Source organism: Protopterus annectens, chromosome 3.part1 (assembly GCF_019279795.1).
Source record: "Protopterus annectens isolate FY-2018-M chromosome 3.part1, PAN1.0, whole genome shotgun sequence".
NCBI classification, from domain to species: Eukaryota; Metazoa; Chordata; order Ceratodontiformes; family Protopteridae; genus Protopterus; species Protopterus annectens.
Window position 1 is genome coordinate 318,382,828 of NC_056732.1, and position 144,179 is coordinate 318,527,006.

Here is a 144,179-nt window from a genome sequence, read left to right on the forward strand (position 1 = left end):
TTGTGTTTTCAAAAGTCCTTTTCCCATGAGAATGTTGCAGCCTTGCAAGCAGCTGGTCAGTCACGATGACCTCCTGAGGATGTAGCCAATTCAAGGTTCTCTGATTAGTTCAAATACAATAGATGTATGTCTTCCTTAATGCCTCCCTTTGTCTTTCTTGTTCCCAGCTGCGCACTATCAGAGATAGTGCACAAAACTACTCTCCTGGTGGAGGGAGGAGAGAGTACACACATGCTAACAGATTTATTATTTTCTAACTTTGCAAAATAATCTTTACTTGAAAGACATGAGCCAGACTGCATCTGCAAGCTGCCAAGGTCAAATTTCTGATTACACTGCAGCTTGTGCTTCAAGCAATAATATGCAGGTTTATTTCTACTATTATTCTAGTAAGACAGAATTAAATGCATTACATAACCTTTATTCTTTATTATGGATTTAAGTACAGTTATTCCTAACTAAAGCACACATTTCTCTATATATTTGATCACACAACTTATATATGTTTGAATGTTTAAATACACATCTTCCTAAGCAGCACACATTGTAAATATATTTTTCTAGGCAGCATGTATGTAAATATATTTTCTAAGCAGCATGTATAGATTTTTCTAACAATGTGTTAGGTCTGTGTGCATGCCCAGGGCTATATGTTGCTGTATGCACATCTATGGGCTGAGTATGTGTGCATGCCCATGACAATATGATAATCTGTGTATATGTAGTGACTGTGTCTGTGTGCATGTCTTAGACTACATGATAGTTTGTGCATATATAGGGACTGTGTCTGTGTGCATGTCCAGAACTACATGACAATCTGTGTATGTAGGGACTGTGTCTGTATGCATGTCCAAGACTACATGATAGTCTGTTTATAGGTAGGGACTCTGTCTTTGTGCATGTCCAGGACTACATGATAATCTGTGTAGATGTAGGGAATGTGTTCTGTGTGCATAACCAGGACTACATGATGTTACCTGTACATGTATGTGTTGGGCTTGTGTGCATGCCAAGGATTACATGATGTTTTATGTACATCTATGGGCTGAGTCTGTGTGCATGCCATGGCTACATGATAGTCTGTGTATATGTAGGAGATGTGTTTGTTTGTATATCCCAGACTATATAATGTTATATGTACATGTACGCATTGGGTCAATGTGCTTTCCGAGAACTACATTATGTCATATGTACTTGCATGGGTTGAGTCTGTGTGGATGCCCTGGACTATATATTGTTTTGGGTTGAGTGCATGTGTGTGTGTGTGTGTGTGTGTGTGTGTGTGTGTGTGTGTGTGTGTGTGTGTGTGTGTGTGTATGTCCAGGACTACATGATGTTATATGTATATCTATGAGAGACATCTATGTGCATGCCCAGGACTGCATGATGGTCTGTGTATATATAGGAACTGTGACTGTGTGCATGTCCAGGACTGCATGATGTTATATGTAAACAAATGGGCTGGGTCTATGTGCATGCACAACACTCCATGCTAGTCTGCTTGCATTTAGGGTTGGGTTTATGTGCATGCGCAGGGTTGCATAATACATACAAGTGCTGATCTGTGTCCACTGACTGAGTACTTGTGGACACAGTGCTGTTACACAGAAGTGGGCTTCACCATGGCATGCCATCCTTGAAGGCACTGCTTTGTAATTCACATTTGCTCTATATATGTTGTACATGTATAAGGTTTCTTCATTGTTTGAATTATGGCATGAGTTACTACATCTATATCAATGATATATACCTGTGGGAGGTAATGTTCTTTGGCCAACTTGGAATATAAATTAACATTCATGTAGTGTGAAGAAAAAAAATGAGGGTGAAGACACAGGGATTTCCTTTGCTGTCTTTTATAAACTATAACTAAAACCTAACTGATACATTAATGTATTTTTCCCAGAGATGAAAGGAACTAACAATAAGTTTTGTACACACCTGTCTGTCTACTTCTCTTCCTGCTAAATGCCTAACTAGGACAAAGTGTAATGTTAACGTTAAGCATCTTCCAATAAATAAATGCTGGGTTCAGGAGTGGGTCCGCTTTGGAAGTATGTTCATATTATACTGAAAGAAGGATTCCGAGGTAGAAGACTTCAGAAAGTCAGCTAAGCTGCAGGCACAAAGCCAACATTCGGTAGAAGAAAAGAGAAGTTCACTTTCAGATGACAGTGGTGAGGCTTGGATAAGATAGCTGATTAGTTCGAGTAGCAACTGCAGTCTGTAAACTAGAATGTTTTGTCTTTGATATCAAGTTTTATATAAGCTGACCTGCGTCCTGAAGAAATTGAAGGCAGAGCTGAATGAAATAAAAGAAAACTGCTGTCATTTGCAGAGCTGTGATATAGAAAAAGTTATGCACTAAGGATACAGTTTTTCAAAAGCAAATAGAAAAGGGTTGTAAATGTCAATGGAATGCAGGTCATGGCAGTTGTGATAACTCAAAAAGGGTTTAGTGTTAGTACACATTTATTTTATGCCTGTAAGGGGTCAGCTGCTATTCTTACACTGTAAAACCCACAAGGTGTCAGATGTCAGCTTCTATTTATTTTGCAGTGGTCTTAAAGCACTCTTTTTAAAGATTTTCTCAGACAGATGTATTCTGCTGATGCAGCATATTTTGCAGTTAAAAAGTTGTTTTACTCAGCATCTTCTCTATGTATAGCAAGTATATTTCATATCATATTTTGCTTTCATAGTTTAGATTCACATTTGAATAGGAACACATTTAATTTATTATTCTTTGTGTTACTTTAAATTGCAAGTTCATAAAATTGTAGGTCTGATTGTCAGCCTTGCAACACAATGGCATGCAGGAATTTTGGCACTGCTATAATACAATCATGATATATACACAAAATATTGACAAAATTGAAGTTGCACTAGGGAAGGGTATATGATCTTTCCCCACTGTTGTGCAACCTCGGAATTGCTATATATATTTACCAGGAGTATGGGGGCTGCAAAAACACTGGTTTGGGATATGGTTAGGTTTTGCATATATTTTATGTTTAGATATTTAAATTGCTGATATTTTGAACATTAGATATTTTTGTCAGTATCTAGGCTGATGATATTTAGCTGTTTCAATCAGTTGGCATCATACCTCTCAACTGTACTGAATTATTCAGTATTTACCAGTTTTGATGGCAAAATAATGGGGTACCACGAATTTCTGAGTGGCCTCTTCAATTCCTGATTTTTTTTCAATTTTTTAAAAATGTTTATTTAAATTATAGCTAACATCATCACACATCCCACAACAACATCAACGTGCAGGGGCAATGAGCGTGATGATATCAGACTCGGTCCAAGTAGACTCGGACTTCAGACATTACTGTTTTGGTTTTTGGATGGTGCTTGGTGGAATTTGGAAATAATAAATAGCAGCACTGCAGTACAGCAGTGAGCAGAGCTAGCAAGCCTGCCCAGACAGTGTACAAATAATTTAAGTATTAAGTTCTGCACTGCAGTGAGCAGATAGAGACATCCCAGACCTAGCCAGATCCCACCTTGACCTCACACAGGAATCAGGTGGATTAGAAAATTTACTTCCAGTGGCTTGACCTACTCCAGATAAGTAAAAGTAAAAAAGAATTAAATCTGAAACTGCAGCAAAATGAATCTGGCTTTTCGGCAATCTGCTGCACACTTCTTTTATCTTTTTGTTCAAAGTTAAAACTTATAACTTAGCACCACTGGTGATTTGCAGCTTTTGTTCATGTGAGATGTGATGTGCGTTGACAAAGCTCTTCCTCTTTAGACATATGTACTAGGTGCAAGTTGCAGGACAAGTATTGTAGTATTTGAAGACAGCCTTATAATCGAAAGGATATAATCAACGTTTAATGCTGTACAGAGTTTTAACTAGTTGTCTCTCAGTTCTGGTGAAGTGTTGTACCACTTGATCAGGAAGAGCTATGTGCCATATCTGACCGCAATGTGTGCAAAAAAGTAAGTAAATATAAAGTGTGCAAAGTTACCACAAAAGCTGCTACAAGTTGTGGTATATAGTGTGTGTGTGTGTGTGTGTGTGTGTGTGTGTGTGTGTATCACACACACACACACACACACACACACACACACACACACACACACACACACACACACACACACACACACACACACACACACACACACACACACACACACACACACACACACACACACACACATGATTGCCATTCTTTTTGTTGAGTCTTCCACTTAACAAATGTTATTTCTGGTGTCCATTTTGGCCAAATGCAGGATATGATGAAAACAGGAAGAGTCATGTGTTCAACATCAAATGTCGGGAAGTGGAGGTATGTAATATTGATAAAACTTTAATTTATAATGAAAGTTCTTCCATCAGTGTATGTGCAAGTGTTCACAGGTTAGGGCTAAAGTAAGTGATACAGGAGGGGATACCTTTAGTGTAGTGCCTGTTTCTTTGTATGAGTATTGTGTGTCTGTTTTGATAGTGGTACTATCAGGCAAAAGCGCTTTAGTGACCTAATGTGCAAGGCTGGGTTAGGGACAGGGGTAGTGTTAAGCCTAAGATTATCACACCTGAGTAAAGTTGTGTAGACGGAAGAAGTATGTCTTCAAGTTAGGATTGTTTTCTTTTCTTTTTTTTATCTTCCAATTACAAAATGAAACTATTTATTCTTTTTGTGACCAGTTTGTTTTGGGGATTTGTATTTGCAACTATGTGGATGGTCAGCATGCTCATGTTTGACCATTATTACTATACTCATTATTGCTTCTATACACATATGTATCTGTATTTAGTTATCTATATCTGCTTATCTATCTATCTATATATATATATATATATATATATATATATATATATATATACATATATATATATATCTTTATATATTTATTTATTTATATATGTGTGTGTGTTTGTGTGCTTATATGAGTGTATGTTGACATATCTGTATGCATAAGCACTGAAACCCAAGAATTCTCTATCGATGCCAGAATGCTAAAAATATGCATACCAAAAAACAATCAATGAATCAAAACTATAATCAATCACATGATGAAAACAAATAGATTCCTTTTGTGATCAGTTAACCAAAGCCCTGCCACTAACTTTCAGGCACACTTTTTTACTGAATCGTGGTAGTATTATGGAAAGAGATTTTCATAGGGTAAGGTGAAGCACTGGAAACAGTGGCAGAGTTATGGATATGTGCTCTGTGCTGTTCAACTAGCAGACCCCCTCCCCTAAAGTGGAGGAGCCAAAAATAAAGTTGAAGATTGAAAGAGCTCTTCTTCACTCTGAATCATTAGCAGGTTTCTTGCTACAAATGTAAAAAAGAAGATTGTTACAGATGAATCATCATAAACCGAGGAATTCAGCATGTCAGCCATGATTGGTAATGCTGTAGCAGCATTTATTTATAAAGCAGCAATATCTTTGCACTTCCACACCATCAGCCCTTTTAGATCATGCCCTCTAATACACCAGCATACATGCACAACACCAAAGCTATCTCTTCCCTGGAGCTTACTCTAATCCTAACCAGCAGACACTCACACATACACTAACTTCCACCATTAATGTTAAAATTTTCAGTATATTAAAACCCAACTGCATACTTACATTAACCAGAAGCACTTGTCTCACAATTGACGAAGATTGCTTTGAATTTATTTTCAGACTACTGGCTAGAGTAAACTGTGCATATCTATCTATCTATTTATATATATATATATATATATATATATATATATATATATATATATATATATATATATATATATATATATATATATATATATATATATATATATACATATATACATATATATACATATATATATATATATATCTGGGTCTACCTGAGTACACCGACAGATCAAAACGCTGATGACAAGAACACCGTCACACCAGAAGACCAACAACGGAAATAACCGACAGTTCGAAATCCAGACGCTGAAAACACCGACATGCGAAATGAGCATGACTGTGTAAGTATGCGAAAGTGATGGACTTTAGGGTTAGGGTACGGGTAAGGTAAGTGTGCGTTAGTGACGGTCTGTAGGGTTAGGTTGCAGGTAAGGTAAGTGTGTGATAGTGAAGGACTTTAGGGTTATTGTGCGGATAAGGTAAGTGTGGGTTAGTGACGAACTGCAGGGTTAGGGTGCGGGTAAGGTAAGTGTGCGATAGTGATGGACTTTAGGGTTAGGGTGCGGGTAAGGTAAGTGTGTGATAGTGATGGACTTTAGGGTTAGGATGCGGGTAAGGTAAGTGTGCGATAGTGACGGACCTTAGGGTTAGGGTTTGGGTTAAGGTTAGTGCATAGATAGTTGTGTATGTAAGGTTTAGTGTAGGTTTGTAAGGTTTTTGGTGTGGTTGTGTTGTGTGTGTGTTGTAATGTGGACTGTCGGTATTTTGTGGTTTCGGTGTTTTGGTGTCTGCATTTTGGCTGTCGGGTTTGTGGTGTGTCGGTGTAGTGTAGGGGATCCATATATCTATATCTATATGGGTTCACTTTATAATCTCGAAATAGTGAAATATCGAATTTCAGTATATCGAAACTATGAAGTCAAATCTACACAACACTAAAACTCCAAAACTGCAAAATTAAAAACCCCGAAGTTCAACACATCACATACCACACTACACATACACCAAACCACCCACACTACAAATAAAATAGAACACACACAAACATAATACGAACTAAGAAACCTACACTACAAATAAAATGGGGGCAAGCCCCCTGCACCCCCCCACACCCTCCTACTTATATATTCTAACTCTGAGATCGCACCAAACAGAAAAAGACAGCAAACTCGCAACCAGACATTCTACACTTCCTCGCACGCACACATCACATATATACAAGCACCACCACATTCAGCATTTACACACTCATACTTTTACCTGCCTACCCTAATCCACATGTACAACTTCCAAACACACTCACATACACTCACACACCTACCCAAAACCCTTATAAATTAGTCACTTACCTTACATTGCACCTAAGTCCACATACTAAACCAGAAACCATCCACACGACACATTCCAAGTCACGTACTGTTGAAGCATAACCACGAATTAGAAATATTCGGATTCACGATTATGCACTTTTGCAGTTACGAACATTCGACTTTCTGATCTCGAAATACTGAAATTCAATATTTCAGTATTTCGAGATTATAAAGTAAACCTATATATATATATATATATATATATATATATATATATATATATATATATATATACACATATATGGTCTACTGAAGTTAATTTAAACTTCAGTAGATCAACACTAAAAAGACTGACCACATAATCACTGTGAAAGAGGCAGTCTTGCACAGCTTTTGACCATCTGTATTTTCAACAGATGTTCAATAAGTGTGTGAGATTGCCCATTCCTAGGATTGGCACTTGTGCATCTTGTTTAATAACAATACTCCCATGTGTGTATATGTGTATATTTTTTTCAGACTTCTCAACTATACCAGCTTTGGAGATACATACCTATTTGCAGTCCAGAACATAAGAAACCAGAAAACATGACCAGCAAATAATTGGCACCAGTAATTAAAGAAAAAGAACCTATGTGTTACATCAACTTTTATTAGAAATAACAAAAAAAAAAAAAGGGACTTGGTACAGCAGGTTTTTGCAATATGATCTATTAAAGGCTACATATTGTACATGGTATTCTTGATAATGTGCTTATGTTTGTGTCATTTTCATTTGTGAACTCATAGACTTTTAAATGGATTCATATCAGATGTTGCATTATAGACCAGACAGAGGTTACCCCATTAATAGCTTATAAGAAATAGGTTCATAGGTTCATAGGTTCATAGGTTTATACTAGGCTATCTGCCCTAAGGCATTTATAAGCCTAGCCCAAATTTTTGTGGCTTACGCCACCCCTTATATGAAAAAATACTGTGCCCATTAGTTTGTTGTGCCTCTGTCCAGCAGTGACACAGAGATGATTCCCGGGGTAAACCTACGATCTCCCATCCACAGGTCTAGATTTCTCTTGAACAGAGTCAGCGAGGTGCTCTGCCTCACATGGACCGGGATTTTATTCCACAGCATAGGGAGTCTCTGAGTGATAAATCTATCCCTCCAGCACGTCCTATTTATATCCGTGCTAAGGTTTAAGTCGCTTGCTCTAGTGGGTTTGGTGGATTTGGATTTTTTGAGGTGGAGCATGTCCATTAATTCCGGGTTGGACATGGCCTTGTATGTCAGGTACATGTCACCTCTGAGCAGACGGTATGCGACTGAGTAGAGCTGGAGTTTCTTCAATCTGGCAGCATATGACAGATTTTGGAGTCCCTTTATCCTTTTGGTGAGGAACTTTGGGGTCTCTCCAATTGCTGCAGATGTCGGGTGAGATACATCCCGAATGGGGCATTGTACTCGATCATTGGTCTGATAAGTGAAGAGTACAGGGGAACAATGACCTCACTAGATCTGGATGTGAATCCCTTCATGATCAGGTGGGCAATGTAGAAGGTCTTTCTAACCACTTTAGCAATGTGAGTGTCAAAAGAAAGGCCACTGTCAACCTGGGTCCCCAGGTCCCTGATAACCTCTTCTGTGCTTAGTGGATTGCCACCTATATGGTAGCTTGGGGTTACCTTGTTTTTCCCGAAGGGTATGACTATACATTTTTGGCGTTTAACTTCAGGCCATGGCTCTGGCACCAGCTATCTGTTTCCGTGAGTCCCTTCTGAAGGATATCCGTGTCCGATGCACTTTCCACTATGGCCCAGTTTGCAGTCGTCTGCAAACTTTGTCAGCCAAAGTCCTCCCATGCTGGCCTGTACTTCTGAGAAGTAGATGCCAAACAATAGGGGGCCAAGGACCGAGCCCTGTGGGACACCACTTGTGACCGGCTTGGAGTCTGACACAGCGCCAGCAACTCTAACCCTGTGGGTTCTGTCCTTAAGCCAGTTTGCAACCCATCTTGTGACATATGGGTTTACATTTAAGCTGGTAAGTTTTTCTACAATACCCGAGTGGGGTATTGTGTCAAAAGCCTTTGCAAGGTTAAGGTAGGCTGTATGGACTGCCTTTCCCTCATCAATGGCCTTGGTGACTGTTTCGAAGAAGTCGACCAAGTTCAAAAGGCATGATCTTCCCTTGACAAAGCCAAACTGGGTCGGGTCCAATGTCTGCAAGTCCCCTATATCTTTGTTTATGAGCTCCATTATGATCCTCTCCATAGCTTTGCAGACTAGACTTGTTAAGCTTATGGGGCGGTAATTACCAGGGTCCGTGAGGCGCCTTTGTGGAGTGGGACCACAGTTGCCGTACGCCACTCCTTGGGCACGTATCCTGTGGTAAGGCTGAGATTAAACAGCTGCCTTATGTGCGGGGTTAATTCCTCATTTAGCTCGTGTAGCACACAGCCGGGGACACCATCCGGTCCCATTGATGCTGTGTTTTTAGCTTTAGAGAGAGCAGCTTTCACCTGCGCATTTGAGATGTCCGGGAGGCTACACTCGGCTGGGATAGTTATCTCTCCTTTAGGGGGGAAGAGGGGGGTGAAGTTTGCACTGAACCTGTCTGCCAGTATGTTGGCAATGTCTGTGGGTTCAGTGATTTTTGTATCATTTTGGACTAATTCTGAGCATATCTGGGAGTTTCCACCCAGGTTCCTAACATAGCTGAAAAAGGCCTTATGATTGTCCTTTGAATCCATGGCAATTTTTCTCTCAAAATTGGCCTTAGTTGATTTTATGAGTGCTCGTAATTTTTACTCATAATGATCAGGGTGACTTCCCTTTTATGGATTTTGTTCTATCATGTAATAGCTTTCTCCTCTTATTGTAAAGTTTGTTAATGGCTGGGGTCCACCAGACTGGACGCTTGCCCTTTGTGGAAAGAGTCTTGGTTTTATTTGGGATTGCCTGATCCATGCAGTCCTGGAGGTGTTCATAGAAGGCATTTGTAAGGGCTTCCGCAGCTTGGGTTGTGGTTTCCTCTGGCTCAGGGGCCTTGAAGGATACCACACCAGTCTTGAGTAGTGTGAAGTTTGCTTTAGAGAAGTTCTTCACTATGGTCTTTTTTGTTTGGGGTGGGGGCAGGATGTGGATTTCCAGTGAGATTAGTTTATGATCAGATCTCACCAATGAGGGATATACTTCCGGTGTGGAGCATTTTGTCCCCATGTTTGTGACAATGAGATCTAGTATATTTTCTCCTCTCGTGGGAACAGTGACTAGCTGTTCCATGGCATTTGAATTTATGAACTCCAGGAACCGTTGGGCTAGAAAGTTAGGGCCTGAGTAATGTTCCCAGTCTATATTCGGGTAGTTGAAGTCACCCAATATGATGGTGTTTGGAGATACTAATGTTCCCAGTCTATATTCGGGTAGTTGAAGTCACCCAATATGATGGTGTTTGGAGATACATTTATACCCTCCAGTGTCTTCAGGAAGGCTGTGTGGGGTTCCTGAGTTTGAGAGGGTGGCCTGTAGCATGCTACAATTTGTAGAGCAGTTTTGCCTATGGTTAGTTGCACCTGGATGGTTTCAAGCTTGTGCGTTGCCACCAACCTGGAGGTGTGGGTATCCTTTATGAATATGGATACACCCCCTCCTTTTGTGGTGTGGTCCGGGTTTTGGGGCCGGAACGCATGATATGAGGTAAAACCTAATAGTGCCGGGGTGCTCTCAGGAGCCTTGAACCAGGTTTCAGTTACAGCACAGACATCGATGTTCTCCATACTGAGAAGGGCCTCGAGTGCGTGCATTTTGAGATTTAGACTTCTGGCATTGAGCAGCATTACCCTCAGTTTCTTCCCATTTTTGTTTTCTAGGGTGGTAGGTTTAGAATTTGAGCCTTGCCTAAAAAGGCACTATGGGGGTGGCAAGAGCCTTAGCCAATATCCGAATCCCAGGGTGACAGGTGCAAGCCGTCCCTTGAAGCAGCGTGGCTTGTCAAGCATGTCATCCCAGGCAGACAGACACTGGATCCCCTTTGAATGACACCAGACATTAAGCCAATTGTTAAAGCTGATCATCTTGTCTCTATATTGTGGCATCATTCTTGGTGAAGGAAGGATACTGCTCAGGGTTAGGGTCATACCTGCCTGGGCTACATAATCAGAGAGCTCCTCTATGTCTCTTTTCATGTAGTCCAGGGAGGTACATCTCAGGTCGTTCACACCAGCATGGACAATGACTGTGTCATATTTGTACTTGCCGTGGAGTGACCCGAGTGCTTGTCCTTAGGATAGGAAATAATGACATTTTCTGAAACATTTCTGAATAGTTCAGTTTTCCAACCCTGTAATTTTACTAGTAAGGAGTTACTGCTTTCTTTTTCAAGTTCCCTCATGTGTCAATACGTTTGAATTCACAGTGCATTTTGTACTGAGTGGTCGTTTTTAGAAATGCATTAATAGGGCTATAAATTTATTTTAGTGCCAGCCATCCAACAAAGACTACATGCAGTATGTAATCTGACCATAGTTTCTTGTCACCAAGCCTTACAATGCATTGTTGTTAAGCATTAGTCTATAGTTTTGTACTAGTTATTCTTCCACTTCAAAGAATTTGGCTTGTACTCTTGACCTGATAACAAATTATTAGACCCAGATGGCAGCATTGAAGCAATAGATGATATGGTCCCTCCAGGCAAAGGAATAACATGGATAAATGAGAAAGCATGAATGAAGAAGGAAAGAGATAAGTAATACAGTTATGGAAAGATTGTATTACTTTGAGAACATTTTATAAAAACTGGTTTAAATGGAGGATAATATTTAAGGAAAAATATAAAAAAAAAGTTCTTTGCAATGGCAATATGATGTGAGAAAAGTAGAGAAAGAAAAATATAAAAGAACAGATAGCGATGCTTGGAAGATTGAGATCATAATGATAGAAAGTATTTTGACAAAGAAAAAGAATTATATGAAAGAAATCAAGAAAAAAATACAAGAATCTTTATATAAGCAAAGATATATTTTACAAGGAAAAAGAGCATCAAGTTACTTGAGCAGATTAGTAAAGGAAGATGGTAGTGTAATTAGTTAAATACAAATGTAAAAGGAGAAATAGCAAGAACTCAGGAAAAGATAATTTATAGTATAATACAATATGTACAGGAAATGTTTAAAGAATAAAAGAAGGAAGTAAAAAAACATGTAAAGTAAAAAAAAGTTAACAGAAAAAGAGAATAAAAAATTGGAAAAGGAGATTTCTTTAAATGAGCTAGATAAAGTATCAGGACAGGTAAATGTAGATTTGTCCACAGGCCCAGATTGAATAGTGTATAAAATGTATAAAAAATGAATGGCTTGGCAAAAATATTTTTTTAAAGATTTTGAATGAATGGTTAAATAAAGCTTTTATATACAAAAAATTATTTACAGGTAGTGCCCAGGTTAAGGATGAGGTCTGTTTTTCAGTCTGTCTTTAAGTCATATTTGTATGTAAGTTGAAACAAGTACATATGGTTCTTATTAAATGCCACTTGGTCAAATGTTTGCCTCAATCTAGCATTTATTTTACTTTTTTTTGCATATAAAACACTTTAGAAACACTTCCAAATAAAAAAATCTTATACATAATACTGTATACTGTAGTTGTAACAATAATAACAACACTGTTAGTACAGTGTAATAACAGTACAGTAACTATGTTCATACACTACAGTACAGTAGAATGTCCCATAAAAATATGTTAAACTTACCTGTTTTTAAGCTTCACTTCACATTTCTGTACTATAGGCATCACCCACAAATGTTTTCCACTCTTTCTGGAACTTTCAGACCTCTGCCAGACATCCTACTGTCACCTAGACCCTAATGAGTTGCAATGTCATTTGCCCATTCTACTGTACAGTACAGTAACTGTTCAATACTGTACTGTACTGTACAAGATAGTGGTCTTGATCAATCAGATCACCCAACAGCAATCTCTTAACTGATCGGATCTCTTCTTCCCCATGAAGGTAGAAGTAACTGCTATAATAAGACGTGTGGGCAGCTTCACAAATGCGAAAAATGGGGAAAAGGAAGGTAAATAATTCTTCATTTTCAAGGTAAGATTAGGGCAACTTTAAGGATTTTTATTTATTGTCACATTATTTCCGACATTGTGGCAGCCCATTCTTATCTATGGGTTGTCACCCGGGGACTACCTATAGTAGAATATTTAAATTCATATGGATGAAGGAAGATAAAAGACATTTAAAAACTGGAGACCAGTAGTATTGAATAATAATAATACTTATAAGATCTTTATGAAAATAATACAAAAGAGAGATTTGAAACTAAAATGTAAAATATTATGGAAGATAGCATATACAGTATACAGGGGAAGGTGTGTCAAGAATTACTAATGATAGAAAAATTGTGGATGATATTATGAACAGAAAATAAGTAAAACTCATGATAGGCGACCCTACTAATGCAAATGAAGCAATTGGACATGAAATTTAATGCATAATAATGAAAGAATATAAGTGAGAATGTTAGGAAATTATACATGTCAGCATATAGTAATAATAAAGTAAAAATCCTTGTAAATGGCTGGTTAAGCTAAGAGATACATATGAAGAGCAGTGTAAGACAGGGATGTCCAATGTTCTGTAAACTCTTTGCATTAGTTATGAATGTGATAGTATGAGAAATAAATTGCAAAGTGAACTAGGTGGAGTATATAACACCTGAAGGGTTAAGAATTCCAGTTCTGTTAACACATACAAATGCCTCCATAATAATGTCAAAAAGAAAATTTGGATAAAAGAAGTAATCATTTGCACAAATAATTATCTAGAGATGATAAGGATGGCTTTAAATAAAGAGAAAAGTAAAAATGATATAGTAAAGATTGGGATTTCTATTTTACAATGAAATAAATTTCTGTGTTAGATATAAAATTTGGGAATAAAGATGTAACTAGAATTGTATGGGGAAAAAACGATAGAAGAAATAAAACAAACGTCTTTTCTATAGAACATATAAATTATCATTCGGAAAAAAAGGCTTATTTGATAAATTCAGTACTGACAGGAAAAATGGCATATTTAGCAAGTGTATTTATGTTGCAAACAGTATTTGAAAAGAAATGATTGCAGATATTTATTTTGAATTTATATGAGCTATAGATTAAACCCAGTAAAATAGGAGTGTTGTATGCAAATAAATAAGAAAGACATTTAGGGTTAATTAACCCCATGGTATACACTGTTTTTTTTTAATTTGTACAGAGGTTAATGTGGATAAATGAAAAAAAAAGATGATAAATTCATGGTAAAACTGCATAAGTATATAAATAATACATAAGAGTGTATAAATGAAGAAATAAAATGCTACCAAGAAAATATATTTTTATGGAAAATAAAAACTAATGATATAGAAAAGGATAGAAAAGTATGGTATACGAATGTAGTAGGTTCATAGGTTCATAGGTTGGTACTAGGCTATCAGCCCTAGGGCCTTTACAAGCCTAGCCATAACAATTCCCTGGTTATTTCTTCCCACAGTATTTACTTCCCTGGACCCCTGTCTAGCAGGCGACTGACGTGATTCCCTGGGTGAATTTCCTATCTCCCATCCAATCATCAAGGTTCCTTTTGAAGAAGGCCAAAGAGGTGCTCTGCTTGACATGTATGGGCAGTCTATTCCAGAGTCTGGGGAGTCTCTGGGTCAGGAACCTATCCCTCCAGCATGTTTTGTTCATTGTGATGACAAGGTTTAGATCCCTGGAGCATGTGGCTCTGAGGGATTGGGATTTCTTTAAGTGTAGCATGTCCAAAAGCTCTGGGTTTGACATGGCCTTGTATGTTAAGCAGTGATCGCCTCTGAGTAGATGATGTGCGATAGAGTATAGGTGAAGTTTTTTTAGATGGTCAGAATAGGGCAGCTGCTTTAGGCCTGTTTTAGTGAGGTATTTCTGTGGCCTTTCCAGTTGTTGCAAATAATTTAAGAGGTACATACCAAATGGGGCATTGTATTCTATAATGGGTCTAATGAGGGATGAGTACAGTGGGACAATGACCTCCTTTTTTCTTGATGAAAAGCCCTTAGTTATGAGGTGTGCCACATATAAGGATTTCCTGACTCTTGTGGCGATGTGGTTATCGAAGCTGAGACCACTGTCCACCTGTGTCCCTAAGTCTCTTATCACACTTTCAGTGTTTAGTGTACTGCCACCTGTGTGGTAATTCATGGGTACATTTTTTTTTTCCCAAAGGGGATAACTATACATTTCTTGGCATTGAGCTTGAGCCCATGGATCTGGCACCAAGCATCTGTTTCTGTAAGGCCCTTTTGTAGAATTGCCACATTATTTGGGGATTCAATAATGGTTCCCAGTTTGCAGTCATCTGTGGACTTTGTTAGCCAGAGTCCCTTAGTGTTGGCCTGTACTTCAGAGAAGTAGATGCCAAACAAGAGCAGTCCCAGGACTGAATCCTGAGGTACTCCACTTGTCACTTGTCTGGAGCTGGATTTGGAGTCGGCTACTTTTACAGTGTGAGTTCTGTCAGTAAGCCAGTTGACAACCCAACGAGTGATGTAGGGATTAATGCCCAGCTTAGTAAGTTTATCTATGATTCCAGAGTGGGGGATGGTGTCAAAGGCATTGGCAAGGTCCAGATTGTGTGGACTATCTTACCCCTGTCCACGGCTCTGGAGACTGATTCGAAGAACTCAATCAGGTTCAGGAGACAAGATCGGCCCTTCACGAACCCAAACTGCATGGGGTCCAGTGTTTGAAGGTTGCCAATGTCTTTGTTTAAAAGTTCCATGATAATACGTTCCATGGCCTTGAAGATCAGGCTCATCAGACTGATGAGGCAGTAGCTCCCGGGATCCCAGGTGAATCCCCTTTATGGAGTAGGATAACCATAGCTGTGCACCACTCAGTGGGCACAAAGTCTGAAGTGAGGCTATGATTAAACATGACACTTACGTGAGGTGCCAGTTCATTTTGCAGTTCATGTAGTACACAGCCTGGGATGTCATCTGGTCCCATGGATGCTGTATTCTTAGCTTTGGAGATAAAACATTACTATGTAAAACCATGGGAAAAATCTAACAGATAAAAAAAATAAATCTATAAAATAAGAAGCAAATGGTGTAATCAGAAGATAGAATGTCAGGATTTTTTTGTGGAGACCGGTGATATATAAACTGCTAGTAAAAGGAAATATGCCATATAAAAATAAAAGTGATAAAATATGTTTACATTATCAAGAAGAATAAACTATGAAATGTGTTTTTGAAATGTAAAAGAGGAAAACTATGTAAAGAAGATTTTTGAAGATAGAAAAGAAGTTAATAAAATAAAGGTAGATATGATTAAAATAGATATTATAAGAAAAGAAGTAAAGAATGTTAAAATAATATTTTAAAACATTATTTTATGTTATATGAGTTATATTGAATGAAGGAATAAATTAAATTATGCTTAAGGTAAATTGATTTTAGTAACAATATTTAGTAAAATCAAATGGTGGTTATGGAAAAAGGAGATATCTAACAGGCATGAAACTTTAGCATGACTGTAAATGAAATTATGAATATTAGCAAATATGTAACTATTTATAAAAAATATTTATTTTATATAAATAAAGGACTTATATTTTTTCTATAAGAGCCATGGAATGTTTAACATCCACCTGAGCTACCACCAGCTCAGGCTAATGGGAACTTGGTTTAACTTCTCAGCTGAAGAACTGCAACACCCCTAATGCTGTGTCAGCTATTTTTAAAAATAATGCAGTCACATGGTGTGGGAATCGAACACAAAGCCTTCTGATCTTCCAGCACCAAAGGTGAACATGCTACCTGATGAGCCTCTATTACTGTTATTGTTGGCTACTGCTATTACTGCTTTCAAATAAAATAAAAGCAGTTTCAGACTGGCATTTGGCAGAGATGAGTATGTAATTACATGGTACAAGAAATAGGTGATAGAGACAGTTTTAATTTTAAAGATTCCAGCTTATTTTTCTAGTCTTAAGGAAGACTTTATCTGAGATGAACCATTACAATAGAGAAGTAAGAAAGACTTATAGCTGATGGTCTTCAACTGAAAAAAAATGTTCCTATGTACAGAATTAGCATTAATGCATTTGTATCCCCATTAAGATCATGTCAATCTCTGCAGGTTCTGCTCACAATCTTTTAGGCAGGATATCAAAGTGTTTTTTACAGTTCACCTAGGTTTACAGTCTCTAATACCTATGTTTATTGTTGTTACTTTGTTGAAAATAAGTACTGTGTGAGTTCTAACAAATATAATTACTGAATGACATTACCGAGAGAAGTAGATTGTATATTTTTTACAAGGAACACAATGTACTTGTATATGTTACAATTCATGACTCAGCATGAGTCTACACTTTCAGTATGGTGATACTGGACCTAGTAGGACACTGACTGTGTGTAGGTGTGCCCCTGTGGGTACATTTAATGGGACAAGCACAAAGACCTTCCATGTTGAGTTAGACACTGTTAGTATTTATGCAGTCTGACATGTCTATGCTGCCAGTAAGGTTTATAAAGGCATAGAAGCAATTGTTGCCAGCACAGACAGCTATCAGCATGTACTCGGTAACCATAGTGATGTAGGCTGCTATACACCAGAGGACAGATGAGGAGGAATGCATGAATGCCAGTGGCATATGTGACATCACCTCTCTGGGTCAATAATCAAGGATCCTAAATCCTCACCACTGACACTCAAGAGGGATGTTCACTTGGAACAAAAATAGATAGCTACAGTATTTCCAGAAACAACAGTCTGCATCAAGAATGATTTTCCTTAAGAGCACACAGAGGACACACTCAGTGCAAGTCTGGATCTCTGTCTCTGTCTCTCTCTCTCTCTCTCTCCCTCTCTCCAGGGCAACAGTGAGACTCCCCACTGGCACAGCTATAGAGTTGAGTCCTTAGCCGAGTGTCCAAGCCAAGTCCTCCACCACCCTCTCTGTGAAGTCAACACTTCATGTCCCTGCTCCAAGCAGCTGACACACACACATACACACACACACACACACACACACACACACACACACACACACACACACACACACACACACACACACACACACACACACACACAGACACACCTGGGAAATACTGGTACATATTTACTAGATATGCCCCCTTCTGCCCAGACTCTAAGGTAGTTACTTCCTTCAGAAACTCCAAAGCCAGCTACTCTAAGGCTTTTACAAGGGTACCCAGTTATACTGAGTGAAATTAATATTAGTACAAATTGTAGTGTTTTGACCAGTGCAGCAAGTCTTCCATGAGTAGCCATGGAGTCACCAAATACATATGAATACTTTCAAAGTTTAAAATATTCTATAAAGGACCAGCCACAATGAAAAGTTTAAATATAGTTAATAATAAATAATAAAAGAACATGAGAATACTTAAGCTATTTACAATAAACACCAGCATTTCAATCACAGGAAATATTAAAATAACACAGAAGAATATATTCACACAGATACAGAAAAAACAGTACATAACAAATTTTACTATATTTTCCTGACTATCTAAGGAATTACTATTCCCTGGTTACTTACTAGAGCAAAGCAAGATGTAGTAGGTGAGGGGTCCTTCTTTGGTAGGTTCCAAAACCATAGTGCTCTAAGACTTCTTTCTCATCTGGTTTTAAAACATCATTTTGGCCATAGATTACAGAATGACATCATGTACATCTGAGCATCTGACTTCTGGTTCCCATATTACCCCCATTGCTAGAAATTGAACCAAACTTTAGCACTATGTGTTACCATACACACAGAAAGAGCTTTGCTGAGCTGTGTTATAGCATCTGGAAGCTATAAAACCATAAAACTCGTCCACTCTTCTTACTGGGGCTAATAGCCATTCTCTGACACAGATTTATTCTCTGGCTACAACCAGAACTGTAAGATACAATCTTTATGGCCTAAATAAAATAATTTAATTTCTTCCTATTTTTCAAAGTTAGCTGTACTGAGATTAACCTCTTTACTTCTAGTATCCTCTGTTAAAATATATACATTTAATTCAGTTACAATACTGTCAGGACCCACTGCTGGTACATTTTTAACACAAGCAGCTTTACAAATACATTTTTCAACACAAGCATCTGTACAAATCAGTTTGTTATGCAAACGATATATAATTCTTTACAAAAGTCCAGCTTCTCCCATGTAGCATCCTGTGTGCATGCCTCTTTGATGGACACCTTTCTTGAAAATATCTATAACACTTTTCTAATGTAACATATTTTTATTATTCTTTGATCTTTTATTTGGTTGGTTTATCTTTCTCTTCTTTGTCTGTACAGCATTATGTTATGAGTCATATTTCTAGCATATTATTACTAGTTACATTTTCTTTAATGCTCATTGTGATCTTCCATTTTGTTCCTGTTTCATGATCAGTTTTCTACATAGTCCACTTTTCAGTGAAAATACTGTAACTCACGTTTGTTTTACTTCTCATATCTTCCTCACAGTTGCTTCTCTGAGTGAGCCCTTGTTTAACACTTGCCATTTCACTTTTATCTCCTCCTAGCTCATTTCTTTCTCCTTTGTCTTTATTCATTATAATTTCTTAATAATTATATGTCTGTGTCTTCTGTTTAGTTCTTCTAGACCCTCCTCATCCTAGCTACCTTATAGTTTCATAGGTTCATAGGTTGGTACTAGGCTATCGGCCCTAGGGCCTATACAAGCCTAGCCATAACAATTCCATGCTATTTCTTCCCACAATATTTACTTCCCTGGACCCCTGCCTAGCAGGGCGATTGGCATGATCCCCAGGGTGAATTTCCTATCTCCCATCCAATCGTCAAGGTTCCTTTTGAAGAGGTCCAAAGAGATTTTTTTTATGGCAGGGGACCACCGGATTGGCTTCCTTTTTTTGGAGGAGAGCATCTTGGTTCTATTTGGAATGGCACAATTCATGCACGAGTGGATGTGCTCATACAGTGCCTTAGTGTAGGATTCAGCAGTTGAACTTTCAGTTCCTGTCTGCATGGGTGTCATGAAGTTTGTCACATCTGACTTGAGTAGCATGAAGTTGGCTTTGGAGAAGTTTTTTACAGAGGTTTCCTTACTGGGGGGTTGGGGAGGGATGTGGATATTAAGGTTGATTAGCTTATGGTCAGACCTGACCAATGAGGAGGTGACCATAGGTGTGGAGCATCTATTTCCCATGTTGGTAATGACCAGGTCTAGGATATTGGAGACCCTGGTGGGACTATGGATTAGTTGATCCAGGGCATTGGAATTTATGAATTCCAAGAACCGTTGGGCAAAGGTGTTGGTGCACAAGTAGGTTTCCCAGCTAATGGCAGAGTAGTTGAAATCACCCAGTATTAGGGTGTTTGGTTGTATCTTAATACTTTCCAGCATGTTTAGAAAGGTGTAGTGGGAATCTTGGGGCATGGTGGGGGATCTGTAGCAAGCTACAATTTGGATTGCAGTCTTACCTAGTGTTATTTGCGCCTGGAAAATTTCAGACCCATTGTGTTGGGCAACTAGCCTGGTGGTGTGAATGTCCTTGGTGAATATAGACACTCCTCCACCTTTAGTGTTTCAGTCCTGGTTTGGTGGCTGAAAAGTGTGGTAAGAGTTGTAACCTGGTATTGCAGGGGTGCTCTCTGGAGCCTTGAACCAGGTCTCAGTTACTGCACAGATATCGATGTTCTCCATTTTTAGGAGTGCCTCGAGAGAGTGCATTTTGAGGTTTAGACTTCTAGCATTGAGTAGCATTACCTTCAGACTTTGCATGCTTGTTTCTGTTATGGTGATGGTTTTGTCCTTTGAACTTTGCCTAAAAAAGGCATTATAGGAGTGGAAAGAGTCTTAGCCAGTAACTGAATCCCAGTCTCAACAGGTGCAGACTATCTCTGACAAAGCATTATGGTCTATCAATCATGCCATCCCAGGCAGACAGATACTGGATCCCCTTTGAATGACACCATAAGCTTAGTCAATTTTTGAAGTCAATCATTCTGTCCTTACACTGTGGTATCATTCTGGGCAAAGGCAGGATGCTACTCAGGGCTAGGGTCATACCTGCCTAGGCCACATGATCTGAGAACTCTTCCATGTCTCTTTTCATGTAGTCCTGGGAGGTACATCTCAAGTAATTTACTCCAACATGGACAATGACAGAGTCATATTTGTATTTATTGTGGAGTGACTTGAGTGCATGCGTTATGTGGCAGTTCCTGGCAGCTGACTGTAATTTTCTCCTTGTTCAGCCTGGTGAGTGGGACATCAGTGTGCCTGACTATAGAGTCACCTATGACTAAAGTGTTGGGTATGTTGTCTTGCCTTATGGGCTGTTGTTGGGTGGCACACTGGTGTTGTGAGCTATGTGACACTTTGGTTGTGATTGGTGTTTGTTTGCGTTTCACCTTCGGAGGTTCTTGTTGCTTGGGCAGGTTACTGCTAAGGGCCTCCGCATATGAGGGTTTAGTGTTGCTATATGAGGGTGTTGGTAGTGTGGGTTTAGAAGGGCTATGAGTTGCTTGAGGTGCAGTGCAGGTGTTAACCTTCTCCTCTTGAATGTCTAGCACAATCTTGGGTGGAGAGAGCTTTACTTCCAGTTTGGCTATATAAGTGCATCTCTCGCAGGTTGTAGAGTTGGGTGGTAGGAGGAGAGGGTTGTCTGTGTACATGAGGCAATTGCTGCATTGCCCCAGTATGCCCAGATTCACCAGATGGATAGGAGAAATCACCGGAAGCTGACCCTTGGACATGCCTGGTTTGGTGCTGTTTTTTTTTTTTTTTTTTGTAAAGTACAGGAGCTGTTTTCCCTTACCTTAGCAAGGTACTTTGCAATTATAGGTTGTTTAGTGTCTATGTTTAATTTCTCCTTATTAACAAGGACAGTTGAGTGATTGTATCAGTTTAAGGCTTCCTACTGCTTTCTAGCAGGTTTTAGAGGAAGTGCTTGTCACAGGGAAGGATTAAAGGTAAGATGAAAAAAATGGTTTATCCTAAACACTGCAGTGTGCACTAGAGGAGTTATATGTGAAAGTAGGTAACTTAAGTTTTACCTGTCTAAAAAGTTAAGTTTTAGTGGAGAATCACTATTTTTAATACAGCAAGATAGATTGAAAGGGGTTGGTCACTTTTGTATTCTGGTACTATGGAATACAGTAGGATGGCCAATAAATTTAAATAGTTGAAAGGAAGTGATTTCACAAAATGATAATTTTGTGCTTACTCACACAAGCCAGTAAAAGCAGAGAGGAAATGAGATATAAGGTCAAATTAACATAAGGGGCAGGCAGCTAGAAAGACAATGATGGGAGTGAACCATATTCCTAAGTCAAAGTAGGATTAAAGTTTGTCAAATTAGTATTCTTTCAATCTTTGATGCTAGCTAAAAGTGCACTTTGCAGCACCTACTATGTGCCCAGAACCTGCTATTTCTGCAATTCATGCAGTTACATGTTATCAGTAGCAAATCTAAATATGAGTGTAAATGACTTTTTGCAAGACTCATTGCTCCTTCTATTGGGACTGTCTGGGTATCCTTCCATATTGCCCTTGTTTCTACCTAAACATCCTGGCATTTTAAGACTTTGTATCTCTCTGTATAGAAGACATTGTAATTACTGGGTGTAGGTATCTCAAAGATCTATTCTACTTTTGTCTTTTTTTCATGGACTACTATATCTGGTTTTCTCGCATCCATTTTTTGAACTGTTGGTAATGGGTGATCCTATGCAATATGAATTTCATCATTTTCTATAATGCTTTGTGGTTTATATTTCCAGTGCTTCTCAGTTACTTCAGTATTGCAATGTTTGCACAATATCCAATGCAACAGTCTTGCCAAGTTGTTGTGCCTTTCAGTAAATAGGCCAACTGCCAGTGGTATATCACACCCAGCAACAAGATGTGTTGTTTCCAACTCTGTTTTACAGACCCTGCATTTCTCTGTTTCTCTGACATGTTCAGTGGAGATTGTAAACCAATATGTACGTAGTCGACTATCCTGAGCAGCAATAATATCCTTTGCCTGTCCTTAACCATTCCGGCATCAGATCCTGATCTACATGAGGTTGCTCCAGGAGTTTTCTGTACCTGCAACTATAGCTATGCCTTTTCTACATTTCTGGGCTTCTCATCTGATCCTTCTCCTTATATTCTTTGTTTTGTTTTCTAGCTCATTCAGTTGCTGCTTGATTTTTGTCTACTTCTAGTTTGATTTCCATTCCTGCTTGATACTGATATGCTTCTGCTAAACTAAGTACAGAAGTCATCTTAGACTTGTTCTCCTCATGTTTTAAAACTTTCATTACATTTGGATTTTGTGCATGTAATCATTTTTGAGGAGGCCCATACCTCTTTCAGAAAGGAGAATATATATAATCTTGATATGCACTGATTTTTATATATCATTTGATAAGGATGAAGCATTTTTCTTGTTTTCCTGTCCAACTACTCCAATGCCTTTTGAGGCCAGTCAGGCACGCAAAAACTGTAAGTTAGAGCAGGAAGAGCAAATTAATTTAATGCTTGGTCTTTCTTTCTGGATGTTAAGACTGTTTTCAGTATAAATTTTAACATTCCTTACAAAGTTCTGTTTGCATTGTTCATGTTTTATTGTCAATCCTTCATCAAGTCCCAAATATTTATACACTCCCTCCTTTTCAGTTTCCTTTAAATACCATTCCTGTCCCAGACTGATGTTTTCTTTGTCCTGCAGCTTTCCTACTTTAAAGGTTGCTTTACACATTTATCAAGGACAAATGATATTCTTAACATCATCTGAGAAAATTTTGACCACTTGCAGTTGTGCTTTCAGTTCCTCATCTGATAAACTATACAGTTTTAAATCATCTACAAAAAGAAGATGAGAAGTCTTTATACTTTGTTGTTTTCTGGGAGCCAAATTGTGATGGTTTTGGCTCCTATTTAAATTTAACTGCTTTGATTTTTGAAATGTTTGTAGTATTGAAGAAGGGTATAGTCCCGAAAGCTTTGCTGTTATTATTAAAGAATTTTCTCAACGTCAGTGTTTTCTTTGACATATTCATTTTCATTTTACAGCAGGAATTCTATTTTGTTTACCTGAGCCAAATTGTGACCATGACCTAATCTGTTAAGTAGATAGCTTAATGGATTAAGGGCAAGACAAAAGAGTACCAGTTGCAAAGAGTCACCCTGTAAGATCCCCCTTTGAATTTTTATCACTGGATAATCATTTGTCTTTTATGGCTTAGCTGCAGAGTGACTTTGCACTGTTTCATTGTCACTGTAATGTAATCAATAAATGTAGGGTGTATCTTATATATCTGTAAGCACTCCTTATCCATGAATGTGGTATGCTGTAAAATGCTTTTTTGTAGTCCATTCATACCATACTTAGATTTTTTCCACTTTTTACAATTCTCCATTATGATTTTATTCATGAGCAAATGATCCTTTGTTCTATATGACTTTCTTTTATTACCCTTTTGTTCTATTGCCATGATAATGTTTTCTTCTAAATTATTATAATCTCTATCAGCATTAATTCCAGTACATATTTTATGCATTTTTGGAAGGCAAGTTATTGGTCTTTAGTTTTTAGGATAAGCTTATAAGTTCACTCTTATGAAGGAGTATAATTTTCCTGTTGTTAACCAGATTGGTGCATGTTTGGGATGTGCATATAAATAGTTCTTATTTAGGGCTAAATCTTAATGTAAAAATGTTAATACAAGCTAGGTCCTGAATCTAAGCCTGGGTTTTTCAATTTAGGAGCTTTTCTTAATTTTGTTTCAGTTTCTCTAGCTGTTATTTCATCCCATTGCATATTCTGTACATTTGAACTTCTTACTGTTTATTTTACTTCTGTCCATTCTGCATCTTTATTATGCTCTACAGGGTATTCATAGATTTCTCCAAATGTATCTATTTCTTCCTTTTTTGTGGTAGTTCTATTCATTTTGACTTATTTTCCAGTTCTCTATAAAACTTTTTTTAGTCATCAATGAATTGCTTATTTTGTACTTTTTTCTTTATATTTATCTGCATATTTTCTAAGTTTTTCTGCCTGTGCTGATATCTTTAGTTTGCTATTTAAAATAGTGTGCAATAGATCATGGTCTCTTCTGATACTTTGCGTTGCTTTAATTACAAATATCTTTGTTGATCTGTTCCCTCTTGTGCACTCTTCTAACAGTGAAATGTGTTGTCTTAATTGCTTTATAATTTTCACAAAAAAAATGGGAACCCAAACAAAAAGCACAAAAACTTAAACCAGTGCCTGTGAAGCTGGGAGGAGAAAATAAGTAACTTTTTAATGACAAATAAAAATAATTAAGCAATTTCATCTGTATACATGCAGACTTCTTCAGAATCAAAAACTAAAACAATTGCACAAGTTTAAATAACCCTCCTTAAATGTCACATGATTAAAGCCATCAAATAAACTCAAATACTATAAATGACTTAACAACACATTTAAAAACCTTGGATACAACCTTAATTTTAAATATATCCAAATTAAAATCATATTATACTTCATAGCTAATCAAGCAATCAGTATTATACAATATAAGGTTTTAATTTTAAGATATTCCCAATAGAAACATAATCGTTAACGCTGGGTGCGTGGGTAGCATTTGATGTGCGTTACCATTGTAACTCCCGTGCTTCAATTAAATCTTCCCATTTCCTGCCCCTAAGATTTTTAAGTATATGATTCAATCCAAAAAATAAAAAGTAATGGAGCAGTATTCTGAATTACATGCTTATCTAAAGAATTCTTGACATTTTGTTTCCTGATGTCCAAATCATGTTCATAAACTTGTTGTTTTAACTTTCTTTGAGTTTTACTCACATAGAATCCATTACATTTGTGGTACATAGCTAAATATAATGTCTTGGAAGTTACAGTTTCAATAAAGAGTAGCTTTAAGTTTCATCTTATTAACAACTACAGATGTACCTACCAGAATATGTTTGTATTGACTACAAAAGCTCCATTTAACTATACTAAATGTTTTGTGGCTAATGTTTACTTCTGTAGCACTGTCGTGTTCCAAAATATTTTTCAGTGATTTACCCTTGTGGTAAATCACAACAGGTTTTTCACTCAGTTTGCTCACTATACTTTCAAAGACAGAAAAAAATACCAGTTTTTATGTGGTATCTCACTAACCATCCTAGAATCTGAGGAGTAATCTACAATAGAATCTGCAGAATGAGTTGTCCCCTTTTTGGAGAACAAGCAAAAAGTTCATTTACATTGTTATGGGAAGATTTAAGCAACGGTGCAATAATACCCTCACTCCTTTTCTGGGTAATACTACTCTAAACATCTAAAACCATATATGTAGTATCTCACCAATCATCTTAGAATCTAGGGAATAATCTACAATAAAAGCTGCAAAATGAGATGTCCCCTTTTTTGATGAATAAGGAAAAAGTTCCTTCATGTTGTTGTGGGGAGATGGTGACTTTGAAAGTGACTGCTTTGTGGTCGGATCTTACCAAGGATGATGGCACTATAGGGATTCTGCAGTGGTTATTCATGTTGGTTAATATCAAGTCCAAGGTATTTTTATCTCTTGTGGGGGTGTCAACCAGCTGGTCCAAGTCATTTGCACTGATGAAATCAAGGAATCTCTGGGCATTTGTGTTTTGGCATGAGACATTCTTCCAGTCTATGGTTGGATAGTTAAAGTCACCCAGGAGAGGGTAAATAGTTGAATCTTGATAGATTTGAAGAGGTCCAGATAGGTGGAGCAGGCATCTTGAGTCAAAGTTGGGAGCCTGTAGCTAGCTATGATTTGAATAGGGATCTTGTCAATTGTTAACTGTACCTGGAGTGTCTCATGTGCATCATACTGTTTGACCAGCCTGGAGGTGTGTATGTTTTTTATATATATTGAAACTCCACCTCATTTTTGCTTTTCTGCCCATTGTTTGGGGTCTGAATGTATAATAGGATGAATAACCTGGTGTGGTTGGGGTGCTCTCCGCAGCTTTGAACCAGGTTTTTGTGACTGGACAAATATCAGCATCTTCCAGGGTTAAGAATGCTTGCAATGAGTGGAGTTTCATGTTTAGACTGTTAGACTTAATGTTTAGCAGCAAAAACTTTAATTTGCGCTTTGATGAAATTTTCATGTTGGTAGTTTTGACCTCATGACATTGCCTAAAAAAGGCACTATGGGGGAGGTAAGAGCCTTTGCAGGAGCCTGAAGCCCAAGAGAGACATATGCAGGCCATCTTTGGCAAAGCATCATGGTTTGTCAGTCATGTTACCCAGGCTGTCAGGTACTGGATCCCTTGGAATGACACCAGAAACAAAGCCAGTTGTTAAAGTCAATCATTTTCTGTTTGTATTGAGGCATCATTCTGGGTGACAGCAGAATGCTTCTTAAGGCTAGGAACATACCTGCCTGGGACACATATTCAGTGAGCTCAATCATGTCTCTCTTCATATAGTCCAATAAGGTATGTCTCAAGTCATTCACACCAACATGGACTATGACAGAGTCATAACAGTACCTGTTAAGATTCTTGAGTGCATGGGTGATATGACAGATTCTGGCACCTGACAAACAACTAACTGTGACTTTCTCCTTATCCAGCTTGGTGAGGGGCACATCTGTGTGTCTCACAATAGAGTCTCCTATGACTAATGTGTTGGGTTTAGGTTTAGGCCTTAGTAGCTGTTTGTTAACGCTTGGAGTTTAGACGTGTCCATTAAATTCAAAATGACTCATGATAAGGCTGCTAATATGTAAAAGCAATGGAGCGCAGGAGAGTGATGGAAGAAGTTGTGGCTTGATTAAAGTGCTGCAAATGACAGCATTGAAAATAGTGATGGTCATAAATGCTAAATGTATTTTACAATTCAGAAAAGAATCAAAGTTCATCATTTTAGTCAGCAAATGAGATAAAACCAAATACAGTTACTCTGTTAAGAGTCTAGGGGAAAATAATATATGGGAGCTGGAGACCTTTTTAATATTTCCAAGGAAATTATGTAAGAGAAGTACAAGTTAGTCACTCTTACAGGATAGAATATGGTCCTGACACGCACTATATATAAAAAATATTCTCATGCTTGAAGTATACTACACTTTTCAGTTTCACCTTACAACCACAGGCAGGAGCATTTTAAAGAGTCCTGTTAAAAAGCCTGTCATTTTTTAAGGGATAAGTGTTGCCAATTCTAATAGGATTGAGTGGGCTTGAAGAGGTGGTCAGACAGGGTCAGCATTCAGTTGCCACCAGTTTATTATAGCCCATGTACAACAGGCTTGAACCTGAGATCGCCCGCCTCTCTTATGTACACATTATAACAGGGAACAAGCCTTGTCAGGGTTTTAGTGGAAACAAAAAATCTCCAACATTTCCTTATCCCATTTCCTGATCTTATTAAGAGGACAGTACACAGAAAGTGCCTGAAGAAGAACAACAATTATTTTAGGTCATAAAACCATTTTGATTAAGGCTATTCAGAGCTGGGCAGAGAATTATGCTGTGAGTAGAACATCTACAACAGGAGTTTGTTCAATTGTAGTTTGGCTTATCGAAAGTTCAGTTCCACATTAATTATTGGAGTTGCTAATATCTCTGTGGTATCAAGCAAAGCTGGAAGATTGTATTACCCTTTCACCACTCAAGCTATTTCACTGGCACTGCTTTTGTAAACTCTCTGAAATTAGATGCAGAGCATTTCCAAACTTTGTGCTAAGGACTTGGCAGGACATCAAGTGCAAGGGCCTTTTTGGGGGTCATCCCATGCCCCTTATTGCTTGGCCAAATAAATACATGACTGAGATGATTCTTCGTCTTTCTATTCCAAATATATTGGACCGCAATTTTTTGAAATTTACTTAAAAAGTTGAGGTTCAGTTATGCCTAACAATGTAAAGACCTGTGTGGCAGAAAGTCAGTTTAGGTGCTTGAATCCTACACAAAATAGAAAGACTAAATGACGCAAAGTCTTATTTGATCTCGTAAGGGCTTGTAATTAATTTAGATCATCTACAGAGGAGAGGAGTTAAACTTTTGTCAAGATGTTTTATCTAGGTTTTAAAAGTCAAAGGTAACCAATTAGAAAGTGTCTGTAAGTACCTGGCATAAGAGTTGGCTGGGGAAAGTTCTGTTTTTGGCCATATTGGCTTTAAGCCTCATAGTAGGTACATGTGATGTAAACACTGCAACAGAATATGAAAATCATAAATTCATCTATGATAGATAAGAAGCATTTAACTACAAATTTATGAAATTTCCCCTTTCCATTCAGAGATGACCTTCTAGAGCATAGGTCTAAAGTACAGAGAGATGGGGGCAATGGACAACTCTAGGTGGTCCCTTTCTGTAATAGAAACATCTGGTCATATTTTTTGATAATGAGCAAAAAAGGAAACTGATATATGAATTGAAAAGCAAACATAACAGAAAGGCTTACAGCATTTTGTATAGTCACACTGAATAGAGCAGAATGCTTTTTCAAAATAACTTAAAAAGCAATGGCATATTTCTGGTCAGGTGTGGCTAATTCTACCATACTTATGAGGAATTATAAGTATCCAGAACTGTATTGTCCTTTAACAAAGCTGGCTTGGTAAGTTCTGATCTGATAGGTTAAAAAGGATGCAGCAAACAAGCTAGGATCTATGCCCTGAGTTCTGCCTCAGCAGTGATTAGGGCAGTAGAGTGATAGCTATCAGCAACCACAGGGTCTTTTATAAGCTTGGGCAAGACTATGATGAAGGAAAACTTTAAGGGGGGATGGAGGGCATCATTTGTTTAGATTTTTGGGAAGGTGTGTGTCATTGCTGGAATGATGGGAGTTTTGAGCAACTTGCACATATCCATATTAATACTGTCAGGCCAGAGGCTTTTTTAGAGGGTGTTGCTTTAAGTCCACTTTTAACTTCAGCTTCTGAAATAAGGACCATGAGGGTATTTGATTATGACAAATTGCATTTCTCTGGATGTTTGAGTAATAGAATTACACTGGCTAAAGGCTAGGTTTAAAGCTAAGGGATGAGTAAGCATCTTGAAATCCTACTATATTCTAGTGATGGGTTTATCATGACTCTTCTGATGCAGAAGATAAGCCAGAAATTATCAAAGTCTGTTCATCACCGCCAGAATTTTAGGAAGACCCTCGCAAAGTCTCACATCAAGTAGGATGCTAATGCTTTACAGACTCATTTCAAGTGATCAATACGTTTTGTATGTATGATTTTAAATCTTGTAGCTAGACAGTTACTATATTGTTTTTTCAATGTGTTTCTCAGATCGTTTACCTGAATGTCAGGGTTAACGTGCAGTATAGGCTTGCTTACTGAACACACAAGTATTATGAGTGGGTCACCAAATACAACTGAGTTATTATGTGTCCAAGACATGGAAGTCAAGAAATTCAGAGTGACAGTGAAGCTCAAAAGGTGGATCTTGGCATACATGTCAAAAACATTTAATAAAAGGTTATGACTGGAGACCCAATTGTAATTCTTTACAGAGCATGGAGCTTTATCTGCTCAATGTACTACTAGTGACATGAAGAAAAAAATGCCAAGTGTTTTGTCAGCTTTCAAAGCAATAGAAAACTTAGGGAACATTATCAAAAAGATATCAAAAGAGGTTCTGTTATGTTAGAAAAAGTAAGAAATGCATACTGTCACAAATAGCAGGCAGAAACAAATCTATTTTAGTTTGCCTTTGTCATTTGCTGGTCATTACTGTCAGATTTAATGGCTTACCATGGTAACCTATGATATCAACTGAAGTAGAGGGGTGTTTAACATTTGTTAAGATCAGGTCTCATACTATAGAAAAGCTTAATCAACTGATCTTTTTCCAGATATCAAAGCATAATCACCACACTCCCTGCAGTACATTACTATATGCTCAAAGTTAATACTTTAGCACCAGATGAATAATGGAATACAATTTATGTGGGAACATGAAGAAACATTCAAAAGTATTTTTTTGGTAACATTGGTTATCTAGGTCATGTAGTATCAGTGGATCTTGTCTACATGATTTCAATGCATCTATATTACAATGTCGAACATTTAGATTGTCGACCTCCTAAACATCTACACCTAATTATCGAATGCTGAAAATCGTCAATGGCCAATTACGCAATTTTTTTCCCAGTGAAGAAATTCGCTTGGCCAAAAAAATAAAACAAACTTTAAAACCCTAACCAAGTGGGGGGCATTGCCCCCCACACACCCCTAACTAAATATACCAACTGCGAGATCACTCTACATTGGGGAAAAGGGCAAATCCCCAATGACGGCCAAGCAAATTTTTTTACCCTGGGAAAAATTTGCATAATTGGCCATTCGTGGTTTTCAGTGTTCGAAATTTAGGTGTCAACGTTTAGACTTCGACAATCTAAATGTTGGACGATGTTATAGAAACCCAATTTTGATGGCTTGTTAGAGGTATTGTGCTGTAACAGAGCAGATCTGAGTGTTGTCGTTGAGATTCTTGACATAGCTATAGAATGCTTTGCGGTTGTCTTTAGAATCAGTGGCAATTTTGTTTTCGTAACTAGCTTTGTAGGATTTTATGAGGGATCTCAGCTTCTTACTCAGGCTGACCAGGGAGTTCCTCCAATCGTGGGATTTTACTCTTTTTTGCAACAGTTTCTTTCTTCTGTTTTAGAGTTTGTTTATGGCAAGGGACCACCAGATTGGCTTCCTTTTTTTGGAGGATAGCATCTTGGTTCTGTTAGGGATAGCATGATCCATGCACTTGTATAAGTGCTTATAAAGTGCATTTGTGTAGGATTCAGCAGTCGTACCATTATTGTCCTGTATTTGAATACATTATTAAATTGTTTATTGATTGGGGTTATGATGAGAATTTACTGAGAGGACAGGCAAAATATGTGTGGGACAAGAGAGATACTTGGTATCCTCCCATTTTAAAGAAAGCAGTGACAGCAAATTTTAATGGGAAGGATATGATGGATCAAGTGCAGAGGCATTTATGTTTTGATATGCAAATGACCTTGGATCGGGGTATTATCCGTGGTGTCATTGAGAAAAATTGGAAAATTTATTGAGGGGAATCAAGAATTATTGAAAGTGGTGTGGACAACACCTAGGTTTGTGTACAGGAATGATAATAACTTAAAAATTTTGTTAGAAAAAGGTAGGGACACAGTGACCTTAAAAGTGTTTACTACCAATACAAGTATGTGTGTTATGGGTGTACCCTGTATAGGTACATCTTAGAAGGTCCATATATTGAACTTCCTCATATTGCCCATACCATCAGAGTGTCAGGAACTTTCTGTTGCAAAAGTTGGAGGGTGGTTTATTTAGTGGTGCGTGGCAAATGCCTAGAATTTTATGTTGTGAATACTTGTGGTGTTTCAGACAGTGGCTTAGTGTTTTTGTTTTTTTATTAGTTTTGTTGTGACAGGGTGGCCATGGTGGTGCAGTGGTTAGCATTGTCACCTCACAGCAAGAGGTTTTCTGGTTCGATCCTTGGCTGGGGTGCCTTCTGTGAGGAGTCTGCATGTCCTCCCTGTGGCTGCGTGGGTTTCCTCTGGGTTCTCTGGTTTCCTCCCACATCCCAAAGATATGCTGTAGGTGGATTGGACACTCTAAATTGGCCCTAGGTGTCAGTGTGTGCATGTGTGTGCCTTCTGTGGAATGTCGGGTGCCGGGCTGGCAACTGACACCATAAAACACCACTGCCAATCATGAGCAGACAGGTGATCCACTGTGGCGACCCCTAACCGGGAAAAGCCAGAAGAAGAAGAAGTTAGAGGTAAGCACAGAATGGTAAAAAAAATCCTTTGTGGTCAATGACTGGGGAAAAGACAATGTTTACCTTTTGAAATGGGGAAGCAGGGTAGCAGATGTCAGACAGCATATAAGAAACAATGGTTAGAAAGACAAGGTCTATGAAAGAAATACGGCCACTATAACCCAGATCCTCATGTTTCCAGATGCCAGATACCAGACCCCGCAAGAATTTAATAGTCACATTAGTGTTTGACTTTTTTTTCTGTAGAAGTTGAATGGTCAACAGCATATCCTACAACTACATTAAAATCCCCTACAACTGTATCACAAGACTGAGCTGCTTCCAGTATGAAATCTATTCAAGGAGTAGAAAAAGGAGGAAAATATGACAAACGATTCTTTGTTGGGCAATATACTGTCACTGACATGCATGAATACAAAGGTGTTAAAAACATGATAGAAATCCGTCAACATTTCTTTTTGTGGGTGATCTAGAATGACGCATCATCTGTCCTAATTTAAAATTAGATAAAATGGCCACCCGCCCCTTACAAATCAGGGCTAGGCTGTGGAGGAAAAGTCTGGAGCAGTACCTGATCATCTGGTATTTTTACATGTAATTTTTATTTCTTGAAATATTCCTATGTCAAGCTACTATGCAAGGCATTTAATATCAATGCATTGTGATAAACCATATGTAACAAACAATCTCCTCAGATGATAGATTGTAGCTTGTGGCTTAATTCCATTCAAGGAAAATACTTCCAGACAGCTTGAATATACATACAGACATCTACCTCATTCACGAACACATTGTTTGTGAGTAAGCTTGAAAAATCAACATTCCATCTTTGCCAACATATGCATAAAACTTCACATGGATATATGATGGCTCTCCTATCTTGCTGTACCTGACATGGAACCCATTCTAGGCATACTCATCATCTGACTTTGGCTATCATGCAAACACTCTTGCTAAGGTCATCATATCTGTATTACAAGGGTTTGCAATATTCAATTCTTCCAGCTCTGATTATCCTTTTAGAGAAATTATAACTTATTCCCCAGAAGTTGCAGGCTTTTTGCATCGATTCAGCTCTGTGCTCTTATCTAGTTTATTAGACCAACCTTCTATTATGATATTTAGTATTGTCAATAATCCCACTTCATATTCTAGATATCATGTTAACAGTCATTAAAACCTTTAGGAAAACTGAATTCTATAACCGAAACTTCATACATAGTTATACTTTCAGTTACTTTATCAGTATTTTCTGATGATGGAATCATTGAAATTCCATACGCATTGCCATATCCCCTAGTTATTCTTTTTCAGTCCAAATTTTCATCTTTGCATGTGTGTTTCTGCCATGGTAGGTTCATTAATATATATTGTTTGGTTGGTTGTAGCATTCCTAGTTGTCAGAAGATAAAGGAGATTGAGTGAGGCAGTCTTTCATGTTCGAAAAAGCAAGCAAAGATCACCATGTTGAGCTTGTATGAGATGGAGTATATATATATATATATATATATATATATATATATATATATATAGAGAGAGAGAGAGAGAGTTTTTAACCTATAAGGGCAACTTAAGGAAACAATTTCAATGGTTTTCATAGTTAAAAATCTTTGTAATCTTTGCGGCCTTTAAAGATGGCATTTTTTAGAGGTGCATGCAAAGGGGGTATTGCATTTGATGTAAGGCTAATGAGGTATGTATTAAGAACTATGACTTCTTTTGTTCTAGAGGAAAGGCCTTTGGAAATAAACTGTTCCAGATAGAATTATTTTCTAACTATGACTAAAACATGGTTGTCATGAGACAGTTCATTATCAACAAAGGTACCCAGATCTTTAATAAATGTGGCAGATTTAAGGGGACTGGTGTCCTTAATGCAGTATGAGTTTGGGAAGTATCGGTTCCTAAATAAATTCACTCTATATTTTTTTGTCAATAAGCTTCAGCCTGTGGACAACAACGGTCATTGTCATGATCAAGCTCTTAATGCTGTGGAACTTACAGTAGTACCCAATTTGTAGTCATCAACAAACTAGAGTAGCTGTAGGCCTTCTCCCTCTGCACTGAAGTCTGAAGAATAGATGCTGAAGGGGAGAAGGCTTATGATTAAACCCTAAGAAACACAATTTGTAAAATTATTTTGTGTGTGTGTGTGTGTGTGTGTGTGTGTGTGTGTGTGTGTCTGTGCACATGTTCATAATATGTGTGTGTGTGTGTGTGCCTCTGTGTGTGTAAGAGTACTTCCAACACTCACTGTTTGAGTACTTTCAGTAAGCCTTTTGACTATTGAGTGTATAATGTAAGTGTTAATGTTAAGAGAAGTGAACTTGTGAAGAATATCTGCATGAGAGAATGCATCAAAGGTCTTAGCTAGGTTCAAATAGGCAGTGTGGAAAGTGAGATATTTGTCCAAGGCTTAAGTAGTCATTCCAAAGAAATCAAGTACATTGAGTAGACAAGATCTGCTTTAACAAAACCACATTGGTTTGTCTCAGTGGACTAAAGGTTACTTATCTCTTGATTTCATAACTTGAGCTGTGATGAATTTCTCAGCTTAGCAGATGATACTAATAAAGTATGTAGACTGTAGTTACTTGAATCTGTGGTAGGACCATCCTTATTTAGCAGTATCACTATTGCAGTTCTCTAAACATCTGCTAAATAACCAGTGTAGAGGTTAAGGTTAAATAGGTTCAGTGCCAGCTGGGGGAGGTTTTTTTTTTTGTTTTTGGTGATTAATGCAAGGCACTTTATCAGGACCAACCATGGAAGTGATATTCTTAGTTTTAGACAGTATTGATAGGACATGATCAAGTGTGATTTGTAGATTAGAGCCAATGGGGGTGGAAGGGTAAGTAGACAGGGTGAAACTGGAGCTCAGTTTGTCAGCAACAATGATAATGATGGGTGTGGGTCAAAGTAAATAGTACTGTTGAGTACAGCATCAAATATTATTACATATAAGTTTCTTAGTATAGTTAAAGCCGGTCCTATGACTGTCTTTGGCATGAGTGTCAATCTTGAGTTTAATGCTGGTCTTGCATATTTTAATGTTTGCTTGAGATTATTGCTAAGTAACTTAAGAGCCTTGTTTCTGGCATTGAGGAAAATTTAGTGTGTGTGTGTGTGTGTGTGTGTGTGTGTGTGTGTGTGTGTGTGTGTGTGTGTGTGTGTGTATATATATATATATATATATATATATATATATATATATATATATATATATATATACATATAAAATATATATATGTATATAGGAAGTAGTTTTTTTCCTCCTTTTATACAGTGTATGTTTGTAGGAATTCTATATCTTTATTGTTATTAAATTTCCCAGTATATTTGCGGCAGGTAGAGATGATGCTTCTGTTCAGTTTTTTAGCTGATATTACAAATCAAACTTATATGCAGCAGCTTAAGCAGCAGGTTCATCAGGAGGAGGGTCACTTATAAAATTCTTTGTGTTGTCTGTAAGTAGTAAAGGTTTGGATTTGGAGTAGCCTCCATATATTCTAGGGTTCATGGGAGAGTGGTAAGCATGTGAGAAGGTAACATACTTTACCGAGGAGTAGGAGGCACATGGGTGGGTGTAGAAATAACAATACTTTAAAGGGTTAGGTTGGGAAATGTGTCTCTTGTTGGGAGGGGAACAATTTGGTCTAAAGAGTTGATGCAACTTTTACGCAAAGTTATGATTATCTATTATTGTTTGTGTAGGTTTGCCAGTGCATGGATAGCTAGATGAAGCCACATAGTCAGTAAACCACATTCACAAGTTCCCTTCGCCTCATCCAGTTATCTAGGTTTACCTTGAATGTGGGAAGGAGGGCTACCTTGACATGTAGTGGAAATTTGTTACAGAGGTGGGGAATACATTGAGATATGAACAAATCACACCAGTTTTTCTTATTTATTTGTTGAGGATGGTATATTTCCATTTGTTCTGTGAAGGAATATCTGCAAGTGCTTTGAAAATGGGCAATTCAGCCACCTTCCTTCTGTTTTCACTGTTAACTATCACCATTTTATAAGCTAGTAAATATTTAGTAGCCATTTGTTAAAACCCCCTCCATGTAATTGCAAGTCTGTCCATCCATTTGAATGTGATGAACAATTTTATTAATAGGCAAATAGTAATTCAAATACAGGTCTGATGAAATACCCAGGGGAGGGATATGGAGTAGAGTAAATTCCCACGATAAAGTATTTTTTTTTTCATAAAGAAATATTTTAGCTCTAACAGTATGCCAAACATTAAAATGACAGCCTCGTATATATTAACATTGCCCTCCCATATGTGACATATACATGTTTGTTGTGAATGAGTTAGCACAAAAACAAATCTCTTAATGGCTATGCAAGCTTAAAGGTGGACCCTACCAAAATACAACTATTATCTCTGAAACATTATGAAACTAGTAGAAGTGAGTAGTAGAAATTCTCAACAATGTTCTACTCTGTACTTTAGCCACTGCTCCAGATTATGACTTTGATGTATTTCATGTACTGAAGTCAATGTGAAACAAGGATTGCTAATATACTTCCTTTCCACAAGTATATGCTTTGATGGCAAACATATAGCACCAGAATCATTTTTAAGCCTTACACTAAAATCCCTTATTTTCTGGTCAGGATCAAAACCATTACCTCATATAGGATTATGTGAGGCTAAGAGGGACTCGTTTACGTGTTTTCTTGTGCATTTGTTCTTTCTTGAGCAAAATTTAAAGGTTAAAATAGTAGTGTACTGTCCTTCATTTCTGTTTGACATTTAGTTGAAGTACCTTTCAACTTGGAGAAGTAAATATAGCATAACAGTATTTGCTTTTCAGGTCTTTTCAGGCTTGTTGGCTGTTGGTGAAGCACCCTCCAAGAGGAAAAAACGCTGAGAGAAGAAGGGAGCCACTTTTGAGATTTTAAGTATTTTTTCTCTGTTTATTTGCTAAGTTTTTCTGCATAGCTGCCTAGCTTGAGCATTTTCTGGCTTGTTAAACTTGATTTCTGTATTAGTAGCTGTATTTAGAGCACAACCGAAAGCTGTTTGCTGAATTTCCTGTTTGCACTTAATTTTAAATCATTTTTCTTAAAACTTGCATATTTTCTGTCCTTGACCTAGCACTCTTGTGTGGGGTCATTTACTGCACTGTTATAACTTGATATTACTTGTGAACCTCTGCTATCTCTGTAAAAAACAAAAACAAAAAAAATCTTGCTTTTTTCCCACTTTTCTGAGAGTTAAAAAAGTTCAGTTACAGGCTTGCTGTTCCTGAACTGTTTGAAAGTTTCTGAGAGGCCATTTTTGCTTTGGCTGGAGGAGGGTCTCTCTGTTGATCAGTGGCAGTGACTAACATTGAGCAGCTTCCCTGCCCCCGTAGAGGTGGTTACTGACTTGAAACTGTAGTTTTATTGGCCACTAGGGGTCATTTCCATAACTCCTTCATCTTCCTCTCTTAAAACCTAGTTGCCTCGTGGATTGGGCATCTTTTCAGGCTTGTTGGCTGTTGGTGAAGCACCCTCCAAGAGGAAAAAATGCTGAGAGAAGAAGGGAGCCACTTTTGAGATTTTAAGTATTTTTTCTCTGTTTATTTGCTAAGTTTTTCTGCATAGCTGCCTAGCTTGAGCATTTTCTGGCTTGTTAAACTTGATTTCTGTATTAGTAGCTGTATTTAGAGCACAACCAAAACCTGTTTGCTGAATTTCCTGTTTGCCCTTAATTTTAAATCGTTTTTTTTTAAAACTTGCATATTTTCTGTCCTTGACCTAGCACTCTTGTGTGGGGTCATTTACTGCACTGTTATAACTTGATATTACTTGTGAACCTCTGCTATCTCTGTAAAAACAAAACAAAAAAAATCTTGCTTTTTTCCCACTTTTCTGAGAGTTAAAAAAGTTCAGTTACAGGCTTGCTGTTCCTGAACTGTTTGAAAGTTTCTGTGAGGCCATTTTTGCTTGGGCTGGAGGAGGGTCTCTCTGTTGATCAGTGGCAGTGACTAACATTGAGCAGCTTCCCTGCCCCCTGTAGAGGTGGTTACTGACTTGAAACTGTAGTTTTATTGGCCACTAGGGGTCATTTCCATAACTCATTCATCTTCCTCTCTTAAAACCTAGTTGCCTCGTGGTTTGGGCATCTTTTCAGGCTTGTTGGCTGTTGGTGAAGCACCTTCCAAGAGGAAAAAACGCTGAGAGAAGAAGGGAGCCACTTTTGAGATTTTAAGTATTTTTTCTCTGTTTATTTGCTAAGTTTTTCTGCATAGCTGCCTATCTTGAGCAGTTTATGGCTTGTTAAACTTGATTTCTGTATTAGTAGCTGTATTTAGAGCACAACCAAAAGCTGTTTGCTGAATTTCCTGTTTGCACTTAATTTTAAATCGTTTTTTTCTTAAAACTTGCATATTTTCTGTCTTTGACCTAGCACTCTTGTGTGGGGTCATTTACTGCACTGTTATAACTTGATATTACTTGTGAACCTCTGCTATCTCTGTAAAAACAAAAAAAAAAAATCTTGCTTTTTCCCACTTTTCTGAGAGTTAAAAAGTTCAGTTACAGGCTTGCTGTTCCTGAACTGTTTGAAAGTTTCTGTGAGGCCATTTTGCTTGGGCTGGAGGAGGGTCTCTCTGTTGATCAGTGGCAGTGACTAACATTGAGCAGCTTCCCTGCCCCCCGTAGAGGTGGTTGCTGACTTGAAACTGTAGTTTTATTTTCCCTTTTGGGTCTATTCCTGCTTCTTTCCAGCCCCTGCTATCAAGCACGCTTTAACGTGCTTTAGCGATTTAGCGGAGTTGCCACTAGAGCAGCATCGGGCAGCGCCCGGTTAAACAAGGTTAAACTCTTTCTGGCTCCAGAAAGTCTGTTCTTCAATTTTTCCCTTAGAACTGCTCTGTTAGGAACCTAAACAGTTTACACCTACACTAAAAGTGCAGCACTTGTTCCAAATAGCTTTTTCTTCTCAAAAGCTCAGCACTTGTCTTATAAGCATATCCCTTGTCTTATAAGCATTCTCTTTGCAGGTCAAGCACTCCTATATTATACAAATCTCTCACTAGCAAAACCCCCAGAAGTGCCCACTTCCCTGCTAAGCCCACTACTTTTCTGTCTCATACCAACTCATAATTCTTTCTAGCATGTCAAAGGGTCAGATGCTGGCGTCCTCTCGTGCCCAGTTGGTGAATCTGGGAATTCTGAGACAATGTTACAATTGCCTCATGTACACGGACAACCCTCTCCTCCTCCCACGTAACACTAACACTTGTGAGAGATGCAGCTATTTAGCCAGACTGGAGGCTGAGCTCTCTCAACTCAGGACTGGCAAGACCAGGCAAGAGGAGAAGGCAACTACACACACCACAATACCAGTCTCACATAACTCAACCACACCACTGAATCAAACACATAAACACACTAAGACATACTGGAGGCTCTGAGTAAAATTTACCTAAACAGCAGAGGCCTCCAAAGCAGACACCCAAGCAACTGCAAACTCAATACACCACACAAACAACACATAAACAACAAAATCAGTGTGCAAAGCAGTCACTGCCCTTAAGGCCAAATACAACACCAAACATACTTGTCATAGGTGACTCCATAGTCAGACACACTGACGTCCCGCTCACCAGACTGAGTAAGGAGAAGGTCACAGTAAGCTGCCTGTTGGGCGCTAGAATCCGCCACATAACACAAGCACTCAGGTCTCTCAACAGCAGATACAAGAACGACTCAGTCATTGTCCACGCTGGTGTCAACGACCTGAGACGTACCTCCTTGGACTACATGAAAAGAGACATTGAGGAGTTCTCTGATTATGTAGCCCAGGCAGGTATGACCCTGACCTTGAGCAGTATCCTACCTTCACCTAGAATGATGCCACAATACAGTGATAAGATGATCAGCTTTAATAATTGGCTTAAATTCTGGTGTCATTCAAAGGGGATCCAATGTCTGTCTGCCTGGGATGACATGCTGGACAAGCCACGCTGCTTCGCAAGGGATGGCTTGCACCTGTCACTCCTAGGCTTCCGGATATTGGCAAAGGCTCTTGCCACCCCCATAGTGCCTTTTTTAGGCAAGGCTCAAATTCTAAACCTACCACCCTAGAACACAAAAAGTAAAAACTAAAGGTAATGCTGCTCAATGCCAGAAGTCTCAATCTCAAGATGCACGCACTCGAGGCCCTTCTCAGTATGGAGAACATCGATGTCTGTGCTGTGACAGAAACCTGGTTCAAGGCTCCTGAGAGCACCCCAGCACTAGCAGGTTTCACCTCATATCATGTGTTCCGGCCCCAAAATCCGGACAACACCAAGAAAGAAGGGGGGGTGTCCATATTCATAAAGGACACCCACACCTCAAGGTTGGTGGCAACGCACGATGCATCGGAGACCATCCAGGTGCAATTAACCATAGGCAAGACTGCTCTGCAATTTGTAGCATGTTACAGGCCACCCTGTCAAACTCAGGAACCTCACATGGCCTTCCTGAAAACAATGGAGGGGATAAATGTATCTCCAAACACCATCATACTAGGTGACTTCAACTACCCTAATATAGACTGGGAACACTACTCAAGCCCAAACACTCTAGCCCAAAGGTTCCTGGAGTTCATAAACTCAAATGCCATGGAACAACTAGTCACCATCCCCACAAGAGGAGAAAACATACTTGATCTCATCATCACGAACATGGGATCACAATGTTCAACACCGGAAGTATACCCCTCACTGGTGAGATCAGATCATAAACTAATCTCGCTGGAGGTCCTCATCCTGCCCCCACCTAAAATAAAAAAGACCACAGTGAAAAACTTCTCAAAAGCCGACTTCACACTTCTAAAAACTAGTGTGGTCTCCTTTAAGGCCCCTGAGCCAGTGGTAAACATTACTCAAACCGCTGAATCACTTACAAATGCCTTCTACCAGCACCTACAGGACTGCATGGATCAGGCAATCCCAAACAAAACTACGACTCTTTGTACCAAAGGCAAGCGTCCAGTCTGGTGGACCCCAGCCATAAACAAGCTCTACAACAAAAGGAGGAAGCTACTACAAGATAGAGCAAAATCCTTGAAAGGTAAGACACCTTTGATCATTATAAGTAAAAAACTAAGAGCTCTCATAAAATCATCCAAGGCAAATTTTGAGAGAAAAATCACCAAGGACTCAAAAGACAATCATAAGGCCTTCTTTAGCTATGTTAGAAACCTAGGAGGAAACTCCCAGATATGCTCAGAATTAGTTCAAAATGATGTGAAGATTACTGAACCTACACACATTGCCAACATACTGGCTGACAGGTTCAGTGCAAACTTCTCCCCCCCCCCAAAAGGAGAGATATCTATACCAGAGGATTGTTGCCCCCCAAACATCTCCAACGCCCAGGTGAGAACTGCTCTCTCCAAAGCAAAAAACACAGCATCCATGGGACCGGATGGTGTCCCCGGCTGTGTGCTCCACGAACTCAATGAGGAATTAAACCCGCAGTTAGGACAGCTGTTTAATCTTAGCCTCACCTCAGGATACGTACCCAAGGAGTGGCGCACGGCGACTGTGGTCCCACTTCACAAGGGTGGTGCCTCCACCGACCCTGGAAATTACCGTCCCATTAGCTTGACAATGCCTTATCTGCAAAGCCATGGAGAGGATCATAATGGAACTCATAAATAAAGACATAGGGAACTTGCAGACTTTGGATCCAACCCAGTTTGGCTTTGTCAAAGGCAGATCATGCCTTTTAAACTTGGTTGACTTTTTCGAGACAGTCACCAAGGCCATTGATGAGGGAAAGGCAGTCCATACAGCCTACCTTGACCTGGCAAAGGCCTTCGACACAATACCCCACTCAGGTATCATCGAAAAACTCATCAGCTTGAATGTAAACCCATACATCACAAGATGGGTTGCAAACTGGCTTAGTGACAGAACCCACAGGGTCAGAGTTGCTGGAGCCATGTCACACTCAAAGCATGTCACAAGTGGTGTCCCACAGGGCTCAGTCCTGGGTCCACTCTTGTTCGGCATCTACTTTTCTGAAGTACAAGCAAACACAGGAGGGTTATGGCTGACAAAGTTTGCAGATGACTGCAAACTGGGCGCCATAGTCGAAAACACATCTGACACAGATATCCTTCAGAAGGGCCTCACAGAAACGGATAACTGGTGCCAGAGCCATGGCCTAAAGTTAAATGCCAAGAAATGCATAGTCATACCCTTCGGGAAAAACAAGGTTACCCCTAGCTACCATATAGGTGGCAATCCACTGAGCACAGAAGAAGTCATCAGGGATCTGGGGACCCAGGTTGACAGTAGCCTTTCGTTTGACACTCATGTTGCTAAAGTGGTTAGGAAAACCTTCTACATTGCCCACCTGATCATGAAGGGATTCATATCTGGATCAAGGGAGGTCATCGTCCCCCTGTACTCATCACTCATTAGACCTATGATTGAGTACAATGCCCCATTCGGAATGTATCTGACCCAACACCTGCAGCAGCTGGAAAGGCCCCAAAAGTTCCTCACCAAAAGGATAAAGGGTCTCAAAAATATGTCTTATGCTGCCCGACTGAAAGAACTCCAGCTGTATTCAGTCTCATACCGCTTGCTCAGAGGTGACCTGTGCCTGACATATAAGGCCATGTCAAACCCTGATTTGATGAATATGCTTCACCTGAAAAAATCTAGATCCCTCAGAACCACAAGGGCGGGAGACTTAAACCTTGACACGGTTATTAATAGAACGTGCTGGAGGGACAGATTCATCACCCAGAGACTCCCTATGCTGTGGAACAAAATCCCAGTACATGTGAGGCAGAGCACCTCGCTGGCCTTGTTCAAGAGGAATCTTGACCAATGGATGGGGGATCGCAGATATACCCCAGGGATTACTTCAGTGTCACTGCTTGACAGAGGCACAGCAAAATAATAGGCATAGTTTTATTCAAACTAAAGGGGTGGCGAAAGCCAAATAACTATGGGCTAGGCTTATAAATGCCCTTGGGCAGATAGCCTAGTATGAACCTATGAACCTATGAACCTATGAACCTTAAATAGATTGTTTAATACCTGCTACACATCACACACATTTTTTTAATTATAGCTTTATATTGTTACTACCACTTCCATTTAAGTATATTCAATTCTTTATGACTTTTCTATGGTGCTTGTACAACAATAAATGCTTATTTTCCAGTTGAGTAATCCTGTTTTTCAAAAAGGCCACTCTTCTACATAATTGCTGGCATTTGTTTATGGACATGTTTCCCTTTGTAAGCCACATTTTATAACAGGAAACAAAAAAAAATATTCTGTTGAGGGCTTTAATTATGTCTGGATACAAAACTGCTAAAAACTGGGAAAATAAAGATGTATACAGATTCTGAAACTAACTTAAAAGTGTGTAATTCATCAGCTCATAATAAATGAATGAGGCAATAAGTTTCAGAATACATTTTTCTTGATGTTTACATACTGCTAAAGTATCTGTTGCTTCTTCTCATTTTAGACCTCAGTTGTATAGATGGTTTATTAGAGATGAATGTTGAAATTCTTGAATAAAAATATCCAGGCTGAACTATAACAAGACGCAATGGCTGTTTATCCCCATGCAGGAGATCCACTTTTTGTTATTATCTGCATTTTGCCTATGACTGCTTCTCCTCATGCAAGAAATCATCATTTATTATTCTTTACTTGATATTAATAATTTAGTTTTAGTTTTAGGGTATAACCACATTTTCAATAAAGCTACTTATTTTGAAGTTACTTTCAATTTTTAATAAAGATGTAGTACATTAAGGCTTATCTCTGCATTCAATGTCGGTTCATTGTAGGAAGAAAAGACTTTGTATTTTGTAAAAAGTGCATTTTTAAACTAGTTCTTTTTTTTATTTTTTGTAAGATGATTTACGAAGCCCTTTATAGCATGCAGGATTAGTTTAAGAGCTATTTTCAGCAATATGGCTGATGTGCGATCCAGGAACCTACTCCCGGGACTTGCACGTGAGCTCTTAGGCTAATCCTGCATGGACCGAGCTCCTGTATGCAAATTACCCTCATTTGCAGGTGAAAATCATGCAAATGAGGGTAATATGTGATCCAGCAGACTGGCAGCTGTCCGTGCAGGATGAGTGCAGTGTGCAGAAATGTACTGGGTTAGTAACCGAGTACAGTTCTGCAATCTACAAAACGGAGCTATGACAGCTCCAAATAAAGGCTGCATATCATTGAGGAAGCATGCCAATGTCCAAGTAGAAGACCATTGGCATTGCAAACTGTAAAAAAAATAAATAAATAACTTTTAATTTTCTTTTCGCTGATCTCGCCTGGTTAAACATAGGGCAGCAACGTGCAAACGGGATCACGGGGAAATAATAAACCTAAAATAAACATTCTAACTAAAATCAGTATTCTGCCATGCAAGTCAATAGCAGTCAGAAGACAACCTGGCCAGTGAGCAATGGTTGCTAAGGGGGAAGGCTCAGTGTGGGACATGTAACTATGCATTAGCAGGCAATCCTATGCAAATGAGGGAAGGGTTAGTGAATCCCAGATTTTCTCAGGGTGTGAGACAGGTCCCAAGAGTGTAAGAGTATAAATAGCTGGGTGCAATACTGTGATATAGGTGACATCATGGAGGGGGGGTGTCAGGCATACTGTAAGTGGATTGGAGACCTGTGGCTTGGGATTGCTCCTAGCTTAGCACAGCTAAGCTTGGGGTGTGTCTAAACCTGGCTAGCACTCTCTACAAAGTGTAAGCGGGTGTGCGTGCCGTGCACTGGGTTGTACAGGAAGGAAAAGGAAGTTAAACCAGGAAAAAGCAGTTCTGTGCACATTTGAGCACTCTGTTTGCACGGCGTGCCCCTGGGCTTAAACAGTGAGGCAATGGGAAGGGAAAACAGCAGTAGGAAGGTAATCAAGGAGAACTAGCTTAGCTGACAAGTGAAATGTATCAGAATCAGCCAATTAGACAGGCAGCAGACCAGCCCAGTCCAGCACACCACTATAAACTATGCAAACACCTTTCCCCCTTATTTTTCCCAAAAACTCTGCACCACCAGTGTATACAGATAGGGACATTTTACAAAACGAAAGCAAGAGAAAAAATGTTAGGGGCTGCTTTTGCTATCATAAACCAGCATGTGCAAGAGGCTGTGGGTCATGAGGATGTGAATGCTGCTGAGCAACCCACAGTGAGGAGACGGAGAAGAGTGTGCAGATCCAGTGTAACCTACCAAGGGCTACATGAGCTGGAGATAGTGGAGCACTAAAGGATGGACAGGACCTCCTACAGCATATTGTTGAGGTGTGCCGGCCATGACTGACACACAGAACAAACAGAGGGAAACCCATACTTGTGGATACCAAGGTATGTGTAGGCCTAATACTAGCTACAGGTACCTTCCAAAGGCCAACTGGGGATATGATGGGGATCTCACAGGCATTAGCATCCAGGGTAATCCACCAGTTCCTGGATGCCATGTCAGCATGTGTTGGTGAGCATGCATATTTCTCCATCACCAGTGAGGTGTTGGCCAGCAATATGCGTCTCTTCCACCAAATAGCAGAATATCCTGAGGTAGTGGGTGCAATAGACTGCATGCACATATGCATTAAAGCACCACCAGGTGAGTGAGGTAGGGTCTACATCAACCGCAAGGGCTTCCCCTCCATCAACTGCCAGGTCATATGCGATGCCCAGGGCATAATAATGAATGTGTGTGCTGACTGTTCTGGAAGCTACCACGATTCCCATATCTGGCATCTAATGCAGCTGTACCAGACATTTGCCAGTGGGGACATCCCACATGGTCACCTAGTGGGTGATGCTGGATACGGACTGGAGCCATGGCTGATAACACCCATCAGAAATGCACACACACCCGAACAAGAACTCCATAATGAGGCACACGCACAAACACGAATCATAACAGAGCATATGTTTAGGATGCTCAAGTCATGGTTCCGGTGCCTGGACACATCCAGTGGAGTCTTGCAGTACTCACCAACTACATGTACCCAAATTGTCCTTGTATGTGCCATGCTACACAATATGATCCTGCATAAAACATCTGTAGCAGGAACAGCATTGGGCAGGGCCACACAGCCCCCTACCAGTGCCAAGGCCTGTACAGGCGCAGAGTGACTCGGAAGAGGAACAACCTGAGCCTGCCCCAGTAGGCAGAAGGAGGCATGCCAAGTATGCCCTGGCCTTGGCAAAGAGGCAACGCATAGCACATGCACTGACATAGTAGGGACCCAGGGAAAGACACCTCTCTCCGACATGGACATACAGTAAAAGGGATGCCAAACATGACACTACCTGTGCTCAACCATGTATAGGGAGTGTACTATGTGCAACCAACATAGGCAGCCCTGTAGCACCACCCTCAATACTGGGACAACCACAAAGTAAGTGACTCACATATGCCAGTTGGGGGGGGGGGCACATACCCAAAAACAGTAACAGCCAGCAGGATAGGTGTAGACAAACACAAACAAATTCTGTACTATGGCGTCTGAATGAGCCCCATGGGTAACCCCTACCCCAGCCCTACACAGAGAGATTTCAGCAGGACAACCAGTTGGATGTAAGTTGGGAAGGCTAGGAAGTCAGAAACTAATATGTAGGTAGTGAAAGCTACGATCTGTAGTACACTGGTATGCCTCTAGCCAGCACGATAGGTAAGACTGCAGACTGAAATGGTGTACCTGACATACCAGTACAGTCCTAGCAACTGTGTAAAAGTGTAAGGTGTGCCCTACCAGCCTATGTACACTTATAGCAACAGTCAGGTGTGCCCCCCCACCCCTGTGTAGAAATGTAGAAACAGTCAGGTGTCCCCCCTCTTCTATGCAGAAATGTAGCAACAGTCAATGCCAAATGACCAATGTATACCCTGCAGACACAGCATGCTACCTGTCGGTGTACAACACAAAGATCAGCACCACAGTACAAACCACCTGGACTTGATCCACACATGTAATATAGATGGCCATACTGGGCATGCTCACACACTTGGAGGAATGAAGGCAATGTCAGTCAACAACATACTGAAAGCCCATACTGGGTTTGCTCACACACTTAAACACAAGAAGGCCATGTCAGCAAACAACAGTGGACCAGACATATCCGACAGTTGCAGTTCTTAGTGCAGACACATGTCAGTATGCACCACTCCTGCCTTGCACACACAGTGGATAGGAATACAGACATATATGTAAGGACAACACACTATAATAAGCCAAAGGTAGACAGACATAGATGTGTTGAAATGGGTGACTATGACAAGGAGCCATCTGGGCCTGTCCCACCCAGTACACAGCCAAAGGACCCCAAACACATGAGGTGCAGGCGTCACTCACTGCAGATACTAGCCACCAGTATCTGTCAGCATGATGGCATGTGGCACGTGCCAGCTGTGCAACATGACTGTACAAGGAAGTTGTCACCTAGTAGCTGTATACACATACCTGTGGCATATGACCCCATGTGTGCCTGCATGTGGCATGTCAACCCCTACATGATTGGGTTATGGCCCATACACACCGCCCTCCCCATAGCAGTATCATGACAAGCTTGCAGAGGTCATCCAATGTGAAATACACCTTTGGGGGAGCTGTAGCTCAGTAATCCCCATGGCACATCCCATAACTGTGTACTGCTGTACTGATAAACTAGTTAGGTAGTAGTCCTAACCCAAGACTTGGCAACTGTGTGAGTGTGTGTATGTATGCATGTCTCGGTCTCTGTCTGTGTAGAGAGAAATGCTTATTAGGCTACTCAGACTCAGTACAGTTCATATACACAACATTGGCAAGGCTGCTGATGTCATCACCTACAAATACAGCTCTGGAAAAATCTTAGCCTAGTAATCTCCGTAGCATGTCTTGTAACTGTGTACTGCTGTTGTGTGATAAAGTAGTTAGGTAGGTGTTCTAACCCCATACCTAGACCTGGCAACTGTGTTCTTGTGTGTGTGTGTCTGACTGCGTAGAGCGCAATGCTTTTTAGGCCACTCACACCCCATACAATACACATAATCATTTTTAGCAAGGCTACTGATGTCAGTCACCTAGAAATACACCTCTGGGGAAATCTTAGCCCAATAATCTTTGTAGTGCGTCTTGTAACTGTGTACTGTTGTAGTGTGATAAAGTAGTTAGGTAGGTGTTCTAACCCCAGTCCTGACAATTGTGTGTGTGAATCTTTGTGTCTCTGTCTGTTCATGACTGAGTGACAGACAATGCTTTTTAGGTCACACACACACACACACACACCTTAGAATTCATATACTCAACTTTGGCAAGGCTGCTGATATCACTCACCTAGAAATACACCTCTGAGAAAGTCATAGCCCAGTAATGTCTGTAGTGCGGCCTGTAACCTGTGTAGTGCTGTATTGTGATTTAGAACTGTGGTAGGGTTCCATCACCATCCATGGCAGTTCTGGATGTTTTGCGTGTGTTACAATGTCTGTATATGGAGCAATGCATCATAGACTACTCATGTGCAGTACAATTCAAATGGCCTACATTGCCAATCCTGCTAATGTCATTCATTGCGAAATACTACTTTGGGGAGAAAGTTCCCTACAATCCCTGTGGTGTGACCTATAACTGCTCCATGTTGTAGTGCAATATAGGCCTTGGCAGGGATTCTATACCCACACATGACAGTTGTGGATGTTTTGTGTGTGTCTCACTGTTTGTGTAGGGAGCAATCAATGCATTTTAGGCTAGTCACTCGCAGTACAGGTGAAATGCCCTACTTTGGTAATCCTGCTGATGTCAGTCATAGTAAAATACATCTTTGGGGGAAGAAGAGCTCCAGTAATGTCCATGGCGTATACTATAACTACGTAGTGCTGTAGTGTAATAACCTAGTTAGGTAGGGGTTCAACTCCCAAACATGACAGGTGTGTGTGTGTGCAATTCATATCCTGTGTAGAGGTGAGTGTGGGACACCTGTGGCCAATGTGGAGGGGGTTTTGCTCATTAATTTTATGGTGGCCCTACTATATATCACATTGTCAACCATACAGAGATAACAGACGTAAAATAGCTGGGAGGCTGGGGTGCAAAGCCATACCCGTACATGTGACATCAAGGCCAGCCAGTCCAAATTAGCAACCCCACTATTAACCAGAGCAGACACTCAATCCATGTGTCATACGCACACACATGCCTAGGCAACAGCCAATACATGGTTGGTACACTGCATATTGGCCACTGATAGTAACTATGCAGTGATATCAATGGGTTACAGAGGGTATGTCTCCCTGGCCATCTGTCCAATATGCATGTACATGCAGACAGTGCACCTCCACCATATTCCCCAATTGACACCTGCACCACATGTGGTGCCTCCAAATGTGACTCACAATGGACATACCATGCCTGACAACATGCCCTGTATGGACAGATGACACTGACATCAGGGAATGCTGTTCGCATACTATCAATGTAGGTGAAGGGTAAACCTGCAGCCCATTACTAGTTCCTGCCACAGGTGGGCAAGACTGGCACAACTGATGATAAGCTGTGTTCACAACATGGGCCCAACACCCCAGGTACAGTTCCACATGTCACTGTACATGCATGTGGGTGGTGTGCATATCCCAGACACCATCCATGTCATGGAATAATGAACACATACATGGCATGTGGTGTACAGCATTGGCCACACATAATAATCACCCAGCTGACTGGATGGGGGATGCAATACCCACCTGTGTGGGCAAATGCAGTTACTACAGCCCTGAGCCACAATGCAGACCATTGTCATGTGGCCTGATGTCATGGTATACCCATTGCCTACCCTTGTACAGCCTGCTGGCACAGTTGACCACCACACACCCGTGTAGATGTGCACCCATGCATGTCAGAACTGGCACCCTGTGCATACGTGTGTGTGTGTTGTATGGTGCGTATGTCCACATCCACTCTCACTGCAACCCCCCAGGGCATACTGAAGCATGTTGTCTGGTGTCTGACATCTCCTCATACTCCTTGCCCTAGCTGATTGCATGTGGACAGCTGTGGTAACAATCCCATACCCAGTTGCATGGAAACACACTCCAATACCTAGGACCATCATGGTGGTGTTGGGTCTTTGTAGTCACTGTGAGCAGGAACTAGATTTACTGTTTGGCAAACAGCATCCCAGATGGATTGGAGATTTACCTCTAATAACATACACTGTAGAAAGAGGGCAACCAACAGGAGGGGGATGTGCCTGATCTGACTACAGACTGTAAGTGCTATTATACTGCATTTGGAGTAATGTTGGTTTAACAGTGTTTGTCGGTATATGCCTGCCGTACATGTCGCAATACCTCCCATGTCAGTTCCATATATATGAGGAATCCCCATCTGCAGGGACATCTGCAGATTGGGCAGTGTTGTGCCTATGGTTTCATGTGTTAGCCACAGTGCATCAATCTGCTGAATGCAGAAGGTAGTGTGAGGATTGCAGTCTGTAGATGGTGAAGGCCATGACAGTTACTGACTTCACATCCCTCATAGGACATATGTTACAACAAACCCTGTTACAATGGAAATTATATGGGGTTATCACAGTAACATGTCTATACTGGCCCTATGTATGTGCTGTCAGCCACACCTCTGTCAACCTTTGTACATGTGGCGTGCATGAAGTGGTGCATAAATACTGTCATCATATCTGAAAACAAACCAGTGATATATCAGATTGCTACACATGTCATGTACAGTAGTGGTTATATTTCATGACATAAGCTGGACATTCTGAGGATGATTGTACAGTACTGAGGTCTGTGTAGTGATGGTGAATGTCAGCAGTGTGTGTATTGTTAATATGTACCTCAGCCTGTGTACAGACTGTGGTAGATGTCATTGTTCTAGCGCTCCTTCTCTCAGGTGTTACATGTTGCCCCACTGTACGGTACTGTTTTGCCATACATGTATGTAGGGCCATACGCACACATGTCCCATACCACAGACAGCCATCATGACAAACTGTGTAGCATCCCAGTATATGTAGGGTTATTCTGTGAGTGGCACATATGAGGATGGTGTAGAACAGATAGTCCATATACTGCAATATTATGCTAGCTTACCATGTGTAGCTGTGGCTGTGTTCACATTGGTTGTGGTTATGCACTGTCACACAGGTGTATCTTACCCTGTGCTGTGACATTGATGTCGAGCTTGCTACATATGCAGGTACATGTGCATTACTCTATAGGAGATGTAGGCCAGTGCTGAGCCAGTCTGCCTGTAGCCTGCACAGTGCATTGTTACATGTCTAGCAGCATACTGTACTTAACCAGTGGGATACAAACAGAAAACCAAGAACAAGTGAAAAGCACCAATAAAGCAAAACAGATCTACAACCTGGAAGCTGGCTGTGGAAGCCCAGAATAAAAAATGATGAAATGCTGATATTCCTTCTTCCGCAAGGCAGAAAATGAAAGGCTGCAACTTACATAAAACTTTCTTGCTTTAATAACAAACAACAATCTCCTCAAGCGCTTTCGCCCAGCCTGGTGCTGAGCTTTTTCAAGATACAATAAAATCAAGCTGGTTGTTCTTTATATACATAGTCAAAACTTGACCAATAATTCAATTAGTAAAAGAGAAGGTCTAATTAACCCTTCAAATTACTTGCTGGTACAAAACCTGCTTGCAGGCAAACCATTACTAAGCACAACTCACTGCAATGTCCAACAAAGTATATGCATAAACTTAATAATCAGTTGTTGGTGTACGTACAGATTGCCATAAAAATATACAGTGTTAAAAATATGCAATATTAAAACTGTGCAATGTTAAAACAATATTCAAAAGCCAATACTATACACATGCTAGTATGTTAAAAATATTAAAATGTGCTGTTTATTCAGCAAAATTTTATTTCTATATGTGAAACCCTGAAAACACTGGAAAACCGAAAATTCATAATTTAGCCTTTCTTAACCTCAGGACGCTGCTAATACTGCAAGCGTCATTGAGCCCTGGTCGCCTTCCTGCATCTAGTCTTAGCTGCCATAATAACTCTTTATATTCTAAAAGAGACCCCAGTCCCCCCCCCTTTCATCCAACCTTAGCTGTTCTAAAATAATGAATTTAATTTCCATGTTGGGACAAAAAAGGGAATGTCTGTAAAAAGCATTAGTTTCCTTTTTCTTAATTATATCATACTGATGCTCATAAATACATCTTCTGAGGGTCCTTTCAGTCTTTCCTATGTAGAAACGTTTACATCTAGTACATAAACCTAAATAAACAATAAATTTGGCATTGCAATTATAATGGCCCCTTGGTTGATATAGGAATTTTCTTGATGGTAAATATAACCTATGTCCATTGAATATAGCCGGGTATTGCTTGCACATTTCACATTTGTATGTGCCTTCTTTTTTGTTATCACTACTTGCCATTGGTTTGTTCTGATTCATCTCTAGCATTTCTTTTAAATTGGTACCCCTACGTCTAATGAATCTATAAGCAAAGAAATGACTCCCATAATATCAGTAGGAATGAGATGAATTTAATCAAGGATCTCAAAAGTAATAACTGTAGGGCTATGAAAACAGATAAGGGGGGGTTTGGTTCTGATGTATAATTCAGACTATATTCAGTACATTGAACGGATGTTGCAGGACCCGGAGCAGTATGAACAGGTGTCCAGGAATGAGTTACATATGGCATACTCAAGAATTTCTTTCATTTTATATGACCATCTTTTGCAAGGGGGTTTTAATGAAAAATTGTATAATTTTTTAATTGTTGCCAAGCCAAGAATTCCTGTAATATTTGGCATCCCGAAAACACACAAAGGTCTTGACCCCCTACATTTCAGACCTATAGTATCTGGGCAAGGAGGTATAACAGAACCGATTGGGAAATTTATAGACCACACTTTGAAGCAATTTGCTGCTTCTTTGAAGTACATCTGCAGGGATTCTTGGGATTTTCTTAGGGGTCTGCAATCCCTAGCATACCATCCGGATCTATTGCTGGTAACTATAGACATTTTTCAACTGTTCCCCAGTATACCTCACTCTACAGGACTGAAATGGTTTAGTGATGTTTTAGTTAAAGAGGCGAAACTTACTTCCAACACCACAAACTTGTTGGTGGAGTTAATGGAACTAATCCTGGAAAATAATTTTATTTGTTTCAACAGTCATTTCTACAGGCAAAAATCAGGTGTTGCAATAGGGGCAGCCTGTGCCACAGTTTATGCAAACATAGTGTTGCATAAATGGGAAAACACATATATTTTTGGCACAGAGTGGGCACAGTACATCAAGCATTATGTCAGATTTCTTGACGACATTTGTCTTGTATGGAGTGGTACTAGTGCAAATATGGAGGAATTTTTTCATTACATCAACAGCACTACTTCTTTTCTAACCTTTACACACTCATTGAGTTTCAACAGCTTGAATTACTTGGATGTGCACTTGGTTAAAGATAAAGTTAACAATAGGTTCATATCAAGTGTGTTTAGGAAGCCCACCTATTCAAATGCTTTTTTGCATTTTAAAAGTAACCACCCTGAATATCAAAAAAGAGGCATAGTCAAGGGGCAATTTATCCGTGCCTCCAGAATGTGCAACACAAAGCAGGTGTGTATGGAGGAAATTAGGTTCCTAAAAGAAAGATTCTTTGAAAGAGGGTATCCAAGCCTTCTTGTTGAAGAGCTAGCGACAGAAATTATTAGGTGCAGGGAAACAAAATATCCACCTCTCCTAGACACTACGGGCACATCAATATGCCAAGTGGGCAGTAGCCTGCAGAATAAGGAACAAAAAGGATACATCCATACTTTTAGTATTGATTATGAGGTTGTGCAAAACAGTGTAAAGAAATACTGGCCGATCCTAAGACTGGACGATAGGTTGGGGAATATGATTCCAGAGTTTCCTAGATTCATTAGACGTAGGGGTACCAATTTAAAAGAAATGCTAGAGATGAATCAGAACAAACCAATGGCAAGTAGTGATAACAAAAAAGAAGGCACATATAAATGTGAAATGTGCAAGCAATGCCCGGCTATATTCAATGGACATAGGTTATATTTACCATCAAGAAAATTCCTATATCAACCAAGGGGCCATTATTATTGCAATGCCAAATTTATTGTTTATTTAGGTTTATGTACTAGATGTAAACGTTTCTACATAGGAAAGACTGAAAGGACCCTCAGAAGATGTATTTATGAGCATCAGTATGATATAATTAAGAAAAAGGAAACTAATGCTTTTTATAGACATTCCCTTTTTTGTCCCAACATGGAAATTAAATTCATTATTTTAGAACAGCTAAGGTTGGATGAAAGGGGGAGGGACTGGGGGTCTCTTTTAGAATATAAAGAGTTATTATGGCAGCTAAGACTAGATGCAGGAAGGCGACCAGGGCTCAATGACGCTTGCAGCATTAGCAGCGTCCTGAGGTTAAGAAAGGCTAAATTATGAATTTTTGGTTTTCCAGTGTTTTCAGGGTTTCACATATAGAAATAAAATTTTGCTGAATAAACAGCACATTTTAATATTTTTAACATACTAGCATGTGTATAGTATTGGCTTTTGAATATTGTTTTAACATTGCACAGTTTTAATATTGCATATTTTTAACACTGTATATTTTTATGGCAATCTGTACGTACACCAACAACTGATTATTAAGTTTATGCATATACTTTGTTGGACATTGCAGTGAGTTGTGCTTAGTAATGGTTTGCCTGCAAGCAGGTTTTGTACCAGCAAGTAATTTGAAGGGTTAATTAGACCTTCTCTTTTACTAATTGAATTATTGGTCAAGTTTTAACTATGTATATAAAGAACAACCAGCTTGATTTTATTGTATCTTGAAAAAGCTCAGCACCAGGTTGAGCGAAAGCGCTTGAGGAGATTGTTGTTTGTTATTAAAGCAAGAAAGTTTTATGTAAGTTGCAGCCTTTCATTTTCTGCCTTGCGGAAGAAGGAATATCAGCATTTCATCATTTTTTATTCTGGGCTTCCAGATCCAGCTTCCAGGTTGTGGATCTGTTTTGCTTTTTAACCAGTGGGATGTTATGTGCAAATACTCACCAGATGTACTGCTGCTGGGCCACCCTTAAACATTATGTATGTCAGAGCAGTAGGATGCTGTATAGATGTATGTTAATATCTAGTGGGTGGTATGTGTCCATGGCACCCCTGTACCAGTGGTCATTATGTGTCAGACCAGACAGGAGTGTGTTAATACAACACCTATGGTGCCAAATGTATACCAGTCGTTATGTGTTATATCTATCTAGATGGCTGTCTACATCCATATTGTCAGGCCTGGTACGCATGTAGTACACTAAGGGATCATGTGTATACCTCTGGACTGTACAGGGTGTGTCCAAAGTTCCACATATAGTGGCCAATATCTCTGCTGTACTCCACAGGGGAATTACATGCTAGCAGTGGTACCTTACAATGATTTCCTTAGGATGTCTGTCAGTTGCCAATGGCACACATGTTATAAGCAGATATCAGCATCCACACACACACCATGTCTATGAAGACAATCCCAATGACAGTAGCAACAGTCTAGTAATATACCTGCTATACATAGCTGTCATCCCCTTGCACTACTACTGTGGGACTGTAGGAGCTGGCGTACGGCTACACTCCATCTCCAGGACATATGGTGGAAATATATGTACATATACTTATCCAGATAGCCATATATATATATATATATATATATATATATATATATATATATATATATATATATATATATATATATATATATATATATATATATATATATATATATATATATATATAATTACACATGTGTACTACATTGAATTACCACTGTCATGACAAACACCCACTATAACTCCCTACAGCATGTGGCCATGGTCCCTTTACATTTCCTGTGTGATGGACATCCGTCCTGTGTGTGGGCATCAGTGATACAGGCAGCAGGTAGCAATACCTCTTACAGGAGAACCTGCACACACAGAGCAGACACATATTTGTAGGAGGTTCAGGAACTACAGACAGACTGTGGGTAGAGTTGTGTAATGCTTTGATAGTACTGGTGTTACAAGGTGTGTGTGTGTGTGTGTGTGTGTGTGTGTGTGTGTGTGTGTGTGTGTGTGTGTGTGTGTGTGTGCACATACTAGTGTACCTTGGAATGCAGTCTGTCTGCATAGCTCACTACTGTGTGCCTAACCACTTGCTGAGCAGAGGTATGCCTATCATGTGTTGTCCATCCAGCACACAGGTCCTGTGTCAGATATGACACTGGCAGTGTGTGTGATGCATGCTATCAGTACATGGCTATATCCATGGCTATATCTAACCTCAATTCCCTGACTAAGGGTATGTTTCAGACTATCCTGTAACACCAGCATCTTGCTTAGAGTATGGCAACAGTGTTCCACATATATGCCTGTGTTCCAGCCTCTGCCCCTCATCTACATACCAAGCTGTGCACATTTGTCATTGTGTTGGGGGCTGTTTTGTAGTGGGCTGTGAGTATATCACACTGCCATTGCTGCCATTAGTCCACTGCTGTTGTATCCCCTACACATACAGTGGGGTTGGGGCCATATATGTGTGGATGTCACCTACACAACACATGTGTGCCCTTATGCACTGTGCCAGTGTATGCAACAGTGGTATATGGTCTTGTATTATTGAGTCCAGGTGGGGAGCACCATAAAGTACCTAGGCTGTTACAAATGTGGGGGTATCAAGGGTGGGTTGCCACAAGGTATGTGAAAGTACAGTACCGTATACTCCACCTATATTGACATTACTTACATGACTTGGGGTACTGCAAGCCTACTGCCTCCTGCCATGCAGACTGTTCTGTGCGTTATGCCTTGTTATGTTCCGGGTACAACCCATTTGATCACAAAATTTCTTTACCTCCTACGGAGTTTGTACAGAGTGTAGATACAGACTGCTAAACTGCACACCTGCAGTACATACTGTTGATTGTGTGGTACCCTGTGGCCCAGTCTGTCAGCACTATTGTACATTCTGAAGGGCTTGTCTTGGACTGCAACAGTTGTGAACCTTTCCAAACTAATGTATAAGTGTAATTGTTTCACAACACATGTGTAGGTGACATCTACACATATATGGCCCCAGCCCCACTGTATGTGTAGGGGATACAACAGCAGTGGACTAATGACAGCAATGGCAGTGTGATATACTCACAGCTAACTAAAGAATGACCCCCAACTACATGACATATGTGCACAGCTTGGTATGTAGATGAGGGGCAGAGGCTGGAACACAGGCATATATGTGGAACACTGTTGCCATACTCTAAGCAAGATGCTGGTGTTACAGGATAGTCTGCAACATACCCTTAGTCAGGGAATTGAGGTTAGATATAGACATGGATATAGCCATGTACTGATAGCACGCATCACACACACTGCCAGTGTCATATCTGACACAGGACCTGTGTGCTGGATGGACAACACATGATAGGCATACCTCTGCCCAGCAAGTGGTTAGGCACACAGTAGTGAGCTATGCAGACAGACTGCATTCCAAGGTACACTAGTATGTACACACACACACACACACACACACACACACACACACACACACACACACACACACACACACACACACACACACACACACACACACACACACACACACACACACACACACACACACACACACACACACCTTGTAACACCAGTACTATCAAAGCATTACACAACTCTACCCACAGTCTGTCTGTAGTTCCTGAACCTCCTACAAATATGTGTCTGCTCTGTGTGTGCAGGTTCTCCTGTAAGAGGTATTGCTACCTGCTGCCTGTATCACTGATGGCCACACACAGGACGGATGTCCATCACACAGGAAATGTAAAGGGACCATGGCCACATGCTGTAGGGAGTTATAGTGGGTGGTTGCCATGACAGTGGTAATTCAATGTAGTACACATGTGTAATTATATATATATATATATATATATATGGCTATCTGGATAAGTATATGTACATATATTTCGCAGGCTGACCAAGTTGCAGTACTCCATTTATATGGTTGTTAGTATTTGAACAGCTATATGATATGGCATATAGGAATGTTATGGTGCACAATTAAAGGAGTCCCATTTCTGCAAACCTGTGTATGGTGTCTTTCCTATGACCTTTCTATGGGTATGTGTTGCAGGCAATGATTGACATTAGTATGAGTAACCCATACAGTGTCCAGTTGTTCAAGTGTTAACTGTAGGACTAGTGGCTGTTCCATATTGTGTGCGCCTCCTACATATGTATCTTACTGTACACGTATCTGCATGTGTATGTATAGTCACATGTATATATATATATATATATATATATATATATATATATATATATATGTATCTCTATTCGTCCCCTCAAGCCAATCAGAAAAACAGTTTACTATACTTATTCATGCATCTCCAAAGGACAGTTTCCGGTGTACTCTCCAGTCCAACTGGTGAATCTGGGTATTTTGAGGCAATGTTACAACTGCCTCATGTACACAGACAACCCTCTTGTCCTACCACCAAACACTAATATATGTGAGAGATGCAATTATACAGCCAAACTGGAGGCAAAGCTCTCTCAACCCAAGACTGGAACTGACAGTCAAGAGGAGAAGGGTAATACTTGCAACACACAACCAGTCTCACGTAGACCTAATAAACCAACACTGGCAAATAACACACATGAATACATGAAAACATACTCAGAGGCTCTAAATAAAAATCTGCAAAAGCAACAGAGACCTCCAAAGCAGACATCCAAGCAACCTCCACACCCCATCACCAACCAAGAAACACATACTTCACATAATCAATGTGACACGCAATTGCAGCCCTTAACGCAAAATAACATACCCAACACACTAGTAATATGCAACTCTATAGTCAGGCACACTTATGTCCCACTAACTAGGCTGGACAAGGAGAAGGTTACAGTTAGCTGCCTGTCAGGTGCCAGGATCCACCACATAAAACAAGCACTCAGGTCACTCCAGAACAAGTACAAATACAACTTTGTCATTGTCCATGTTGGTGTGAATGACCTGAGACGTACCTCCCTGGATTACATGAAAAGAGACATGGAAGAGCTCTCTGATCATGTAGCCCAGGCCGGTATGACCCTGACCCTGAGTAGCATCCTGCACTCACCAAGAATGATGCCACAGTATAAAGAAAAAATGATCAATTTCAAAAATTAGATAAGTTTCTGGTGTCATAAACTCATTCCCTTCAGTTTAGCCCTTTGGAGTGTGTACCTTTAACTCCCAGTGGGTGTGGCTTCAGCCTTTAAAAATGAAGTTATTACCTTAGAGTTCTAACAAACAGTCATTGACAGAGGCCATATAGCAGTACAGTTGTGTTTGCCATCATGTATGCTTCAAGATAAAATATTCTGATACCTTGTATGTAGCATGGTTTTGGAATTATTAATGCAAATAGGAACAGGCAATATTTGACACCTAGAGGCGCAGTAGGCAGTAACTGCAGAAACGCCTGGAGACGTCACTCAGCTGTAATGAGTGGGGATCCAGTATTTGTCCGCTTGGGATGACATGCTCGATAAGCCACGTTGCTTCACAAATGATGGCTTGCACCTGTCACCCTTATGCTTTCGAATACTGGCCAAGGCTCTTGCCGCCCCCATAGTGCCTTTTTTATGCAAGGCTCAAAAGAAAGACAAACTCACCACCATAAATAGCACAAGTAACCAAAAACTGAGGGTAATGCTACTCAATGCCAGAACTTTAAACCTCAAAATGCATGCACTCGAGGCACTCCTCAGTATGGAGAACATCGGCATCTGTGCAGTAACAGAAACCTGATTTAAGGCTCCTGAGAGCACCCTGGCACTACTAGGCTATAACTCATACCATACCTTTCGGCCACAGAACCAGGACCAAAACACAAAAGGCAGGGTTGTATCCATATTCATCAAGGATACCCACACCTCCAGGTTAGTGGTGCAGCACAATGCATCAGAGATCATCCATGTGCAACTTACAATGGGCAAAACTGCAATCCAAATTGTAGCTTGCTACAGATCACCCACCATGGCCCAGGACCCCCATTCCGCATTTCTGGAGACACTGGGAAATATGAAGGTCCTACCAAACACCTTAATACTGGATGATTTCAATTACCCAAACATAAACTGGGAGAACTACTCAAGTACTAATTCCCTTGCCCAGCGCTTTCTAGAATCTATAAACTCGAACACCCTGGATCAACTGGTCAACACCCCCACCATAGGGAACAACATATTGGACCTGGTCATCACCAACATGGGCGACCAGTGTTCCACACCAGAGGTCAACCCCTCACTGGTTAGATCAGACCATAGACTAATCACTCTGGATATCCACATTTGCCCCCACCCCCAATCAAGGAAACCACCATGAAAAAGTTTTCAAAAGCAAACTTCACATTACTTAAGACCGAGGTGGAAAGGTTCACAGCCTCCATGCTAAAGGACAATGCTGTCCAAGCTGCTGAAACCTTTACAAAGGCACTCTATGAGTATCTGCAGGAATGCATGGATCATGCTATCCCAAGTAAAACCAAGACTCACTCCTCCAAGAAAATGAAGCCACTCTAGTGGACCCCTGCCATAAACAAGCTATACAACAGAAGGAGGAAACTAGTACAGAAAAGAGTAAAATCCCAAGAAGGAAAGACATCCCTGATCAGTATCAGCAAGAAACTACGATCCCTCATTAAATCATCCAAGGCTAGTTTTGAAAGAAAAATTGCCAATGACTCCAAAGATAACCACAAAGCGTTCTTTAGCTATGTCAAGAACCTAAGTGGAAACTCTCAGATCTGCTCTGAGTTAGTGCAGAATGGCACAAAATACACTGAACCGACTGAAATTGCAAACATTCTGGCAGACAGGTTTAGTGCAAACTTCACCCCCCTCTCACCCCCTAAAGGGCCTATAACCATACCAGAAGAATGTAGGGCCCCATCAGTCACCGACACACAGGTAAAAACAGCCCTATCCAAAGCCAAAAACACAGCTTCAATGGGACCGGACGGGGTCCCAGGCTGTGTCTTAAAAGAGCTCCAAAATGAACTAACCCCTCACCTAAACATATTGTTCAAACTCAGCCTCTCTACAGGCTACATACCTACAGAGTGGTGCACAGCAACAGTTATCCCACTCCACAAAGGTGGAGCCACAACGGACCCCAGAAACTATCACCCTAAAAGACTGACTAGCCTGGTCTGAAAGGCTATGGAACACATCATCATGGAACTCATTAACAGAGACATTGGGAACCTCCAAACCTTGGACCCTGCCCAGTTTGGTTTTGTTAAGGGCAGATCATGCCTCTTAAACCTGGTGGACTTCTTTGAGACGGTTACCAAGGCATTAGATGAGGGAAAGGAGGTCCACACAGCCTACCTAGACCTCGCAAAGGCTTTCGACACCATTCCCCATTCTAGTATTATAGACAAGCTCACCAGCTTGAACATAAACCCCTACATCACGAGATGGGTTGCCAAATGGCTCATGGATAGAACTCACATGATGAGAGTTGCAGGCTCTATGTCCGACTCTAAACCAGTTCATCCCCCAGGGCTCAGTCCTAGGACCCCTCCTGTTTGGTATATACTTTTCAGAGGTACAGGCAAGCATAGGCGGACTATGGCTGACCAAGTTCACAGACGACTGCAAACTTGGGGCCATAAATGATTTTCCAGCTGATACAGACACCCTCCAGATGGGTCTCACTGAGACGGATACCTGGTGTCAAAATCATGGCCTCAAGCTAAATGCCAAAAAGTGCATAGTCATCCCCTTTGGAAAAAACAAAGTACCCGCGAACTACCACATAGGTGGTAGTCCCCTAAATACAGAAAATGTAATAAGGGATCGGGGACCCAAGTAGATAGTAATCTCTCCTTTGATAATCATATTGCCAAGGTGGTTAGAAAATCTTTCTATGTGGCCCACCGAATCACAAAAGAGTTTGCATCTCGAACAAAAGAGGTTATTGTGCCTTTCTACTCATTACTCATTAGACCCATCATAGACTACAATGCCACATTTGGGATGTACCTTACAAGACACCTGCAACAGCTGGTAAGGCCATAAAAGTACCTCACCAAGAGGATTACTGGCCTCAAACAGATGCCCTATGAAGCCCGACTGAAGAAACTCCAGCTGAACTCGGTTGCATACCTCTTACTCACAGGTGATCTCTGCCTGACATACAAGGCCATGTCCAACCCAGAATTGATGGACATGCTCCACCTAAAAAAATCAAATCCCAGAGAGCCACATGATCTGGAGATATAAACCTCACCACAATGATAAATAGGACATGCTGTAGGGATAGATTCCTATCCCAGAGACTCCCCATGCTTTGGAGCAGGATTCCAATATACATCAGGCAGAGCCCCTCACTAAAAGTCTTCAAGAGAAACCTTGACAGGTGGATGGGAAACAGAAAATTTACCCCGGGGATCACTGCACTGGCTCTGCTGGACAGTGGTGCAGGGAACTAATGGCTCTGCAGGACTGGCACAGGGAACTAATGGCTCTGCTGGACAGAGGCACAGGGAACTCTAAGGGGGTGGTGAAAGCCAACACATTCTGGCTAGGCTTATAAATGCCCTTGGGCAGATAGCCTAGTACTTACCTATGAACCTATGAACCAATATATGTGTCTGTGTATCTGTATCCTGGGGACGGTGACGGCTTACACATATTACATGTCCTGTGGGAGGCAGAGTGTACTTGGTAGTGCATTGCAGGGCACATGTGTTTTGGCTGTGGGGGGATGCCTAATCGTACAAGACGTATAGTGTGTGGGGCCTCTCAACCCCATTAAAGGTGCATGTGGACATAGGTGTATTTGTTAATCTGCAATTGCTATCTACAGATGTATGGCCATATATACCTATATAGATATATTTATCTGCTAACAGATATATAAGTATATGTGCATAGATAAGTGATATATATGTATATAGTGTTAGTAAAACAACATTTATATATATTTGAATATATGTGTATCTATACATATATGGGTATGTTGTATCTGTTAAGGTTGCACTATAGTTACACATGCAGACATCTAGATGTTGGTATACATTCTCTGTACTGTTACATGACAGGACTGGATGATATGTTTCTGAAACATTGAATATCTGTGTACCTGTCATGGCTTAGTGGTATCAGTTTGTCTAGGGTGTGCAGGTTTCTTGGTTTGAGCCTTGCAAAAGCTGTTTAATTTGTTGCTGGCCTGAACATAGCCTGTTGGATAGAGTGTGATTAAGGCACTGTAAAACAGTTGTAAGCTGGTTTGTGTGTTCTGCCCAGCAACAGCAGAAACAGCTCTTGCAAGGCTCATAACCAGGACCCTGCACATCATACACAAAGTGATTTACCACTACGCCATGGCAGCTATGCATAATCATGATGTTTTCACATACATATCATCCAGCCCAGGTATACAACACTACAGGGAATGTATTCCGCCAAGTAGATGTATTTGTGTGTGTATATAAATATTCATCTTTAAGTAGATATAACATATCTATATATGTAGATATAGGTATATATATATATATATATATATATATATATATATATATACATACATACACCAGTAAATACATGCATGCAGCCATAGATATATATGTATATATCCACATGTCCACATATATACAGCACTAGGAATGCATATATGTCAGCATATATATGGTTCACCTTTCAAAGGGAGAAATCCATGTGTCTGGAAGCTGGAAGGCCAAAAGTATGTTCTCAACATTGCACAATCTTGCAATACATGCATCAAATGTGCAATGAGCAAATGACTCTATGCATTCACTCATTGCATATTAGGCAATTTGGTTGCGGACGCCACTATAGTGTGGATGGGGAATAATTGCCTATCCCCACTGTAGTGCACACTAGGAGTTCGTATGTCACAGTAGGGGGGTTGTGGGGGGCCCAGCCCCCAGGAGGGAGGGTGAAGGGAGTCATACCCCCTGCTATTATGATATTCATTCCAACTTGCAGTTCGAGAGTCAGTGAAGGTGCCTTTAGAACTGCAGTTCTCTTAACTATGGTGCAGTAAGATCTGACAGGTTAGTCCTTTGGTTTGCAGAAAGGCCGTTCGAAGGAATGATTGTCCCCCTGTCAAAGGTGAACACATATATATCATTATAGGTATATATAGATATATATGGACATAAATCTGTAGATGGAACTGGGAACGTAATCACAACATATATGTCCACATGCACCATTGATGGGTTTGAGAGACCCAAACAACATACATCTGGCATGGATAGGTATCCCCCCCCCGCCAAATAAGTCTGGCCTGCAATAAACTACCAACCTTAGCAGATCCCATAAGCAGGTCCCTACATGACAAGGGCAGTACATGTTAACAGTACTCCATCCCACCTGTAGGATGTAAGGCTGGGATTACTAATATATCATGCAGTACAGTCAAGTGACATGTCATGCTTGAGGTAACCCACTGGGCAGGTGCAGTAATTAGCTGGGATCCCTCATACAATCCAATAGCCCCACACCTGACAATGGATTCACCAATGTTGGCAGGGACATCCACAAACCCACCATGTCAGCTGGGAACTACGACCCAGTAGCCTGATGACCTTGGTCTGCAGGGACATGGAACATATCAACAATGAACCCATGGCCAATGTCACTGGTTATCTCAACACACAGGAATCCACCTATGTTGAACTTGTCAAAGGCAGAGAATACAACCTGAACCTGGTATACCTCCTTAACCCACTCATGACAGGTGTAGATGAGGGCTAGGAGGTGCACAATGCCTATGTAGATCATAGCAGGCTTTTATACACCATCCCACTTGTAGGAATGTGTGTAGTTCTTACGGGATCTAACCCTGTTCACAGACTATGTTTCCAACAGGACTGCTTGGCATATGCCAATATACCACAGATGCCATCCCGTGGACATACAGTCTTTCACAGGTCATAGATGTGTCAATGCCCTCCTCCACACTGTTGAGGTGTGTAGCACTACTGGGGTTGCTATAACTAACTGGGTGTGGCTGTTGTGGACACGACTGCCATTATTTCAGTTACTGTTGCGTCTATCCCCCCACCGCATAGCTGTCTGTAATACTGTACAGTGTATGTAATCAGGTTGTTAGTTGTTGTTTACACCATTCACAGTAGTTGAGCACCTCACACCATCCTAAGGGTAGGGCTATGCCGCCGGCATTGGCACACACATGTTACTTAGGTGAGGATTGCAGTAGAGTGGGGAGAGGGACCTACACCCTGCTGTTAGCATGTTCAGTGTTATCCACATTACAGACTGCATATATAGCACTGTGTGGTTGTGCCTATCCTGTCTTGGTGGGATTATGTGCAACAGATGTGTTACCTGCACGGGGACATACCTCCATGTGTACAGTCCTGTACCTGTACTGCATCCAAACAAAAGGCACTGTGTGTTGTACCCAGCCATGGCATGTGTACCACCCACTACACTTACTGGTGCCCACTGTAGAAGGTCTTCTGACACCACTACATCCATCAGCCATGTGGCACACGGACAAACACAACACAATCAGAACAGATACTGGTGACAACAACACAACATTGTTAAATACAGCTATGATGCTATGGCTGCACAGCTACACCTTCCAAGATATTATTTTATTTATTTATTTATTTATTTATATTTGTTGACCGTGAGTGTCCGACTGGAAATAGGTCTATTTTCAGTGGAGGCCCGGGGAGAAAAGCTCCACAGTTAAAATAAACAGAGAGTAGTTACATTGGATTACATAGTGATTAACAATTTACATAGCAATTACTTACTGCATATTTACAGATGAAGAACATAGTACATCAGTAGACAACTACAATCTTTATCTGTGAAGTACATAACAGACATTAACAAATTTTACAAGAAGAAGTTCCTGCTGTATAATAAGTACTGGCTTATGAGCATCTGAGCTTGCTATAATCAAGGTAGTTAGTGGAGTGGAAAGAAAGGTAGTGGTTGGATGGGGTGGGTGATATTAGAGTGGGAGTTGCAAGGGCATAGCCAGCATGTTTTAGGTGCGCTTTTATTAAAGTTTAGAAGTGGGTGCATGATGGTATGGAGGTAATTGTGGGTGGGAGGGAGTTCCATAATTTGGCTATGGTGCAAGAGAATAGTGCTTCATCAGCAGAGTTTTTGGCTTTAGTGATCTGCAAGTGATTTTTGTTACTGTATCTTAGTGGTCTGGTGGTGCGATAGGGTTGGAGTAGATTCTGGAGGGATGGGACATTTAGTGGATGGTTTACTAGTATGTGGGCGAGTGAGAGTTGATACCATTGAAGGAGGTGAGGGAGTTTAAGCCAGCCCAGTTCAGTAAGTGAGAGACAGTGGTGACTACGGTAGGATGCCCCTGTGCCGATTTTGTTGTAGTAGGTCTCTAGCTTGTTTACATCACATTGCCTTAGGTTGGTATATATTGGAGAGGCATAAAGTAGGGAGGAGATAAGGTGGGAATTTGCTATTGAAATCTTTGGTGAGAAGTTGCTTATTTCTGTATTGTGCTCCTAGTTTTTTGTGGACTTTTTTTATGGTCATGGATATGTGAATGTCAAATTTTAGTTTACTGTCTATTTCCACTCCTAGCAATTTGGTGTGTTCAGTTGGGTATATAGTGGTGTTGTCTTTTGCTGTGATGTTAAAGTGAGAGTTGTTTTGAGTATGTTTGGTGGGTTGGAAGATGAGTAGTTTAGTTTTGTTTGGGTTGAGTATTAATTGGGCATCGGATAACCAAGTTTCAACAGAGGAAAAGGCTTCCTGTGTGACTTTTTGCAGTTTGGGTAGGGACTGGGCTGAGCAGATGATGGTTGAGTCATCTGCGTATTGTATGAGTGTGCCATGTTTGGTGGCAGAGGCTAGATTATTGGTGAAAACAGAGAAGAGTAGGGGTCCAAGGATGGATCCTTGGGGAACCCCTATGGAGACAGGTAGTTGGAGAGATATGTAATTCTGCCATACAACGGATTGTTGGTGGTCAGACAGGTAACTCTGAAACCAGTTGGTGACTGATTGTGAGAAGGATAGGTTATTGAGCACAGAGATAAGTTGTTTGTGTGGGACCATGTCAAATGCTTTAGATAGGTCTAGGAAAGTAGCAGAGGAGAGATAGCCATTGTTTTTATGCTGAAGGATAGTGTTAGTAAAGGAGAGTAAGGCAGTGGTGGTGCTATGGTTTGGTCAGAAACCATGCTGAGTATTGGCAAGGAGGTATATTAGCATTTCACTTTACTGCTGACAACATGCTACACATCATTCCATTGCTACACTGTTGTACAGTCACCCTGTGCATCAGAACTATGCTAGCCTGTCCCTGCATCAATGTTATGGATGTCAGGGACTGGCACAGGTATCATCATATGCACAGGGTGTGTTGCTGGTTTGCCAAAGGCCTGGGCTGAACCATACAAATGACAACATGTATGTGTGTGTGTGTGTGTGTGTGTGTGTGTGTGTGTGTGTGTGTGTGTGTGTGGTGGGGGGGGCTAAGTATTGTTATGAGCCAGTGGTGATGTGTGTGCAGGTATGTAGTTGCCCTAGGTTCATTGTTTATGTGTGTGTGTCTGCATGCACACAGTTCCTCCATGTGTCTGCCCTATACAGGGAATTGTGGGAAAGTTGCAGACTGTACCTGGCAGGGTTTGCAGTTCACCGTCTCCAAGTTCACCGTCTCCAGACACAGACACGGGACCTGTGCCTGGCAGGGGTGCTACAGGCAGTATCAGGTACAAAGCCAGACTGAGTACTGTCCCGAGAGTTTGACAGATGTCCACTGGATCCAGGTCCTTCCTGGGACTGGCCAGGGCCACGTGTACGTGGTTTGCTATGACAGTCTGTGGACAGCCCCCCCACAGTGCTGGGGCTGGTGCTGCCACTACGGGAGCAGCGGTGACTGGTTGGACATCCACTGTGACCTCCAGCTGCTAGTGTTGCTGGCATACATCCACATGGCCATTGCAATCATCCCGTCCTGTCCTGATGCATGGACATGACATTGTGGATGACTGCCAATGTCTCACCCCACCATCTATCCATGACCTTGGTGTAATTATGGACGGCACCTGCTAGATCACAGATGCTGTCAGTTACAGAGGTGTGATGAGGCCTCTGCACCCTTAGACCCTGCCTGGTGTACCATTCCATTCGTGCCTGTGCCTTCATGACACTCTGGAACATGGGTGTGGTTGAAATAGATGTAGCACATCTGCCAGGTGAATGATGACCATTAGTGCTCCTATGAGCACCCCTACACATCTGCCTATGTGATACCCCACCGGACATCTGGCTATGGCTGCTGTGGCCTGACACATGTGCCATAGATACCACACTGTCCTGACAACTGACAACCATAGGCTGTTCCTCAGCTAGGGCCAACAGTGATGAAGTGTGTAGAGGCAGTGTGACGGTGTGTGTGGACAGTGTGGATACATGTGGGTTGTCAATTGGTGACCCAGCGGCTGCCCCTGAAGACCCTTCCTGTGCCTCAACACACCTATCTTCATGGTTACTGTCTGTATCAGTGACATCAGATTCCCTGCGGGGGGACCCAGCCCCATCTCACCACCTAAGAGGGGAAAACAGGGAACAGAGTGTAAGATCTGTACAACACAGCTAAACAGTACATGCATACACACACATACACACACACACACACACACACACACACACACACACACACACACACACATACATGTGCGTGTGCTGACATGGCCACACACACACAGACATACACACACATGCAGTCGACATACATGGCAACCCATACACTCCACCAGACAGCACCTACAGAAAGCTCCCACAACCCCATAACACACACAATAGCAGGTGATAGTGCAGTACAGTATCACACACATACCTGTAATTATACACGTCAGCATGCAGGACATGTGGGGCTCAACAGCATGCAGTGCAACTGTAGTCAGTCCCCGTTACCAACATAATACATGGCTGTGATGCATGGCGTCTATTTGTAGGTGATGGCCCTCCTCCTGGAACTTACTGCACCCATGTCCACAGCGTTGCTGTGCATCTGTTCAGCACCCTGGCATGTACTGTGCACCATACCTCATGGGTGTACATACCATTGCAGGATGTGCCTCTGTGTGTCAGTTGTGTTTCAGCTGCTGCTTACAGCCTCTGTGTGTTCCTGGATCACATGTGGACACGTGTTTAGTGTATGCTTGATGTGTATTCACATATGTCATCATTAGTGGTGTATGTATGTGTAGTAGACTACCATTAGACTGACCACAGACACAATGTACTGTACCTATGGTGAGTGTAGAGACCATTATTGACCATGAATGGGCCCTGGCTGATGTTGCCTGTGGTACACATAGGTTCATAGGTGAGTACTGGTCTATTGGTCCTGGGGCCTACATAAGCCTAGCCACAGGGGTTCCCAGCCATGCACCACCCACTAATGTTATTCCCCTGTGCCCCTGTTAGGCTGTGGCACAGACATGCTACCCAGGGTGTATTCCCCATTCCCCATCCAATTGCCAAGTGTTTCTGTAAAGAGGGCCAATGAGTAGCATTGCCTGACATGTATGGGTAGTCCATTCCAGAGAGTGGGGATTCCCCAGGACAGGGCCCTATCCATCCAGTATGTTCTGTGTAATGTGTTGATTTGGTTTAGGACCATGGAGCATGTGTTAGCAGAGGGAGTGGGATGTCATTATATGTAGCATGTTCAACTGCTGTGTGTATGACATAGCTGTGAATGTTGGGCAGATGTCAGCTGTGCCAGGGCAATGTGCACTGGAGTGTAGCCACAGTTGTCTCAGATGGACTGTGTATTGCATGTGTTTGAGGCTGGTAATCACATTAGTGAGGTGAGTGCTGGGTCAGTGCACATGTACAGCATGCATTATGGGCAGGTGTGTTAGATGTGTATATGGCCTACACGTTAGCTATGCCATGCACAGTGAATTGCCAAGCATAACCTTAAACCATACTCACCTGCATCTGGCCGCTGCCTTGCTGGTATCCCAGAGGTACCTACATTGAGATGGGATAGAGTTGATGTCAGTGGCCACAGTTGTGGCATTGCTACAGGGTGGCTGCAATATTACAGTACAACAACAGCTGAAGTCCACATAACTACAGTTTATGCATTACTGCTTATCGGTACAACACAGCAACATACCCCACATCTCACATATGCATGGTCTACCTGTATAAATGCATACACTACAGTAGTCTACTGATATGCCCTGGATCCTTACCTGCATGCTTAATGTGTGGTGTGTGAGTAGCACCAACCTCCATGACTGTATAAGTCTGGAGCTCTTATGGGTGGGCAGGTGCTGCCAGGCTGATGAGCAGTTCCTCCACTCTGGAGAGGGGGGGTGGATGTTATGCCCCCCCATTGCAAGGTGGTCACCCCACATGGCAGCGGCATGACAATGTACTTGCCGGAGCAGGTCACTACAATGGTGGCAGACCTGCTCATAAGTCCGGCTGTGCATCCCCACCTCATTCACTCTGTGGACCATATCAGTCCACATGGCTGTTCTCTCCTGCTGGTCCTGGCTTGCCCGTGAGAACAACAGCTAATAGTTGTGGATGATGCTGGTGATAATAATCTCCTCCTCAGCGGAACTGTATGTGGGGTTCCTCGAGTATGTCATACTCCCTGATAGACATAATGATGGAAATATGTCTGGGCAACTCATATGTCAAGTTTACTATAATACAATACACATATCAGTCTCCCGCCACCATATCAGCTCCAACATAATGTTCACACTACACTAGTGGTATGTGTCCGGTATGTGTACCATTGGGCCATATATTGTATTGTAAAATACCTTCTGCTATGTGGTTATAGACATGCTCCCTGTGGGGACACTAGAGCTGCAGGGCTGTTACAGGGTATTTCACCTGCATGCCATTGTCACTGCCACTATGTTTCCACATATGCATGTGGTAAGCCTGCTATGTGATTGCTACACATCTGCCAGTCTGTGGTATTGGGGATATCTATGCATGCTGTTGGACATGTTCTGGGATTGTGGGGAATATTACAGCCCACATATGTTCCATGACAGTTACACACCAGTATGTTTAGGGGTTATTTGCCAGCAGGAACACCACTCCAACCTAATGTGCACATGTTACCAGTCCACATCACATCCATGACCCACCATGGAACCTCATTATCTACTGCTCCATCCCTACCTTCCTGTGGAACCACCTCAGGGGATGGTGTACCCCCCACGGAGCACACACAGACATGTGTCTGTCACCCTGTTAGGTCACAGGTATTGTGCATAGGGAGCTCCACAGAGACATGGGGTATGTGCTACATCACCTGGAGGCATGCAGTACACATACACAAGGTTTGACATGCATGTCCCTCCTGCCCAGTGCACAGCCCAGGCTTATGTCCATGTAGATGTTGTTGTGACTGTCTATGGTTGGGCACCATGTTCCCTTTGTTCCTATTTGGGGGCACAATGGCCTCCACATTCCAAATGTAACTACCTGTCCACAGTGTTAAACCACATGTGTCATATACCAGCCCTGTATGCTGTCTTTTTTGTCACCCAACCAGACCTACATACCAGTATGTGCCTAATACCCTTCACCAACATATATATCCCACCATCTCATACAATAGCAATTTGTTCCCAGCATGGGTTATACTCCTCACTCCACACTCCATCTTGAAGCCCTGTACTGGTGTGTAGGTATGTTGTGTATTGATGTATGATGTTCTCTCACACATGTCATGGCAGGGGAAATGTATTGACATGTATATATATATATATATATATATATATATATATATATATATATATATATATATATATGTTTGTATACATTTATATATCTGTATATATACATATGTGCATGTATGTGTAAATATTAATTTGTGTTATTTATATACCTATATGACTGTATAACTGTCTGAGGTTCTGTACACATGCACAGCTGTGAATATGTATCACACATATATGTATCTGTATGTGGGATGCATACGACCATCTGGACCACAGTCATGTACCCTCTTTACTTCTCAGCTGAACTGTTCGGCCTTGCTGCAACACAGACAAATGTCACATGTGAACACAGACTAAGTTTAAGGGGGTATATATGGTGACAAACATTAGATAAGCATATTATACTGCTATGGTAGTTGGGCATGCTATGCTACACTTTAACATGACTGTCCTGTAGGTGGTTTGGTCTCTCACTCATGTGTCTATCATGGCAGTATTAATGCCCCCCCAGCCATTGGCCACAGTAATTTACAGAACACAGGTATCATGGGTCATATCTTTGCCATTCACTGCTGCTCTGCACATTTGCCAGGTATGTCCCACTCACCACAGGGACTGACACTACTGTCCAGTGCAGTTGTTGAGCACAACATCATTACATGAACAAGTACTAATGGCACATATGCATCCTTTCACAGTATACATCCTATTATTCTATTTCATATATTACGTGCCAGTAAATGCATATCTATTTCACATGCCTGTTATGTTGTTTCCACTGTAACACAACCCTGAGTTTTGTGAAGCTTCTCTCTCTCTCTCTCTCTCTCTCTTTCTGTCTCTCTCTCTCTCTCTCTTCAGTAGAATGAGCTGGGGTATGAATAGATTGTAGCATGCTTTTGTTGGTATTGCACATGATAAGGTGGTAGCCTCTGCACCAGTCAGTGTCTAACATTTGTTAATTGCATGCAGCCTGCTGTGTAGTACTTCAGATAACCACTGTCATGACAATCCTGTACTATAAAGTGCTGCTTTCTGTGGGCGTTGTCCATTCATCTTTACAGTATGGATGACATCCTTCCTGTGTGTGGACATCAGTGTTACAGAAAGCAGGTAGTGATACCTCTTACAGCAGAGCCTGCAGACATAGGGCACATCCACATTTGGTTAAGGTTCCAGAACTACAGACAGCGTGAGTAGTGTTGTTGTGTGCAATGTATATTGCTGTTCTTACAGGGTTTCTGTGTACATGGTACTTTTTCATGGAATGTTGTCTGTCTGCATAGCTCTCAACTGTGGGCCTATCCGTATGATACCAGAGGGATTGTCTATTAGATTTTGTCTGTGCACCACACAGGTATTGTCCCAGATTTATCTGTAGCCGTCTGTCTGTTGAGTGCTATCAGTACATGGCTACATCCATTTGTATTTCAGTGTCATATCCCTGCATAAGGATATGCTGCAACAAATCCTATAACACCAGCAATTTCCAGGGTGTGTAACAGCAATAATGCAAATATGGCCTTATGTCCCTGCCTCAGTCCTCCACATATATGCCAGTCTTTGTCCTGCTGTGATACAGGAAGGGATGTTATGTAATGGCCTATCATTATTTACCACTAACATGACTGCTATCATCCCAGTCATGTCATGGACACCCACACCAACTGTTGGGCCAGGTCCATGTATATGGAGACAACAGCTGGAGAACACATATGTGCCCTTGTACATTCCAGAGGTAAGTGTGTGGTACACAGTGTTCCTTGCCTTTGTACAACCTTTTACTGGGGGGGGGGGGGTTCTATGCCAGTAACCTAGGCTATGGCATCTTTTCAGGGATATAACGGTTAATACGAGGGTCATTCAGTGTGATAGTGTAATATTAGGTTAAGCAATGTTATGTACAAGATATTGTGACATTAATACAAGTGCTACTTTTCCCCCTAGGGTTTGACTACAAGGTGTAATTGGAGGCTGCTGAACTACATATGTAATTGTTGATTGTTACATATCCTGAAGGTAAAACCTGTTTCTACTGTTATACTAACTGAAGGCCTTGGCCTGGGTAGCATAGTATGGTATATATACAGATTGCTTGATTCTACTGTTTTGTATGTGCCTTGCATTCATGACTGATTACATATTTCAAACCTTATGTGGTCTGAGTACTGGCATACATTATTGTATAGTACAGGAATAAAGGTTATCTGTGTATGCATACCTGTGTGTTGTGTCATGTCATGTCCTTTGAATTGTGGGTGGGTATATGTTTAATGTCAGTATTCTCATTGGTGGGAATGGTTACCACACTACACATTACACAGGTGCCAGTTGAAGGGCTTGTGGTTGAGGGATATACTTTGCACCCAGTACTTTCACACTACTTCTACATATTTATGGCTACTGATACCCTTTGTGTGTGTATATGTGTATGTACCTATATGCTGCTGTGCCTTTCGGCTTATCCCGGTTAGGGGTCGCCACAGCGGAACTCTGGTCCGCTAATGTTTGGTAGTAGATTTTTACGTGCCGAGTTACCAGCCCTGCTGCACAACTTTCAACGAAGGCACACCCATTCACGCATGCCTCCACACAGAAGAAGATGCTCTAGCTGAGAATCGAATGGGACAACGTCTTACTGTGAGGCGACAACACTACCACAGCACCACTTCCGCGATGTGCATGTACCTATATATATATATATATATATATATATATATATATATATATATATATATATCCCATATGGCTATATCTATATATATGTATCTACAGATATATACATCTGCATATATATATATATATATATATATATATATATATATATATATATATATATATGTATACATACATATGAACATATGTGTTGTATCTATATACAATTGATGTTATATGATTATTTGTGAGTCATACATTAATATATATCTACATATAGCTGTCTATCTGTCTACATTTACAGATATATATCTGTCCATATGTCCATGCCTGTTTGGCTCATATTTTGGCCTGTTCCTCATTCACTTGGCAATTGTCATGGATGATCGCAGCATTAAAGTCAGTAACTAGCGTTTCAGACTTCATCTCCTTCTACATATATGTACTAATACATATAACTGTGTAACTAGCAACATGTTAAGTGTATCAGAGCATTAGTTGACATATATCCCTATTTGTACCCACAGTGTGGCATATTTTGCCCAGACTTCTTGCATTAACAGGTTATGTGGTGTGATAATAATACATTTCCTGTACTGTTGACTGATTGTGCTGCATGATATGTTTGTAAAAACATTAGGTTATGCATATCTGCCATGGTTTAGTGGTAAATCACTTTGTGTATGGAGTGCAGGGTCTTGGGTCCGAGCCCCTTGGAGAGGCTGTTTATTTTGTTGCTGGGCAGAACAAGGGACGTTGGCTACAGAGTGTTTAAGGCACTTTTAAGGGGTTGTTAGTATGTTTGCAGTTGTAAGTGGGTTTGCGTGAGTTTGCACGATGGTAAGCACTGCCAGCCATCACTTATGTTTCCTTACAGTCAGTTAGCTTCAAATTCCTCAACCTGTGTAGGCAATGCTTACCCCCGCGCAAACACACTTAGACAAACTTACTACTGCTTATTTGTGCTTAAACCTGCTTACTAGTGCCTTATTCATTATGACACTGACACTTCACATGTGCATTTCATGCAGTACTCCAGTTGACATTTAAATGTTATTATGTAGGTTATACAGCATAAAGATGTAAATATATGTTCATATACAGTTTTCACATGGAAAATGATATGTGCTGCAATGGGACACAAACCGGGAATGCCTGTTATATATTCCTTGTTATCCTCTTCAGCCTTTTCACTGCTTTAACCGTAGCTAAGTGATGGGCAAACCCACGCACCTACAGTTAGCTATACTCGGGGTTTTAAAAAATAAATACAAGGGTTTCTTTGTTTTATTTCAATGTACTGTTGGTGTTGTACATATGGGGACTGCTGGTGGAGATATGCGGACACCTATGAGTGGTTTCGCTCATTTATTTACACTTTCCTCTGTTCTACTTTGCAGGGGCGTGTTTATTCTGAGAGCTCTGTTCTCAGACATGCCCCCTGCATTCGTCCACCCTTAGTGTAGGATTTGGAGCTCCAGTGGTGCGCCTTCATTATTATGTATGGCGCGCTGCTGTCCTCCTCTTGTGCATATTCTAAAAAATCTGTAGGATTTTAGTAGAAGTGCACTGTGTTTTGAATGATATTCACTTCTTTTCTAATCAGTTATTTCTAAAAAGGTAGAACTGTTATTTATGGATTAATATTTTCAGAGTCATCCTGTTCATAAACTAACTCAATTTTATAATAATGCTTAAGGGACTATACTTTTGTTTAATAAGTGTTTGCATGAGCAAATGTTTTTCTCTATGAATGTCAGCCCGGGGTGTTTTGCAAGGATTAATTGCAAGGAGGTTAGGTTAAGGAGATAGCTAATATTAGAAAGGGTGTAAGGGGGGAGGGAGAGAGTTAGATAGGAAAAGGAAGGTATGTTTAAAACGAGTGTAAGAAAGGGAAGGAAATGGATATTTTAGGACAGGAGTTTCATTCTCTTTGGCACTTGATTTTGTATTAGCAGAACAAGTAAAGGTGAGTGGTGGATTATTTAAGGAGTGATTCAGGCAGAAGTTCAGAGCCCACAGCTTCAGGGTGGCACATGACACACAACTGAGTACTGCGATTTTATTTCTAAGAGTTTTGCTACATTCAGTGCTACTTAAGTTAAGCCATGTGCTGAACATACATTTACTAAAAATATAAATTTAAGTTTTACTTAAAAAGAAAAGTGTTAAATGCTGCTACTAGTATCTAACTTGCTGTGTCTATCCTTCAAGCATAGATAGCATGAGTCAGTGACTTGAGACTCAGGCATCATTTATTTATTTTCTTATTTTAAAGTTAAAAATTCAGCCTTCATTAGTGTGATATACAGTGGAAGGCATAGGCAAGTATGTTAACCCTTCTATTTTTTATACCAGATGTACTTCATCTGAACAGAGTTATTATATTGGCTGCATTTTGAAATATTTATGCAAATACACACATTTATAACACAGAACAGCAGACATTTACTGTCTCTCTATTTTTCTATTTCTCATTTTCTCTGTCTCTTTCTCCTGTTACTAATACACCTTTCAGCTATTCCTCATTTTATGGAACATCCCCAATTTTGCCTCATGTTTTGTTTTCCTATACCTAGTAAAAATATATTTTCTGGTAGATCATTCAGCATTACAGTTAGTTGACAACATCAAATTTTAACGTTTTAAACTTATTATTGTTCAGAAAGAAATGCTGATGGCATACTTGCTCTAGTGACTTTTTAATTGATTAAAAAATGGTGCTATTGCTATTTTATTTCAGTTTCAGCAAGCAATTACTTGCAGTCTGTATGTGCTTTAATTAACATTTTAATTTAATAGTGTTACCTTTGAACTACCCAGAATTTCTCAGGGTGTAGATTTTGCTTTTTAGTTTGGGTCTATTGCTTCAGAAAATATGGTCTTCTGGCATATAATTGAGAACTGAATTCTCTAAAATGTGACAAACATTTGAGTTACAGACTTCATATCCTTCTGAAAAATGCATGCTAAAGCAAATCATGTTATTCTCACAACTTTTTGAATTTAAAAATCTACCCCTATTTTTTGGTCTTTGCCCCCCCCCCCCACCACCACCAATACATTTTGTCTTTGTCACTGATTCTTGCACTAAGAGATTAAGAGGTATGGCATAGTACTTAAAACCTGTTCATGATGTTTGGGCCTTTTTTTCCCATTATTTTTCGCTTTGTCCTTGATGTTTTAAAAAAGAAGTTGAGATCTATTGTAGTTTTCTGACATTATCATTGAAGACTAAAGTCACTAAAATATGACAGACATATGAGTTTCAGACTTCATATCCTTCAGAAAAATGAACGCTAGAACAAAATCTGTTATTTTAGAGACAATCTATTTTTATAAAAGTTATTTTTAAAACCTGCCCATACTTTTGGGACCCCCCCCCCCGCCATTATTTTTGGATTTCCCTGATTCCTACACTAAAGGGTTGAGAGGTATGATGTTGTTTTTATAACTGTTCAGGATTTTTGGGACTATGCACTCCCATTAATTTTAGCCTTGTTTCTGGTCTTTGATCTATGAAAGAGACAGTAATATTCCACCTACCTAATTGTGTGTGTGTGTGTGTGTGTGTGTGTCTGTGTGTGTGTATGTGTTTGTGTGTGTATGTGCGTGTGTGCGTGTGTGTGTATATGTGCATGTATGTGCATGTGTGTGAGAGTTTGTCTGTGTGTTTGTGTACAACTTTGTATGTTTGGGTGTGTGTGTTCGTGTTTGTATGCATATGTGCTGTTTTCTATGTTTCAGGTCTTGAAGGAATAATAGTGTGTGTGTGTGTGTGTGTGTGTGTGTGTGTGTGTGTGTGTGTGTGTGTGTGTGTGTGTGCGTGTGTGTGTGTGTGCGTGTGTGTGTGTGTGTGTGTGTGTGTGTGTGTGTGTGTGTGTGTGTGTGTGTGTGTGCGCGTGTGTGTGTGTATGTGTGTTTGCAGAACATCTTTGATTTTGCCACATATTTTTGTCCTGCCCCTCATAATTTTCCTGATAAATTACTGATAAATTAGTGATAAATTACTGAATATTATAGGCAGTCAGTAGCACTGGACATAAAGGTTTCACAGTGCTTATTACCCTGAAAATGAAGAGTTCAGAAAATTGAATGTAATCTGCATTTTGATACAAAATCATACATTTTAGGATGGACAGAGGTATGTGTTTACAGAAAAAAAATTATCCTGGCAAGAAAACTGTTAAGTACAAAGTACCATATGGCTTTGAAGGAACACTATGCTGTGGCAGATAGCAACTGTGTGTTTGTGAAATGGAACTGCAGTGTCATGTTTTATCTTTTAAACTATGACTGGACATCTGAGATGTACAAAAAGAACAGAGTCATTATAATTTCTGGCCTGCATATTGAGACCTGAATGTGGATGAAAAAATAGTTAATTGTCTTTGCTCATTATTCTGGGCTGGCTTTGTAGGACTAATGTGATCTGTATGAAGCAGGTTGGAATATTTTGCTTTTGCTGTAGTTACTATTTATTACTGTAGACATTTCTTATTACAATCAGACATCTGTAATTAATGGCTATGGGCATTGGTTGATTGCAATGACAGATGTCTATGTGGTCTTTTATGTTTAAAATGTTCTGAAATGTTGTTACATTTGGTTAAAAGTATACATTTTAGCAATCACAGTTTGAAAATTGTCCAGGGCCCAAAGTATACATAATTTACCACTGAGTAAGAGACATTGGCCAGCGTCATAGTGACTGATTTGCTATTCTAGGTTGGGTACTGTTTCATTTTGCAAGCAGGGTAAGCTTGTTGGTCTTTAGAAGCTTTAGGTAAGTGCTTGGAGAATGAAGGGTTTTGGTAATTTAGGATAAAGGGTTTAAGGATAGTCGCAGTGGCTCAATGTGTAGAATGTCTGAGGCACTTTGCAGTTTGGCTGATATTCCAAACTGTCTAATTCATTCTTCAGAAATTATATATTCAGAGTCCTTTTTGGGTATCCTTACATGTATATGCCATACATCCATGGAAAAGGTAGAGGGGCTTGAGGGTGGTTATTGGCAAGGAGCACATGGCCTCTGGTCCAATTGCATTGTATATCCTATGATCCTGTTATCTGATAGGAGGCATTGGAGTTCAATGTCCCCCAACATCAACAGCTACTGCTGAGTTAAGAATCTCTTTTATGGTAGTCTATAAGATGAATTTCTTGTGTTATACAACATGAGGTGCTAGGCAACCAGCTCATCCATATAATAAGTTTATGTGCCTATTCTGTAGTCTGTTTGTATAAATTTTCCCTGTCAGTCTGCAGTCTGCAATATTGTGTTAATAATGATAGTTATGATGATGAACTGTTTAACTATCATTTCAGCTGAAAATCATATAGAATTTATCTGCAGTGGGCCTTTCAGCCTGACTATTTTCTGTACTACAATTTAAAAAAATTAAATACCTTGTGTGAAGACTGGTAGAGAAGAGTGAAGGCTGCCGGCCTAGCCAGATAGAATTTTATACATAATTCTATCATTTGTAAATATGAATGTGAATCACAGGCTTGTTGTCTTAAATGAAAAAAATGCTGTTACAAAAATGTGGCAACAGTGGTCTCTACTGACCCAGTAAAAGCATGTTGTGACCCTTTGATCTAAAATCGACTCCAGTCTGGCAAGATGAAGGCTTCCTGCCTACTGTTTTAAGGCTAAAGTTAATGATTAGAATTTACATGTGGAATGTCCTTTATTGCTCTAAGTGTAAAATAATGTAAATGCAGTTTCTGTCAGCCTGGGAACACCAGGAAAGTCTGAAATGATGTAATGTTTTATCAGAACTGCAGTTTCAACTTAAACAGAGAGAACTAGAAGGCATTATGCATTTTTGTCTTGAACATCTAACTCAACACTGCCTTATGCTCTATGTAAGTAAGTTATTTTAGAAGTGTGTTTTCTTTTAGCAATAGCTAGAACGTTAGAAAGATTAGACTAAGTGTTTTTCTGTGATATCAGAACTGTACTACTGATTTATTTTAAGTATTTCTGTGTGATCTCTGAACTCTTGAGTAGCACTGACTGTGTAGTAGAAAGTATTGTCTTGTGGTTTTAATTATGTATTATTAAATATGTTAAAACCTTTTAACTGTGGCTGGTTTGTGTAGAGATAAGTTAAGCTCTAGAGTACATTGCATATTTATAGAGTTTACTGTCCAGGTCACTCCAAATAAGCTTTGACTGTTTAGTCACATCTACCAATTGGATAATAATATTGCACACTAATAATTGGACACCCTTTTAAGGGACTTTGAATAGCTGATAAGTATTAGTGGGTGGTGGCCAGTGGAACTACCATATAGTCTAGGAGAAAGGGGCACAGCTGGAGAAACTGTGCCAGCCTTCCCCAGAAGTGTCTGTGTGGTTGTGTAAACTCTTATCTCAAAGTGTGTGTGTGTCAGCTACTTGGACAGGGATACAAAGCACTGGTTGGACAGAGAGGGTGCGAGAGATTTTAGCTTGCCCACTAGGCTGAGATCTGGACTGTATAGCTATGCCAGTGGAGAGTCTTACTGGGGACCTGGGGAGCAAGGTAGCGACCAGCTCCTGACTGACTGTGATCTCTGTGTACTCTTAATGGAAATTGCACTTTACTGTGTGTATTTGTTATCCTTTCCTCATATATGAGACACCCTCTCTGGTGTTAGTGGTGAGGATTGAGGCTCCTTGATTGCTAGGCCAGGGCATGCGAGTCACATATTAATTGGTGGCGGTGGTGGGATATCCTCACATTGTAATTGTTTTACAGCGGTGGGATATCTACATCACATATTAATTAGGTGGCAAATACTAATTGGCTTGTAGTGGTGTGGGGAGAGTGAATCCTGTAGCTTGTGTACAGTGAGCTTTTAAGGTGTTTTGGTACTCTAAAACAGCCATGCCATGACTACTCAGAATTCAGATCACAATTCTTTTATTTCTTTTGTTAGCTTAGTTAGTCAGGGTGAGCAGTCCGCATGTCAGCAGAAGAGGATGGAGAGCTGACAAGGAGCCAGCTGCCTGAGATGTGCCATGCTAGGGGACTGATGCATGGAAACTTGATTAAGGCAGACCTGATTGCAGCCTTGGTTACAGCTGCATCAGAAAACAGCAACCAGGAGGACAATCAGACTGGCAGTGGAGATATAATTCCCTCGGAGAATGGACAGCTCACCCTTTCTGCAGTGGACTTAAAAATCCAGCTGGAGCTAAAGAGACTTGAGTTGGAGGCCAGGCATGTGGCATTAGAAGCAAATGAGAGACTGCAACATTTACAGGCTGAAGAGAATGAGAAACTGTTCCATCTGCAATCTGAGGAACAAGACAAGCAGAGGCAGCATGTGAAGGAGATGCTGACTCTTCACCAGGGTCATGGAGGTAATGGGGAAGGGAGTAACTGGACACCAGAAGCACAAAAGATCAGTAAATTTTTTCTGTAGTTTAAAGAGGGGGATCATTTTGATAGTTTCATTCATATATTTGAGAGAGTATGTAAACAGTATGAAATTGACCAAGGGCTCTGGGTACATTTCCTGACCCCCTTACTCCATGGTAAAGCTGTAACTGTTTTGTCCAAACTGTCTGACATTGCATGCTTTGATTATACTGCTGTAAAAATTGTCTGTTAGAATGGTTTAAGCTAGCACATGAAACATACAGGGAAAAGTTTTGTGAGCATAGACACAAGGCAGATGAGAGTGTGTGTGTGTGAATATTTTGCTGAATTGAGCACTTATTTCCATAGGTGGGTGAGTGGATGTCAGGTCACCACTTTTGAAGGGCTGGCAGACCTTTTGGTGAGCAAACAAGCCCTTAGCACTTTGCCTGAGGACATGAGGATCTAGTTAGCTGATAAACAATGTGCTACTTCAGATATGTTAGGGAAGAAGGGAGACCTATACCTGGCAAGCAGGGCAGCCCTGTACAGGAAGGGGACCCCCAGTACTGTTCATGGGTCTAAAGGAACCCATGGTGGGCAGCACAGACTGCCACAAAAGAATTTGCCAGCAGCATGGGAACCCACTAGTCCAGGTAAACATCCAAGATCTAGGATTAAATGTTTTGAATGCAACCAGTGCGGCCATATGGCATACAGGTGTCCACTGAGGCAAGGTGGGGAACCAAAGATGAGGAAGCCAGTAAGTAGGAAAGATAAAATGCCAATAGTAGGTTGTCTTGAGACAACAAGGGTATTGAACTACCATCCTGCAGATGTCCTGAGAGGGAAGGATTTGGATGAGGCAGCACCATGTGCTTATCCAGTTACAAGCAGTCAGGCTAGGAAACAAGCATGTGGGTCTGGTAGCCTGGGGGAGACCAACACAGACTGCATGCTTGCAGCCAGGACTGGTGACATGGTTACTTTAGGGTGGGAGCTACCCTGTTGCTGTGAGACTGAAGGTGAGCCACAGCTGCTTGTGGGTACTGATGTTCCCTTGGACAGAGTGACTGCAAAGGTAGAGGTGAGTAGTAGTACCCAGGCTGACAGTGAGGCACCACTGTCAGAGGATGCCAGACTTCCTGTGGAAGGGGAGCTGGGAAGGGTTACAAGGAGAGAGTTGAGACAGGCTCAGCTCTCAGACCCTACATTGAAAGCCAGAAGCAGGTAGCTAGGGAGGCACCTGATTCTCAAGGAAAGGGGGAATCTGTATACTGGGACCAAGGGTTACTATACAGAGAGTGGACCCCTGAGTGTGGGCTAGAAGGTGAGAGAGTACAGCAGTTGGTAGTGCCTAGAGCCTACCATCTAGCACTTCTAGCCATAGCCCATGATATTCCATTTGCAGGTCATATGGGCATATAACATACAAAGATGTGTATTATGCAGAACTTCTATTGGCCTGGAATTTCCAGAGATGTAACAGGGTACTGCAGGACCTGTAAGCAATGCCAGAAGGTACGAAAGGCAGGAGATAAGGTGAGAGCTCCTATGATGCCTTTGCCTGTGATTGAGGAGCCATTTCAGAGGGTAGCTATGGATATTGTGGGTCCTCTGAGTACCCCAAGTTCCACAGGGAAAATGTATATCCTAGTGGTAGTGGATAATGCTTCACGATAACCAGAGGCAGTGGCTTTGTCCTCCATTGAGGCAGAGAAGGTGGCAAATGCTTTGTTAGAAATTTTCAACAGGGTAGGTTTCCCAAAAGAAATACTGACTGACAGAGGTGCCAATTTCAAGTCAGACCTGCTGGCTTGTCATTGGAAGTCCTGTGGGGTGAAGCACATGAAGACCACCTCCTACCATCCCCAGACTAATGGTCTTGTTGAGAGGTTAAACTCTGCAATCAAGTCCATGCTACGGGCATTTGCAGATCAGTTTAAGAGGGAGTGGGACAAATATTTGCCCAATCTGTTGTTTGCTTACAGAGAGGTTCCCCAGGAATCCACAGGTTTTTCACCCTTTGAGTTGCTGTATGGGCATAGGGTGAGGGGACCTCTACATTTAATTTGAGATGAGTGGGAAGATGAGTGTGAGTCTCATAAGGAGTCTGTTTTGGCATACATCCTTAACCTCAGGACAAGGCTCAGGGAACTCATGGGCTTGGCCCAGGAGAACCTGGCAGAAGCCAGAGAAAAGAGAAATGTGTGGTATGACAGGAATGCTCAAGCTAGAGAGTATGCTGTGGGGCAGCAGGTAACGGTTGTCATTCCTGTCAGACACAACAAGCTGCAAGCAGCTTGGGAGGGTCCCTAGAAGGTGGTAAGAAAAGTAAGTGATGTTAACTACATGGTGGAACTGCTAGCCAGACAGCAGGGGCACAAATTGTACCATGTTAACATGATGAAACCTTACCATGATAGGGAGGCCCTTGTGCTGAGCATTTGCAGTGGATTGTAGGAGGAGTCTGAGGGAGATCTGGGGACTCATCTCTTCAGTGAGGCTCGGGCTGACACCTCAGTGGAAGGGGTAGCAATGTCCCAGCAGCTGTCTCCTACCCAGGTTCGAGAAATACGAGCAGTGTTGCAGGAATTTTGGGGCATGTTCACTGGGAAACCAGGGTACACCCACCTGGTGCAGCACCAGGTGGATATAGGACCCCTAAGGTCTATTAGTAGGCCCATTATAGAGTGCCTGAGAGAGTAAAACAGACTCTGAGGGAGGAGGTACAGGAGATGTTGGAAGTAGAGGTGATTCAAGAGTCCAACAGTCCCTGGGCCTCCCCAGTGGTGCTGGTGCCAAAGAGGGATGGCAGCACCAGGTTCTGTGTGGACTACAGAAAATTAAATAGACACACAGAGTCAGATGCTTACCCTATGCCCAGGACAGATGAGGCCCTAGAGCAGCTGGGTGGGGCTAAGTATCTTACAACCATTGATCTTACCAAGGGTTACTGGCAGGTGCCCTTGACTCCCAGTGCTAGAGAGAAGTCAGCCTTTGTGACTCCTTTTGGCTTGTATGAGTTCACAAAGATGCCCTTTGGGATGAAGAATGCCCCAGTGACTTTACAGAGGCTGGTAGACCATATCCTAGTAGGAGCAGGAGGGTTTGTCCTTGTGTACCTAGATGATATTGCCATCTACAGCCATTCCTGGCCAGAGCACCTTCAGCATGTCAGAGAGGTGCTGAGCAGACTACAGAGGGCAGGGGTGACCATTAAGCTGAGCAAATGTCAGGTGGGTATCGCAGAGGTCTCCTACCTAGGATATAGAGTGGGGAGTGGTAAGATAAGGCCAGAACCTGCCAAAGTGGAAGCTATTCAGGCATGGCCTGCATCTGTTACTAAACAGCAGGTGTGGGCATTTTTAGGGACGTTGTTCCCAGTTATAGCACCATAGCTGCTCCCCTCACAAACCTTCTAAGGAAGAACAGGCCAGATAAGGTAGTGTATATCCCAGCATGTGAGCAGGCATTCCGGAAGCTTAAAGAAGCATTAAAAGGACCCCTTGTGTTAGCCAGTCCAGATTACAGCAAATAATTTGTTGTGCAGGTGGATGCTTCAAACCATGGGTGGGGGCTGTACTTAGCCTGATTTCTTCAGAGGGGAAGAGCACCCAGTGGTTTATCTCAGTTGTAGGCTCCAACCCAGGGAGGAATGCTATGCAGCGGTAGAAAAGAAATGTCTAGACATAGTGCAGGCACTGCAGAAACTTCAGCCTTATCTGTATGGAAGAAAATTCACTGTTATGACAGGTCACAACCCTCTAACATGGTTAAACAGAGCCAGTCAGCAAAATGCCAAGTTGCTAAGATGGAGCCTGGGGTTGCAAGCACATGATATGTCAGTGCAGCACCGCAGTGGGAGTAGCAATGCCAATGCAGATGGGCTCTCAAGACAGGGAATGGGGTAGGTATACTCAGATAGACCTAACCCTCTCAAGTGCCATTTTTCAAGGGTTACTTGAAAAACTAGCTTGAGTTCTCTGGGGGGAGAAATGTGAAGACTGATAGAGAAGGGTGAAGGCTGCCAGCCTAGTCAGATATAATGTTATACATAATTCTATCATTTGTAAATATGAATGCGAATCACAGGCTTGTTGTCTTAAATGAAAAAAACATGCTATTACAAAAATGTGGCAACAGTGCTCTCTACTGACCCAGTAAAAGCATGTTGTGACCCTTTGATCTAAAGTCGGCTTCAATCTGGCTAGATGAAAGCTTCCTGCCTATTGTTTTAAGGCTAAAGTTAATGACCAGAATTTACATGTGGAATGTCCTTTATTGCTGTAAGTATAAAAGAATGTAAATGCAGTTTCTGTCAGCCTGGGAACACCAGGAAAGTCTAAAATGATGCAATGTTTTATCAGAGCTGCAGTTTCAATTTAAACAGAGAGAACTAGAAGGCATTAAGCATTTTTGTCTTGAACATCCAACTCAGTACTGCCTTATGCTCTATGCAAGTAAGTTATTTTAGAAGTGTTTTCTTTTAGCAATAGCTAGAAAATTAGAAAGATTAGACTAAGTGTTTTTCTGTGATGTCAGAAATTATTTTAAGTATTTCTGTGTGATCGCTGAACTCTTGACTAGCACTGACTGTGTTTTAATTATTTATTATTAAATATTTAAGACCTTTTAACTGTGGCTGGTTTCTGTAGAGATAAGTTAAGCTCTAGAGTACATTGCATATTTATAGAGTTTACTGCCCAGGTCACTGCAAATAAGCTTTGACTGTTTAGTCACATCTACCAATTGGATAATAATAATATTGCACACTAATAATTGGACACTCTTTTAAGGGCCTTTGAGTAGTTGATAAGTATTAGTGGGTGGTGGCCAGTGGAACTACCATATAGTCTGGGAAAAAGGGGCACAGCTGGAGAAACTGTGCCAGCCTTCCCCAGAAGTGTCTGTGTGGTTGTATAAGCTCTTAAGCTCTTATCTCAAAGTGTGTGTGTGTGTGTGTGTGTGTGTGTGTGTGTGTGTGTGTGTGTGTGTCAGCTACTTGGGCAGAGACACAAAGCACTGGTTGGACAGAGAGGGTGCTGGAGATTTTAGCTTGCCCACTAGGCTGAGATCTGGACCCTATATATGTGCCACTGGGGTATCTTATTGGGGACCTGGTGAGCAAGGAAGTGACCAGCCCCAGACTGACATTGATTACTGTGTGCTGTTGATGGAAATTGCACTTTACTGTGTGTATTTGTTATCCTTTCCTCATATATGAAACGCCCTCTCTGGTGTTAGTGGTGAAGATTGAGGCTCCTTGATTGCTGGGCCAGGGCATGGGCATCACACCTTGATCTATACATGTTTGTGTGTGTGTGTGTGTGTGTGTGTGTGTGTGTGTGTGTGTGTGTGTGTGTGTGTGTGTGTGTGTGTGTGTGTGTGTGTGTGTGTGTGTGTGTGTGTGTGTGTGTGTGCGTGTGTGCACTTAGTTTTTTTTCATGTTGTATATTCCATTTCCTTTCATCTTTTCTGCTATGTTTTATATTTAATTGCATTCATAAGTGTCTTTATGTTGTGCATGTGCTCAAATCCACTACGTTTAATTGTTCTACACACCACAGTTAGTTATGTTATTTTAAATCTGGATTATTCACTTACTATATAATGTAGTATTATCATATGAGTAAATGAGAAAGTATGAGTGCATCCACTTAGTCAACATATTACTAAATAAAAGCAAATAAATAAGATGGTGATGATGATCAACAATTAAACTGATAAGTTAAAGCAAATCTGGAATATAAATCATGACAAGGGAAAATATTTTAAGCACAAAAAGGAACAAGCTTAAAAGGAAATACGTCTGCTATAAATTTATGTTTTGTGCGATACATATGTTCCATGGCAAAAGCAGATTGATTAGTTCTAAGTATTTATTTTTCAAGGTAGGATTGTCTCCCATTTTTGCTCTACTTGGCAATCAGATTTCCTTCATCTGTATTCCTGGATAATGTTATTCTTGTAGCAGCTAGAATTCATTACTTATCTGTTCATTCATTCAGTATGGATGAAGTTCTTGCTTTTCAGAGGCATGCATTTTTATGTTTTATGCATGCGGTATTTTTGCTGCCAAAATTGATGGCAGAAAGAAAAGATAAATCAGAATTAAACATATGACCATCTGGGTACACTCTGTTTGCCTGTTATTAGCATCATTTGTTTGAATTAATTTGTTTTCTGCTATGGAAACATAGGTAATAAACACTTTCTTTACTGAACGTATTTCATAGTTGTTGCTAGGTGTGTTATGAAAGAACTGGAAGAATAATCTCTTAATTCATTAACTTGTCCATCCACATTCCCCCTCCTATTCTGAGATCTTGTAATTGATGACAACAATGAATAATAACAGGAATGATTAAACAGTTTCTGTAAGCCACTGCAATCATGAAAGAAATGCACAGTTGTCCATGTCCCTGAGGGCCTTATGCTTCCTATTAATGGCAAACTCTGTACACTTCTTTGAAAGCTTCTTGCAGCATACCTTTCACAGAGCTGTACAGCTTGCATTTCAAGTCCTGAAGCAGCTCAGTGAGGAAATATTTTATAAACACTACATACAGTTTTGAAAGAAATTCTTTCTTATTTTTGTATTTCATAAGTATAAGCCTTTTTAGAAGAACTGCTTTTCTTGGAAGGTGTTGAATACACAACACGCTCACAACTGCCAATGATTTTTTTTAACCCTGGGTCATTATTAGTCACCAGTTAAATGGCACACAAAGATTATTTTGTAATTTTTCTCTTATATAAGTGTGATGACCGTGCCCTGGCCCAGCAATCAAGGAGCCTCAATCCTCACCAGTAACACCAGGGAGGTCATCTCATAGAAGAGAAAAGGATAACTAATACACACAGTAAAGTACAATTTCCCTTAAGTGCACACAGAGATCACAGTCAGTCTGGGGCTTGTTGCTCCTTTACTCACCAGGTCCCCAATAAGACTCCCCACTGGCACAGCTATAGCATCCAGGTCTCAGCCTAGCTGGGCAAGCTAAAACCTCCAGCACCCTCTCTGTCCAACCAATGCTTCGTGTCTCTGCCAAGTAGCTGACACAACACACACACACTTTGAGATAAGTATTTGTACAACTTCACAGACACTCCTGGGAAAGGCTGACACAGATTGTCCAGCTGTGCCCCTTTACCCAGACCATACAGTGGTAATCCCTGCCACCACCCAGCTAATAATATCAGCTACTAAAAGGCTCTTAAAAGGGTGTCCAGTTATTACTGTGCAATAGTATTATCCAATGGGAATGTGACTATTCAGTCTAGGCTTATTGGAAGGGCTTAGACAGTAAACTCTATAAATATATAATGTACTCCAAAGCGTAATTTATCTCTACATAAACCAGCCACAGATAGAAGGTTTTAAAACATATTTAATAATAAATAATTAAAACACAAGACAAAACTGCTACACCACAGATATATCTAAGAGTTCAGAGATCACACAGAAACTTAAAATAATACAGTAGGATAGGTCTGATTTCAAAGAAAAATACCTAATTAATATTTACTAGCTTTAACTATTCCTACAAGAAATCACAGTGCTAGAAACTTACAGGTGAGCTTAGGCAGAGTGCTGAGTTAAATATCCAAGATCAAAATGCTCCAAGTCTCTTGTGAGAAATAGTATTTAAACATTACGAACAAACATGTCTCTAAGGCCCTCCCAAATTACATAATTTTTGACACTTAGTCTGGAGTTCTCAGGCCACAAACTGCATTATTTAGCAATCTAACACCTGCTCAGAAACTTACAACAATATAAGTAATTTCACATGTATATTCTAACAGAAACCAGAGCAATAAAGCACTTTTCACATCTAAATTCTGGTCATAAACTTTAGCCTTAAAACAATGGGCATGCAACCTTCATCCAGTCACACTGGAGCCGAATTCTAACATGAAAGGGTCACAGCATGATTCACTGGGCCAGTAGAGTGCAATGTTGTTACATATTTTGCAGTTCCACATTTCACAGAGTTCTTTTACACTCAAGAAACACGCCTGTATTTATTTACAAATGCCAGAATTATATATCAAATTCTATTTGACTAGGCTGGCAGCCTTCGCCCATCTCTCCCCAATCGTCACAATAAGCACTATTTCCATTTGCAGTCCTGTAAGTATTATCACTTCATTAGTAGAAGAAAAAGCAGTTACCATAAGGAATGCTACTTATAGTCATTACACGCAGTCAGAGTGGATATGGGCACAGGTAGTGTACAAGTGTAGCTCAGGCATGATTCGGAGATAGCAACTGTCCTTAGGCACAGCTGTTAGAACCAGTTTGTGAAAAACGTATGGAAGTGAGGAAATAAAGAGATGCTTATTAGGAACATGCAAAATATCTGTGACTGTTTTGTGCAATTAAGTTGGTCTTCCCACCTTTATATGGTTGACAGATGCTTTTTGATGTGCAAATGTGTCATGTACCAATGAGTTATAAAAGCAAATCCAGGCCTTTTTGATCTGCATTGCACACCATAAAGATGCCTGCTTTCATTGCTAATCTAGCTGTGTCCTTCTCCAAGTTGCTGATTTTGGTCCCACCAAAACTGGTGCACTAAACAGTGCTCACTGGCCCAGAGGATGAAGACATAAACAAAATGATTCCTCACTTTATCTTTACTGAACAAGAGTTATTGCACAGGTTTAGAGTGGAGACGGATATCAAGTGGGCATTGGTGAGTTTGTATGGCCCAAATACTGGAACTGAGGTAATGCTTGGCCTTCCCATACCTGTGGACACCAAGATATGAACAGCCTTTGCTATACTTGCAATGGTGATCTTCGAGAAACAACCTGAGGATGCTTTGGGTATATCACAAACTTCTGTCTTTGGGATATTTCAGCAGTTCCTTGACATGCTATTACTGCATATGGATCAGTGTATATTTCACAGTGCAACCATGGGACCAAGTCAGTAACATGAGTGCCTTCAATGGAGTGGCAAGCATTCCTGAAGTACTTGGTGTGATAGATTTTTACAAGGGTCCCAGCTAGAATACAGTAGAAGGAGTGTTACCAGAACAGGAAAAGCTACTATTCCATCAGCTGTCAGATAGTATGAAATACACAAGTGTGATCATCAATGTGTCAGCCCAGCATCTTGGCAGTGTCCAAAATTCTCAGATTTGACAACAGGCTCACTATATTGCATTGTAAGATTCCGTCTGATCACTAGGATTTAAATATATTGTTGTTAAACCTAGTTATTTCTGCATCTAAAAAGTAGCACAGTTAGTATTGAGTAATGACACTCTGTTTTGTTATGTGACCATTCCAGTTTTGTTTTCCAGGTGACACAGGATACCTACTCAAACCTTGGCTAATGACATCAGTCTATACTTCAAGGGCGGTACTGAGTTGTGATCTAACACTGTCCTGTCTAAGGCAAGGATAGTCACTGAGTGAGCGTTTGGCCTACTTAATGTCTATTTTCATAGTGTGGATGAGTTGCGAGCCTTCCAGTATGAGCCTTCTACTGCATGCATGATGTTTAATACCTCCAGCATTCTGCAAAATATGATAATGCAAGGGTCGCTACATAACTGCCACAGGCAGTCATTAATAGTGGCAGTGCAGCTCCTTTTATCATTTGTCCCACCAGTGATGAAAGCGATGGTGGCCAGCTGATGGCAGTAGCATAGCAATGCCTGCAGCAGGTTCATGCATGGTATATGGCTATGCAGGCAAAGGGGTAGCATCTATAACACAACTATCCCACAACTAAGACAAATGACATTCAGTACATAACAATGAGAAGTTACACAGGTGATACTTGATGTATGCAGTGTTACTTATGAGCTACAATGTATGCTTTGTTTCCAGAATGTATTCCATCATCTGCACAATGTTGAGTGGTCAGTTTCTCAAATGGTATTTATACTGTCAGACTTTACAGAGGTGTTGTAGAGGAGGCATTATGAAATATGTGTAGGGCTATTCTGTGAATGTTTTACTGCACCACAGTGCAACTCACTGAGTTTGAATGTACCTGTTAAAAAAGAATGTAAGTTGGCTTTCAGTAGTGAAATCTGTCATTGCTGCGACTTTTTTTTGTCTGCTGTTGCATGTTTAGTGTTTTTTCAGGTATACAGAATAACTGCCCTATTTACCTTGTTGCAAAGTGACTTCTGAGTGAGTAATGACCATTTTACTGTTAGTCGAATTTAACTTAGATTTGGAATAAGTAATACACAATGTCCCAAAATGGTGCTGTCAGTGATTCTTCCTCTCAGCTGCCCTGATTTTCAAAGAATGTTCAGATTTTTGCTTCATATTTTTGGTCATCTCCTTATAAAATGTGCGGTTTTCTGACAACTCGCTGAAGATTGATGTCACTAAATAATAACAGGCATTTAAGTTTCAAACTCCATATCCTTCAGAAAAATGCATTTTAACTCAAAATCTGTTATTTTAGCAACTTTCTAAGTTTATAAGAGCAATATTTAAAATCTGTCTCTTTGTTTGAGCCTTTGACCCCCTCCCCCTGTTAGTTTCACTTTGTCCAGATTTCTTGAACTAAGAAGTTGAGAAGTATGCTCACAGGGGAGCTTAATGCTGGCTTGCTTCAGTGTTGAGATCTACTGGAATCAAGGCTACCTCTTGATATGACGTAACAGTGTAGTGGGACCTAGACCTTGACTGAGAAGTCCTGTCACATGTTGCAGAAGTCTGATGAGGTCTGACTGCCTTCCTCTTAAGGGTATCCACACAGGGGCCTGTAGCACTTTCTTGAGATACTCAGGGTGTATGGCTTATTCATCCACCACACATGTAGTCACTCCTTCATCCACATCCAGCTTTGTTCCCACTTTGCCTGGTAAGTCTTCCATTATCAGTGAACCAGTGAGTACTTGGATGCAGAAATGGCTGCCATGTGTGCAACTATAATGAGCATGGGGATAATCATGGTATTGTCCCTGGCCTCAACCATTCCCATGTTCTACTGAATTGCTTTCTGTGTATGCAGTATCACTATAACCATCTCTATCTGACTCTCGGTTGCAGTAGCCTGGGCCTGAACTATGTCATGGCACATCTGCAGCTCAGCAGACAAGGCCTTGTGTTTTTCAGAGTTAACTGCGAAATATGTCTTTCACTAGCACATTTGTGTACAGGTATGACAGAGGATTTTGCAACTTTGAAAGAGTAGTCTCTTCAGAAGAGTTTTAGGATGTGCACAAGAAAAAATATATTACATTATAAGGTTGTTTCCTCCTGTTATAATTTCATTTCTTCAAGATGATGAATGTGTAAGCCTGGGTCACTGCCTACAGAGTTATCCACCTATTGTGTGTAGGGGACCCTCTCAGTACAATTTGTAACTTTGTGCTGTTGTCCATAGGCTGTGTCATGAGAATGGCATTTATGAGATTATCACTGATGGCCATTCTGTTGTCAGCCCCAGTCTGTTGAGGTGCATAACAGCACATCATTGGTTCTGGTGCTGACTCTTTGTGAAAAAAAGATATCAAGGTGTCATTTAAGTGACCTGTGACAGATAAGCATAATTTCTTATAAAAGGTATTATGTCCACATTTAACATGTAGCACATGTAGAATTTATGGTATACTTGATGCTGATGGAATACATGATGAGGAAACATATGAATTACATTTATGTTGGTATCATGCGAAATACATCTAAAGAACATTAACCTTCCACAGTGCTTGACTGTGGATTATGTAGGTGTCTGAACGTACTGGTGTCAACACCACCTAAGATGATTTCTGCAGCATCCTCATCTGCATCACAGTCATTGTCCTTTACAAAGTGAAGGCACTGCCCATTTGATGTTAAAGATTGAACTATGGAATGTCCACCACCAATGCCACTATGAGCAATTGCATTCTACCCAGCCTTTATCATGGCACAATCCACCATGTCATTAGTCTTTTTTCTACACTGTGCCATAGTACAATTCCTTCTCTGAAGAACTTTTATGATAGCTGTGATGAAAGGAGGTACTGCCAGCACAGTTAGATGGAATTTTGTAAATAATATTATGTCATTTGTGAATATCAAACTAATTTATATAAGATACTTGTGTTACAAATTTATTAGAACTGCATATCATGTGTATATTATTTATTATTTATTGACATTTGTGGACCGGTAAAGTCCACTGGGCTTGAGACCATTTTCAGTGGAGGCCCAGGGAGAAAAGCTCCAAGTTACGTGGAAATCATTACATGAGTTTGTAAGGAAACACAATTATAATCATAAAGCAAGTGAAATAATACAGAAAACTATCTAAGCAGCAACTATGTTGTAAAAAGGCACAATACAGTAACAATTGAACATTAGCATGCAGGAAAAGTATACAGTTAGAAATATTTAACAAAACATCTCAATTTTTTGGGGGGATATAGGTAAAGGGAAAGATAGAATTAGAGAGTTAAACTTAAAGGTAAGAAAGATATAGTTAGAATCTTATAGCTAGGTAGGTGGGAATATATAGATTATAGGTGGCATATATTTAATGGCAATATTAAAAGTAGAAAGTGACAGAGAAGAGAAAATGTGTTAAGATGGTTGTATTGATGTGTGGACAATGATACTAAAGATTAGGGATAACTCGTGTGGTACAGAAGTTTGTGTTGAAAAGATATTTGTACAGTGCTGTGTTTAAAATTTATAGAGAGTGTGCCCTACTGGAAGAAAACAGAAATGTACATGCACTATTATAACTGTTTAAATGTGGAATAAGGAGGTTAACCTCAGTGCAGCAAACTTTAGAAAAATATCTGAAATTAAATTACTTTATAGGCTACACAATAAAGAGGCTTTTTCTCAAGTTTTCAGTGCAGCTATAGACACAAAGTCTGTAGTAGGAAGCTTTCTGTATTTTCCTTGGAGTGGACTAATTACTACTTTTGAAGCATGAAGGAATGCAATTGTTTTATGACTTCCAGCATCTGCCAAAGATCTAAGCAAAACCCCTTGCTATATAATTTTCATATAGATGCTAAATGCTGCCATCTTCTAGCAATGGTGGTTTTGGCCTGGGAACTAGAAGTCAGATGACCAGAAGTGATGTAATTCTGCATGCTATCCCAGCAGTTATATCTTAGATATTATTTTGAGAAGGCTCTTAGTGAGAGAGCATTCTGTGTTCTGTTTTGGACCTGACAACAGCAACCAGAGCCATTCATCACATCTGCCTTGCTCTAATACTAAGTTACTAAGGAACAGTATAATTATCTTAGATACAGACAAGAATATAGTGAAGCTTAAATTAGATTTTGTTTTTCTTTATTTGTGTGAGCCTGTACTGCAATGTTATTTTAAATATTTCCTGTGATTTTGAACTCTGATGTCACTGTGAATATATATTTAGTACTGCCTTATTCTTTTATTATTTATTATTGAATACATTTAAATCTTTCATTGTGGCTGATCTGTCTAGAGATAGTTAAGCTTTGAGAGTACTTGCATATTTATTTGGTGACACTGTGTGGGCCAATCCTAATAGTATTGCTCTTGGTCAAACTACCATTTGTATTAATATTAATATTACACAGTAAGTTTGGACACTCTTTGTTAAGGGCCTTAAAGTAGCTGATAAGGAGTGACTGGTGGCAGTGGAAACTACCTTACAGTCTGGGCAGAGGGGGGCATAGCTAGTAAACCTGTGCTAGCCTTTCCCAGATGTGTGTGTGTGTGTGTGTGTGTGTGTGTGTGTGTGTGTGTGTGTGTGTGTGTGTGTGTAACTCAAACCTCAGAGAGTGTGTGTGTCAGCTACTGGGGCAGGGAAGCAAAGCACTGGTTGGACAGAGAGAGTGCTGGAGGTCTTGGCTTGGTAACTCAACTGAGATCTCAACTCTATAGCTGTGCCAGTGGGGAGTCTTACTGGGAATCTTGAGGAAGAGGGAGAAACCAGCCCTGGACTGACTGTGGTCTCTGTGTGCTCTTAAGGGAAATTGCACTTGATGCGGAGAGCTGTATCCTTGATTACTGGTCCAGTGGTGGGTCATCACAATAGTTACTACTTGCTTTCAGTGCTTTAACTTTTTCTGACTATTTTGGCCCCCATTTTCTAAAATGTCATTTCCCATAAATTCTTAGTGCATTCATAAGGACATGATTCTTCTCAGGACAGAAATATTGCCTGTGTGTTGTTTAATGCTGTTGCAAGAATTTGTTACATGCAAGTGCAAGCTATCAAAGAATTATAGCTATGTAATTTAAGTCGACTCTGGATCATGCATTTCAGTTATTAATTAAAAAGTAGCAGAAGTATAGCAAAGCATTAATTATATCTTTTGGGTCTGTCTTTTCCATGCTCAACTTTCTGTGTTATGCATTCAGCTGGTACATTATGATTGAGATTGTGCATAATAAAATGTAGGCCTATATCAGCTTATTGTAATGGTGTGGTACAGTAATATATTTATTATATATTTCATTTCTTATTTTCAGGAAGGTTGCCTTCAGTGTGTGTGGACTTAGGCATTTTCATTGCTGGAGTCCAGTGTCTGCAATAAGCAACTGCACAGATATAGTAGTAAAGTCATCAACACTGAATATGCTACCTTGCACATTCCATTTTTATTCAGGTAGAAGTATACAATTATTGCAATATTTCATGCCTTACAAGTAAATAGAAGGCTAATCCTGGGCATGACATAGAAAAACAATTCTCAAGTCAGCTGACTAGTATAGAGGTTCTGCCCTGATTACAACCCAGATTAATTTAGCAGCACAGTTGTTGGAGCAGCTGACAAGGATGGGGTAGGGTGAAAGACCATGGCCAGTTTGCCAGTGCTGTAGGGTGCAGAGCAAGTCTTTCCCCAAGGTAGGCCATCCCTGAGAAGTACTCTTGCTGAGATTATGTGGAAAAAGCATCTGTACTTGGGCATTATAGTCCATAGTTAGCCAGTGGTGGTGTTGTTACAACCATTCAAAAAGACTCTTAAACTGTACCAAATGGCTAGCACGATCCACGGCTGTCAACTTTTTTTTCCAATGGCCTTGGTTCGGTGTAGTGGATGGAACAAATGAAGCTAGAGGGATGGTGATTTAGGGGTAACAGAGAACAGAGGGTCAAAAAATACAAAAAAAATCAAAAGAAATCATTTTTCTCATTGGAAGACTTTCCCAAATGATGTTTCAATAAGCGTTTGCTCCATCAGTGAAATAAAGAAGTACAGAAGTAGAAAGCATTCTTCTAGCCACAGTATTTGTATTTGGCCAGTCCATTTAGGATGCATCTCTGAATACCATGTGTTATCATGGCAAAAAGTTATCAGATCTGAGGAAAAGGTATATATTTTTCAATATGTCATTGGCTTGGCAAAATGCTGACATTTTACAACATTAAAAACTAAAGAACAGCATCATTAATTATATTTAAGTTTCTTAATGATGTGTGTAATCATGGGATATTATCATAGTATTAATGAAAGTTATATTGTTTTCATTTATTAAGTCACTGTCTCATTTTAAAACATTATACAAGGTGGCAATATGTTGAAACTAGAAGAAACAGCACATGGGAACAGAATTGCTGTCTATTTATCAAGAGACATTACTAAGAAAAATCAAGAATTCTTATAGCAGGTAGGAAAAACAACAGCTGTCATAGCTGCAAACATTTTGGACAAGACTGAGCAGGCATTTCTGAACAGTGTCAAAAGATACGCCCTTAAAATCCCTATGTGTAAATGCATGCATTTTCATTACTGGTAAACAATGTAAACTGTCACACAATGTTGTCACTATCTTTCATAAAAGGATATTCAGTAACTTGGTGAGAATTATTATTTCTATAAAAATGTTGTTTTTCAGCAACATGTTGCTGGTGTATACTATACAATTCTTTTATTATATATGATTCTTGACTTTCCCTATTTTCCACTATTGTCAATTATATAGCAATGGATATCAGAATAAATATAAAGGATAATAACTTCTAGGTCATTCACATCAAATTTCTTTCTTAACTTTTAACTCAGCCGGCTAACTGACATTGAGTGACACACTTATTTTGTTTGGCAGAAGTCTATGCATTTGAAATAGCAGTGATCAATTAATTAGAAATATACAGATAATCTGCAGGTATTTCATCACAATTGCTACACTGAAAAAAATTTTAAATCTGGTTCTGTTAAGTTACATGATCAATTTAACCTTGTCAGTTTTTTTCTCTGAAAACATGAAAAATATTTCAGGTGGCCCATTTCCACAGGTAATTGTTTTAAATGCAATCCCTCCTCTACTTTCTCCTTAAAAATATAACAATATACACCAGCTAACATGAACCTGATATATATATATATATATATATATATATATATATATATATATATATATATATATATATATATGTATATATATATACAGGCATACATGTATGTGTACACACACACACACACACACACACACACATATATATATGTAAGAAAATGTGCCCATTTTATCTAATTAACTATATATTGTCAAAAAAGATGGTAATAATTATCTACTTTAAATCATTATTAAGGATGGCACATATTTTTTGGATGATACATATATTACATGCACACTACTCTGTCACTTCAGTTGCATTAGACATACTTATCTGTATGTTTATTTACTAGTTTTTCATTGCATTTAGCTCACATCAATAAAAAGTCATTATTTTATAACAATGATATTATGCTAACAGTATGAGTTAAAAAATACATGCTACAAGAACATATAAAAAATGATTAGCTCTGTAACTTGAACCTAAGTGCCCATGTAATGTGCACTTACAATTTTGCCACTATAACTATTATAATCTTATGCATGAACTATATAGCACTTTCCTTTAGCAATAAAATTTAGCAATGTGAATGCGAACAGTTTACAACACACTGAACAGAACGGGTCTATATCACATAGTTGAATCACAAATCAGTGAATGCCTGTTCTTCGAACAACTATTCATCGAAGCTCCTAATCATTGAACTAAGTTTTCAGTGAAACGTTTCCTAGGGCAAACCATCTAGAATTCATTTTTTTCCTCACTGTAGTGCATTCTCAGAGTTGCTATATTTAGTTGGGGGGTGTGAGAGGCTAAGTTGTTAAGTTTTATGTTTTTTTTTTCATGGTCACTAGGGTGGATTACCATTGATTTGGCTTAGGAAACATTTCAGTGAAAACTTAGTTCTGTGATTAGGAGCTTGGATGAATAGTTGTTCGATGAAGAGGCGTTTGCTGATTTGTGATTCAACGATGTGATATAGACCCAAACAGAACACTGACAATTAGCTGACTTAACCTCAGTCATAAGTCCTGTGTAAATATTTATTGGTATGCGTACAGTGTAAGAAAGGGAGTAAAGGTTATTCACCACAATAACACAAATAGGTACTCTTTTATCGCATGTTCCTTAACTTGTCCTAGAAGTGATTATTTTCATACTCTAAAAGGAGGCCAATTAGTTGTTTTGGAACTGCATTCTAAATATTACACAGTAATGAGCTTAAGCTGCATATAGGGGTGTAACTTTAATGCTGCACCATTAGCTGCGAGACTAGTCACACCTTTTGTATAGCATCAAGCCCATGCAAATGATTGTAAAGTTTTACAATTTGTTATCTACTACATTTATTTATGCATGTATTTACTTACTTATTTATTCATTTACACACTTACTTACTGAATGACTTGCCTACTTTGTTAACTGGGTTGGTGGCATGGTCAAAGGACTGTTTTTAGCCATGACCCAGGCCAAAATGCAACAGCAACAAGATTAACAACTCAGTGGTGTATGTTGCATGAAATGTATTCAGTTAGTGCAACAAGCATACAATAAAACAGTGTAAACACGTTAATAGACATGCTGTGGTATACTCTTACTTCAAGAGAACTTAACTGGATGAATTTTTCTGTGTCTGTGTCTTATTTATAATGCCTCCTGACATGACCAGATGTATATATATGTGTGTGTGTTCATATTGCAAGTGGATATGTTGATGTTGAAAAATCTTTTTTATAAGAACATTGCTGTTAAATTTAAACATTCTTTGAATGAACTGAGTTTGATTTCCAATTTTTTCATAGGATCATAGAATCATAGGAGATTACTAGGCTATCAACTAAGAGGTCATTTCAAGCCTAGTTGATTCATCCCAATGTGATACCATACATATGCTAGTCAATAACCAGGAATGCATTTAGTAATGACTTCCCCTGTCCAGGAGGGTTGTGGGTGCTATACCCAGTAAGAATTTATGGTGCCCCATCCATTCGTCCAGGTTCCTCTTCAAAAGTGTCATAGAGGTGCTCTGTTTCACATGAATTGGCAGCCTATTCCAAAGATGCAGCAGCCACTGGGAGCCACTGGGAGACAAATCTGTCCCTCCAGCATGTCCTATTTAAGTCACAGGCCATATTTAGGTCCCCTGGGATGGGTAGCTCTAGTCCCATTTGATTTAGAGATATGAAGTAAGTTTATTAGGTTTGGGTCTGAGATTGCTATGTAAGCTAGGCATAAGTCTCCTCTAAGAAGTCTATATGATACAGAATATAGTGACAGGGACTTTTGTTGGTCTGTGTATGACACGTGGTGAAGTCTCCTGATCTTCTTTGTTAGAAACCTCTCAGGTCTCTCCAATTGCTGCAGGTACTTTATACAGTACATGCCGAGTGGGGTGTTATATAGGTCGGATTAGTGCCAAGTACAGAAGGGTTTGCTCTCAAAGTGATGCCTTTACTAATCAAGTGCACTATGTAGAGAGCCTTCCTTACTACAGCAGACACATGGTGGTCAAAGTTAAGGTCACAGTCTTCTTGTGTTCCTAAATCTCTTACCACTCTGTGGGTGCTTAGAATATTATTGTTGATTTGATAGTGTGAAGGGACACTGTTTTTGCCAAAAGGAATAATGATGCATTTCTTTGCATTCAGTTTGATACCATGATTAAGATACCAGTCGTTCGTTTGCATAAGACCCTCCTGCAGAATACTGACATCCTTTGGGGATTTCATAATTGCACCCAGTTTGCAGTCATCCGGAAACTTAGTCAGCCATAACACCTTAATTGTGGCCTGAACTTCTGGGAAGTATATACCAAACACTAGGGGGCTTAGCACTGACCTCTGTGGCACTCCACTGGTGACAGGTCTGCTGGTAGATGTGGAGTCACCCACTTTGATAGTGTGTGTCTGGTTTGTGAACCCATCTTACAACAAAGGGGTTTACATTCAGTTTGCTACGTTTATTGGTAATGCCTGAATGTGGGATTGTGTCAAAAGCCTTTGCCAAGTCAAGGTATGCTCTTTACACAGATTTGCCCTTGTCAGTGGACATGGTGACATTTTCAAAGAAATCCACCAGATTTAACAGGTGGGATCTGCCCTTAACGAAACCAAATTGGGTTGGATCCAGGGTTTGGAGGTCACCTATTTCTTTATTTATGATATCCACAATGATATGTTCCAGGGCCTTACAGATGAGGCAGGTCAGGCTTACGGGTCTATAATTCCCTGTGTCTGTTGCTAGGCTACCTTTATCAAGGGGAATAACTGTTGCTGCTCTCTATTCTGCAGGAACAAAGCCTGTGGTTAGGCTATGATTGAAAAGGATACTCAATGGTGATGCTAGTTCATGTTTTAGTCTGTTTAGAAGACTGCCTGGGATGCCATCTGGTCCCATAGAGGCTGTATCTTTTACCTTGGAAAAAGCTTTAATGACATGGTCTTTAGATATGTAGGGTGGGGGAAGGTATGAGATAAGTTTGGAGGGGATAAAGAAGTGAAATTTTCACCAAACCTATCTGCTAGCAGGTTTGCTAGCTCTGTGGGATCAGTGTGTGTGATACCATTAGTCACTAGTTCTGCACATGCTTTGGTCTTAACTTTTAAGCAATGTATGTAGCTGTAAAAGGCCTTATGGTCATCCTTGGCTGTGCGTGCTAGTTTTTTTCTCAAAAGAGCTCTTAGAGGATTTACTATATTATCTTATTTGCCTGTTGAGGCTGAGGAGGGTGCTTTTCCATTATTGGGGCCCTCACCTTTGTTTTCTTGGACAACAACTTTTTGCATTTATTGTAAAGGTTGTTGATGATGGAGGTCTACCATAGCAGCTTGTTTTTACTTGGGGCTCTGGATTTGATTCTTTCTGGTACAGCTGAGTTTATACACTTATGGTTACCACTTCTAGCTGGGGGTGGGGCTTGGAATGCATTTATACCTTCACCTAGGAGGGTATAGTTTGCCTTGGTGAAGTTTTTTAGTCTGATTTCACCCTTTGCAAGTTCTGGTGTTAGTGCCAGCTCAAAGGAGACTGATTTGTTATCAAATTTAACTTAAGAGGGTCCAACAGTTGTGGCAGTGCACCTGTTTGCATGTTAGTGAGGACCCGATCTAGTATGTTTGTTCCTCTTGTCAGGGTATGAGCAATTTTCTCCAGGGCATTTGAGTTAACAAAGTCAAGGATCTTTTCTATTAGCGAATTAGGGCTAACATAGGTTTCCCAGTTGATGGTGGCATAATTGAAATCCCCATCACCTGAGTGTTTGGAAATATTTGGATTGACTGTAGTTTGGTCAAGTATGCTTCATGCATGTCAAGACCCATGGAGGGGGATCTATAACTGGCTATGAGTTGAACTGAGGTCTTACCCACAGTAACCTGTACTTGGAGTAACTCCATGGAGTTGTCCAATCTAACTAGATGGGAAGTGAATTTATCTTTAATATAGATAGAAACACTGCCTCCTTTGGTTCTCATTCATTTTGTGCTCTAAAGGTGTGGAAGGCATTGTAGCCTTGCAAGGCCAGGGTACTCTCTGAGGCCTTGAACCAGGTTTCCGTGACTGCACAGACATCTACATTTACCAGTGGTAGAAGTGCTTCCAGGGTGTGTAGTTTTTGTTTTAAGTTCCTTGTGTTTAACAGCATGACCCTTATTTTCTTTTGCTTGGCAGATTTTATGATGGTAAGTTTGTTTTTGAGATGTTGCCTAAAAAAGGCACAACAGGAGAGACAAGAACATTTGCTAGCAGCTGAAAGCCTATTGTTGCCAGGGCGCAAACTGTCTAAGGCAAAACAGCAAGGTTTGTCGACCATGGCTTCCCAGGCTGACAGAAACTGGATCCCCTCTGAATGACACCAAAAACTAAGCCAATTATTGAAATCAATCTTTTTTTGTTTAAACTGTGGCATCATTCTAGGTGAGTGTAGTATGTTGCTCAAGGCTAGGGGCATACTTGCCTGGGACACATACTCAGAGAGCTCAATCATGTCTTTTTTCATATAATCTAGTGAGGTATGTCTCAGGTCAATCACTCCAACATAAACTATGACAGAGTCATAATAGTACTTGTTGCTGAGAGACCAGAGTGCATAAATGATCTGATGAATCCTGGCACTGGACAGGCAGCTGACCATGGCTTTCTCCTTGTCCAACCCAGTGAATCGGACATCTGTGTGTCTTACTATGGAGTTCTCAGTAATTAAAACAATAGTTTTTTGAGTGTTACACCCTGTGGGCATGGTAGGTGAGATGAGACACTGGTGTTACTATGTGACATGGGTGCTGTGGAAACTGTGTTAGTTGTAGCAGTCTTGTGTTTTGGACATCTTTGGTGCTTCAGTAAGTTTTTTGAGAGAACCTCCACATTTGTTCATTTTTGTGTTTGATGTGTACTGTGTGTATGAGTAGTGGTACTATGTGCATGAGTAATGGTGGGTGGGTCGGCAACCTCTTCAGGGATACAGTGTGCAAGATAGAATTAATTTGATATTCTTGGGGTAGATACATGTCTTTTTTTTGTAATTACTTTTCTAACAAGTGCCAAGAGAGCCTTTTTTGCTCTTTGGCTTTTGCAGATATAGGAAGTGGAACATTCATCAGTATTGCTGTTCCAGTTACAGAACAATTATTAGACCATAACCCCTTAAAAACATACTCATCTCTTCCCAATATACATTTAATTTTTCACAATCCATAAATGTGTGTCCAGTCAGCATTTACATCTTTACTATATCTCCAACAAACTGAAGAAGTCAGTTTACTAAACCTATAGATTTTATATGGAGTAACAAATATTTTATGTATATATTTTCATATAAAAACTTTACAATATAAACTTGAAGAAGTTTGATTAACTGATTTAACTAACAAATTTTTATTCTTAACATCTATTAGGTCACTCAATTCACTAATATCTAAAAAGTTCCAGAATTTTGCATTAAAATTATTATTATTATTTATAATTAACTTATACAACTTGGACAAACTTCCCTTGTCGGTCAATCCACCTTTGATGATACCATTCATATATATATATATATATATATATATATATATATATATATATATATATATATATATTTATATATATATATATATATATATATATATATTTATTCATATATGTATAGGTTCATTTCAGAATCTCGAACTTCTGAAATCTCGAAATTCATATGGTCGAGACCATATGATCGAGGTTTCAGAATTTGAAAATTCTGAATGGAGATCTGCATACAGTGCAGAATTGGAGATTTCCCTTTTCCTCACTGCAGTCAGATCTTGGAGTTGGTATATTTAAGTAGAGGGGGTGTGGGGGGTGCGGGGGGGGTGCCCTCTGTAGAAACATTTTATCTGTTGTTTTTTTTTTTTGGTTGAATTTATTTTAGAATTTCGAACTTCTGAAACCTCGATCATATAGTCTTGACCGTATGAATTTTGAGATTTCAGAAGTTCAAGATTCTGAAGTGAAAAAAAAAATGTTTATATATATATATATATATATATATATATATATATATATATATATATATATATATATATATATACATATATATAATGGGGGAATAGTGAACTGTTCCTCTTCACTCATATTAGCTACAAATTCATTTAATTTCTTACTGATTGATAATATTAACTTGTTAGCAGATTCATCCAACTTATATTCTTTGATCAAATATCCTGGGGACTTAGCATTTCCTTTTTCAAAGCAATAAGTCCATAATACAAATCTATTCCTTCTTTGTAAATTAATTTTAACATTGTTCTGATTTTCCTTAAATCTTGAGGTGTGTGCAATGGGAAAGCACAGAAATTCTATGTTGATATTAATGGAGTTTTAAAAACATATTTCTTAACTGTTTTAAAAATCAGTTTCATATATGCAGAGGCTAAAGACTGAAATGAATTTCCTGCTAATGTAAATTTTGTTAACCAGATGAAAGGATTTTTACATATTTCTAATTTATCGTATTTAATAAATGTATAATAATTTAGTATAATCTGCTCCTGAATGGTTTTCCATTTACTAGTGTAACTTGACTCTATCCAGAGTATAATAGAGTTTAAATGTGCAGCAATCGAATAAGAGTTTTTGTCTGAGAAGCTTATACCACCATACTCCTATAATCGTATATGATGTCTATAAGAAATTCTTGGCTTTTTAGGATACCAAAAAGAACCAAAGACCTGCAATATACTTGCTGTTTAAGCAAAAGTCCACAGCAAACACAAAGAAAAATGGTCAAGTTACTTCCAAAAGTTTAATAAAATTCCAATAAAACATAATAGAAACATAGTAGTTGAAACACAAAGCTTTCAGATGACTCCTTCTTCAGTGTGATACAACCATAGTAAAACACAATACTATTTAAATAAAATTGCATGATAATAACAGCCAATCAACATCACTATCTAATCAATTATATCATTAGTTAATTATATATATATATATATATATATATATATATATATATATATATATATATATATATATATATATATATATTTAAAGAGACATTTATAAAATGGCTATATAATATATAGCCTTATATTCAGATATCTTTTTTTATTTTTTAGACATGTCTGCATTTTTTTCAAAATTGGTTTAATGGAAACAGTAGAATTTATACCTAGACTACTGTCTGCTTATAGTCTAATAATTCTATCTTCCCCTCTCTGACTAGCATAGCATATGTCAATAACCCTAAATGAAAAATTATGTGTATTTCCAAAATCAGTGTTATGCTTTGCAATTGCGTTTGTAGAAATATTCCTTTTTATATCGGACCTGTGTTCAATAATCCATTCGCATAGCTTTCTACTTGACTTGCCAACATAAAAACTTGGGCATGCATCACATGTAGATAAGTATACAATGTTACTAGATTTACAAGTAGCAGTACAATTAAACCAATATTCTTTCTTGGTTGTTGGATGTATAGATGTATTGTTCTTACATATCACACTGCATACAGACCAGTGCATACATGGAAATGTGCCCTTTTTATTTGATTCAATCCCCTTTTGTTTCTTAGTTCGTATTTCCTTATAGCATAACTTATTTTTAAATTGCTTGAATTTTTATAGGCAAACATTAGATGAGACTGAATAATATTATTTAAATCTGTTAGGGCTTGTAAGATAGCCCAATTGTTGCTAATTATTTCCTTTATACTATGTATGCAATGGCTATAAGTGGTAGTATATCTAAGTTGATCAACAGTAGATGTAGAGGGATTGGAACCATCTTGTGAAGATGAAAAATAGGGCTTAACCTTGTCCTTTCTTCGTTCAAGGACATTTTTTCTCTTCTTCCAATATCAATTCTAAGTTATAACCTCTTTGTTGGAATCACATTTCATGTCATGCAACTGTTCAATGCACGTGTCATCTTCAGTATTTAACCTGCTAACTCTACTATATAGACTCTTGACTATTTCCCTAAATGTATGGATTGGGTGCATGCTTTTATTATGTAGATATCAGTGGCAGCTGGTGACTTCAAATTAAAAGGGGGCTGCAGGAGACAGCTGAATGGGTGAGTCCAATGGGAAGGGGTGTGGCCAACTAGAAAGGGGTAGGTCTATACTCAAAACCACAACAACTGGAACTTTAATTAAATATGCTGCCCTGAGTGCCAGACTGTCATTACAAGAGTCCAAACAAGACAAAATGAAGTGCAGAAAAAAAAATATTTCAAAGCATTGGTTACATGACAGCTTACTTAATATCTAGATGGAAACAAAAAGGTTGTGAGGCATGACAAAATAAATTACTTTTTAAATACATTACTGGAATACCAGTCAAAATCAAGTATATAAAAAAGCAACACTCAACTCAAACCACTTCACCTTGCACTGCAGTTCTAATTATAATTTATATTCAGCTTTATAAAAGTACCAAGTAACATGCTGAAAGTAGCTGATATCCCCACTTGTAAAAATGTTTCTTATCCAAAAAAGACCTGCTGCCTGACAACAACTATTTACTTGTTTCATGGGGAAGACATGATCAAAGTAAAACATGAACAGCAAACAAGCTCAAAATAAATTGCTTAAAGGATTGCTGCACAGGTTATGGACCGCACATGATAGATTGGCATTCTGTTTAGTTTACGGGTAATGCCTGCAAAGATGACTACAAGTCTCAAACAAATGTAGTGGGCTTCTGAAAATACTGTAATCCTGTCATTTATTACAAATACTGTCATATGAATTTCAGTACCTAAGGCTTATATGTTATCTAGTTATGTAAATATTCTCTGCATGGCAACAACAAAAAGGATTTCATTGTTGGTAATTATTTAACAGTATGCTTATTAAAGCTTGCTTGCATCTTACAATCTTCGACAAGCTTACCTGATGGTCATTAGAGCATTGCTACTTAAACACAGAGCAACAGGGCACTGTGACAGCATGCATTTTTTGAATAATAAGAAGCATAAATCAAAAGTATAAAAATATGACAGAAAACCAGAACATTCTGCAAAATCAAGGACAGATGAAAAGCCAGTGCCGTACTTGTGTCTCCCTTCGATGGAGGAATACTCTGCACACTTACACTGCATAACTGCTCCTTGCCTTGCTTGGACACATCCAGAATTCCTACATGGGGGAGTGGGGTGCAACAAGTATGTCACAATTTGATATGTCTCTGGTTGACAGTGATGGCTTTGACATTCATACCTCTCAACCTCAGAGATAGAAATCTGGATAAAGCCATACATAGGAGTGGGACAAAGGCCCAAAAATAAGGACACTTTTTAAATATTGCTCTTATAAACTTAGAAAGATAATAGAATAGTAGTAGGTCTTGCATTAGTATGAGTTTTCTGAAGGGTATGAAATCTGAAACTCAAATGTCTGCCATTATTTTCTAACTTTAATCTTTAATGATTTGCCACTAATTTGCCAGAAAACCACAATTTTATGAAAAATGGACCAAAAATGTGATGCAAAAATATAAAATTGCCACACAGTACAACTGGGAAACTGTCAAAGAAGGGACACCTTTTTAATATTAGTACTGTTAACTTGAGCAGCTGACAAAATAAAAGAATCTACATGCATTTCTGAAATAAAAGTAATCTATAACTCTCATCATTACAGTTATTTATAATTGTAAAACCTCCACGTTTTCTTCCAAAATTGCCATTTTGTGGAGGGATTATTAGGGAGAGGACAACATGTTGAGCCAAAATTGGGGACAGTTGAGAGGTTTGGATATTCCTAATTCTATAAAGCGATTTATTTGTACTCACCTCTTAATGCAGGAAATCTGGACAAGGACAAATATATTGGGGGAACATACAAACAGTACTAAAAATTGCTCTTGTATAAACTTAGTTGATAGAATAACCGGTCTTGCTTTAACATGCATTTTTTTCTGAAAGTTATGATGTCTGAAACTCAATGTCTGTCATTACTTAGTGACTTCATTCCTAAATGATTTGCCAGAAAAACACTAATTTTATGAGAAACAAACCAAAACTAAGAAGCAAAAATCTATTCATTCTGCAAAAATCTGGACAGCTGAGAGGTATAGTTCAGTTGGGCCTGTCTTTGAGTTTGCTGATCTTCCCTCCTCACAAAATCATGGTCAAATGGAGCCTCCCCCCTGCAGCCATTCCAATGTCCCATTTTTTGGTTATTTCACCCAATTTACCATAAAAACTGTAATGTGCATACTGCTTTACTTCTGCGATGATTTGGATTTCATTTGAAAGTTTTATTTTGCATTTTACAGCACAAACACCAATAGATATCTGCTAAACAAAGCAATGCAGTCTCACAATAAAAATAGACTTAGCATTAAAACTTCTCTGCCCTTTAAACTCACATTCATTGAAACAGCATTGCAACCCACATTCAAAGAAAATACATTTTGCCAGTGGAAGATAAAGATTAACTTTAGGCTGTTTTCAGATCACAGGCCAGTTGCACATGAAACATACACATGATCTTTGATACACCTTCCTGGTTGTATTAAATTATATTCCTTGTACAATACAGTACAGTTTTAGAGGGCATTTTAATTTATTCATTTGAACATTTTTCCAGTAAACAATGAAACAAAATGCATGCACCAATAATGACAAAACTGCCCAATTCAGAACATTTCCATCATAAAAATCTACTCAAACTTCTACAGTCCACCAGTATCAGTAAATATGCATAATCTCTGAATAAGTAAAAGTCATCTAAATAAGTCCACATTAAAGAGATCTGTAACTAATAAAGGGGTTGCTATGAGCAAACAACTTTATATTTCATTGTTTCATCTACAAATAAAGTACCTGTTGTCCTTCAGGAATAAATTGCCTATGTTAAACTAAAAAAATGATAAGCTAGTAATATTGCAATAGGGAATGGATGGCAAACTGGTAACTGATTCATAGTTACTAGGTATCTTTGCCAAAAAGGACTACAGCATCCACCCCATTTGCAACACAGTACAGTATCAGCAATGCATCTACCTACTGTGGGAGTACAACCCACAGCCTTCTGCATCAAAAGCAAGTACATTATCTATTGTGCTATTAACAATACAAGTAGATTCATCATAAGCAGCACTAAACTTTTGCTCCCCTGCAGCTCTCAGCTCCTTGTAAAATCTGTTCGACACTCAGCTGTATCTCTGAACTTTGCAGCACAAGAAATCTGGAAAAAGCCAAAATTTATTGGGGGGAGGCGACAAAAGCCCAACAACCAGGGCACATTTTAAACATTGCTTGTATAATGTTGGAAAGTTGTTAGAATCAAATGCTGTGTTACCACATTACATTTCACTGCCAGGTCTTGAACCCAGGACCCTTTACAAAACAGTCAAAACAACATACCACTATGCCAATTCAGCTGTTTTGTGAAAGAGAGGAAGACTGAAACTTAAATGGCTACCATTTAGTGAATGCAGTTCTCAACATAGCTGTCAACCTCTTAGCACAAAGCACCTGAGCAAAGCCAATAATGGGGGAATACAGCTCCCAAACATATTCAGTGAATTCAGTTCTTACCATAGCTTTCAACCTTGGACGAAGCCAATAATGGAGGAATACAGTCCCAAAAATAGGCACAAATTTCAAATATCCAGCTTATAAACTTACAGAATTTCTCGAATAAAAGGTTTTGTGTTACCATGTACTTTCTGAAGAATGTGAAGTCTGAAATTCAAATGCTTGTCATTTTTATTTATTTAACATTTGTTAACCAGGAAAGTCTGACTTGGAACAAAAGCCAATTTTCAGCAGAGGTCCAGGGAAAAACACTCCAGACACATGTCTTTGTAAGATGGGAGGACACCCACACAAACACAGGGAGGACATGCAGACTCCACACAGAAGGCACCCCAGCCAAGAATCAAACCAGCGAACTTGTAGCTGTTAGGCAACAATGCCACCACTGCACTACTGACTATGTAAAGAAACAAAAATACAGAAACCACAGATTTTATGAGGAACAAAACAGAACATATATAAGGCAAAAATCTGCAAATGTTTTACAAATGGTGGTGGGTAGGGAATTCAGGCTTTTGCCACCTGGTACTCACCACCATGTATCCTGAGCTCTCTAGCCACCAGTATATAGCAACTGGAGCATTTCACACACACACACACACACACACACACACACACACATACACATGTTGAATGCTGTCTTCCTAATCCGGACTGCTGATGAGACAATCTGGATTCTTTGCACATTCATGATGTTCTGGGACTCACATTTGGTTTTCTTTTCTTTTCTTTTTTGTTTTACAGCTATAGCATGAGCCGCCACTGATAGATATTTATTTTTGTGAGATATTTTTTATAAATCTTTTTAGATATTACATTTTCTATATTGGTTAGGTGTATATCTAAAAATGTATTTCACTAACATAATTAGTCATTTCAAATTTCAAAAATGTAGTAGTGGTATTTAAATAATTAAAAAAATAATTTAATAGATCTAATGTGCCCCCCCATATAAAAAACACATCTTCTACAAAACACTTATAAAATAATATGTGAAAATTAAATTCACTTGGACCATTATATATATATATTTTTTCTTCCCATTTATTTATGGTTAAGTTGGCATAGGTGTTTGCAACTGGTGTACCCATTGCAACACCGGTGGTATGATGGTAGAAATTTTCATTAAAAATAAATATATTACTATTTAATACTATTTCTAATAGGTCACATATTATTTCTATTTTCCTGCCTTTCATTTTTCCATGTCTACATAAAATTATACGAATGGCATCAATGCTGTAGTCATTAGGGATAACAGTAAAGAGATTTTATATCTAAATTGACAAAAATGTACTGATTAGTTGTTTTCTCTTGGTACCAAATATAAAGTTTATTTAAAAAATCTCCAGTGTCCTTAATAAAACTCTTTACATGTGTCAATAATGGACTTAAAGTAGTCTGTAAGTACAGGGAAATGGGCTCTGTTAGCCAACCCCAACCAGAGACAATGGGTCTCATGGGGGGGGTTCTAAAGATTTATGAACCTTAGGTAAACCATATATAATCGGTATTTTAGGGCAAGGTATAGAAAAATAATTCAATAAATCCACAGAGATATCATCATTAATTTGAAGTTCAAATAAAAGTATATTGACATTACTAATACAGCGTGCTACTTCACCATAAGAAATCTGTTTAAATGCAGTCACATCATTTAAAAGCTCATTCATAGAAGCATAATATTCACCAACATTCATTAAAACAATCCCCCCTCCCTTGCCAGCTTCCTTAATAACAATATCATTATTATTCTCTAGCTTTTTCAGAGCTTCTAATTCAACAGTAGACAAATTAAAATACTTTTTAAAGTTATTTTTAGTATATAAATCATACATTTGTTGTTCACATATATTTTCAAAAGCTGCAACAATGGGATTACTAAAGGGGATGAATGTGCTACTTTTTACATTTTAATGGCATAGATCTGTAAGAATCTTTATAAAGCAATTTTAGATTCAAATGCCTGGTGAAAAGCTTCAAGTCAGTCAGGGCATCTACTATAGAGTCTTTTTGTGCAAGTATAAAAGTCATGCCTTTACTTAAACTGATATCAGCTTTAGTTAGTTTTATTTTTGACAAATTAAACACTGAGCAATCAGTATTTATTACCTCAGTGTTTTGTTTCGTATTTGCGAACTGGCACTTGCTTCTCTGGTTCTCTTCCTTAAATAGGACCTCCCCCTGTTGGTGTCTTGCTTCCGATTGGGTATTGTCTTTGGCAACATTAATTGGATTGCTGTAGAGGCTCTTCAAAAATCCTGTCACTGATTGGCTGGACCATCTGTTACATTCCCATCAGTTACATTTTGATGTATAGATTCATTTAGAGTATTATTTGAATTTGGCCCAGTCGTTAAATTAGATTCTACAATGTCAGCAGTTAAAACATTGCCATTAGCCGTATCAGTTGTAGAAGTAGTTGCAGAAGCAGTTGCATGAATAGTAAATTGATCAAGTTCATACATAGAACTTTTTTTGTGTATGGCTAGTAATGTTCGTTGCTTCTCCTCCTCTTCTAAAGTCTTTGGGCCAAGAAAAAATGTTGCCTGTGTGGAAAGCCTTAATGTCACAGTTGAGTTTATTTCATTTTTGTTGCTCTAGCTTCTTATATAGTGCCACTAATCTTTCAAGCATGTTGTTATAAGCAGTAATGTTTATAATAAAGTTAGGCAGAGCACACAGTTCTGATTCTAGTTTCTCAATTTCTTCCTGCATATTTCTTTCAATGGAAACAAAAAAAATGATTCACTAAGGCCATATAATCTAGGCCTAACTTAATATTTAGTTCTTGCCAGCTTTTTAAAAGATTTGAATATTTATTGCCGTATGACAGCATCTTTAATACTCGAACTAAGAAACAAAAGGGGATTGAATCAAATAAAAAGGGTACATTTCCATGTATGCACTGCTCTGTATGCAGTGGGATATGTAAGAACAATAAATTTATACATCCTACAACCAAGAAAGAATATTGGTTTAATTCTAACTCTAGTAACATTGTTTACTTAGCTACAAGTGATGTATGTCCAAGTTTTTATGTTGGCAAGTCAAGTAGAAAGCTACGCGAATGGATTATTGAACACAGGTCCAATACAAAAAGGAATATTTCTACAAACGCAATTGCAAAGCATAACATTGATTTTGGAAATGCACATAATTTTTCATTTAGGGTTATTGACATATGCTATGCTAGTCAGAGAGGGGAAGATAGAAATAATGATTTAGAAACCAAAGAATACAATTGGATTATTAGACTACAAGCAGACAGTAGTCCAGGTATTAATTCTATTGTTTCCATTAAATCAATTTTGAAAAAAATGCAGACATGTCTAAAAAATAAAAAAAAGATATCTGAATATAAGGCTATATATCATATAGCCATTTTATAAATGTCTCTTTAAATATGTATATATTATTAACTAATGATATAATTAATTAGATAGTGATGTTGGTTGGCTGTTATTATCATGTGATTTTATTTAAATAATATTGTGTTTTACTATGGTTGTATCACACTGAAGAAGTAGTCATCCGAAAGCTTTGTCTTTTAACTACTGTGTTTTTTATGTTTTATTAGCATTTTATTAAACTTTTGGATGTAACTTGACCATTTTTCTTTGTGTTTGCTTTTTAAGATACCATAAGAATGAAGTTAACATTTTTTTTACTATTTTCTTTAAAAGTTTTTTTTCTCAGGTATGCAATACATATATATATATATATATATATATATATATATATATATATATATATATATATATTCTTGGGTAATTATTATTTATTTAACATTTATTTACCCGGAAAGTGCAACTTGGAACAAAGCCAATTTTCAGTGGAGGCGCGGGGAGAAACACTCCAGACGCATGCCTTTGTAACATGGGAGGAAACAAGAGCACCCAGAGGAAACCCACACAAATGCAGGGAGAACATGCAGACTCCACATAGAAGGCACCCCAGTTAAGAATTGAACTGGAGAACCTCTTGGTGTGAAGTGACAATGCTACCGTGGCACCGCTGTGCCATCTGTCATTTTAATAAGAACTAACCTATCCTTAAAAGTAAAACAACATTCATTACATTCTTTTTAATAAGAAGTAACATTTCTTCATTTATTTTTTTCAAAATTACTAATTCTTCTTCTTTCGGCTTTTCCCGGTTAGGGGTGACCACAGCGGATCACCTGTACGCTCATGATTGGCAGTGGAGTTTTATGGTGTCGAGTTGCTAGCTCAGTGCCCAATATTGATAGATTTTTATTCCAGAATATTTTAGCTCATTTCCTTCCCAATTATATTTATATTTATTGTTATACTTACTGTCTAGTAAATGATTTAATACTAAAGTTTCAGTTTTATTATTACTAAATTTTAGCAGTGATACTTCTTGAAATGTTTCAAGCTCCTCATCTATTTCTTCAATTGAATAATTTAAATCTCCTATAGTTAGGAAAATATCATCTGCAAAAGCTGTATTTTAGATTGACAATCTCTGTTAATTGAGAATTAATCAAATTTTTCATTGTTTATTATACTATTAACTAAGGGTGCAATAACTAATGCAAATAGTAGAGGAGACAAGAGACACATTTGTTTTGTGTCTTTGTTTAAAGTGAATCCTTGAGAAGTGAGATCCAATTTTAACATATACTTTTGAGTCTCAATATGTTATATTTTATTACTCCAATAAACTGTTCTGGAAATACAAACTCTTCTAAAGTTTTAAACGAGTAGTTCAAATTTACAGATTCAAAAGCTTTTTCAATATCTAAACTAATTAAGGCCAGTTTCTTGTTTATACCTTTTGCTAAATATGAGATAGTTACTACCTTTTTTATATGATCATAAGTTAATCTATTAACTATAAATCATGTTTGATCATTATTAATTAATTTATCTACTACATCTTTTAATCTTAAAGTGAAAATGGAAGTAAATATTTTATAGCTTACATTTAATAATGTAATAGGTATATATGAGGAAACAAACTTATTATCCTTTCCTTTTTTAAGTATAGGTAAGAGTACAGAGAATTTCCATGAGGGAGGAATTATTTTGTCACTCTGAATTATTCTCAAAATATCAATCAGTAATTTTAAAATATTTAATTTAAGCAGACTATATAATTCCATGCTTAAACCATCTAACCCTGGAGATTTCTCCTTTTTTAAAGCTTCTTTAACTTTTATCAGGGTAATAGGCTTATTCAAAAGGGATAGTTGTTAGTCATTAAGTTTATTATTAACTTTTCTCTTTAAATATCTTGTAATTATCAGGGTTTTTATTTTTATCTTTATTAAGATACTCATGGAATTTTTTAAAAGTATTAAGCATTTCCTCTATATGTGAAGTAAGCTTAGTTTGAGGATTTTGGATATTATTGATTTGTGACATTTTGCTGAACATCTTACTTCTATTAGTTAATAGATGTAGATATTTTGGCATCATTTCATAACTGTGCTATCTCTACTTTATGTGTTAAAACTGTTTGATATTTTAGTCCATAATTTTTAATGACATTAGTATTTTTCTAACTTCTTTGTTTTTTGTTCAGACCTCAGTTTTTGTATTTCCTCTTGTATTTCTAACAACTCTTTACCTTATTCTTTCATTTTATTACTAACCCAGCTTCTCATTCTATCCTTAATATGCATTTTAAGGAGTCATATAGTATGAAGTTACTAATCTGACTATTACCATTCAAAAATGTAAAAAGAAATCTCAGTTTGTTCTTTAATGTAACTCTTAAATTCTTTTAATTTCATCATATATATATATATACTGAGATTCTATAAATAATCTGAAATACTCTTATATCAATTAATATGATCAGATAAAGGACAAGGAATACCTTTAAAATTCACTTTATCAAGTAAGTCTTTAGAGGCATACATCCTAGCAATTCCAGTTTGTGTCTCATGTGCATACGAATAATGAGTGAAAAACAATGGCATATCTTCTAATTTTACCAGTAAATCAGCTAAACAATTCTTACTAATCTATTTATTTAGTGCTTTAGCTGATGCTGGTATTTTAGCTTTCTTTTGTGTACTTGTATCTTCTGTACTAGATAAGCAGTTAAAATCTCCTGTTAAAATTAAACTACCCTTCCAATTACTGTGTTAAGTCTAAGTTATCTTTAGCCACTTTTTCACTTGTTCCATGGATCCAGTAAAAATTAGCTAGTGTATAGAGTCTCTCATTATATTTAATTATTACAAATGTATACATTGCTTTTGGAATCATTAATGAATTTCATGACCTCTGGCGGTATATTAGATCTTCTCCAAAGTAACAGTTCCCCTCCTCTTTTTGTTAAAAAGAAGCAGATGATAGTAGTTTGTAACCTAAGTTATTTAAATATTGTATATCTTTATCAAGTGACTCTCTTGCAAGAATATAATGTCTCCTCTGTTTCATTTTAGATGTCTCATTAATGATTTTTTTTTGTTGCCATTATTTAATCCAACAGATAATAGATTAAAACAATCCATACCATATATTTAAAATATTTATTTTAAAAATAATATGACACATTTATCCACCAAGTTAATTTAATTATATTTAAGACTCTAATGCATTCCACCAACAGTCTTAAAATTATACATTTTTTATTCTTCCTAACCACAAACTAAACTACTAAAACTTGTAGATAACAAAAATAAAGACAAGTCTACAACTATAACAGTATATATTGCTGCTAAACCTCAATCTGCCATGGATACCAAAGTTCCTAGTTTGCCTGTCGAATAGGCAAACTACTGTACTATCTCTCTACCTACCAACACCTAAAAATCCATACAAAACTAGCCATAAACTACTGTGACTTACAAATAAGTAATATAATATTATATATAATTCAAAAATAATAAGTGCCTATTAATTTAGTTATATATATTTGCCATTCAAAACTATTTCCCATATTACCTAAAAGTTTAATGCATCTCTTCTATTAATCACAAATATTAAATAATCAGTGATTTCTGTACCTATTACTGTAATAGTAGTATAAATTATCCATTAAATATTAATAAATTATTCACTCATTCAACATTATTATAACACAATCTCTAAATAAATAACAGAGTGGGACCTGAAGACATAAATACAACTGTAAACTTACAAGTGAGTGGTAATCTTATTATACAAAACTATAATAAAAAAGGAAATCAATGCACATATATATTTATCATGCTAAAATATATACATATTTTATAGATCTAACAAAAGCTCTGAATTAATTTTTAAAGTATGAGTGTCTATATCTCAAAATTGTGTAATACTATTAACATAACAAATATCCAAATATTTAAAAATACTTTCGCTTATTAAACTATTTCATAAAAATATGTGCATTATTATGGTCAAAAAGAATGCCTTACTATTTCTTTGGAGTCAAAAAATATTTAAAGTCTGTGTTGTATTTAAAAGTTACAATGTACTTAATTCAAAACTCATTCACCTGTCCCAATTTCAAACATATTGAAAAATCTACAGGAAAAGCATAAAATGGAGCAGAATAAAACGATAGCCAGCAGTTATAAAAGTAAAATGTCTTTAATGGAAGCCAAATATAAGTGCTTTCACAGTTACAAAGATTGCAACTTCAGACCATACTATTAGTCAAAAACCTTCATCCCTTAAATACAGTGCTTAGCATTCAAAGGCACTACATTCCTGGTTACTTGTTACACATTTAAAGAAACACCATCACTGCTACTGCAAAAACAGCTGGTACTAAATACATTTACTAAAACTAGTTGCATTCAAGGCTGTATAATAAATTATGTAGCTATAACCACAATACTTATTTACTATATGTATCTATACAGTATGCAAATTACATATAAACAACCTATAAAAAAATAAAAATAAATTTTTTTGTAAAAATCATGTGTTACCCTACTACCCCACCAGTATACACACATTCCCTGGGATTCATAAAGCTCAGCGCAAGGCCGGCGTTAGGCTTGCGCTGACCATGTGGCGTGAAGATGGCACAGTAGCACCAAATGCATATTAATGAAGGAGCTCTGCTGCCACAGCCACGTGCATAGGAAAGGAGCGCGAGGGCATAGGATGTGTCGAAGTGCCGCATGGAGGCGTGGAAATGTCAGCTCTCGACATGCAGCCTAAAATGCTTGCATATAACAATTTGCAAGCAATAGTAATCACATCTGTCAGTGTCCATGGATACCGAAATGTATGCAAAGCATGCAAGACAGTTCCTGCAAAGACAAAATGAAGAAGCAAACACAAATGCACGGTAGGGAATAACGGGTCCCTATCCCTCGAACAAATGACAATGAAAACCGTGTGCCCATAGTTCAATGCAGTGTAGATAGTTATACCAAGTGGAAGTGAAACGCATCATGTTAGCGTGCCGCCAATAGGTACGTCCAGCCCAATGGTCAGGGTCACCAGCTGACCCATATTGTGAGGGAGAGTACACAGCTGGGCAGATGTGTCCATAACAAAAACCATGATAAATGTAAATATCTAGCAACCGTATGACAGAATTATATCCCACAATGCATGTAATAGTCACATACAATAGGTATGTCCATATTTAACATACCATATGTGACAGTTAATAGAATAAGCATGTACACGAAACAGAGGGAGCATATAAACTGCTACAACAATAAGGCAACATGTAAGCTTAAAGGAACAGTATTATCCGTAGTGTTGACTGTGGGTACGTGTTGTCCAGTACAATCGGATATGTGTCCGGACTATATCCCATCCTGGACATAAGAAAAAGTGGCATCCTACCAATGATCAGAACAGTCAGCCAAAATCCGCACATCTGCGGTCCAAGCCGTACTTGTCAGGATGTGTCACAGTTGAATGGGTATTACCCGGGTGTACTAACCATGTCATGAAAGTTAAGTATGGGCGTGTACCTATGTGCATGATGTTTAGCATGTGGAAGGTGAAACATGCCAGGATAGTCCACACAACCATACAGGTACCTGACATATGTAGTGTATGCAATGTGTTACCTTGACCGTGTCATGGGCCATCAACCAAAGCAGTGATGGATGGAGTGTCAGGAATATGTGTGTGGGGGGGATGGGTAATGGTATAATCCTCAAAGGCAAGACTGTGTCGTATGCAGAATAGGTGAACTGGAGGTGTATGAGGGAGCAGCGTGTGAAGCAGAAAGAAACACAAAGAACATGTATACACATCTGCAATACAACCAGACAGGCCATACTGTAGAACACAATACCACAAACATATGAATATTAAAATGTGCGATACAAATGTACAGAAATGTCACCGGAACATACCCACAGATTGGTCATGATGGAACTGGCCAAATCAAATGCAACACACCTGGATGCATAATGGGACTACCCAGCATCCCCTCGACAGCACACAACCCACCCCCATACCTGAACGTCCACCAAATCCAGCCATACGTGGCCTACTAGTTTGGCGCAGCCACATCTACACATAGTGACCACTACTCATAAGTAGTAGGTAGTGTCACCCTAGGCAGTTTCAGGATTGCAAACTATGTATCCCTTGCATGTAAAACCACCAGCACATTTTCATAATGCCAGAAGAATGGTCGGTATTGGTCTTGTTAAATTTTTGGATATCCCTCATGGGATAAGTAACCTGTGTAAACATTAGAATGGGTATCAAGACACGATGTGCAGTCTTGTAGACATCTGGACACAAGTTGGAATTTGCAGTAGTGATGCACGAGACTGTCCAGTCCTAGATGGTCATGCAGAACCTACTACCCAGGATCAAACACCTGCCAGTGACACACGTGTCCCGACACGAATAATTGAGAGAATATGTTGCACACATTCACATAGTGGAACATGGAAAAAGGGTGATGAAGGCACTGACATAAACAGGATACCCCCTGATCCACTGTGTGAGGGACAGTTACTGTGTGGGTAGGTGTGTCCTGACCAACAATGAAACAATGCCAAATGTCTTGTGATTGTAGGAAATAACTATGTACCATACTGCATGTAACAGTTTCCTAAAGCGGTCACATCAGGATAGAAAATACGTAATTTGTACAAGAAAGAGAATAACAACTAAAGTGCTAAAGGTATAGGCTCACAGCTAGGAAACTAATGAATGTTCTAAACCTGCACTGACCATGGGTATGTGTTGACCTAAACAATCTGGTGTTCCCAGAATATATCCCAACCTGTACATATGACAATGTGTCAACCCTACCAATGGTCAGAGCATTTGCACAATAACTGGCTAGCATCTTAATCACTCACAAAGCCAGTGACCTTTGGAGGAAAGGTGTTGAATGAGAATGACTACTTACAACAATGAAGAGTAATATATGCATTTAACTGCAGAAAATTAGTAGTAATACGAATCTGCCAACACATTCCAAGTTAATAGTACTAATATGGTAGAAGTATCCGTGATTGTCCCTGATTTGTCATAGCCTTGTCCCTGTAGAAACTAGTCCCTGAGTATCACAGAGGTCCGTACACATATGTACACCAACCAACTGTGACATCTGTTGACAGGACTATTGCATACCTGTAGTGAATTTATAACTGATGTTCAGAATAATATACATTGTATCGATACATGAATGAAATAATCAAATATGTAGGGAAACATGTGGAACCCCCCCACCTGTATTATGTAGTGGAACCACTCCCTGCCCTATATTATGTAGCGCCGACCTAATAATGAGGTCAGAGGTGCCCAAACACCTGCGTCTGTAAACACAGGTAGAATGTTAAAATCTGGACTAACTCTGTCCATGTGCTACATCTGATATTTGAACAGTGCCAGGGCAATTCTAGTCACCAGTCAGACAAGCCTAAACCCAGACCAGCACATGAACACTCTGACAATCAAAAACGCGTATGTGCGAGGACTATAAGTGTAGGAGTTCTGAATATCCTTGGAGTGAGTAGACATGCAGCATGGATCCAGAGCAGTAGGAAACAGGGAATGTCAGAAGTGTAGTACTTTGGTTTTCCCAGCAGGAGAATGGATGCCTGCTGTGTAAGGGAAGCGGCAAGGCGTATGTCAGAGTAGCTATGAACCAAGGGTATACATATAAATGAGGCAGAACAACAATAGTGTAGTGGTTAGAGCACCCGCCTAACGTAAAGGCATTCCCGGTTCAAGTACGACTATAGCACATATTAATTGTGTAATGAATGCCTCTGTGCTGTAAAGCCAACATTTATACATGTAAAAGTGACCGCGTGTCTCGCATGGGGCCGTTAACCGGATTCCATCAATCAAAGTGGTACTTTCATAAGGAATAAGGCACATGTAATCCCAAAGAAGAAGTGGCAGTAAACATATGTAACTCAGAATAAGTAGATGCAAGTGCACCTGCGCGGGTGTACGCAGCTTGTAGCATAGCAAATGTATGTTGTCTTGTACAGCTGTAACTTTTATATATATATATATATATATATATATATATATATATATATATATATATATATATATAGATAGATGTGTGTATAGATAAATATCCACAGACATAACAGAAATATGCAATTTTATATATATATATATATATATATATATATATATATATATATATATCTGTAAGGAACGCCGAAAGACGAAAGCAAACATAAGGGTTGTGAAGGGAATGTAGAGCAAGTAAGGAATTATAAAGTGCTCGCAGTGTATGTCAGATAAAGCTGCACAAGTGTGAGTAAAGCACCGCTATTCACACTAGAGGCAGGGTTATACCAGTGGCCATAACATCGTTGAAGTGCTACGTCAACATTATACACAGACGGAATGTAGTACATGTTGCGACCACCTACACTTGTAACCCGCAAATCGTTCATAATCCATAACACCAGGAAAGGCACATATGTGCAAATATGAATGGATGATGAGCCTGTGAATACACGAGGTGGTACAAAATGTGTGTATGGCCCCAACGCTCTGGAGAGGGCAATGTGTAAAGGTGTGTCATGGCTGCGATAACAGGTGTATAATGGCTGGTATGCGTGGAAACTAAACACGGGTGAGCTGGAGAAACTATGGATATGCGATTATGGACACAGGAGTGCTAGGGTATGTTGCGCCGGTTGCAATGGAGCGGCCCGTGGAGGTCAGCTAGTACGTAGGTGTGATTAGCAGATAGAGCGTCGTCTGCATGGAGACATGCGTGAATGGGTGTATCGTTGTTGGACGTTCTGCATCAGGGCTGGCATCCCGCACGTAAAACCTAAGCGCCACCCATGAGTGGAACGGAGTTCTGCTGTGACAAAGCAGAAAGACACAACTACATGCAGACATCAATATCTTGATGTACAATCTCAGTAACACAAACACTCATTCTATTAACATTAATAATATGAATGTGCACAGAAACAAACACAGTAGCAGGAATAACAGGCTGCGCATATGAGTAATAGGTCGAATGACACTGTATCACATCACACTTATCAGCTGTACCCCAGACATGGAAAACGTACGACATCTGTCCACTGTTTAATGTGTAGTATACTGATCACAAGTTCACTGGAGTGAAGTGTCGGTGTCATAATGACTAAGGCAATAGTTTGCTGTTGAAGCAGAGATAAAACCCAATACACATGTGTAAGTGTCTATGTCCAGGAAATGTATAGGTTAATGGACACACAGATGTATATATAGATAAAAACGTATATATATATATATATATATATATATATATATATATATATATATATATATATATATATATATATATATATATATATATTTATAGATTTATATGCACATATACATTTATACAGTTTTATATATATATATATATATATATATATATATATATTTATATATATATATATATATATATATATATATATATATATATATATATACACACACACACAAAGATATACTACAGATATATATAGATAGATATATATACACAAATAACAGGTATTGATATATACATATACACACAAAACAAATATGTCATTGTAGATATACACATGTACACAACTAGGTTACTTTACAGCAATTAGGGGTAACATATATACAGCCCAGGCATATGTGACTGGGAGGTCCAATAAATAAATGTTGTACCCCCCCCACACTGCCCAGCTAGGCCGGTCAGACATACAGACAGGCAATAAAGATTACTACACTGCTGCTGTCCAAAACACCAGCAGGAAAGTAGCAGTGGGAGAGATCTGTAAGGTCTACACTTTAAACATGGATAACGATGTCCCTTGCAGGACCCCAAAAAGTCAGTGTATGTGTCAACCTGTTGTCATCGATGCAAGCAGGATGTAGGTGTACATGGAAGAGTAGGTTGTGCAAGTGTGATAATACATGGGTTGACAAAACGTATGACATGTGTCCCGAGACAGGGAGAGTGGGCAATGTGTAGGGGTATACTCATACCCCTTCTGCGCTCACAGTAAGTATATGTCATGAGTGCTGTAGAGGGGTGCCAGGTAGGTGGACCATGGGTAAGCAATAATGGGCTTAAGTGTGCAGGTGCTGGTTGGCAGAGATGTAGTAGGCCCGCCCAGTGGAAGTCATTAATATTCCTATGTGGGCATAGCAGACGCCTATATGTCCCAAACCTGAAGAGCACATCTACCGGATATTCTGCAAACCATCAAGGGGAATACATAGAGACCAAATCAGTGCCGTGTACCCGATTAGCATGGACATCCATAGTTATGAATCAGAATGTAACAAAGTCCAAATAAACACTTCCAGAACTAGTGATATTAGGTGGACAGGTGGTGGAATACAGCTAATGACAGATGACATGTATGAGTCATAAATGGCATGTACTTCGACAAACGTGAATGAATACATATGCTCTTTGACTGTCGTTGTGTCTGGTTAATAGAACCAATCATCTAAATGTGTCCCACAGGGTGTTATGCAGTGTTCCTGATACAGTGTTAATTCTCCCCCATTGGTATGTGAGGTCTGCTAGTGACGGAAAGTGCATAATTTGATGACCACCTCAGATAGATGATAGCATAATAGATGAGGTTCCACACCCATATGCCTTTGAGTGACACACCCTTCTGGGCAGTTGTGTCCTGCAAAATGAATGTTATGGCACATGGCCTGTCAGTTCGGGAAAGGAGACCATATGTTGTGTGTAGTGGTGTCAGAAATTAATTTGTTATTTCAGAAACAGCTATATGAAATAGGAAATAGTATTAGCAATTATAATTCTACAAGAATAACCTTAACATATGCAAACCGTGGAAGTAGTCAGTTTACAACTGGCTGTGGGTATGTGTTGGCCTTGACACATGTGATAGCTCTACATATAGTATCTATAGGGCCGCCACCATTCTGAATGGCCAAAGTGGGACCTGCTCTGTAGAAATGTCATACGTACCAGGGCAGAACATACCTACAGCCATACATAGTACAGCAATATACATATCAGCACAAATCAAAGCGTAGTCTAGCAGCTGGAAAGTTGCTTATGCTACTACATATAACATATCGACATGTCAGGTATACAAGACCTGTAACAAGCAACCACTACAAACATGTAGAATATGAGAATGTCTCCTAATCAGGACAGTTGCAATGGCTAGAGTATCGTCACATGACATATGCCTAATGAGGGACTGTCCCATGCAAAGTGGGAAAGGTGTTATTCCTACAGTCTCCCATCATGCAATCTGAAAGTAGAAAACATACAGCAGGTATGCGGTAGCATGACTCGCCGGACAGCTGCGTTAACAAAATCATATTCACATGTCAACATTGCAGAGTATCGGTTCCCATGTATCAGGCAAATGGGAGCAGATCGTATGAGGAACACCCATATAATATGATTACATCACTGGACAGGCCGCCGAGTCTGTACAGTCGAATGCCTGCCATCGCCAAATGGTTAGACATACCCGATACTGTAGACATGTAGTCCGATGTAATACGCATCACAAGGGATTGCACACACCCAGCGTGAGTGACAAATGTAAGCAGAAAATTTGGTGAGCGAGTGGCTGTAAGTGTGTTTGTCTACCAGTATTCCAGTAGTGCACTGTCAAAGAAATGTGGAGTCTAAACGGGTAAAAGGTGCTGTAACCAGAGATCAGCAATGCTTAATACTGTGCAAACCGATGCACAACTGCCCCCACCTGCTGGAATGTGCCTCACCCAGTCCATATCCAAAGGCGTCGGTCTGTCTGCAAACAAAGAACCACCTTATTCATGTATTGGTAGCAGAACCCTGCGCACATAGCTCATGGGAATTAACAATAGACCATGGCATATGTACAAACAATAGACCACACACACACCATGCAGCGCGGTCATCCAACAGTATAGCAATGAACTGGCAGACATGTCCGGACCACCGGTGTATGCATGCCTGGCTGTCCTGTGTGCCAGTGTGTGAGCATCCCCAGTATGACTGTTACGCATGTTGTCGACCGACATTACCATCATACCATCATTTGTGTGAGCATGCCAAGTATAGACAACTGTATCGCATGTGTCACATGTCCAGACAGTCAGTACTGTGTTGCCAACCCCTCTGTTCTACACAGACAGGTGTCATGCTGTGTCTGCAGGGTAGCTAATGGTTATGTGGCATTGACAGTTGCTACATGTCTGCATAGCGTGGGGGGACATCCAACTGCATTCACAGTCCTACACAGCACAGTGGATGGCGCACATGACTCTCACATGTGTAGGTTGTGACAATCCAGATCCAACAATGGGGAATATGGACATCTCTGCAGTGAGGAACACCTGGCATATGGCACAGTTGTGCACAATAGCACTACCACCGTATACCTCAGATACAGACATGTGGGCCATAAGACCATGACGGACTGCTCCAGGTGTTACTGTCTCCACGTACACGAAGGCCACTCACATGTAATGACCAGTACACACTCAAGAGCCATCACAGATGTCTCAGTATTAGATCACAGTGGTAAATGCCGCAGTCTACTATGGAGGTCTCGGACATCACCATGTCCTTGGACCAGCAACACACATCCATACATTACTACACCACCATGTTACCCATGACCAGTGGACTGTACATAGGTCTACAGCAACTGTGCAGACTACACATGTACTGACAGGGTTTCATCATGTGGTATGCAATGCAATAATACCAGAGTTCATAACCAGGTCGGCTCTACACATAAAAGGAGCCCTGGGTCTTACACAGATGTAACAGATGACTGTCGCTGTACACCAGAAAACACTCATGTTTGAATATAACATGCATGTAATCGCAGTGGATATGTACATGGCCCACACACACACACAATGTATATGTACATAGCATAGCTTTTGCTGTCCTCTGTGCAGACAAGTGGCTACAGCAATCATACGCATGCACATGGAATGTAGGTCCATGGCTGTTGAATGCTAACAGTACATAAGGTAGCAATGTTGACTGAGGTAACATTCCCTCTGCACTAGTTACCCATGACAACCAACATATCATACAACAGTCCATGTGTCATGTATGTCATCACACATGTCCACCAATTGCAATGCATACAAACATGGCTACATGACATGGCTACATGACAGGAATGTAGGACCAACACACATGTACATGTAGTTGTGTGCATGCAGCTACCATGCATGTGCAGTAGCTGATGTATGTCATTCATCTGTGTCTAACTACAACATGCAGTTGCAATGCAGCCCCATCATTGACACCTGTATATGGTGAAATACTGACAGTACGGTAGGACGTACATCAGGTATGGATTGATGTGTGTACATAAAGTGGTGGTCCACCTTTGCAGATGGATGTTTGCTGAAGACAGCTCACAGGTGTGTCACAAGCCATCCTACCATTACATGTGCAAACAGTACACTATGTTGCTGTTACTTGAAGGTGAAGACATACAACCTACACAGCGGTCAGGGTGTTACTGACTGTACATCACTTGACACCTGTAACACTTACGTCCTCCTGTGTGCATATAGCAGCACAATTGCCGAAGGTAGCATTGGTACACATAATGCGGCAAATACAGCTGCATGTCTGTCAGACATATCATCATATAGCAGGTGTATGATTCACAGTACTGCCATGTGTGTTTGCTTGTGTGACCATATATGCCACATATGGTGGGGAATACCTCCCAATTGTTACACACCCCTATACACTGTTGTAGAGATCTGTACATACTGCAGTGTAGAAAGCAAGATGTAGGCAGGGGTGGTGTGTGTATCACACACACATGTCAGCTATCTGTATGTGAATGACATTTGTGGACTCCTCAGTGTGTGTGTGTGTGTGTGTGTGTGTGTGTGTGTGTGTGTGTGTGTGTGTGTGTGTATGTGTGTGTGTGTATGTATGTATTGCTGTCTGGTGCATGGAGTGAGGGTGTATGCTACCATACAGAACAGACAGGATCCCTAACCCCTCATGGTGATGCAGTCTACTACCCTGTTGATGCCATCGGTCTCAGCCTTACTGGCTACTTGTACATGTTCATTCTCTGTATAGCATCATGTGGGTGCACAGTACTGTGATGGTGATTACCACATAGGCAGGGGTCCTCACCTCAACAATATCAAGTGTGCGTTATAGTGTTGTTGACCCCGTGAGTGTGATCATGTTACTGTGTGTTTCTGTGTATGTCTGTGGGTATTCCCGTCCTGTAATGTGACAGTGTATTACTGCTACACAGTGAGGCCTCATGCTATCAACTGGCCTCTAATGCTGACATCAGCCAGACTGCTGTGTAAACCCCCCACACCATGTCACCATACCTCTGATGTGACCCGGTATGGATGTCACGTCTCTAGCCATTGTAGCCTATTAAACAGCTCACATGCTTCTGGATCAGTAGATGTGTGGACATCTGTGGAATGGTAGCCTTTCTAGCAGTGAAGTTGAGGCTACGTATAGCATTCTGGTATTGCCATACATGCCTGTGAGTACTCCACATTTACACATGGGAAACTACAAACACTGCTACTTATTGGCACATGCAAGTAGACCTTAAGGAGGGAAGCAAGGCATCATTGCCAACATGCTGTTACTGTTGTTACCAAGGCACATACTGTGAACATATAACAATGCATTCTAAACCTGTACTACATGGTATATCTGGTGCGTGTCAACAGTACACAACAAATGTAATATATACTTCTCACTATTCTGTTCACCCTGTACATCAGACCATATGAGCATGTACCTGCACCAATGGTGTGGATGACAGGGATGTGGCACAGGCATCATCATATGCACAGGATGATAATGTTTGCCAGTGGCATAGGCTGCACCAGTGGATAACATCATGTGTGTGGGTCAGGGCCGGTGATCTGATTGGACATGTGTGGGTGTTTTGGTGCCCTACAGATGTTTCTGCTGTGTGCGTGTATGTGTGCACACAGTTCTGCCATATGTCCAGCCTACACAGGGATATTACTGACAGCTCCAGATTGTACAGACCAGGATGTACAGCTCACTGTGTCCGGTCACGGCCACGTGACCTGTGCCTGCCAGGGGTTGCACGGGCACTACCAGGCAGAGGTACAGATGGGCTACTATCCGATGACACATGTCCACTGAAACCGTGTCCCCAATGGGAATGTCCATGGCCTCATCCATGTGGCCTGCTGTGTCCTGGTGTGGACAGCTCAGCAGCAGCTGCACTGCGACTGCTACCGGCACTGTGGGAGTGTGCATGTGAGGTGGCTCATTCACGTTGACCTGCACCAGGTGGTGTAGCTGGCTTATGTCCATGTGGCTTATGCCTCACTCCTACCAGATGTTCCAGCACAGACAGCTCATGCTCGCGGATTGCAATGCCATGGTCAAGGATTCTAACCATGTCACCCAATTGCCTGTCCAGAACATCAGCGATCTGCTGTTGAGCATTTGCCAATGCCTGGATGTTGTTGTTTAAAGAATGGATAGCAGCCCTCTGAAGCCTCTGCCCTTCTGTGTTCTGCCGTTCAGTACGTGCCTGTGCCACCATTACAGTCTGGAACATGTGTCTGGTGATACCAGCTGCTGCTCTCTGTCCTGCAGGTGCATGTCTGCCAGAGGTCCTCCTAGGAGCAGCACTGGCCACATACCGGTGTGACACATCTGCAGTCAATACACTGACACCATGGTGTGGAGACACACCTTCTGTAGCCACTATGCATTCCTGTTCCAAGCTAACACATGCTGACTATCCTTCCTCTATGGCCACTGGTGATGGGGTATGTGTTGACAAGAGTACTGTGAGCAGGGAAGAGGGGACATAGCTGGGATGGCAACCACTGGCACAGATTCAGCCCCTGACAACCCTGCCTGTACCTCATGCATATGTTCATCACTGCTAGTATCTGTGGGGACACTAACATCAGATGGACCGCAGGAGAGTAACGCACCTACATCACCTGTGAATGCAAAAAAAGATTCTACATTACAATAGAAACACAGACTCACAGACTCACTGACTCCCTGACTCACTGACTCACCATGCATGTGATTTGACAGATGGCATGCAGCATGCATGTGACACAGCAGACAGCATGCAGCTCAGACATTAATAGTGGTAGTTAGCATACCTCCCTGGGTTGCACACAACAGCAAGCAGGTGTCATATCAGAAGCCATGCAGTCCACACAATCATGGTAGTAAGCATGCATCCCTGTGATACACCATGTGGACCAGCACAGGTTAACAGTACACATGGCTGATGTGACCTTGACATTGACATGTAGTATGACATATAATCTGCTGACGTGTGCATTGACATGCATACATGTCTGACACAATGGCGTCCTGACACATGTACAGCGGTGTAATGGGTATCACATCGCAGTGTTGTCTGTATGCCCTACAGATCGAAAGCACTTTTAGCAAATGTGCCTGAGCATTGAAGGGTAGTATGAGGCATCTACATTGCTATACAGTGTGAGGTACAGACACTGTGCCATTGCATGGCATCATGAGGTGCCTATATTGCTATACAGTGTGTAATACACACACAGTGCATAGCCATGACTGCGTGCAAACACATGACATAACTACTGTGGATTGTGACCCATGTCGCTGAGGTGTATACACAGCAAACCATGCTGTGTCATGTGACAGGTCACTTGTAGACCTACAGATGACACCCTTGCACAACTACTAACATGTCTTATCTGCCTGGCAACCGTGTCCTCACATGGCAGACTTGTCAGTACACCATATCCCGCATGACATTTATGTACCACACACATGAGGTGCACGGCTGACAGTGATGTCCAACAGCAGCAAGAGAAATGTACGGTATCTGTGGCCTGATGTGGTGTCTATGTCTATGGAAGCTGTACAGGTGACTACTGTCATGCTATGACACAGTCATGATGGTCAACACATCTTATATGATCGAATTAAGTGACACCTCCACAAGCTGTACACAGGCTTTTAGGATGTCCAGTGTTCCACATCAATTATATATATAACCATTCAACAAAGGCTATAGTTGGACCATGTGTGGACAATGTGCAACAGGGTGTATACACATCACATCTACTGTGTGGCTACATGTCTCTGGCCATCCTCCATGGCCATGTGTGAACATGTGTTGGCCAAATGTTTGTGATGGCCATCTATCTCACATGTCTGTGTTGTCCCATATGACATACACCCATAGATGTCAGATACGTCACTGACCACAGGGTTATGCAGACAAAGGGTTGTACGTTTGGTATGTGGGGTATGCATTATGGGATAGTGAGACAATATTGCAGCCGGAACACTACATGTCTGGGACTTGTCAGATGGCACATCACGATGTGTGCACCCATTGCAGGGGCATATTACAAAATGGTGAATCCTGTGGGCTGCCCACATCCCAGCTCTCTGTGTGATACTGTTTGCATGCCAGACATGTGTTGTTCCAATGTATAGTACATATGCCTACATTGAACAACACCTCCACCATTGTATGCACAGCTGTCCACACATCTAGCAATGACAGATACTGTGGTTTCATGTCGGTGTTTCATTTAGTCTGTATATATTGCACATGGGTAGCCAGTGTGCTTGATGACAGATGTGACCTGTATATCATGACTGGGCCATACATTATGTGTATATGTGTTAACTGGCCACATGGCGATTAGATATGTGCATTAACATGCCTGATACTGATAACTGTCTCACCTGCAACGGACTGATGTCTTGCGGCATGCCAGAGGTACCTGCATAGGGGTGACACAGCAGTTTGAACATTATCCATGACTGTATGACAGCTACAGGGTGCACTGTGCATGTTAATACATTCACCTGTACAATAGCATATAGTATGCACATGTGTGCATACACAGGGTAGCAAACTATAGTATGCGGCATGTGTGCAAACATACCTTGCATATGATGTTGCATTACATATTGTACAGTGACACATGCAACTAAATGGGATATAATAGTCATATGTGCAGTAGTGACTTACCAGGCAACTCCAGACTCAGTGGTTGGGAGACACCCACCTCCACGATGGCAGCTAGTGTTTGTGGATGCTGTTCTGAGGGTGTCCCCAGGCTGGCCAGTAGCTCCTCGGTGAGTGTGAGTGGGGGCTGGGTTGGTGGCCCACCACCTGTTCCACCTTGTTCCCTGGCGATTGCATTGACACGCTGTTTTGCATGTCGTATCAGGTCCATGCAGTGTCTGCGCACCTGCTGGTAGGTGCAGTTATAGCCACCCACATCATTAACCCTCCTGCGTAGTTCCTGCCATAGGTCGTCACGCTGCTGGGCATGCTGTGGCACATGGCTGAACAACACCTCATAGATATCATGGAGGTACTAGATGAGGGCATCATCCTCCAGGTGGCTATACGCTGGCAGGCGTGAACGAGGCATTATCTGGAAGACATAATGATGGAGACAGGTCACAGTATCACAGAGATGTACAGAGATACAGCTGCACATACAGTTGTATTAAATCTAGTACATATGAACAGTTATCATTGCAAATCATCATGACACTGACACGACTGACATGTTTGTGTCACACACATGTAACATCCGTTGTGCATTGGATATCATCACCATAAATGTGTGTCACCTCATTACATTGCTCATACTCGATGTGAATGCTGTCTTGATGTGGGCATGTCTGTTTGCCTGTACTGGTGTACTTACCTATCAGCACATGCCTGGATGTGTCCACAGTAATGCTGCTGACCTTGATGCTGTGTATATGTCACATATCAACACATACACTGCCTTAACAGACATGAGCAGTGACAATGCACACATGCGCATGGAAACATTTACATGCATGTGTTTTGCCATATACATCTACACGGCACTGTACAGCAGTTCAACATCCTGCCACGAATCGCCTGTGTTGCACATGTGATACACATGGGACAATGGCTAGCCGGACGTTATTCGCAGGGATGGTTATCAACCATAGCATGTACGGGCAAGGTTTTCTAGCTGTATCCAACAGCCATTTTGTCACCACCAGGTGCATCAGTGCCACATTACTGATCCAGACAGTTAATGATACATCTACCATGCGGTCATCGCACCATGTATGACAGAGATGACATGTGCAGCTTTGATGGACAGGGTTGGATGGTATGGCAGGAGTATGTAACATGTATGGCACAGGGATCTGCCCAGCATATGGTGATCATTGTAGTAGGATGGTGGCTGTCCATGACATATGTCTTTCAGATCAAGATATATACATGTAGCATGTCCAACATCACAGTGTAGCACATGTCTTTATGCAAGGTAGCCAGCATGCTGCATAGTGAAGGTGTTGATTGTGAAGGCTGGTATCACCCATCCACACATGGCCAATACCCCTGAAAGGTGATATGTGATCTGATATTGGTCACCCGAGTGCTGAGTATGCCTGTTCAATGATCTCCATGCTCATGGATATCACCCTGTCATGACATGGGTGCCTCGTATGACTACCTAATAGGCCTGGAGACGTCACCAGCTCAGGGAGGTGAACTGCACAGCACCATCCCTTACACACAGTGCCCATAATGTTGACTGCTGCCTAGGTGGTAGTTAATGGGTACAGGGTTATTCACCTAGCGGCGACAATGCTATTATCAGCTGTCAGATTGTGCACATCTGTCACGCATCTCACCCACAAAGCCCATTCTGTATGTTGTCCACAACACTGAGACAGCTATTGCTCCTAGGTCATGGCCATTCACATCCTTACATATGCAGATGCCTCCCATTTGTCTGTGTGGTATGGGCTACAATGAGGGGGAGTACAAAACATTAACCCTGTTGTACTGTAGTTGCCACTGGTGTGGTATGCACATGTCACTCAGACACCTTTTGTAGTGTTGCTTCTGTCAACAGGCCACTGGTAGACCACTCCTGTGACATACAAAGGTACATCTAGTATACTCAGTGTAGCTGGAACACAGTATGGGTGATGTCCTATGACCTGTCACAGGTATGCTATGCAGTGTGAAATCATCCGTACTGTCATCTACATCTGTACTGCTAACATCTACGTTGATAAAGGTTCATAGACTTGCAGACCATACTCAGCAGGGTAATAGTGCAGTGCCTCCAATTATGACTGGCGTCTCTGCTTTTTGGTTGCAGTGGGTTTATATTATCCAACACCCTATCTGTATTGCATATTCATGCTCAGCACTTGTTCAGAACATGCAAGCACTTCATGATCTACTAATTACTATAGCACACATTCCAACTAATTTCTTACAGGTACACTGTCTGTCCTTATATTTCCAGCTTGCTTACAGTACAACAGCTGTTGTACACATGTAACTCACATATCTTGTGAGACATGGTTGAATATACAGGCATGTCCAAGTGTCACTTACCAGTGTTATTGCCTGTCTATATGATGAATATGGCAAACATGACGCAATAGAGCAATTGTCTGATATACACAGTCAATGCTCACCTCCCAACATACGACACTACAGCCTGTGGGAGATGCACATATGTAGCCATGCTGGGGGTAATGCTCTCACCAACCCAGACTGAACCTGACATTCACATGGGGATGTTTAACATTTGCAACACACCCCACTCATCACATAGTCTCACTAGATCTCCACCACCACAGGCCACACATAGTATGACTACAACATTTGCAGAACCTCTCCATACTCTCTGTGTAGGCAACAGAGGCAGCCCCCATCACCAAACACAACACCAATTACTTATAGCCCACAGACTCATGTGTGTACATCAACTACAGCCAATAGGGTGTCATAACATACCCAACACACCGGTCATAGGTGACTCTGTAGGCGGTCACACTGATATCCCACTTAACAGGCTACACAAGGCGATAGTCTCTTATATCTGGCTGTCGGGTAACAGGATTCGCAACATAACCTATGCACCCATGCCACACCTCACCAGGTACGATTTGACTGTCATTCTCTATGTTAGTGTTACTGCCCTGAGATGTAACTTCCTGGACTACATGTACAGGGACATGCAATAGCTCTCCGGTCTTGTAGGCCAGAAGGTATCGCCAAAGCCCTGAGAAGCATTCTGCATTCATCCAGACTGATACCATTGTACAATGACTAAATGCTTCACTTCAACAGTTGCCTATGCTTCTGCTGTCATTCCACAGGCATCCAGTATCTGTCTGCTTTGAATGACATGGTCAACAAAACACGATGCTTTGGCACAGATGACCTGCACCTGTCAGCCCTGGGAGTACAGAAAACATGTAAGGCTCTTGCTGCTCCTATACTGCCCGTCTTGGACAGATTCCAATAACATTCACCAACAGGACAGGAACAGGCAAGCAAAACCTGGGGTACTGTTACTCAATGCTTGACATCTTTATTTCTAATGCACTCAGGCGAGGCACTCCTTATAATGGACCACTTCGATATCTCTGCAGTGACTGGGACCTGCCTCTAGGCTCCGGAGAGCACACCTGCACTGACAGGTTACACGCAGACCACACCTTTCAGTCATGTAACCAGGACCGGAACACCCATGGTGGAGGTGTGTCCATATGTCACAAGGATGTACACACCTCCAGGCTGGTTCCTTAGCACAATGCATCAGAGGTGATCCACGTGCAACTAACTGTGGCCAGAACTGCTATACACATTGTAGCTTGCTACAGATTCAGCAACATACCCCACGGTTACCGGCCCTCATTTCTTGCTGTACTGGACAGTAGGGTTCAGACAGGTACTACTGATGTGAGACTGACACTACCCCACACTTAACTGGGATACCTACTCATGTACCGACACATTAGGCCAACACTTTCTGGGATTCGTAACCTCAACTCAGCTGGATCAACCCATACACACCACCACCAAGACCAACAATATCCTAGACATGGACATTACCAACATGTGACTGGTGTTCCACACCTGGGGTTATCCCCTCATTGGTAGTTTCCGAACATATGCTAATCACCCTTGTTATCCACATCCCGGCACCACACTCTTCACGGAATACACAGTACAAGATTTCTACAATGCCTACTGCAGATGTCTTATGACAGCGGCAGTAAATGTCATGACACCTGTGCAGATGGACAATGCACATACAAACGCTGACACATACACCAGTGCACTTCATTAGCACTTACACAACTGCATGGATCATGCTATCCCAAACAGAGCCATGATGGTATCCACCAGATAACGGATGCCACTCTGGGGGTCCAGTTCTATGCACATAATGTACAACAGAAGGTGGTGGCTATTGCAAAGTGGAGTACAATCCCATGGGTGGGGTAGCTCACTGGTCAGCCTCAGTAGGAATCCGGGATCCCTTATCACATCCTCCAAAGCTAGCTACGTAAACATTACTGCGACACATTCCAAGGACTACCACAAAGCATTATGGAGGTATGTCAGTACTCAATGGCAATACCCACATCTGCTCTGACATATGACATTTAGGCAGGAACATTACAGACTGACTGCTATTGGCAACATCCTGGCAGATAAGTTCAATGCTAACTTTACACCCTCTCACTCCCTACAGGGCCAAAATCCATGCAGGAACAATGCAGAGTCCCTGTGGTCACAACTACGCAGTTCCAACCTGCACTCTCTAAGGCCTTGAACACAGACTCCATGTGACCGTCCAACATCCCAGGCTGTGATTTACACAAACCTCAGAATGACATGGCTCTCCACTTGGCCACCAGATTCAGTAATATCCTTGTATCAGACATTGTGTCCCCTGAATGGCGCACAGCAACAATTATCACACTCCACACAGGTGGCACCACAATGAACCACAGGGACTATTGCCCTATACACCTGACTGGACTGTTCTGCAAGACTATGGGGCACATCATCATGGAAGTTATTTACAGAGACATTGGTGGCCTCCAGACCTTTGATGCCACCCAGGTTGGATTTGTTAGGGCGAGACCATGGCTCCTACACCTGGTGGACTCCTTTGATACAGTTACCAGGGTAGTTGTTGATGGTAAGGGGGTTCACACAGCCTACATTGTCCTCTCATTGGCTTTCCTCTGGTATTGACAACATACACATCCACCTGCACATCGACCCCTACGTCTCAGGATGTTATGCAAAGTTGCTCACGGACAGGACCCACACAATGAGGGTAGCATACCATGGTACCTACTGCAATTCAGTTACACTTGGCATACCACAGTCCACAGTCATAGGGCCCCTCATGTTCGGTATATGCTTTCCTGAGGTACAGGCTAGCACAGAGGGATTTTCCCTGTATAGTTTTCCAGATGACTGCAAACAAGGAGCCATGATTTATCCACCAGCTGATACAGACACCCTCCATATGGGTGTCACTGTGACGGATACCTGATGTCAATAACATGGCCTCGAGCTGCATAACACAAGGTGCATAGACATCTCCTTTGGATTACACCAATCACCCACTGACTATCACATAGGTGGTAGTCCCCTACATACATGTGACATTATACGGGATCTTAGTACACACGTATATAGCACCCACTCCTTTGATAGCCATATTGCCAATGTGGCGTGGATATCCTTCTACGTGACCACCCTTATCTGTAATGGGTTGGTAGCTGGAACAAAGGCACCCATTGTACCTCTATACTCCTGACGTAGGACACACGTTCAAGGGTACAACACCCCTTTTGGGGTGTACCTTACGGAACAGCAACCGCTTTGCATATCACAACATTAATACACCATGAGGATTATTGACCTCCGAAGGATGATGTATGCGGCACAACTACGAACACCACGACTGTACACATTTGCATACTGCATACTCAGGGGTGACCTCTGCTGAACATACAGGGCCCATGTCCACAAGAATATTTATGGATATACTCCACATAAGCAACATAAGCAAAGGCCACTGAGAGCAACATGCTCATGGATATGTGCACAAAGGCAACGATGAGTGGGACGTGCTTGAGGGATACATTCCTGAACTAGTCACTCACCATGCTTTGGAACATGATTCCTATGTACATCAAGCAGGGACACTCACTAGCACTCTTCATGAGATACCCCGATGGGTGGATGGGAGACACACATGTACGCCAGGGATCACTGCATTGGCTGTACTGTACACAGGTGCAGGTAACACATGGCTCTGCTGTTCACAGATGGGACACTACCCTAGGGAGGTGCCACCGGTGAAAACACTGTCGTTGGGCTTACTCATGGACTTGGCCAGACAGCATAGTACCTCACTATGAACCTATGAAGCTATTACATGTCCTTTGTGCATGGTAATTGAGTAGCTCTTCCATTTCAGTTAGCTATCATGCTGTTACAGTGTCCAGTGACTACAAGCCATATGTATCCTGTTATTGTGTATTGTACATGCCAATAGACAATACCCTTTGTTTGCATGATATAACAGTTATGCTGTGTAAAATATCTGACATATCTACCTACAATACTGTACATTACACATATTTTAAACATTATCCCATAATGCAAAGCATACTTGCATAGCAGGACCACCTTAGGCATGTTATTTTCATTATATGCCCTTACACATGCCTACTGTGACAGTATATCAACATATACTATCCCCTGCTATGGCACATACTTGTTGGACAACCCTACCACTGATGGCAGGTGGTGTGGAATTGTTGTGTTTAAAGCCCTCATGTAGCATCCCTTGTGGTGTATGTGATGTTTTCCTTGTGGCCCACAGTAGGACACACAATTTCTACAAGCGTTACTATGCTCAACAAGACATCACTACATAATACCTTTTCCCACTTTATGCATTGCGTACACTTTAATTACTACAAAACAGGCTCTACATACACTGACATACTGAGTGTTCTACATACCTTGTTTCTGAGTCTTCGTAAATATCTCTCTTACACCTTTTCTGTTTAAATGGTTCTATGGTATGAGCTTACAGTTTGAATGTATGGCAAGGCATCCTTATATACGTCGATACCTGTAACATGTGGTATCCTGCCTCCAATTGGTGTTCCTGAGTAAATTATTACATGCACATCAGCTGTGCCTCTACTCCATTCGCCAATTACGCGGCAACAGTGGGGTATAACTGAATTCTCCACTTGGGCTTTGCCCATTTGCCCTACCTTTGGGGAGACGGCCTGTATGTGTTTTGTTGTGAGGAATTGCAACTGCTATTTGGAGATACACGGATATTTTGAATTCACGTCCCCCGTGGATTGTGTGTGACAGCTAGAGTATGTGGTTCTACATGTGAGTGTACCTGTTATCTCAACTGTCTGATAAGGGACTACTGCAAACAAAACCTGTAACATTGCCGTCTGTTCCATTATACAACAGCTACGATTTCACATGGTGCCATTACAAATGTGTCTCTCACAAGGTATGTTAACGGTTCTGCAGATGTAATTGAGTGAGTGGATGTTTGTGATGTTATTACAGTCTGTATTGCAACTGTTTCGGGTGTGGGGAAGATGTAGGTGGGTGTACATGGCATATACAGGTTTGTGGGGACTGCATTTCTACATATTCCATATATGTGTGTAGGCTCCTTCCCTAATTGAAGACCTATCATTTAGTAGACTGAGAAACTATGGTTGTTACGGGCTTATACATTGAGCCATTGTTAATTGGTTTCTATATAGCATGCAAGTGAGGTTGATACTTCAATATCTCTGGAAATACATCGATATGTAAGGGAATGTTACTAAATGACAGCTGTCTCATGTATTTCTGTCACAGATATTTGCACTCATTGCAGTTGTGTTGGTGACTGAACCTCTTTGGCATGGGCTGCCACCTTTTCAAATGGCCATAGTGGGACATTTGCAGGACACGCATCAGTATTTACAGGCCGACACATACCCATGGTAAGTACACAGGATAGAACATACTTTTATCCTGAATACATACTTATTCTTGAACCACTTTAGCTACTTATCATGTTTCAAGTAACATTTACGTATTTTAGATACAGGCATAACTATTTAATGCAACTATTACATAATATATGGGACATCATTATGTCCTACAATCTCAGACATTTGCCCTTTTTAATATTTTTTGTCAGGATACAACTGCCCAGGGAGGGGCTGTCCCTCTTAAAGTGGGACAGGTGGTAACCATATGCCTACGTCCAGCTATGACCACACCTACCATTATGATCTACCTCCGAGTTAGCACTAACAGACACACGATGCAAACACACACACATTATAGTCCCACAGAAACACACATGGCACCCTCAACACACACATATACAGACTATAGCAATCACAAACACAGTTGAACACAGTACCTACCTGGACCGCAGCACCGGCAGTGATAACTAAATGTCCCTTAACATTGTGATAATATTACTCTCGGTTCTAGTGTTCCGGCACTGTGGTCTTTCGGTCTTTCAGCCTCATGATTATGCGTGTTGGTATGTGACACATTCGATAGTTGGCAGTATCCTATTTATTTGTACCTCCATGGTTGTGTACATGTCGACCTATGAATATATTTGCAGATATAGGTGAATACGTATATATCAACTTATATCTCTCTATCACCCTTTCTATCTCTATTATATGTATATATATATATATATATATATATATATATATATATATATATATAGAGAGAGAGAAAGAGTGAGAGGGAGAACACACCTTTCGTTGTGTACATGGCGGTGTATACTGTTTCCTGGACTCCGCACATTTGTGTTTTAACCTGTCACAATACACACCTGCCATTGGTACATCTCGGGTAGCTTAGTGTTAGATGATTTTGTACATGATACTCCTGGCAGTGGTCATTTTACCCTTCAGAGCAGGCACTATTAGTACAGGGGTGAATAATGCTAGTTTCACCTGTTCTGGACATCGTTGACCGTGATCTGCATGATATTCAGAAAATATTAGCCCTGTTTTGTGCATATCTATATATTCATGTTTAAACAACGCTTACCAGCACTTGCCAATGCATAATCTCGCTGACATATGCTAAACCGGATCTGATAACCTGCATCCAACATCCATTATTCGTGCCTTTGGGATTACGTAACGTCCCTTTCAGGACGTGGGACTGGGAACATGCACGACAGTCGGTGCATTTACCACTTGGGCATCTGGGATTTGTACACGTGTTATGGTGTTTTGTATGCAGACTGTACTATGGCTGTTACTCCATACTGCAATCAAATGTGTAACTCAGTTAGTTTATATATGGATGAGACCTATTAATGGTATGTCCAAGTGATGTTTAATGGATGTGCTCCAGCATTGGTAATGTATGTCACAGTGAGCCACACACTATAATGTGCTACACCTTCACACAACCATAGGTGGAGCATGCTGGGGTGACAGATACCTGTCATGGGTACTCCCCATGCTTTGCCACTACATCCCTGATTACATTATATGGAGCCCCTTATTAACACACCAGGTAAGCCATGCAGAGTGTGTGGGGAACAGTGATTACACACATGGATCCCGAAATTGGCTCTGCTCCACTGAGGGACAGTTGGTTAATCAATGTGGTGGCGACAGCAAACACTGTTTGCCTCGATTGATGAATGGCCTCTGACAATCGGGCATATACCTACCGATGTACCTAGGAACCTATACATACAGTATCAACATATGCTGTTAGGTGTGTGTACTGTTCAGGTGTTGACATTCCTTGTTCCAATAGCTGTTGTGTGTGCAATGATTGAGGGCTGCCTATGTAGGATTCACACAGTAGGCTACCTATACATTACAATTTACAGGTGGTCGTGTGTGTGTGCCATCCAGTTTACCGTGTGTGCAGGTGGAGAGGTGTGTCAGTCCGTAGGGGCCTACACTGTCAGTGTATGATGTGCTATACGTTCCCTCTTTGCCAAGGCATGGGCATATTGGGCACGCCTCCGTCTGCCTACTGGAGCTGGCACAGGGTGTTCGTGGTCTGAATCCCTCTGTGTTTGTGATGGCCTTGGCAACTGCGGTGGGCTGTGAGGGCCTTCACCATTATGTCCCTTCTGCAGCTGTTTCCGCAGGATCATATTATGTAGCATGGCACATACTATGAAGATGTGGGCACACGTGCCTGGAGAGTACTGCAAGGCTCCACCAGATATGTCCAAGCAACGGAACCATGATTTCAGCATCCCAGACACATGCTCTATGATGATTCTGGTTTGTGCGTGTGCCTCATTATGGCGTTCTTGCATGGGTGTGTGTGCATTTCTGATGGGGGTCATCATCCACGGCTCCAGTGCATAGCCAGCATGCCCCACAAGGTGGCCATGTGGGGTGTCCCCCCTGACAAATACCTGATACAGCTGTGAGGCATGCCAGATGTGGGAGTCATGGTAACTTCCAGGGTTGCCGGCACACACATCCATAATAATGCCCTGGGCATTGCACATGACCTGGCAGTTGATGGAGTGGTACCCCTTGCGGTTTATGTAGCACCTACCATCCTCACCGGGTGTTGACTTGATATGTATGTGCGTGCAGTCTATCGCACCCAGTACCTCCGGGTAGTGTGCCACCTAGTGGAAGAGATGCATATTGCTGGCCAACTCCTCCTGAGTTCTGGGGAAGTATATATGCTCATTGGCATGTGGTAACATAGCATCCAGGAACTGGTGTAGTACCCTGGATGCTGATGCCTATGAGATCCCCATTATATCTCCAGTTGGCCTTTGAAAGGTACCCGTGGCTAGTATTCGCAAGCTTACACATACCTTCGTGTCCACTGGGATGGGTTCCCTTCTGTTGTTTCTGGATCTCAGGCCTGGCTGGCACAGCTCAACTATTTGCTGTAAGATATCCCTGTCCACCCTGCAATGCTCTACTATCTCCAGATCATGTAGCCCCTGGTAGGCTACCCTTGGTCTGAACACTCCTCTCCTCCTCTGGAGCCTGCGGTGGTTGCCAGCATCATCCTCCATAACACCTTCAGTCTCTAACACATGGTGATGAATCACAGCTATGGCAGCTCACAACATGTACATTGTAAAAGTTACCCATCTGTTTACACCAATGGTGCAGTGTTTGGGAATACACAGGTGTGTGTGAGGAGCCTTCACACTTTATACTATTGTGCTGTGAACACTGATGATGTCATAGGGTGTGTATGTACCATCGGAGCTACAGGGTATCTTATGTGTTTTACCACAGGTACTGCTATTGTGGTGCCTTTGGTGTTGAATTACATTTGGCTGCCGTGGATTACTTCTTGCCCTTCCCTTAACATTTCTTAATGTTTCCCCTCCCATTTTCTGGCATGCATCCAGCAGCCTGCTTTCATTTGTACTTTCCAAAACCTGGCTTATCTTGCAACATGTGTTCTATGGCCAATCTACTACAGGTTTGCTTTGCTCTGCTATGACAGTTCTCTTTTCTTTGCAATCCGACACCTCCCCTATCCTGTTCTGCAGGTTGCTGCGAGCAGACTTGTTAGCTGCCGTTAATTGCCCACTGTGAGTTAATAGGTGTTAATTGCTCAATTTTATTTTATTTTTATTTATTTATTTTACATTTGTTGACCGGGCTAGTCCAACTGGATATATGTCCATTTTCAGTAGAGGCCCGGGGAGAAAAGCTCCATCAGTTGTACACTTTTACAAAAAGGCATAAATGGTTACATAAGAAAGATAGCAAGTAAAAACAATACAATCAGATAAAAAAAAATTGTACTCCAATTACCCTACTGTGGCATTTCCTTATTTTCTTCCCCTAACCTTCCTGTTTGAGCTATGGTGCGCGGTGCATGTGTCCACTTACCGGGTTTCAGGCACGTTTTCATCTGCGTACATATGCACTTTCGGGAACCATATGTGCTCTCAGCTAAACTATGCTATACCTACATCCCCACCCCTATCCTGCGGCTTTGCTTAGCAATGGGCAGGCCAGTTTTGCATTGCTCCAATGTGCTTCCAGGTACAGTGGCACACCCCACTGCTGATGTCATGTATATCTCCAAACCACTCCTCGGTATTGTAGTGCTGCGCTGTATGGTACATCCTTAGTCCGGCGGGACGTTTGCGATTCACTATTACTTGCCT